Consider the following 144,179-nt stretch of genomic DNA (forward strand, 5'->3'; position numbering starts at 1 on the left):
CATCTGTACACAAGTTAGTGACTGTTTGGAGCCCATTTCTGTGATGCCAAAGTGTGGCCTGATGTGACTTCCACTCTTCCAGACCCTTCTCTGTGGCATGAAAGTCTGTCGGGAAATACAGAGCACAAAGCCAAGGAGCTTTGTCACTGCAGTTTTCGAGGGTGCTGCCAATTGTCTGGCTGAGGGTGTCTGAACCAGCAGGCCAGAAGACAGGCATCCACCTGCATGCCACTCCACATGATTCAGCCTTTACTAGCCTTCCATGCCTTTGGCCTTGATTTCTCCCTTCTCCTGTCATCCTGTCAATGATAGTTTGTACTTTATTTCTCCTACGAAAATAATTAAGAGCAAAACAACATAAACAGGAATATAAACCTCTTCACTAACAATATAATAGATATTAAAATACTGAAGAGGAAATTTTCTTAGACACAACGTGTGGGAATGAAGTGTTAGATTCCATCTTCTGGTGATCCTTAGCTCCTGCCATTCTACACCGTCTAGAGGTGGAGCAGCAGGTGACAAGTGCAAGGTTCTTTCTAACTTAGCATTCTCTACTAAAGCTATGCAGATTGTTTTAGTAAAATCTTCGCTTCTGTTTTCAGCACCCTCCAGACATTTCAGTGTCAGACGGTGGTGTACAAGGATGAGTAACAACCACAATGATAGTAACTGATGATGTTGATGGTCATGACTGAGGTGCCTTGGCAATGAGGATGACAAAGAGGAAAAGGAGGATGGTGATTATGATGGCAGTTTCGGGTGCTAAGATATCCCAACCTTCTCATTAGACTAAATTTCCATCACTATGGGATGACTTTTCTGATACAAGTAAAATTACACATGGGAGACAAAACTTGATTCATAGAGCAGGTGTAAACCAAGATTAATTGTTCCTATAGTGAGGACCAGTCTCCAGAGTGACTAGATCCCAAGAGGTATTCTGTGTGTACACAGGTAAACAGGACCCTGAACTTCCTGATCTGGGTGGCTCATTTTTATTGACTGTGCTGGCCCCATGTGTACATTTTTGACTATGCTTAAGTCGCTGCTTCTTGTATTCCTGATTGTTAAAACCAAAGGCACTCCCTAACATTTCTGGGAGATTGTTCCAGTAAACCTCAGCAAAGGTATTTAAGTATACAGGTAAAACATTTGCATGAGAAAAATTTTTCCTCTGTGAGCTCTTGTTTATAATATAAGCTATTTATAATCTTTGGTTTACCTTCGTCTCCAAATGCTATGTTCTCTTTGGCAGCAAAACCCAGTAACTCTGATGCCTTGAAAAGAATAGAGTTAATAGCTATAGTAACATATGTTTCATGTTGGCCCGGTATATATTAGACTGGGGGAGTTAAAAAATTAAATCCCTGCTACCTGGGCTTCTCCTATATTATAGCACTCCTATTAGAGTCTCGGGCAGTAAATGACACTTATTCTTCCCTGCCTTGTAAGACACTCTACGCTATAACAAGGTTTATTATAAGTAGATTTTTCTGCCTTTCTCATCATTTTACAGGTAGAGGTTGGCTCAAAAGAGAATATGTAAGATGTTCTTTTTTATTTTATGGGGAAAAGGGTAAAACAAAATGTCATAACAAAATAAAAGGAAAATAGCAATAGTTAATATGTTCCATATTGTTATCTTTTAAAGCAGTTATTCAGAGTATGAATATTAAAATTTCTCCAATTGATATTAGCACAAACCTTCCTTTTTTTTCATCTTTTTTGACACAGGATCTCACCTTGCAGTTCAGGTTGTAACCCAGGCTGGTCTCAAACCTGCATCAATCCTCCTGCCTCAGTCTCCTGTATCCTGGAATTACAGGCATGCACCTCCACACCCGGCTCACCCCTTCCTTTTTAATGAGCTAATAGATAATAGTATAATTGCCTTGCATTTTTCCCTTTTCCATCCTTGATCTGTTATTTTTATTTAAAAACTAATTTATTCTTTTCTAATAGGTTAAAATATTTTTCAATTCATCATACTTCTGATTCTAATTATCATAAAATAAAATAATTTAACATAAAAAGTTTACAGTATAATATACATTTTATACAGTATAATATACATTTTATTCAGATCACATCTGAAGGACTTGAAAAGCTCTTCTGTTCTAAAAACAAAAAAGTACCAGATCAGCTATTGTTACTACAGGAATCATATGAGACGATTTTTCAAATCCTGTGCAAAACAGTTGTGAACTGTTTCTGTAAAAATACATAAATATTTATACACATGTGAAAAGAAGCTTCAAACTGTCTTTAGAAAAATACATAAATATTTATACACATGTATATATATATATATATATATATCATACACAAAAAACCTAGGAGTTTATTCATAACCAGTGTTATACTCCCACTAGCAGAAAATACTTGTTTTCTTGTTTTGTTTTATAGAATCATTTGTACATTTTATAGAATCATTTGAAATCATTTGCAATCCTAATAACTAAAATGCACTGTGCCTTTAATTTGAAAACTGCATCTTATATTTGCAATAAGATTCCATGTCTATATCTGATATTTAATAAATAAACTTTAATACACTAAAACAAAGCAATACATGAAGACAGGCCAAAACAAAATAACACTGATTAGCAGAGACACCAACAATTAGTAGTTCTTAGGTCAGTCACTTAGTATCTGGTAATGAGGTTTCCTGATATAATTTAGGATATAGTTATATCAGATATTTTAGGATACAATTATATCAGAAAGTAAAGTAGTGAGAACTAAGTTATTTGGCAAAGATATATATCCCATAGATAAGGATGTATACATAGTATCTAGCAATGACGATCTGTACATACTAGAGACATGTATATAATTTATTTCATAATTGACATATAATAGAACAATATTTGATATTATGATCTTAAAATAATAATAATTAGCTATAGAATACATACTGTGGGCCACACTATAGTACCTGAACTGAACAATAGATCAATTAAATCATAACATTTGTGGGTACACCCAGATACCAATACCAACCTTTCTAAATGTTCCAGGTCTTTATACTACACAGACAATAATAAGAACCTTTGCTTTAGGGCCACATTCAGGGAAAAATTGAGAAATGCCACACTTCATGGTAACTCACATTGTAATAGGATCAAGTATTTGAAATAAGATTGTAAAATATACATTATCCCATGTTACTTATGGAATCATCTTGGAAATGATATTCCTAGTTTGTTTATCTCTGATATTAAAAAATAGACTTGTCATTCAACAATACAATAAAACTACTATGCAATCTTGATGCTGCATCAATGTAAGATAAATATTCATATGTTCATGTCTTGAATTTAAGAATTGCATAGATGACAGTGAAATTCCATCTCTGAGGCAAAGTTCATCTCCAACAACAAATTATGAAATACACTATGAGCAATAGGCAGATACTCTCAAACTTCAGCATGGAGCAGTATCACTGGAGGAACTGCTGAACCACAGACTGCTCAGCACCACCTCAGAATTCTTCTGAGATGAGGCCTGAGATTTTACATGAATAATAAGGTGCAAAAGGTTCAGCGCAACACACTGAGAACCAAGGCTCTGAGATACTTGAGAAACGAGAAAGGAATAAGAGATCCAGTTTCTCATTTTCAAGAACAGAACACTTATGGACCAGTCCTCCACTCGGTGAAAAGAAGGGGCTGGGGGAGGACATAAGCCATGACTAGGATGGCTCAGCAGCCCCAAACATGGAAAAACAACTGCCCGAACAGCTCAAGGGCGCCATCTCACAGGCGTCTTTTCTCTCATGCCCACAGGACGCCCATCCAGACACAATGGCTGCAGAAAATCACTCTACAGTGATAGAGTTCATTCTTGGAGGATTAACTAACAGGCCAGAGTTCCAGATGCCCCTCTTCCTCCTCTTCCTGGGGATCTACATGGTCACCATGGTGGGGAACCTGGGCATGATCACCTTGATATGTCTCAACAAGCAGCTTCACACGCCCATGTATTATTTCCTCAGCAACCTGTCACTTGTGGACTTCTGTTACTCTTCTGTCACCACCCCTAAAATGCTGGTCAACTTTGTGTCTCAGAAGAATGCCATCTCATATGTGGGGTGTATGTGTCAGCTCTACTTCTTCCTTGTTTTTGTCATTGCCGAGTGTTACATGCTCACAGTGATGGCCTATGACAGATATGTGGCCATTTGCCACCCTTTGCTTTACAATATCATCATGTCTCATGCTCTCTGCTCCTTTCTGGTGGCCCTCGTCTTCACTATGGGATTCATTGGCTCCACAATAGAGACTGGCCTCATGTTGAAATTGAGCTATTGTGAGAGTCTCATCAGCCACTACTTCTGCGACATCCTTCCTCTTATGAAACTCTCCTGTTTCAGCACCTATGATGTGGAGATGACAGTCTTCTTCTTAGCTGGATTCAACATCATACTCACCAGCTTAATGGTTCTTGTTTCCTATGCCTTCATCCTGTCCAGCATCCTCCGCATCAGCTCTACAGAGGGCAGGTCCAAAGCCTTCAGCACCTGCAGCTCCCATCTTGCAGCTGTGGGACTGTTCTATGGATCCACTGCATTCATGTACTTAAAACCCTCCACCGCCAGTTCCCTGGCCCAGGAGAATGTGGCTTCTGTGTTCTACACCACAGTGATCCCCATGCTCAACCCCTTGATCTACAGCCTGAGGAACAAGGAAGTAAAGACGGCCCTGCAGAGAACACTAAGAAGAAAACTCTATTGATGCAAACGTTATTGTCCCTTCTTAGTGTAAAAATATTGTAAATAGTAGAGCGATCCTTTCTATAAGCTGACCCAGCCATGGACTGGAAACAGTCACTTCTTGGCATGTTAGGTACATGTCTTTGTCTTCTTTCATTTTCCTTACCTCTCTTCCTTCATTCATTTAAAATTAGCTAATTTCATTTTTCCTTTATCTGGTTCCTGCACTGAGTCTTGTGGTAAGCATTTACCTCCTTCAATCTAAATTAACATAAATTAAATTTTACCATTGTTTTGAGAGTTATTCTTCGTGCTATTACCTTCTTACCTTGAGTATTATTATATTCAACTGTTATATTTTACACATACAGGCAAATAAAGGTTAACTGAAAAATCACCAAGAAAATCTATTCAGCCTTTCCTACTCAGATTCCTTCTCTTTCAATCCTATTATTCCTGCCCAAGTATTTCTATCTGATCCCTTTTTGTGATTTTCTTAGTAAGAACAATAATGGTAACAGCAGTTAACTTGCTTCTGATCCTTTTTTGAACAATTGTTATGGCTTATGTCTGGATGTCCCCCCACCCCCGGCCAAAGCCTCATGCAGTCATTGGTGGGGCTTTTCCGAGGTGGCTGGATCTAGAGTGTGCAAAGCTGGAATTAAGGATATGGTGCTGAAATTGATTTGTGGTGTGATGCTAGGATTATAGGTGCCCGCCCTGCGGGTGAGCTCTGCCCACCCTAAGGATAGGTAGACTGGACAGAAGGAAGTCTACTGTTGTCACTTGCTGCTCATCACTTTCTTCCTCAGTACTTCACTGCTGCGCTCCTTCCTGCCTTCTGATCACCATGAACTGTTTCTCCTCTGTGATGCCCCTGTGCCAGGCCACCCTACTGTGGAGCCAGCCAACTGCTAACTGAAACCTCTACCAGCTGTGAACTACAATAAACCTTTCCTGCTTTAACTTTGAGCATCCAATTTTTCTTCTCAGCAATGAGAAAAGTAAGACAACAGTGAAACTCTTCTCAGTACTTTCTGCTTTGTATCGATTAGACCTATGGTATTAGTACCACGGAGGAATGGAAAATGGTACAGAAACCTGCTTATGGTCACCTGGTGGCAAATAAACAACTCAGGGCCAACCACAGACTCTGTCATTCCTCAGTCCACACTCAGGGCTCTCACATCTTGTTCCTTCATTGCAGGCTGAGAGTCTATTAGAGATGCCCTGGTTTTGCTGCTCCAATTCCCAGTGCCTCCTGATAAGAATTTTTCCAATCTCCTCCTGTTTTGTCATCTACCCAAACTCCTTTTCGTTATGTGCACAGCCTCAAGATGACTATGGCAAGTTTACATTAGGGCAGCTCCCTGGTCCCGATTTTCTGGCTCTATATCAGTGTCAGCAATGATGGCCTCTCATTCTAGGAAATCACCTCTGTCCCAGGGAAATTAGGATGATTGATCACCCTAGATTGTGTGTTACTGCAAAATATCTCATCCTGCCTAAATAACTGATCAATTTTACTTGGTGAGTGCTTTTACTATGTGATAAAACTTCTTCTTCCACTTGTTTTTTCTTTGTCTGCTTGTTTATTTGAATTTTTAGTATAGGAGATTGAACTTAGGCCTTTCACACTGAGCTACATCACCAGCCGTTCTTTTTTAATTTTTTAGACTTTCTTTAGTACATGTTTGAAGTTTATAATGATTTCATTCATGTAGGGTATTGGTAAATGTATGTAATTCATTTTAATTCTTTTTTCCCCTTTCCTCAACCACCTTTATTTTTCAGGCATCAGACTGATTTATAAGATCTTAAAGTTAATCATCATATATATAGACTGAAAAACAAATTATTGGGCCAAAAACATACAAAATATGTAAGTTAGTTGTACCAAGTCAAGGAACACTTAAATATATTGTCCACATTGAATTACAATACCTTTTTTCCCTCTCCTTAGTGGATACAGAGAGAGAGAACTTTTCACTTTCATTTAATACCGTTCCAGAGGGGCTGGGGATTTAAGCTCCGCACATAAGCACCTGCCTTGCAAGCGCGCAGTTGAGAGTTCGATCCCTGATACAAAAAAACAAAATAAAATAAAGCAAAACAGAACAAAATAAAACCAATAAACAAAACAATGAAAGTGATACAGAACTTCAAAACAATAGATCAACAATGGCTACCATCATGTGTCTATTATCTTCAAATTAGCTTCCCATACTGGACATAATAGAATCTAACAAAACAGAATCAAACCAAACCAAACAAAATAATGAAAATGGTGCAGGACTTCAAAATAATGTAGTAGAAAATTACCAATGGCTATCAATTTCCCTTTTTAGACATTTGCTCCCATTTTACCTTCATAACATCTATTGTACATTCTGATCCCACTAACTCCTTCAGTTTTTTTCTCTCTATAATTTTAAGGGGAATAAAATAGAGCAATAAAATGACTTGAAACAGTGATAAGACAGTAGGAAATCCACAACAGTTCTACACTGCTCATTGTTGTCCACCACGTGGTTGCTCAGCATTAGGTTTGCAAAATCAATCAAAAAGTACAGTACCTCCAAATCAGCTGGTTGCTCATGGGGGGGGGTCCCCTCACCCCAGCCCACACACCAGCCAGCTCACAGAGGGGGCCTTTGCTTCCTTCATTGCTCATCCCAATCTGCACCCCAAACGATTCACAGGTGGGAGCTTTGCTTCTATCTTGATTTTCCCCAATCCATGCTCCAAATGCTCATAAGTCAGGGCTTTGCTTCTATTTTGGCTGTCTCCCACAAGTAAAGATTTCTAAAATAGATACTGATGATCTTCTGAATTTCCACAGGATCTCTGGTGATACATCCTTTCCTCACTGCATGAATTTGAGTCTTTTCTTTCCTTTTTTGATTCAGTTGTCTAACGGTTTCTCAGTTTTATTTTTTCTTTTATAGAAACAACTTCAATTCATTAATTCCTTGTATTATTTTTAGTCTCAATTCCATTAATTTCCACTCTGATCTTTGTAATTTCCTCCCTGCTATGGGCTTTGGGCTTGACTTGGTATTCATTTTCTAGAAGCCTGAGGTGCAGTGTTCAGTTACTTATTTGTGCTCATTCTGTTTTCTAGCTGTGAGAATTCACTGCTATAAATTTCTTTCTTAGGACTGGTTTCATTGCATCCCACAGATTCTGGTGTGTTTTAGCCACATATTCCTTTAATTGTACATATTGTTTAACTTCTATAGTTTCATCTGTGACTCATTCGTGGTTCAAGAGAGTGTTATTTAATTTCTTTGTGTTTATGAAGTTTTGTGGTTTATTTTATCATTAATTTCCAATTTTGTTGCTTTACAGCCACATAACATACATGGAATAATTTCATTTACTTAACCATGTTCTTTGGGTAGTATATAGTCTATTTTGGAAAGCATTCCATGTGCCGCTGAGAAGAATATGTATTCTGATACTGCAGGGAACACTGTAAACATCTACTAAGACCATTTGTTCAAGGTTTGGTTCAGTTCCGATAGTTCTTTACTGAATTTTTATGTGATTGATTTATCTCTTTGTAACAATGGGGTATTAAGGTTCTCCATTACAATTCAGTTACTGCTTATTTGATTTTTCACATCTATAAACATTTGTCTTATTTAGTAGGATGCTCCCATATTTCTTGCATGTATAATTATGATATCTCCTTCATTTGAAGTTTTCCTCTAAAAAGTATAAACTGGCCTTTTTATCTCTTTTGATCATTCTTGATTGATGTTCACACTATCTGCAAACAGAATAGCTACCCCTGCTTTTTTCTTGATTCTTGTGGCATGGAGAATTGTTTTCCATTCTTTGACTTTTAATCTATGAATGTCTTTTTGGGTTAAATGTGTTTCTATTTATTTATTTAAGACACAAAAGACACAGAAAAGAAAAACAAACAGCAAAAGAGACAAACAACAAACACAAAACAATTTAACAGTAGAAGTTTACAAAACAAGATGATAGGCTTTTAACAATGCTTGTAATATTACATATCGTTACCTTCAGCAGGGTTGCTCAGATTACCAGATACAGATAGGTAAAATTGATCTAATCATATGAATATTAACTGTTCTTTCCCAAGAACTAATACAATTAGTAGTATAGCTGTTTTTGCTACCTTATATATATATATATATATATATATATATATATATATATATTCCTTTTCTCTTCCTTCTTTCCTACTTTCCCTTGTTCCAATTACATTTCCTCTTTGAACAGTTTCTTACCCTTGCACAGTATTTATTTTAGGTTTTGGCACATATATAATGTTTCAATTTTTTACAGTAGGGAGACAATACAGTATTTACACATGTGAGTTTGATTTATTTCACTAATGGGTATGGTCTCAAGTCATATCCAACTACCTATAAAAACTTGGATGGAAGCTTTCTTTACAGGTGAATCTTTTTTATCCATTCCTCAACTGATGGGCATTCAGGTTGTTTCCAAGATTTGCCTATTACACATTATGCTGCTAGAAACATGGGTGCACATATATCAGTGTGGAATAATGTTTTCAGTTCTTCTGAGAAAATGCCCAGAAGTGAGATAGCTGGGTCAAATGGAATCTCTAATCCTAGCTTTTTGGGGAATCTCCACACAGATTTCCACAGTGGTTGCACTCTAGTTGCAGCCTACACTGTGGTTGAAGCCTACATTCCCACCAGCAATGCAGATTTCCTTTTTCCCCACACCTCTTCCAGCATTTGTTATTGGTTAATTTCTTGATCTTGGCTATTCTGTTTGGAATGAGATGGAATCTTATAGTTTTAATTTGCATTTCCAAAATGACCATTAATGTTGAACATTTTTTCATACATTTATTTTCCATTTGTATTTCTTCATCTGAGAAATGTATATTCATCTTGGATGCCCATTTTTGGATTGGAGGATTGCCTTTAAATTTGGGAAGCCTGATCTTTTTTAATTCTTTACATTTCTACATAGAAGTCCTTTGTCTGAGGGGCAGTTGGCCAAAATATTTTCCAAATTCCTGAGTTTTCTTTTCACTCTGTTGGAAATTTCTTTAGATATGCAGTTGGAGATTTCTTTAGACATTCTTTAGATATGTCTTTTAATAAGACAAGATCCCAGTTGTTGATTTTGGGAAGTATTTCCCGTGCAGTTTGATTTTTGTTCATGAACTCTCTGCCTACACCTATGTCATCAAGATTTTCACCTACTTTGTTCTCTAGATTTCCTGTTTCTGCTTAATATATAAATCCTTAATCCATTTTCACTTTGGTTTAGTGCATGGTGATAGGCATGGGTCTAGTTTAAGTTTTAGGCATATGCAGAGCCAGTTTTTCTATCAGCACTTGTTAATGAGACTACCTTTCTTCCAGTGAACATATTTGGCCCCTTTGTCAAAGATAAGATAGCTGAGTGTGTTTGTAGTTGTGGCTGCATCCTCCAATCTACTCCATTGATCCTCTGGCCTGTTTTTATTCCAGTACTGTACTGATTTCATCACAGAAGCTTTGTAGTATAATTTCAAGTCAAGGATTATGTTGCCTCCTGCCTTAGTTTTGTTGCCCACAATTGCTTTTGCTATTGTGTAGGGAGCGGCTCAGAATGGCTGCTGCTGCCCTGCCCCTCCCACCTGAGGGCATTTTGTGTGCCAGTCTACATTTCCCATGATCCTCCCCTTGCCTACAATGCGCATGATGTAAGCAACTTTCCGCTTCAGCCTACATTTCCCATGATCCTCATGTCTGCCTTCATTACCCATAATCCTCTCCTGCTTACGTCATATATCCTGATGTGAGGATGACCCATCAGATAACACTCCATGCCCTCTTCCTGCCCCAATGGCCTGCCTCCACCCTATATAAGTTGTAGCCATTTTAAGAATAAATGAGACTCGATTGGAATCTCATCCTGTCTCCATCTCTCTTCTCTTGCCCAGCCCTCCATCTCCGTCCCCTCTCCAGGCGAGGCCCACGGACCGATCCGCAGGACGGATCACTATTCTACATATCTTCTGGTCCTATATGAATTTTAGGAATGATTTCTCTAATTCTGTGACATATGCAAATGGTATTTTGATTGCAATTGCATTAAACTGTACATCAATTTTGGAAAAATGATCATTTTCACAATGTTTTCTCTTCCTATCCATGAAAATGGATATGTCTTTCCATTTTCTGAAATCCTCTTCAATTTCCTTTTTCAGACTAATGTAATTTTCACTGTACAGATCTTTTACTTCCTTGTTAGATTGATTCCTAAGTATTTTATTTTTTTTTTTGGATGCTATAGTATTTATTTACTCTTCTTTTTCTAAATGTTTAGGGTGCAGCATTAAGTTTAAACAATGGTCATTCCATTTTCCTAAGGAGGGTATGGTTTCCCTAATTTCTGTCAGTTGTTGTCTGTGTACAGGAATGCTATTGATTTTTGAATGATTTGTATCCAGCTACATTACTAAATTTGGTTATTATATCTAGAAGTCTTTCAAAGGAGCTTTGTGAGTCTTCTGTAGAGTATCATATTATCTGCAAATAATGATAACTTAACTTTTTCCTTTACTATTTTTATTTCTTTTATTTCTCTCTCTTGTATAATTGCTCTGGCTAGTGTTTCCAGAACTATATTGAATAGGAGTGGTGATAATGGTCATCCTTGCCTTGTTCCTGATTTTGGTTAAAAGTTTTCAGCTTTCTTCCATTTAGTAAGATGTTGGCTGTTGGTTTATCATATATGGCTTTTCTCAGATTGAAGTAGAGACCATCTATTTTGATTTCCTGTAGGTTTTTATCATGAACGAGTGTTGGATTTTGTCAAAAGATTTTTCTCCATCTATTGAGTGATTATGTGATTTTTGTCTTTGGCTCTATTGATATGGTGTATTATGTTTATTGATTTGTGTATGTTGAACCACCCCTGCATTCCTGGGATGAATTCCACTTGGTCATGGTGTACAATCTTCTTGATGATTTGATGCATTCCATTTGCCAGTATTTTATTGAGGATTTTTGCATCTATGTTCATTAGGGAGATTGGCTTGTAATTTTTTTTTTTTTTTTGGTGGGATCTTTCTCTGGTTTTGGTAGTAGGGTAATACTCTGAGAAATGAATTAGGGAGACTATCTTATCTCTCAGTTTCATTGAAGACTTTGAGTAGTATCAGCAGTAAGTCTTCCCTAAATTTCTTGTAGAACTCAGCAGTGCATCCCTCAGGAACTGGGCTTTTCTTTGTTGCTTAAGTTTTTAACTACATTTTAAATTTCATTAACTGAAATTGGGTTATTTGGCAGTTTTACATCTTAATTCATATGTTTCTAGGTATTTGTCCATTTCTTCTGTGTTATCGAACCTATGAGAGTAAAGGTTTTCAAAGTAGATATTGATGATCTTCTGTATTTCCACAGCATATGTAGTAATTTCACCCTTTCCATTTCTTGTTGCATGGATTTGAGTTTTTTCCTTCCTCTTTTTGATAAGGTTGGCTAGGGGTTTATCAATTTTATTTATGCTTTCAAAGAACCAACTCTTCAATTCATTAATTCTTTGCATCGTTTTCTTAGTTTCAATTGCATTAATTTATGTTCTGCTTTTATAATTTCCTACCTTCTTTTGGTTTTGGGCTTTATTTACTCTTCTTTTTCTAGATGTTTAGGGTGCAGCATTAAGCTTTAAACAATGGTCATTCCATTTTCCTAAGGAGGTAATTTACCACTATAAATTTTCCTCTGAGGACTGCTTTCATTGTGTCCCACAGATTCCAGTAAATTGTATTTGCATTTTTGTGTGATTGTATATATTTTTTAATTTCTTCTGTGACCCAGTGATGTTTAGGAGAGTATTATTTAATTTTCATGTGTTTATGGGGTTCTTGTGGGCTTTTTTTCATTAATTTCCAATTTTATTGTGATACAATCAGATAATATGCGTGAGATTATTTCATTTTCTTTGCATGTACTTAAGTATGCTCTGTGGCTTAGTATATGATCTATTTTAAAGAATGACCCATTTGCAGCTAAGAAGAATGTGTATTCTGATATTGTTAGGTAGAACAAAAGGTAGACAACTACTAGGTCCATTTGTTCACAAGTCTGTTTCAGTTCTGTTATTTCTTTGCTGATTTTTTGTTTGGTTTATCTGTCTTTTTGTGGTGATGGGGTGTTAAGGTCCCCCATTATAACTATACTATTGCTTATTTGATTTTTCATGTCTATTAAGATTTGTCTTACATAATTGGGTGATTCCCATATTTTGTGCATATATATTTATAATCTCTTCCTCGTCAAGTTTTCACCTAACAAGTATTTAGTGTCCTTCTTTATCTCTTTTGATCATTCTTGGTTTGAAATCCACATTGTCTGCAAACCGAATAGTTACCCATGCTTTTTTCTGAGTTCCTGTTGCATGAAGTATTGTTTTGCATCCTTTGACTTTTAGTCTATGAGTTTCCTTCTGAGTTAAATGTGTTTCTTGTACACAGCATGTTTTTGGATTTATTTCTCAATCCACTCTGCCAATATATTTCTTTTTATGAGTGAATTGCAATCATTTACATTGATGGATACAACTCATATGTATTGGCTTATCCATGTCATATTATCTTTCTGTTATTGGTTTTCTGCTTTTTCTGTTCAATTGTTTGCCCTGCTTAGTGGTTCCCTTCTGCTGTCATTCCTCTAAGTTATCTTTGTCTCTTTCTAGAGTATCTTTCAGTACTCTTTGTAGTGTTGGTTTGGTGGTCATTAATTTCTTTAGTTGTTCTTTGCATGGAAATAACTTATTTCTCCATCAATTTTCAAAGCTAGTTTTTCAGAGTACATCAGTATGGGTTGAAAGTTGTTTTCTTTCAGGGCCTGAAATACTTTACTCCAAGCTCTTCTTGACTTGAAGGTTTGTGTTGAGAAGTCTTCCCTGATTCTGATATTCTTTCCATTGTAAGTGATCTGTTTCTTTTCTCTGACAGCTTTTAGTATTCTGTTCTTGTGCTGAATGTCTGATATCCTAATTATTGTATATTTGGGTGAGGATTTATTTTGGTTATGGTTAATTGGGGTTCTATATGCCTCACTTATAAGTATATCAGATTCTTTTCCTACGTTTGGAAATTTTGCTGCTATTATTTCTATAAATAATCTTCATATGTCATTTGTGTTGAGCCCTGCTTTTTTATTGACACCTATCAATCTTATATTATTTCTCTTTGCATCATCTAGCAGCTGTTGAATTGTTTTTCCTGAATCATTATTTTTAAGAGAGCTTTTGTTTCATAATCATAAGCTTGCATCCTGTCTTCAATGTCTGATAGTCTATCTTCAGCTTCATTCAAGCACTTTTTCCAGCTTTCAAAGGAATTTTTAATTTCCTGAACATCCCTTTGAATGTTTCATGTATTCTAATTCTGTCTTATATTGTTCATCCAATGTTTTCATCATTTTCTTATGTTACTCTATTTTTATCTAGTTCTTCTTTAGATATACCCAACATTTTTTTCATAATGTTTGTCATTTCTTTCTTTACCTGAGAGATTATTTCTGATGTGATTTCCCCTATAGCTCCATGGAGTTGTTTTACTTCCATTGCTACCATTTCAGAAAGTTCAGTTGTGTGATGTCCACTGTCTTCCATTTCAATGTCTCTGGGGTTTGTTCTCAGTGGGCTGGAGGACTGAGATTGCATCTTGCACTTTTGTTGTGTCATTTTCCTCTGGGACCCATATGGCTGGCCAGGCCCCTCCTGATGAGGGGCCAGGCCCCTCCTATTAGTATGCTGCACTGGCAGAGCTTCAATTCTCCAATATTTCCATGGCTAGCCAAAGCACACCCCAGAGCTATGGTGCCAGAGCCACGTGCTCTGTGACCTATGAGGCTGGCCATCCTGGATTTGCAATGGAATGCTGGGCTGGGCAAAGCAGAGTTTGGATCCTCTGTGCAGCTAGCAAAGACACATACCTGGAGAGTGGTACCAGGCCTTTTCACCTGGCTGGGTGGAGTGCAGAACCTCCAGGACACAGGCAGCTAGTCTGGGCATGCCCCCGGAGTGTGGTGCTGCTGGGGCCTTGCATCTGGCTGAGAGTTCAGAGCTTCTGAACCATGGGGCTAGCCTGAGCACATTTTGTGGCATGTTGGGCCAAGGTCTTGCTCCTTGCTGGATGGAGTTCTAAATCTGGGACACACCTCTGCACTATAACACTGGGGCCTTGTGCTCTGATGGGTATAGCTCACATTCTCCAGGACCCACTGGCTGCTCCCTCATGGGTGGCTCTGGGGTTCTGGGCTGGGCTAGGCTCAGTATCTTTGTGTCCTATGAGGCTGGCCATGCTTTCCCCTGCTGGATTGCACTGGGATGCTGGACTGGGCAGAGAAGAGCTCAGATCCTCAGTGTAGCTAGCAAGGATGCACCCCCAGAGTGTGGCACAAAGAGCCTTACACCTGGTTGGGTGGAGTTCAGAACCTCCAGGACCCAGGCAGCTAGTCTGGATGTGCACACAGAATGCTAAATGTGTTTCTTGAGTGCAACATTTTGTTGGATCTTGTTTTGTGATCCATTTTGCCCACCTGTTTCTTTTGATTGACTGGTCATCCATTTACATTGATGGTTATAACAACTATGTAGTGGCTTGTTTTTCACATTTTCCTATTATTGGATCTCTGTCTTTCTCTGTTTGTTTGCCTTGCCTACTAGTGTCTCTCTTTTGGTGTTTATGTGTTTGCTGTCTTCATTACCTCTTTCTAATATATCCTTCAGAGAATTCTGTAGAGCTGGTTTGGTGGTCATAAATTTCTTCAGCTGTGCTTTTTCATGGAAGTGTATTTCCCCATTTATTTTGAAAGATAGTTTAGTAGGGTACAACTGTTTGGGTTGAAGATTGTTTTCTTTTAGGACTTGAAGTACCTCACACCAGTCTCTTCTTGACTTGAGGGTTTGTGTGAAGTCTGCTTTAATCCTAATGGGTTTTCCTTCATAGGTGATATGTTTTCTTTCTTTAGCCACTTTTAATATTCAGTTATTGTGCTGAATTTCTGGAATCTTGATTATTATGTGCCCTAGTATAGATTTATTTGGGTCAGGGCTATTTTGATTTCTATCTGCTTCATTTATTTGCATATCAAATTCTTTATCCATGTTTGGGAAGTTTTTGTCACTGTTTTTCTGAAAAGTTTTCTGTTTCTTTTGCAGTGTCTCCACTTTCTCACTGACTCTGCTTTATCTCATAGCTTTTGGATTGATTTTTCATTGTTTCTTGATATTTTTAAGATATCTTTCTTTTCACTAGCCACGATCCGATCTTCTATACATCCGATAGTCTAACATCACCTTCATTCAATCTGTTGCATATAATTTCATTGGGGTTTTTAATCTCCTTGACTCGTGTTTGGATCTGTTTCTTGGGTTCCATTTCTTTCCTATATTGGGAATTTGTGGTTCCCATTGTTTCCTATATTGGGAATTTGTGGGTTCCCTAAGCTCCTCTTGTTTTTAAAATTTGTGTCTGCTTTAATCTCATTTGTTTCGATTGTCGGGTTTTTGTTTGTTTGTTTGCACCTTAGAGATTACATTTTCTTTAACCTCTTCCATTTTTTTTTCACTTCTATTGCTACCATTTCAGAAATTCTCAGTGGTTAGCTTCTGATTTCCACTATCTTATTATGCTATAGATTTATCTTGGGTGGGCTGGGAATCTGGAGTTGCACTTTGCTTCTGTGTCTTATTATTCTCTGTTTTCTATTTTTTGTGTTATTTTGTTTTCAGTGTTGATGCATATAGATTTTTTAATGGTAGATCACTTTACCACTTGTATTGAGGTTTCCCTAGAAAATGGCTGTTCTACAGGGATATATTCTGGGACATAGGTGGTTCTTGGTCTTTGTGTCTATCTGAAGAGTTGAGTATGAGAAGTTGTTACCTATTTTGGCTTAGCACCCAGTCCTTTGGTACTGGATCATGGCGATTGTAATGCTCTTATACAATCACAGAGCTATCATATAGGACAGAAAAACTGATTATAGCAGGTATGGTATCCTGGCTACAGTAATATAGTTAACAATAACAGTCTCTAGCACAACCTAGATACTGAAAAACTGTGGTAACTATCAGTCTGATACTTTTAACCATAGCAGCAAATTCTGCAGTTGTCTAACACAATACAGAATATACCAGGAACCTGCATGCAATGATTTTTTCCTTTAGTGGAGTGATTTTACCCTGTTGCAAGGGTAGGGGCTTAAGAGGGATAGGAGGCAAGATAGAGAGATAAGAATGAGGTCCAATACAATCGGAGAAAGACTGGATGGCATAGGATGATCACCAAGCTTTGGGAAACCGGAAGACAGAGGAGTGAAAGAATGAAAGAGGACACTGTGGAGTATTGAAGTGTACCAGACAGAGAAAAGACAATGTTTATTCACAGGAAAGTATCATAAAATCAAGCACGACAGTTGGCAAAAGACAGAAGACGAGATGAAAACAAAAAGGAAAGTAATAAATCTAAGTCATTAAAGAAAAAGATAAAAAGGGAAAGAAAAAAGACTAAAAACAGAAAACAAAATTAACCCTAAAAAATAAAACAAGACAAAATTAATCTAAATTTTAATAATCCTCAGGCCACGGATATAGCTCAGAAGCACAGTAACTGCCTGCCAAGTGCAAGGTGGTGAGTTTGATTTCCAGTACCAAAAAAAAAAAAAACCTTGACCCAACAGAAAAATAAAATAAAAAGCAGTCAAACAAACATAGAAAAATAAATGAAGTAAAATTCCTCTAGTGTTTACAGTTCAGTGGTAGGTCCAAAACTGATCCAGAAATGTGTTATGTACTCCAGCCAATTTTGCTGCAGGATTTGTGCTATGTATAGGTCTGATCTTAACCTCTGTATGTGAGCTGGGGTTCTAATATATTAAGAAAAAAAGGAAAGAATGGAAGCTTCATCTGCCACATTCTATTTTACCTGTTTGTGTGCCAAAGCACAATGCTGATTCATCTGACTTACCAAATGTTAGTGTGTGTGTGTATCCACACTTGGATTTGGGGGTCAGGCGCCTGCCTGGGACAGTCCCATTGTGTGTGTGCACCCCACTGCCTCTGCGACCATGGATACCTCGCTAGGTTTCTGGAAGTCCCTTCCCCAGCCACATGTGTCCTACCACCACTGCGACCATGAGTGAACTGCTGGGTTGCCAGGGATCCACATGCGTTCATTTTCCTTTTTAAATTAGGTTGAATTTCCTTTTTAAATTTTTAAATTGAAGGGAGAATGATATTTTGGAAGCAAACAAAGCAAAGCTAGAATACCAGGGTCCTATGCCTTGTATTTTTAATTTCTTTAGAAATTTTCATATCATTTACTAAAAAGGCTACACCAATCTATGTTCCTACCAGTGATGTGAAGGGGTTCACTTTTCTTAATGCCTTCACTAACACATATCTTTTGCCTTTTTGATAAAAACATTCTAACAGACATGAAGTGATATCCCACTGTGGCTTTGATTTACATTTCCCTAATGTTAATAATATCAAGCACCTCTAAAGATGTCTGTTAAACATTTTTAGAAATGTCTAGCAAGGTTCTGTGCTCCTTTAAAAATAAAATGTACATTTACTTTTTTGTTATTGAGTAATAGAATTCCTTTTTAGAATATGAGTCTCTTTACAGATATATGGATTGCAAGTATTTTGTTTCAACCTGAAGATTTCCATTACATTTGTTGATGTTCTCTACAAAAATGATGAAAACTAATAAGCAATGTCAGTAACATTTTGGGGTACAAAATCAGCAGACAAAAACCAGTGATGTTTTTGCTCATTATCATTGAACTATTTGAAAAGAATTAAAGAAACATTCCTAGTATCACAAAGATTCAATGCTAAAGAATAAATTTATTGAAAGAGATTAAAGACATATAGAAAACTATAAAATCCTAGTAGAATAGTTTAAAGAACATAGAGATAAGTGGGAAAATGTCATGTTAGTGTACTTAATTAATATTGTTAATATTTTCCTATTAAAACAGTGATATACAGATTCAATGCAACTTCATAGACATTTTTAATATAAATTGAAAAATATATTCAAATTCATGGTAAATGATCCCAAGTAGTCAAAGTAAAACCTGAGCAAAAAGAACAAAAATAGATATACCCCATAACCTGATCTCAAAATGTATTATAACACTACAGTAATCAAAATAGTATGATATTGGCACAAAACAGACATATTGACCAACAAAATAAAATAAAATAGTCACAAAATAAAGCAAAATATAACCAATCATCTGATTTTAGACTAGCATCCCTGGGACACAGTAGAGAAAATACACTCTCTTCAACAAATGGTATTGCAGAAACTGGATATGCAAAAGACTAAAATTGGATCTTTATTTTATATCATTCACAAATTATTGTCTTAGTTACTTTCGCTCATTGTTGAGTCACAATATCTGACACCCAAATTAAAAAAGTAAAAGGCTTATTTAGCTCACAGTTTTGCTAGCTCAGAGGCAAAGTGGCTTGGCAAACGGGCATCACAGAGGAAAAACAGTTCATGATGAGCAGAAGACAGCAAAAGCAAACAAAGGAGGGAGAAGACAAGCCTTTTTCTGTCTCCTACATTGTATCCTGGGTACCAAGTTTAGGGAAATGCCAAACCAATAAAAGGACTAAGTTAGTAATCACCCACCCTTAATCCTACCACTTTTTATCCTAACAGAAACCAACCACACACTCTATTTTCAGTCACCTCTGAAAAGACCCATCTATGATTGCATGAGGCTTTCGGGGGGACATCTAGACATAAACCATAACAAAAATCCACTTAAAATTAGATAAAGACCTAAATTTAAGAACTGAAATGGCAGAATGCCTAGAAAAAAACATTAGGGGAAGAATTCTTGACATTAGTATTGTCCTGGCTTTGATTTTGGGAGGAACCTCTGGCACCACAACTCAGGCAACTAAATAAAAAATAAACAAGTGAGACTATACTAAATTTATTTATTATTCCTTATCTCCTGCTTCCTTTGGCTTTCATTTGCCCTTCTTTGTAGTTCTTAACTGGAAAATTAGATAATTGCTTTCAATCTTTCCTCTTTCCTCATATATTCATTCAGTGATATAAAATTCTCTCTAAAGTTTTTCTGCCCCATATACACTTTTTTCAAGTTGTTTCACTTTTTATCAGTTCAAAATATTTTTAAATATTCAATAGCTCCTTTGAGATTTTTTTCTTTGACCCATGTAGTATTTACTAAAAGTGTGTTGTTTAATCTTAAAGCGTACCTGTATTTCCAGCTATCTTTGTCATTAATTCTTATTCAAATTAATTGTGACCTGATAACAGATGCTGTATGACTTTTTTTTTAATTTTTAACGTGTATTTTATGGCCCAGAAAGTGGACATTCTTGATTTTTGTTTCCTTTCATTTTTTCTGCTCTCTAATTTTACATATTTCTCTAAGCAGTTATTTTAAACTACTTAACATGTTCTATACTTTTTTAAATGTGTCTTTTTGTGTTTGCTAGCATTAAATTTTAATTTTTTCAATTAGCTTATTACTCATGTTTGACATAGGATCTTGCTTATGTTGCCCAGTTGGTCTCAAACTCCTTTGCTCAAATAACGCTCAGCCTCAACCTCTCCTAATGTCTGGGCCTCTGAGCATGTGTCACTTAGCCTCATACTACCTATGATTCTCTTACTGCATATACTTTTAATACAAAAAACAATGTTACATTTTACATCTCATTATGATTCTTACTACTTTTCTAAACTATATTGCTTATGGCTAATCCTAATTGCTGTAAAGTCTCCATAATAATTATCTGCTTACTCTCCCAACAGGGGACACTATTTTGCTTCTGTTTTTCTCATCATCAAGAGTGATGATACAGTGAATGTTTTTGTAATGTCCTCTCTTGGATCTGGTAGAGAATATCTTATGTACATGCCCAAGATCAGAAATGCTGGTTCCTGTGGACATAGACTTATTTTTCCAAAGCATGTCTTACAGCCATCCAGAATAATTACAGTGCATGAGGGTTGCTAAATCCCAATCTCCTCACTAACACATATCATCACTACCCAGCTTTTAGTTTGTGCCAGTATCTTAGACATAAGATGCTATGTTGCTGTTTTAATTAGCACTGTTATGTATAGTACTTGGTTTGAAAGCCTCTTCATGGGCTTGGCAGTATTTCAGATTTCCTCTTCCCTGAACTGGAATATTCCATACCGTGTGCATTTTTCCCCTATGGATATTGAGATCTTTCCTTATAATTTTCTGGATGTTATTGTACAAGATAGATATAAAAATCTTTGCCATTATGTTTTATTTCTTCTCCTATTACATTATGTTTCTGTTAAATCTATCATTGGTATTAGAATAAAACATAATTTTTATATAACCAAAATTCATAGACTTTTGATTTATGATTTCCCACTTTAAGATAAACAAATATTTTTTCACTTTCATTAGAAGGAATCTACATGGAAAACACAGAAGAAATGGACAGATGCCTACATACATATGAATTGCCAAAGTTGAATCAAGAAGATAATAAATTCTGAAAAACCCAGTATCAGTCAATGAAATTGAAACCAATAAAAAGCTTTCCAAAAAAGCAAAGCCTGGGTCCTAATGGATTCTCAGCTGAATTCTACAAGAAATTTAGAGAAGATTTAAAATGAAGACTTCTCAAGTTCTTTATTGAAATTGAAATTGAAAGGGAAGCAATACTCTCTAACTTATTCATAGAGGCAAGTATTACCCTGATACCCAAACCACAGAAACACTCAACCTATAGAGAACAGGAAGCCAATCTCCTTAATGAACACAGATGCACAAATCCTCAATAAAATACTAGCAAACAAAATTCAGTAAATCATCAAGAATATAATACTCCATGAACAAGTGAGATTCATCCCATGAAAGCAGAGAAGATTCAACATATACAATTTGATAAATGAATTTATCAGCACCATATCAACAGAGTCAAAGAAAAACTCACATGATCATGTCAGTGCAGAAAAAGCTTTTGACAAAGTCCAAAACTCATTCATGACAAAAGCTCTGCAAAAAATCGCAATAGATGGTCTTTACTGCAATCTCATGAAAGCCATCTATGACACACCAACAGCCAACAAGATGCTAAATGGACAAAATGTGAAAGTTTTCACTTTAAAATCAGGAAAAAAACAAGGATGTCCACTATCATCACTTCTTTACAATATAGTTCTGAAAACACTAGTCACAGCAATTAGACAAGGAGAGAAACAAAAGAAAAAAGGATAGGAGAGAAAGAAGATAAATTATCATTATTCATAGGTGACATACTCCATATAGAAGTCACCAAAAACTCCACCAAAAGACTTTTGGATTTAATAACTAAATTTAATAGCATACCTGGATACAAAGCCAACACTCAAAAATCAACAGCATTTCTGTACATAAACAAATTCACCAGAAGACAAATTAGGAGGGTTGGGGATTTAGCTCAGCGGCATAAGTGCCTGCCTTGCAAGTGTGTGGTCGTGAGTTCGATCCCCAGTACCGATTAAAAAAAAAAAAAAAAAGACAAATTAGGGAAAGCACATCATTCGCAATACCATCCAAAGATATGAAATACTTAGGAATTTATCTACCAAAGTAAGTAAGTAAGATAGATAGATAGATAGATAGATAGATAGATAGATAGAGATAATTACTTTACTCTGAAAAAGATCAAAGAGGATATCAGAAAATGGAAAGGTGTCCCTTGCTAATGAATATGCAAAACCTACAATGTGAAAATGAACATATTGCCAAAATTGTTATATAGATATAATGCAATCTTGATCAAAATACCATTAAAATACCTTACACAACTAGGGAAAACATAGCTAAAATTCATTTGGAAACAGAAGACAGCTAGAATAGCAAAGGCAAATCTAGAAAACAAAGGCAAGGCAAGAGGTATCAAAATCTCTGACTTGAAATTTTACAACAAAGCTACTGTGATAAAAATCAGCATGTGACTAGCAAAAAAACTGACCTTAGGACTAGAAGAAAACAGAAGATGCAGAAACAACTCCAAACACATTTATCCATCTTATCTTTGACAAAGGGACCAAACATTTTCACTGGAAGAAAGATAGATCTTTAATAAATGGTGCTGAAAAAACTGGCCCTCTACATGCAAAAGACTAAAACTAGACCTATGTCTATCCCCATGCACTAAACTAAAATTAAAATGAACCAAAGATCTCAAAATTAAAACAGAAACACTGAATCTATTGGAAGAGAACATAAGGAATAATCTTGATGGCAAAAATGGAGGCAGAGAGTTCACCAACAAAATCTAGTCTACATGGGAGGTACCACAAAGAGTCAACAACTGGGACCTCATCTTATTAAAAAGCTTTTTCACAGCAAAAAACTCATCAACAGAGTGAAAAGACAACCCATAGAATGGGAAAAATTGTTAGCCAACTGTCTCTTAAAGACTTATATAGAGAACATACAGAGAATTGAAAAAAATCAGAACCTCATATTCATATTCAAAGACTCAATCCAAAAATAGGCATCTGCAATAAACATAGTTCTCAGATGGAGGAATAAAAACAAGTAAATCTATGAAAATACTCGACTTCACTGATCATTCAAGAGATGCAAATTAAACCAACACTGAGATTCCATCTCACCTCAGAAAAAAAAGCCTATCATCAAGAAATCAACCAATAACAAATTCTGGTGAGGCTGTGGGGGGAAAGGAAGCCTTCTTCCACTGCACTGTTCAGTACAGGCAGGTGCAACCACTGAGGAAATCAATGCGGAAACTTCTCAAAAATCTAGAACTATAGGTCCCACTTGACCCAGTTATTCCCCTTCTTTATATCTTCCCAGATAAAAACATCAGATCACAATGATATATGTGCACCAACATTTACAGCAGTAAAATTTATAATAACTGAATCCTGGAAACAAACCAAATGTATATCAACTAAGGAGTAAATAAAGAAGATGTGTTATTTTTATATAATGGAGTACTACTCAGCCATAAAGAAGTATAAATTGGAGAAATTTTTTATTCTGCAGAGAACAAAGCCAATCAAAAAACATCAGTATAAGTGACACAGGTCTTAGAAACAATCATAAATCAACAGTGGTTACCATAATGCCTCCTGGTGTCTTCAAAATAGCTGCAGATGCCTTCAGACATAGTAAAAATCAAACAGAACAGAAAATAATAGAATCAATAAAAACAAAACAATTAATGCAATACAAAATAAGATAACAGTAACTCCAAAGTAGCTACCATAATAGATCTTTGAAATAGCTGCTCATACCATCAGATACAATAAAATCAAACAAAACAAAATAGAACAAAACATAATCCAACAAAGCAATGAAAATGATACAGAACCCTGAAACAAGACAACATGGAATCAACCACAGCCAGCAGCCTCAGAAGGAGATCCCCATAGTGCCACACTGAGTATTGCCATCCTCTGTCACCATCAAGTCACCAAAGAGGTCTAGTCATCTGAATAGATGATCAGGTTAGACCTGCAAAGTCAGTGAAACACTGAACACTACAAGCATTAAATTGTATTCTATCTCAATATCCATCACTGCAGCCTGTGTTTCTCCATATCAGCCAGTGACTTACAATGGAGAGGGGAACTCCTCCATGTACCAGAAGAGGCTGGCATCCAGCTCTCCTCCCAGTGGTCTGCACATGGCATCAGTTCACAGGGAGGGCTTGCTTCTTGGTGACTTCTTGTTCTCTTCCCCTACAGTCCACAATGGCACTGACTCACAGGAAATGGTTAAGACTTTTATAAGTAAATGGAGGCAACTTGAGACCACACCCATACATGAAATAAATCAGGCTCACATGTGTAAGCATCTTATTTTCCCCCAGGGGTGAGAAACTGGAAGAATATATGAGGTCTAAAATGTATAACAGATACTGTGAAATGGCAAATTGTTCAAAAGGGAAGATTAACTATGATGGGCCAAAGGGTAAAGAGCAGCAGGGAAAAGGGAACAAATGTAAGTCAATTAGACTATTAGTGTCTCTTAGTTCATTAAGATGGAAGGTTTGTGCTACTATCTATTAAATAAATTTTTATGTCCATATCTTATAATCTTAGCAACTACTTTAAAGATAACAATATGTAATGTATGAACTATTGTTATTATCCTATTATTTTCTTATGGAATTTTGTTTAACCTCTTTTCCATAAAATAAAAAAGAAGATAAAAATTCTAAATAATCTGATATCAGCCAATGAAACTGAAAATGCAATTTAAAAATTTACTAATAAAGTAAACCCCAGGCCCTGACAGATTGACTTTTGGATTCTACAAGAAATTTAGAGGCAAGTTAATGCCACTAATTCTGAAAGTCCTTAAGAAAATTGAAAGGGGAGCAATATATCCAAAATCATTCCTGGAAGCAAGTATTACCCTGATTCCAAAATGAGAGAAAATCCAACCAAAAAAAGAAAATTACAGGCTTGTCTCCCTAATGAATATAGACCCAAAATCCTCAATTACATACTAGCAAACAGAATGCAGTAAATCATCCACCATGACCAAGTGGAATTCACCTTGAGAATGTAGGGACGGTTCAACCTACAAAAATCAATACATGTAATACACCATTTTAACAGAGCCAAAGACAAATTTTACATGATCATCTCAATAAATGCAGAAAAAAACATTTCACAAATTCCCATTCCCGATCATGAAAAATAAAAACCTACAGAAAAATGGAAAGATGGTCTTTCCCTCGACCTGAAAACAAAATTTAAAAAGAGTCAAAATTAATTAATTAATAATCCTAACAACAAACATCATAATCAGAAGTCCAACACAAGGACAGAATTTTAAAAGCTGTTAGAGAAAACCAACATCCGTTATAGAGGTAAACCCTTAGAATTATATTAGACTTCTCAACCACAAGCCTTAAAGGCCAGGAGAACTTAAGTGTTTCAGTCCCTAAAAGAAAACAATTTTTAGCTCAGACTAATATATCCTGAAAAACTGTCTTTCAAAACCAATGAAGAAATAAGGACTTTCTATTACAAAGAGCACCTTAAAAATTCATGACAGTCAAATCAGCAATCCAAAACATTCTCGAAGATACACAGATAAAGAAGTCAAAAATGCCAAAGATTCTAACAGAGTGAACACATGAAGCAAGGTAAGCAGTTAATGAAAAAGGAAAAATAAAGGAAGCAGCAACAGAAAAATAATACAGTGACAGGAATAAGTCAATATCTTTCAATAATGACTCAATATAAATAATCTCAACTCTCCAATCAAAAGACACTGGTTAGCAGATTGGATCTAAAAGCAAATCCCAAGGTATACCACATATCCCAATGGTATACCACATAATCCAAAAAGTAATCCATTAAACTAAAAATCAAAGGATAGAAAACAATGTTTCACACAATAGGAATCCAAAAGGAATTCTATTCTCTTTTTAGACAAAGTGAACTTCACTCCAAAACAATCAGAAGAGGCAAAAATAAGTCACTATATTTTAAATAAAGGACAATTAAACAGGAAAGGTAATAAGTGTACATTCATATGCACCAGATACTGACACAATTTCATAAAACAAATACTACTACACATAAAAGATCAGATACACTTCAACACAACCATCATAGATACCGCATTATCACAAGCAGATCAATTAGACAAAAAAAATCAACAAAGAGATATTAAAGTAGAAACACATCCTAGAATAAATAGATATCCAGGGGCGAGGGATTTAGCTCAGTGGTGTAAGCTCTGGGAAGCACGAGGTTGCGCGTTAGATCCCCGATACAAAAAAAAAAAAAAAAAAAGATATCCACACACACAAAGCGTTCCACCCAAAAACAGAATATATATTCTTCTCAGCAACCCACAGAATAGTCTTCAAAATAAATCATCTACTAAGCTTAATGGTATGGTTAAACAAGTATGAAAGAATCAAGATTATCCCAGTCGTGGTGCTATGAATAGACTTCTAAAAAGTACAAATGGCCAATAAGTACGTGAAAAAATATTGAACATCTCTGTCCTTTAAAGAAATGCAAGTAACCCTGAGATTCCATCTTACTACATGAAGAATGGTTGTCATCAAGAATCAGGGGCTGAGTCGGGCGTGGTGGCTCCTGCCTGTAATCCCAGCACTAAGGAGGCTGAGGCAGGAGGATCATTGCAAGTTCGAGACCAGCCTACGCTACAAAGTGAGCTCAAGGCCAGTCTGAACTGCATAGTGAGATCCTATCTCAAAAAGACAAAAAAAAATAATCAGGGGCTGAGGATTTAGTTCAGTAGTATAAGAGCCTGCCTGGCAAGTGCAAGGTGGTAAGTTCGATCCCTGGTACCAAAAAAAAAGAAAGAAATCAAATAATATCAAATTACTGCCAAGGTTCAAGGAAAGAGGAACTCTCCTAAGTTGTTGGTAGGAATATGAACAAGTACAATCACTGTGAAAATCAATGTGGAGAGCCCTCAAAAAATTTTAAACTAGAAATTTCATTTTATCCAACTAGTCCCCTACTTAGTATCTTCTCAAAAGAGTTAAAGGCATCATATTACAGTTATATATGCATGCCCATGGTTATTGCAGCACAACACATAATAGGTAAATTTTCAAGTAGTCTATATGTCCATCAACAGATGAAGAAATGAAGAATATGTGGTATTTTTACAAATGGAATACTAGTCAGCCACAAAGAAGTATAGGTTTGAATTATTTGCAGATAACCTGATGTGCCTACAAACTCTAATAGTAAGTGAAATAATTCAGACACCCAAGCTTAAACACCACATGGTTTCTCTAGTATGAGAAACCCAAAGTACATAAAATTAAAGAATTACATAAGAGATAGATAAGTAGGAATGCGGACATATCTTTAGCAAAAGAAAATGGGATCTAGAGATGAAGTTTAGAGAAAGGAAGTGTAAATTTTAAAATGTGTTGTGTATCTGTACCAATGCTCTACAATTAATGCAGTCTTTTGCACAGCAAACCTGTAATAGCAAAAATTTAAAAACCAAAAGGAAAAGTAGACATTTTCACTAGACAGATCTACTAAAAAGTTAAAGCAATAATAACCTTATAAAAGAGAAACAGACTCAAATATCAGAAGTCCTAATCAGACAAAAACAAAATAAAAATAACATATACTGGCAAGAAAAAAATAAGTTTATTCACAGATTTCAAGAATCAACCAAAAACCTCCCGGAATAATAAGCTATTACACAAGGTTACAGAATGCAAAATTAGTAAGTTTTTTAAAATTAATCACTTTCCTGTACACCAGCAAGGAACAAGCACAATTTGAAATTAAATGTAGAATTCCATTTATATTAGTATCCTTCAAATATGATACACTTTGGTTTAAGTCCAGTAAGTTGTGTTAGAACTACCAGAAGAGTAAATACCTCCTTTAAAAGGAGTCTCTTCACAAACAGAACTAAAGGAAGACATATTTGTGTGTGTAAATGGGAAGATTCAATATTTCAAGTGTCAGTTCTTCCCCACTAGATTTATAGATTCTATACAATCCCAATAAAAATCCCAGAAAGCTAGTTTGTGTATATTGTTAAACTGGTTTAGGGTTTATATTGAAAAGATCTACAGTGACTAACACAATATTGAAAGAGAAGGACAAATTTGAAATACTGGCATTGCCCATTTTCAAAGTCACAGTAAGACACCAAGACAAAGTGGTATTGGCCAAAGAATAGGCAAATAGATCAAAAAACCAAAATAAAGTCCAAAAAGAGATTCACATAAATACAGTCAAGTCATCTTTGGCAAAGAAGCATGGTCAATACAATGCAGCAGTGAGAATCCTTTCAGAAAATAATGCTGTGGCAACTGGACATCCAAACAGAGAACAAATGAACCTAGACACAGACTTCACACCCTTCCCAAAAATAACTCAAAACGGATCATGGACCTAAATCTAAAATGTAAAACTATAAAAGTCCTAGAAGATAACATAGAAGAATTGACGCGAGGTTTGAGATGAGTTAAGGTTTGGTGATAATGTCTTATACAGAGCATCAAACGATGATCCATGAAAGAACTCCTATGCTGGATGGTATTCAAGTTACATTTTTCTGCTCTAAAAAGACACTATCAAGACAATTTAAGAAGTCAGTTAGGGCAAGGAATCTAGCTTAGCGGCATAAGTGCCTGCCTGGCAAATGCAAGATCATGAGTTTAGTCCCCGATACTGGGAAAAAAAAGTTAAAGATTATGAAAAAATATGTGTAAAAAATACATCTGATGAAAGATTATTATCCAAAATATATAAAGAATTCTTTGAAAAAATAACAAATAACACAACCCAATGAAATGGATATACAGTATATTCAGACAATGAAATATTATTCAGAGCTAATAAGAATAGAGCTATCAAATTATGAAAATACATGAAGGAAACTTGAATGCATATCACTAAGTGAAAGAAGCCAATCTGAAAAGACTACATACTAATGAGGACATTGTATGATGATAATGGTGGATCAATGTGGTCTCACTGATTGGTCATAGCAAATGTGCCACTCCGGTAGAAATGCTGAAACTGAAAGTTATTCATGAGGAGAGTAAGGAGTATTAGGAATCCCTTTTCCTGGTCTCTCCCAATTTTTCTATGAGCCTGAACATGTTAAAACTACAAAGTTTATTTTTTGAAAGAAGTAAGAAAAATTAAACTTTTTCCCAGGCCTTTTCAGTTACATACCCGGAACTTAAACTATCTGTCCATATCTCCTGCAAACAACTCCTCCCCACCCCAGCCATCTCTTTAAACTCAGGATGAACAACCACAATGTAGCACAGGTCTGAAACATGGAGCTGGAGAAGAGCCTAATGAGCAGTGCAAGTCTGGAGGCATCCCCAGCAGCACAAAGAAAGCACAGGCTCAAGCCAGCATGTCCACTTGGATCCATTCACCCTGAAATAAGGGACACCTTTAGAGAAAAGCTGAGGACATGGGAACCTCAGCAAAACTAAAAAAGTACTATTAAAAAAGAAGGTGACGTTTGTCTATATGTCTGCAACACCCACAACAGCTGCTCCTGTCCTGCAGACAGATCTTGCAGTGAAATAAGATATAGTTATCTCTTCCACCGATTACCCGAAGTACAAGAAGGTGTAGTTGATCTTTGGCTTCCCAGTATCAGATCCAGCTTCTCTGTCAGGAGAATCTGTCCTCGATTGAGTCTTAGTTGAAACTTTTCCACTTTGTGGCTACTTAGACCACACAAATGGTAGGTAGCTAATAAGACCAGAGGAAAACCTGAATTTACACTGTTGAAGATTCAAAGCTGCAGATGATTAGATGCTCCAACTCAAGACTATACTTCTGAGTAAGAAGGGCAAAGAACCACTGCACAAAAAGTCAGAAATGACAACCTCTAGCAACAAGACATGTTTTATATATGGTAGGAGCTATCAGGTAGGGGCTACTGGCAAAGTCCAGTGGCCAGTATGTCTTAACCTGATATATTCCTCACGTGGAACCTTGTGATTCTAGCCATCTGGCTTCCCTTTTATCCTTATTATCTTCTGAATATGATTTCCTATCCTTCTCTGCAATTCTGTGAATCATTATCTATCTTTCCAACAAACTCCTTTCCTGCTGAAGATTGCCAGAGTCAGATTCTATGTTTTGCAACTAAGAACCGTCGCTGGGTAACACTAGCCAGATGGAGAGCTGAGGGAAGTGAGAGGGAGTGGGCAGGACGGTGTTCTAGGCTGTGCCCAGCTCTTACACCACCGTGACTGGTCATAAACCTCCTCCACCATCCTCTTGGCAAAGCAAAAGCAGCCCTTTCTTCATGATTCAACACGTTACTTGTTTCCTGTTTCTTTATACTTGTTTTTCTCTTCCACTCACTTTTTGTTTTTGCATGAAGAGCAAAAAAATGTCCAAACAGAACACATTCCAAGCGTTACTACTCTCCTAAAAAATAACACGCAGAAAAAGAGTGGAAAAGTCTGTAGTCCATTTGTCTTACAAGAGCTATACTTTAAAAGATTAAAAAATTAAACCAATTATTAATTCTCTGAGGTCAACAAAGCAACTACAAATACGTTTGTTCGCAACATAAAGATGTAGACATAGCTAGAGACAGAGATAGGAGAGAGATTATATATATCATATAATATATGATATATATTATGTCCTACTGACAAGAAAATAACTCAGACAAGTACATTTCCCAAATTACTTCCCAAATCTAACATAGCGAAAAGCATCATAATTATTTAATGTTTAATATACAGTATTGTTAGCATTTCTATTTTGAACAATCACTATTACAGTAGAGGTCAGTCTTTGACACCCACATATACAAGCGGAGACACACACACATCCCTTGATTTCATATACAGTAGGTCCCCAACCTAGAAACATTTGCATTTCAAACCTTCACAGGTGTACTGTACAAAACTCATTGTTGCCTTGCAAACAAATGTGACTTATAAACACTTCTTCCTAAATGGAACTCAATCGTAAGTCAAGGACTCACAGTATTATCAATACAAGTAGTTTGTTGGGTATTTTGCATGATTTATTTTATAATTTTATGCTTTTCAATGATTATGGTTTATGATATATGGTATATATTTATTTTTGTGATAGATAAGGTGCCATACTTTTACTTATGTTATTACTTAATTTTACTCAGAATCATGTCTTATTTTTTAACAACATCACTATAAAAATTCCTGATCATGGTTTAAGATATATTTAAGAACTCATTACAGATGGTCCCCAACTTACTATGGTTCAACTTACACATTCTGATTCTATAGCGGTGTGAAAGAGCTACACATTCAGCAGGAATTGTACTTGGAGTTTCGATGTGTTTCTAGATTAGCCATATGCAGTAGGATACTCTCCCATGATGCTGTGTAGTGCTAGAGAGACAGCTCCCAGGCGGCCACATGGTCATAACCAGCACTCTCTCATTTTGCCGCGCATTTTTTGGATATCTTATTTTATGTTTTTGCATCCTATCATACATAAAACATCCCCATCTGTGTCTCCAGCTTCTTGTAAGAAGAAGAGCAAATGCTTCTGAAATGAAATTCAAGATAATTTGCAAAGGCTGGGTATGGTGGCACACATCTGTCATCCCACACTCTGGGAGGCAGGGTTAGGAGGATCACAAGTTCAAGCCCAATCTGGGCAATATAGTAACTAAGATCCTATCTCAACATTGAAAAAAATAAAATGAGTTATTGATTTATCTAGTGTGAAGGCTCTGGGTTCAATCCCTCATGTCACAAAAAAAGAAAAAATACGATTACTCAACTTCAAAGCAAAAAGCTTTCAACATGTGAGTTAAGACTTCCATAACTGATGATTTTAACCATCTCAAAGTATATGAAATGAATGTAGAAAAATCATCTGCATCAGTTAAATTCATTGTCATCATGAATAAAAGAGTAGGGGTGCTAGATGGTCAGGAAAATTACTTCTGCATGGATGGAAGATCCATATAGGAGCACACACTTCTTAGTCTACTAATGATCCTGGTGAGGCAAGAAATCCCTTTGATACACCAAACAGCTGTGCCAGTGACCCTACATATACACAAATGTTTGTATCAGGTGCAGGCGCTTTAAAGACACCACACGGTGAAGGTCAGTGATAAGGAGGCAAATGCCAAACCACAGGAGTTTTCAGGGAAGAGCTGCAGAAGGGTAATTGTGCATAGGAAGTGCTTGCCAAAACAAACATTTAACGCCCACAAAACAAAGCTATGCTGGAACTGAGTGCTAAAACACACATAGATTTACTAGTAATCCAAAATAACCATGGGATTCACAATATTCAACAAACTGTTTTCAAATGGAAATGCTACAAAACTAGAATTAAAGCCTTTCCTAATACAACATTTAGGGAACCATAGAGCATTTGAGAACACGAGCCAGGATATGCTTGCCCATTTATTGTCACTGTAACAAGAAGGCCTGGATGATACCAGCACTGTTTGAAGAGAGGTTCTGAACTATTTTGTTGCAAGAGAATATTGTAAGCAAAATTCCATCCCATTCCAGAAGCTCCTGATCAGACAAAGCTGTGAAGTATCCACACATATCCATAATGTGCATCCTGATGTATTTACTATTGAATTGTCACTTTCACTCAATGGGTCAAGGTGCAATTGGTACATTCTAAGTATTATACTAAATGTTTGCAATGGGCTTTCAAAGCATCTGAATTTGGCCACGAGCTCCAAAACTCATGGAAAGACATTAATGTTCTTAAATGCTGCCCAGATTAGCTTTCGGAGAATGTGTAAGGAGCTAGGCTAAGCTATGATGTTCAGCAAGGTAGGTGTATTTAATCCACCTAATCAGATGGTACCTTCAAGATACAATGAATTATCAGGAAATAACCCCATTGTAAATTGGGGAGGATATGCACCACCAATCCTAAAGTAGATGACGAGCAGAGAGTGGGCTAGGACTTTCCATATAAAGAAAATAGCAGGGGCTGGGGATTTAGCTCAGTGGCATAAGCACATGCCTTGTAAGCAGGCAGTCATAAGTTCAATCCCCGGTACCGATAAAAAGGAAAAAGACCAAAAAAAAAAAAAAAAAAAAGAAAGAAAGAAAAGAAAATAGCATGATTTTTTGTGGAGGCATAGAAAATTCATGTATATTTAGGGAAAGGTAGGTGATATTCTGGATAAATCACAGCATATGTGGAAGAGTGAAATCGGAGAGCTTTGAAAAAGAGTGGTATGGTTGTTAATTTTGTGTGTCAGTTCTGCTGTATCATGTTAGCACAGCACTCTTTGTCAACTGTCTTTACCTGGCAATTAAGCACAAAGGACTATGTCTGAATGTGAAATCAACGTGGGGTGACTTATGATGACAAGTTTTACACATCAGCTTAGCCATGCCAAGGGATTCAGCCTTCACTACTGTGAAGGTTTGGTGCAGCTATGATTCACATTTGCGATCAGTTGGCTTTAAGTAGGTACACTCTATGTCATGTACGAGACCTCAGCCAATCGTCTGAAGGTGCAGGAGCCAAACACTTCCCTAAGAAGAAATTCTGCCTTGTAACCTAACATCGGCTTTTTCTTGAGTTCCCTCCCAGCCAACTGTACTGCATGATGAATTTCAGACTGAAAACTCATATCTGAATTTCAAGGGCATTCACCATTCTACAAATTTCAAACTTCCCACCCCTTACAACTGCATGAGCCAATTCATTAGAACAAATGAATCCACTGAAATAGATGATCAGAGAGAGGGCGGGAGAGAGAGAGGAGACAGTGATAGTTTTATAGAAAGCTCTGTCTAATACTGACACAGTGGCTAGGGGTGGTTTGCGAGTCGCTGAGCACAGTTTATATCAGCTCACTGTCTCAGAGGATTGCATTCAGGGTGGGTTGACTCTGTGGCTTTTCTGCCCATGGTGAGATGGTACATCACAGTGGGAAGGTGTGGGAGAGGAAGCCAGTTCTCACTTCATAGCTAGGCATGAAGGAGGGAAAAAGGAAAGTCAGGGTCACACGTCTCCCAATGACCTAAACCTCCCATGAGATCTCATTTCCTAGGGTTTCACCAATTCCCAACAGTGCCAAGCTGAGGCCCTCTGCATGGGCCTTTGGAAGGGGAAGTCAAGACTCAAACCATAGTTTCATGACAATTGATCACCCTCCTCTCCACACTCTTGAGTAGGAAATTTTGAAGACAAAGGGGCCAGGAAGGAGATAAATAGCCTAAATATTGATGAGGTTGATAGGACAGATTAATACCACAGCCGCAACAGGATGCTAATTTCCTCTCTGCTTCCACAAATTAGTGTTACAAACCTCAGCACAAGTAGAGGAGAGCAGCAGCTCCTCCCTACAAAAGGGGCACTCAGAACAACCAGAGAGAGAACAGGGCTATCCAAGGAAGGACATGCTCGAGGCCTTGCCACAGCCCCACTTATTGCTGTAGCTTGGATCTTAATGCCCGCAAAGGCTCATGAGCTTGGGCTTTGTCTGCAGGACGATGTTAGGAAGCGGGAGAGAATTGTAAGTAAGGAGACCCACCAGAGGAACTCTTCAGGTCACTGAGAACATGCCCCAAGGGGAGTGTGGGATCTCAGCCCCTTCCCTGCTTTCTCTTTAGGCTTCCTATTTTTTGTTTTTTCCTCTCTATTGTTATTTCCCTCTAAATTAAAATTTTGTTTAACTATATCTTGATGCTTGCTAGAATTTACTCTTTAAAATAAGTAGGCACAATAAATAAATTTACATACACATCTGTATATTAAATAAACCGTATCTTCCCATAAAAAAGAAATAGAACATAGTGTTTAAAAATCAACTGAGCGGCCGGGGATTTAGCTCAGTTGCTTAAGCGCCTGCCTGGTAAGCGTGAGGTCATGTGTTTGATCCCCGGTACCAAAAAAAAAAAAAAAAAAAAAATCAACTGAGCAAAAAGCATCATGACCTTCTGAATCACTCCTTCTGCTAGTGCCACCTGGTGGCATCATGCCTGAAATTCAAAGCCAGAATCACACATGCTTTAGAGCTCCATCCTGTCCAACAAAGACCTGACAGCAAGTTCTAAAATGCATACAAAAACCCAGATTCTCAGACATAGGTACATCTGCAGGAGGGCTTCTGTGGCACTGGATATGAAAAAAAGATACTCACAGTCTGATATAATTTATTTAAAATGAGTATCAGCCCTTGACTGTACACAGGAAGACAAGGCATAAGAATAAAACACATTTTTAAAAATTTACAATAAAAAGAAAGAGATAAGAAGAGACTTGGGAGGATTTTTTAGGATAACAAAGCCATTATTACTATCTGTACACTGAGGAAGGAATTTGTATGAAAAGGAGACTAAAGGTATAAAATGGAAAATGGTTATTTGAGGGAATGGGAGATGGTGGGACCAAGAGACATAAAAAAGCAGTGAAAAAATCTAATCCTCATTCATTGTTTTTAAATATTTGATGAAATAGAAATATGCCTAAGGAAAATGTGAAGAGAGCCCTAGTGCAAAAATATTAGTTGCACTCATTAAAACCATTAAAATCTAAGCCAGAATAGATGTCCACTATCATTTTCTATTACTGTTACTATTGTAAAGAAGGGAAAAGAAAATGCAAAAGAAGAACAATTACAGGCAGACAATCAGAAAGCAAGAAGGAAAGGTAGGTAGGTAGACATACAGACAGAGAGATAGATGCTTTAAAGGAATAAATGAAAAAGTACTAAAAATAATACAAGCTGACTAACATGGATAGGTCACATCACATCACTTCATGATGGAAAACTTAAATTCCTGGCAAAAATCTGAAGTGTATAGGACTATAAGTATAAACAGGCCTAAAGCACACAAATGCAGTTTTAACAAGTGAAAAGTTATACCATGCGCTCGCATTTTATGACTCAACAGTAGGATATATTGATTCTCAGTGTAATATGATCTCAACAGATTCAGCATTAGAAAGGTTTTTTTTTTCCTTTCTGGAGACAGACAATCTGATTTTGAAGTATACAGGAAGGAATAAGCAAGCAAGCAAAACATAAGAAATCTTGGTGAGAAAAGGTCAACCTAGTATGTAGAAGCCAATTCTAACAGATGCAAAATCGTTATAAAGCTCCTACAATTAAACATGACTTTAGCGTCAGAATAGAACATAGATCACTGGAACAGAAATAAAACGCAGATACAATTCAAGAACAAAAGTAAATTTAATATTTGAAGAAGGTAGAATCTGAAGTCAATATGGAAAAGGAAGAATTGTCATTTTTTAATGGAAGTGGTACAACTAAACAGACTTATGGAGAGTAACATTTAGGTCCAGTCTCATGCTTTAATCAGTATAAGTCTCAAATGCTTCCAACATAAACTTCGAAATTATGTGTATTCTGGAAACAAAAATAAAACAAAGGTGGCTATTTACAACTAGAAAGCAGGGAATACTTGGCAGAATGTTATTTAACACCCAGAGATTATAAATAAAATATTAACAACTGTGACTGCATTTTAAAAAGCAATTTTACGCGAAAAAACCCATAAAGAAAGTCAAAACATAATTTAAAAATGGAGAAAATCTAACGGAATTTATATCAGATGAAATGTGAACATCTTTAATATAAAGAGCTTGTAAAATTTGACAATAAAGACCTATATTTAAAAAATAGAAATATTAGTGACATACTATCATATAAAAGATGCCCATCTTTTTAAAGAGAATAAAAAACAATAAAAATGATACAAAATTTCAAAACAAGATAATAAGAAATTAACAATGGCTATTATATTGCATATTGTTATCTTCAAAATAGTTGCTCAGCTTATCAAATACAAGCACGTAAAATTGATTAAACAATATAAATAATAACTGTTCCTTTCAATGAAATAATAGAATTAGTAGTACAATTACCTTAGTTATCTTGTGTATTTTTATATTTAATATATATTTATTTTTATTTAATATACATTGCATATATTTTTCCCTTTCTTCTTTTCTCCTTTCCCTCATCCCAGTTCTTTCCTTTTGAGCAGTTTCTTTCCCTTTCACAATATCTATTTTACGTTTTGGAGCTTATTTTACCTTTTGGATCTTAATTATTGTTTCAGTTTCTTAAACTAGAGACAATATGAAGTGTACACATGCAAGTCTGATTTATTTCACTTATGAATATGGTCTCTAGTTGCATCCATTTACCTACGAAAGCCTCAAATATATCTGTCCTTATAGCTGAGTACTCGGGTGCATAAAAATACCACCTTTTTTATCCATTCCTTGATTGATGGGCATTTGTGTTGTTTCCAAGACCTAGCTATTACAAATTGTGCTGCTATAAACATGGGTGCCCATGTATTTCCAATTCTTCTGGAAAAATAGCCAGAAGGGGAATAGCTGTGCCAAATGGAACTTCTAATCCTAGTTTTTTGAGGATTCTCCACACTGATTGCCACAGAGATGCACCAGTCTACACCTCCACCAACAGTGGAGAAGGGCTCCTTTTTCCCCACAGCCCTGCCAGCTTCTGTTATTGGATAATTTTTTTAATGCCATTCTTTTTGGTGTGAGATGGAATCTCAGTGTGACTTTAATTTGTATTTCTCAAATGACCAATGATTTCGAACATTTTTTTCATATATTTGTCTGCCATTTGTATTTCTTCATCTGAGAAATGTGTATGAAGATACCCACTGTTACAATACACAAAATGCACATTAAATGTACAAAAATATTTTTCTCAAGAAAAGGAAGGGTTGAGATTTTCTCTCCCAGCCATGATGGAATAACAGGGTTTGGATTTGCCCTCTGCTTTAAGCCACTAGAAAACCAGACCAAATATATGGAAAAACTGTTGTCAGACTTAATCAAAAAGTGGCAGAAAACCAGTTTCAAGGGGAGAAAAAGAAAAGCAAATAGGACTTGCTGCTTTGAGACCATTTCAGAAAGGGCTGCAGGGATCAGGAAGCAAAAAATTGGCCTGACAGGAAAAGTCAGACCCTGAAGATCAAGAAGCCAAAGAAGCGAGAATCCATGGGTCAGAAAATTAGAGAAGCAGTAACCAGGCAAAGAATTCCACAAATCAAGCAGTGGCCTACTTAAGGCTGAATAAATATGTATAATTATTACACATCAATTTTTGAAATTATACACAGCAAAAAGATTAAATTGTTTTAAGAGACAATTTCTCACTATGCAACTATTTAATAATTTGGCGTATTAAAAATAAAGATTTCATTGCTACTTTAAAAGTATAAAAACAAAAACTAAATTTTGTTGACAAAATCAATTACCAAAAAGCAAGAAGCCGAACAATTCCTAGACCTCACACAGCCTGGAAATTGGAGTCCCTAAGAGCCACAGCAAGGCTGGTCCAGTAAACAACTGAGGCACACATCAAGAAAACCAGAGTGATCACACCCTTGTGCTGGGACTGCACCTGTCCACCTTAGTCACTTTCTGATCACTGACACCCACAGCTTAAAGAAAGGGATGTTTATTTCACAGTCCACTAATATTTTCTTCTATTGTAGCTGTGAAGCTCAATGTGTCTGCACGTAGAATAAACACAAACAAAATCACATATAGACACATCATAATCCAATTTCTGAATGCCAGAGACAAAAAAAATTTTAAAGCAAGGAGACAATATTACATAAAGAGGAACACAAATAAGAATTACAGATTTCATCAGAAATGATCCTAGCCAAAGAGCATAGAAAGACATTTTTCAAATGCAGACAAGGGAAAGTCATTGCAAACTCCATGTTCAATGGAAATATTTTTCAAAACTGACACTGGTACTGTTCATCTGTTGGTTGGTTAGTTTTGGTTTTGGTTTGGGGGGTTTGTTTATTTGTTTGTTTGTTTGTTTGTTTGTTTCAGATAGGATATCACTCTCAAGGCTGACCTTGAACTCACTCTGTAAGTCCATGCTGGCCTCAAACTTGCAGTGATCTTCCTGCCTCAACCTCCCAAGTTCTGGAATTATAGGCATGTGCTACCACTTTTGGCCTTGAAGTAGATTTCTTTATACAAGTCAAAACTTGAACTTCATCCAAGTCAAAACTGTTGTCAGCTAGCTAAATTACAAGAAATATTACAGAAAGCCAGGTATGGTGGTGCACTCCTGTATCCCAGCACTTGGGAGGCTGAGGCAGGCAGATTGTTGCAACTGGGCTACAAAGAGAGCCCAAGGCCTACTACCTGAACTGCATGGTGAGACCCTAACTCAAAAAGACCAAAAAAAAAAAAAAAAAAAAAAAAATATATATATATATATATATATAACAGAAAGTTCTCTGGGCAGAAGGAAAAAGATACCAGATGGGAACTTAAAGAGCTCTTGAAATTGTAGTAACCTTGGAGATATGATAGAGATAGATATAAACTTGGAGAACACTTGAAATTGCAAGCATGTGGATAAATGTAAAAAATTTTTTCTCCATTTTTTAATATCCTCAAAAATAAAACAAGCAAAGATGCCAGTCAGGTTGTGCCTCATCGTCAAGGTGATGTGTGTGTAAAGACTGAAGAAGATGCCCAGGGCTGTATACTACCTTGCGGATACAGCATGGAACTTTCCTCCCGAGCCGTGCATCTACTGGAGCCAGGGTTAATAAAGCAGGATACGCACTTGAGCTCACACTCCTTCTCATTCACTTTTGTGTGGGGAATTTATATTATGTGTTACATTTATGTTAAAATAATACATCTGAATGAGGGCCAAGTTTATTAGCCACAGGAATTAATTGGTACTGGGGGAAATTCGAACCTTGGATAACACATGTGTTTTTGGTCAGAGCAAAGGGCTGGAAGAATGGAGTAGTAATGGAATCATCCCAAAAGCCAAAGCCTATTCTTTCCGCCTAGGTTTATTTCTGCTTATGAGGATGCATTCACACTTAATAGTGATTACAGCTCATCTTCGAATAAGACTTGGCCATGGCATCGCCTCATTTATAGTTTTGTTAATTAGAATGTTGCCACATCCTCCAGACTCATTAATTTAACTGTAATCTCTGTCCTCCATCCACTGCACAAAAATTACAAGTGGAAAAAAGCAATTCATTATGACAAACTTCAAATAAACTCCATGGGGCAAATTTCAAACAAGCCCCCTTGAGACTCACAAGCAAACAAGACCTTAGAGATTCATTAAAAGCTGACTTTTCTCACAAAACCTTGGAGGATTCTGTCTGGATGATGCAACCCCAAAGAAACTCCAAGTTGACATCACTATAGACACTGCTGGCATGGAGGCTTCATCTGAAAACTATTAGAGCACCCTGTGTCATTTTTCAAGTCTTTTAGTTTTGTTCTTACTGGTCTAAAATTCTCATAACAAAAAATTCACCTTTTTCAGCATTTTTAGACTTATGTACTTGCACAGCTTTAGCTCACGCGCAGTGCTGTGCAATCGTTGATACTATTTATTTCCAGAACATTCCACCACCCCTGAAGAAACTACACCTATTGTCACTTTACACCCCTTTCACCAACAGCCTTTGGCAACAACTAAACATCTTCTGGTCTTTTCTGCATGTACCTCTTGTAGCTGCTTCACCTGCATAGATTTACGCTTTGCACAGCCTCTGTGCAATCTCTCACACAGCACAATGTTCTCAGGCTTTACCCAGGTGGCGACGCGGTCAGCACCTCACTCCTCTTCACAGCTGAATACTGCATTGTCATGTCCCACATTTTATACATGCCTCAGTTGGTGGCCATTCGCACTGTTTCCACTTCAGGGATATTATAAACAATGCTGCCTGAAAGCTAGGCCAGCCGAAAGAGACAGCACAGGGTCTTTTCAGATGTCTGCTGAGGAATGTCCAGCCTTGGGCATTTGTTGTCACTCGGTTTTCCAGGAGTCCAGGGGAACTTTCCAATGTCCCTGTTTCCCAAAGCACCTCCTTCTCTAGGCTTTCCTTCCAGGCTCTTTGATTACCCTATTGTTTGCCTCAGTTATCTCTTGCTTCAGGCTGAAACTATTACAGTTACCTTTAATGTACCTTGAACAAGCCCCACCTCCCTACTATCCCACACCACACAAAGCCACTCCAGCCCTGCCAGTTCCCAGCCAGCCCTGTCAGTTTCTTTCAGAGAGCCACCGGTGGCTGAAACAAGCAAGTTTCATTTTCTTCAGCATCTGTAGACTGACAACTAGATACATTACATATGCTCCCATAGCACACAGACAGAAGAATAATAATTAGCTTCTAAAAAGGAGAACTGTCATTTGCAACAATATCAAGACAAACCTGGAGAATATCACCTTAAATGCAATAAACCAGATGCAGAAAGAAAAACATGCATATGACCTCTCATATGTGGATTCTTCAGGGGGCAAGTCTAATATACCCAGAACAGTGGGGACCAGGGGCAGAGAGTACAAAGGTGCAACCACATAAGGTGAATAAATCTATAGCACTAATGTATAACACAAGGACTATAGTTAACAATAGCATATCATACACTGGATATTTTACCGAAGAGATTTTAATGTTCCTACCAGAAAAACAACCTGTAAAATGATGAATTTTTAATTGCTTATTGTAGTAACCATTTCACTATGAGCCGGTATATTAAAAATGATGTTGTTTCCAGACCTGGTGGCACACAATCATAACCCCAGCACTCTGGAGGCTCAGGCAGGAAGCACTGTGAGTTCGAGGCCTGCCTGGGCCACAGAGTCTGTTCAAGACCAGCCTGAACTACATAGCATGACCTTGTCTGGGAAAAACTATGCTGTTAGTGGGTATGAGGTTACAACCGGTTAGGAATAACAACTTCTAATCTTCTCTTGCACAACACAATAGCTATGGCTGACAACAATAAATTAAATGCTTTTCACTAATTAAGATTTCAAATGTTCCCAACACCAAAAAAATACAATCATTACACATCGTATTCATGTATTAAGATGCTGTACCACCGTACCTCATAAATATGTATAAGTGCCATGTGTCAATTAAACATATTTTTTTAAAGAAATTTTTGACGGAAGTGAGTACACGAAGGAACAGAAGTGATGCGCTGGTGGCGGTCAAGCAGATGAGGGAGACGCAAACTGTCACCCTGAGTGGGAAGACAACCACGTTAACCTTAAATTCCACTACCAAGAAACTTTGATTTTGCAGACTCGGGTGTGTTATTCTCCCTCCACGCCGCGTACATATGCCAGGAATGTGGGCTGCTGTCTTCAAGGCTGCCGCCAGCGAGCTCGAGGAGAGGCGCCCAGAATAGGTTAAGCAGCCGCAGAGCTCGCACCGAGACACGGCTTGTTTGCCTTAACTGTGTGCTCCCCTAGTTGTGCTAAGGTTTTGCTTAGTCTCCAAAGTTCTAAGAAAGTTGATTCTGAAAGCTTTTGCCAGTTTATCTGTTGCTTATGTGGGTGGGAAGACTTTATTTTTTTGTTACATGTATATATATAAAACAAATATAGAAATATAGAATATACACATGTATTTTTATTAGTAGTACATGTTTTCCATACATATGATCACATTAATCATGGGGAGTTTGTACGTGTACATCACATATGTACAAGTATTCTTACTTCTCCATTCCTCACTCCTCTCTTCAACACTTCTCTCCCAAAACAAAATTTCATTTCTAATTTTTTCCTCCCATTCTGTTTTTTAATCCCTTTTCATTCCTTCCCTTCCCTCTACTCCCTCCTTTGTTCACATTCTCATTTGAACAAGTTCTTTCTAAGTTCCAATATCTAGCCTCCATTTTGTTCCTTATTTACCCTTGGGTTTCTCACACAAGAGAAAAAAGGAGACATTTAAACTTGTGTGCCTCATTTATTTCAAGACCGTATAATTATGGTCTCGGGATGCATCCATTTACCTAAAGATGTCTCAAGTTTATCCTTCTTTATGACAGAGTAGTACTCCATTGTTTATAAATACAACATTTTCTTTATTCCTCATACCACAGTGTTGTATGCCCACGCATGTTTAGAGCAGCACAATTCCTAACAGCTAAATCTTGGAAACAGCCCATATGCCCACCAATAGATGAACGGCTGGAGGATTTGTGGAGTTCCTTATTCTGCCATTTTTGCTGACTTTGCTCCAGAAACACCTCCCTCCTCCCTTTGCTTTCCCCTGTGTCCTAGAAGAACAGCAGGTCGCACAATCCCCATAACTATTCAGACAGTAGACCACGGAATCTGATTGATCTGAGGATGAATCCTGTCTCTCCTCTTCCCTAGGTGAACGGTAGCGGTAAATATGCTGAACTGTTCCCTGAACTTCAAAACTCTTGTCTTCATGTGAGGATAATAATACTGAAAGAGTTGCAGTTATGAATAAACAGTGCCATTTCTGGCACCATAATTTAAGACAGACAGCAGTGTGGATCTCCCTGTTTTTACTATTTCAACCTAAATCTTAGAGCCTCTTTCCTCTACCTGAGAAGGAAGAGTTTGGGCAGGTATTATCAATGGATATGTATGAGAGGAAAGGCGAAATCAAATGAAACCATGTATTTGAAAATATAACACCAAAAAGAACTATAAGCAGTGTATATACATGATCTGAATTAGGGGGTAAAGGTCATGTGAATCCACAGGAAAATGTGGATGATCAGACATTAGGTAGCTAAGAAGGACAGTCCCTGGAGAGAGGAGGTACAGCTCCTTAGACGTCTCACTTTTTTTCATCTATATTTTATCATTTTTACCCACACACATATTTCTTTTGTAATTTTTAAGTGTTTATAATAACACAACAATATCTTATTACTGTGTTTTATTTTAGGTCGCAGGGTATCACTATGTTTAACTTGTCAAGTAACCGCCAATTTTTCTAGTCACTAGACCATTTTATGTTCCCACCAGCAATGCATGAGAGTTCCATCCTTACACACTCTGGGCAGGAATGTAAATGTATTTTTTTAGAGTATAAGGGCTCCAGTTCTCCACGTCCTCACCAACATACGATATTGTCCATCTTTTCTATTATGGCCCTCCTACAGGATATGAAGTTGTGACTCATTTTGGGTTTAATATGTAATTTTATGACATGTAATGAATACTGAGCAGCTTTTCATATACTTATTTGCAATTTACATATATTCCCTGGAGAAATATCTAAAATTTATCTATTTTTAGCTCTGTTGTTTATGCTTTTGGTGTCAAATTTAAGAACCTACTGCCAAATCCAAGGTCAAGAAAATTTATTCCAACATTTTCTTCTAAGAATTTTAGAGTTTTAAAAGCTGTTGCTCTAAAAGACCAAACATTAACCTGCCTTTTCATCTCAAATGTCTCAAGATTTGTCCACAATCCTCCTGGGCTTCAACATATAATTACCATAAACTGCAAGCCTTTCTGCCTTGACCAAGATTGACTCTAAAAGTGGAAAACCAATAAACAGAGCTTAGAGAGTCAAAGCTTAACAATATAAAAATAGTGAAGCAACGAGAGCACTTGAGATATTTCAGGAGGGAAGTATGACATGGAAAGAGGAAGTTAGAGACAGACAGATTGCTTGTGACCGTAACACACACACAAGTGGACCCCTAGCACTGCACAATAAGACGAAATGACACACAGAGGAGGGATCCTGATCCCCAATAGTTTTGGTTCCGCTACTTTTAATTCTGACCTAGCCTGACTCTTCTTGAGCTTTTTTGAGCACACGAGTAATAATAGATCTCATCCTCCCCCCACCCCCACCAAGTTTCTTTGTCTTATGAGGACAACTTACATTCTGAGTGTAATTTGCCCAATATTTTTTAAGCTACAAAACCCTTGTCTGATATAATCTGAATCTTCCTCAGCACAACTCTGGGCCCTCTCTTGAGTCACAGATGCTGGCTTCTCAGCAATCCTGGGGGTTCGAGCCCAACCACCAACTTGTCGAATCCAGTTTCTTATGCAACGATAACCTAGTTATTAACACAGTTATAAAAAGTGCTATATCCTACTTTTCACATTTTCTTCCACTTTCTACACCTACACCCCCACTTTTAGATAATTTTATACATATATAACTGGAATAACATGTTTTTGTGAGTTTGTACAATCCTTTGCTCTTTACTCCTTTCCCTTTCTTGGTGGCATCATGTCCATATCATATAGATGGTACCTGGGGCAGAGATTCTTCATGGTCTCCTAACTTTCACATCTCTCTGCACCAAAATTATGTTAGCTGACCACCGTCAATATGGATATACACGATCTGTCTAGTTACAGATTGCACTTCTGTGTGTGTGTGTATGTGGGAATAGGTGTGCATGCTGAGAATCAAATCCAACTCAAATCCAACTCAGGGCCTTATGCATGCTAGGTATGCACTCTTCCCTATTGAGCTATACTTATAGGCCTACACTCTTAATGTATCTTTAAAAACAACCCCATCACGTTCTCACTTCATCTGCTTGTTCTGATTGCTAATTAACCTCCCTGAAGTTGTAGGATGCCGGCTGTGTTAGGTCACAGAGCTTCATGTACAGGGGAAACCAAGGAAGACTTCTATACACTTAAAGATAACTCACATATCTATGGCAACTGAGCATTTGAAAAAATATGTGCAGGCACATTATCCTATTTATGCTTACAACGTACCTTAGGAATAATTTTTATTCTTCATTTGATACATAAAGACATGACTTGTCACTCAATTAGTATAATAATTATAACAACAATATACTGTACTTTCTATTTCTGGGATAATGTTCACCTTACATTATCACATTGTGGGGAGTATTGTAGGATTACCTGTATGAGAAAGTATTAGATTACAAAAGCAAAGTATATGCACCAAACCAAGAAATAAAACATTTAAAAGGTGAACATATGGCAGGCAGTAAAAACTCCAGGTACCGCCTTTTCTAACCATACAAACCTCTGAAATAATCCCTGGCTAGCTCGGTTCCTGGCAAATACTAGCAGTACTGAGATGTATAAAACTTGGGGAATAGTCCGTGGAGTGATGCCTATACTTGGCCTTATCGCAGGCTTCCAATCTGTAGTAGAATAGTGGCAGAAAATGACAGGGGTAGTGTTCATTCCAGCCGGAATTCTAGCTCCTCCTCTTTGCAGCATCTATCAAGTCCCATGGGGGAAACCTGGTCTTAATCACTCTTTCACTTTTAACCACCAGCTCCACAGCCCCACATATGCTGTATCAGAAATTCATTATGTGAGGATCTCTGCAGCTGCTGTGTTATTACCCCTGAAATGCTGATGAAGTTTGGTGTTGTGGCTTGGATTAAAAAGTCCCCAAAAGTTCATGGGGGTGCTATATGCATCCGTGGATTCATTCACTGATAAATATAGGAACGAAAGGTTCTTTCAGGGTGTGGGGCCCGGCAGGAGCTGGGTCACCGAGGGGGAAACCTGGAAGCGTGTGTTTTTGTCCCTAATTTCTCCCTTCTCTCCCTGCTTCCTGGATGCCATGATAATTCTGTCCTCGGACCCGCTGACTATGGACTGAACGTTCTAAAAAGCATGAACCAAAATAACCTCTTCTCTTTAAGTTGTGGGTGTTGGATAATTTTTTCCAGTGACAAGAAAGTGACTAGAACATTTGTGTTGAAGAAGAACATAACATTTTGTTGAGGATATTTGTCACAATTCTACTTCTTCCTTATATTTGTCCCAGTCAGGTGTTGCAGGATGAGCAATAATTGCTGTCATCACATTTCCTCAAGTCAGTTTCTTACCAATAGGTGTCATGTTTACAATGAGGTTAATCAACTCAATAGTAAACACCAAATCTTAGGTTAAAGCTATTCCGTCCTGGGTCATCCTGCAGCCATTACTTCTCTTGAGCAGTAGAATACGATATTGCTTTGACCATTTTTTTTCTTTTCGCAGTGATTGGGATAGAACCCAGGGCCTCACACATACTAGGCAAGTGCCCATCCCTGACCTACATCTCTAGCCATTTATTTTTGAGGCAAAAATCTCTAAGTTTCCCAAATTGGTCTTGAACTTGAAATCCTTGTGTCTCAGTTTTCCAAGTACCTAGGATTACAAATCCGTGCCACCATGGCTCACAAAGATGTTCTTCTTGGCTTAATCCCATTTTGCAGTCACTAGACTTGCTTCATCTCCCTTTTTCCATCTAGTATCCTCCCCAACAACTTCACAAAGGACAGCCCCAAAGACGTCAGCAGCAACTGTGGGATTTTTCTATGCATCTGATGCATTCATGTCTCTGCCCTGTTCTCTCTGAACTGCCCACCAGAAAGTCAGAGCCATATAGTGAGAGCACTCAGTCAGCCACAACTGAAGAGCCATGAGGCAGAAAGACCTTCCGTCATACGAAGATCTTCTGCCAAGAGCCATGCAAGGCAGACATGAGGGATGTGAATTTTCCAGCCCCAGTCAGGCCCTCAGATGAACAGCCAGTCTCTTGGACGTGACCTAGTGAGCAGCATGGAGCCAGTACAAACCAGCTAAGTGCCCACCGAACTCCTGACCTATAGAAACTGGGAAGTAATAAATGTTCACTGTCTAAAGCCGTTAAGTTTTAAAGCAGTTTGTTACACAGAAATAGTTGAAGCCCATACACTCAAATGTATTAGCAATAGAAATACAAATTAAAATAACAAAACACTGGTAGCCCTATAAGATCTAGATATTCTAATCAGTGGGATACAAAGCCCCACTGAATTCTCTTGTGAGACCATGAGGAAAATGGATGATGCTTGTGGCACACGCAGTAGAAGCAAAATGAGTATTCATCAATAGAAAAGTGAGCAGGTAAACCAAAATCTGTTGTAGCAGTAGGAGCTGTGGACATCACAATGAAACCAGAAGGGCAAAATAAATCTTTAACAGTTACAGTTATTCCTTTGGAGACAAGCCATACTTCCAGACTTTATCCAGCTGAGGGCGTAATGGCCGCACTCTTCTCTCCTCAGCCCAGGTGAATGGTTGTAAGGAAGGGAGGGAGGAGAAGGTGGCCAGGAAGAGAAAGGGGAACTGGGGCTGTCTATCATCTTACCATACTCCTTTGCCCCTCTGTTTCTTATTAAAAAAAAAAAAAAAAAAAAAGCCTTTGCACACCTAGATAGCATAAGATGGCAGTTTCTGTCAATATGAGCTCATCTCCTCGAGCTAGGTTTAAGTAAAGCCTTTCCTTTGCACCAAACATAATCTCCCATGGTCAGTCTGGGAGTAATGAGCAAATGGGCCTGAGCAACACGGATTGACTTTAGAGGGACAAGGCTAAGAGATTTTTTAAGTATGAAAAGGGATGAGATATAAAATAGAACATCACTTAGGTATGTTAAAATCATAATGGAGGCTTCTGAGTAAAGTGTAATACACTGTCACAGACGAATGCTCCCATGGCAACAAACAGAAAAGGCTATATTAATTATAAACACTGTCCTCTGACTATCAGAAAGCTACTGAACAAATAAGGATATGATAAAATGAAGTCTGGGGAAAAAAGAATCATTATGATAAAAGGTAACAATCTCCAGTTGTTGCCCTAGAAAACTCTTCTGCTCTGGGCACCAACTTGCCATTGGCCTTGATCCAAGCAGCCAGCTTCCACTGGGGGAAACTGAGCTCACGAAGTTTCCCATGGCTGATACCTGGGTGGAGTGACAGCTGGGAACTCAAGGCACTTCAGACATACAGCTATTTTGTTTTGTTCTGAAGTTAAGTGGACTGAGAACTAGCACAAATCTTCTAACACACAAAGTGAAATTTCCTCTACCCTGTGGTGCTTAGGGACTAAAGACATTCCAGAAGTAGGACCCAGTATTAACCTCACAGAGCCTGCCTCCCCTTCAAAACATCTGCCATATTTTGAAGCTACCTGCAGTAAGACACTAAATAATTAAACAAACATCCTCTGAGGAGAAAAACAGAACCTCTCACAGTCTTTCACAGGTTACAAAACAGAGACCTAATGGGCTTTTAACCAAAACCTGGAAAGATCAGACTTCAGAATGAGAAAAGCTAAATGTAGACCAAATCTTAATAAAACTCCAAGATAACCCTCACCAGGCTTAACTCTGACTGGACATTACAATGCAACCAATGCCTCATCCTAAAGGTCTAGAAACAGAAACAAGAACCACTTTTGTTAAAAGATAGCTTTACTTACAGCATCTGGTTCTCATGGGGTTTTTATACACTATTCAACATATAGTGAAAAATCACTAAAAATGCAAAGTGAAAGGGTTTATGACAGTTTTTAGTACTAGAACAAAAATTTAGAATAATCGACTCATAAAAAGGGGGGGGGGGCAGCTGGGGGTTTACCTCAGCAGCATAAGCGCCTGCCTTGAAAGCAGGCAGTCATGAGTTCGATCCCTGGTACCAATAAAAAGGAAAAAGACCAAAAAAAGCTTCATATTGGAGGTCTCAATTCATGCTCGGTTGGCGACATTGCTTTCGACCTGGGGTGAGGCAGAGCATCAAGGGACAAACTTGTGACAGAGAAAAACTTATCTCATTGAACCTGAAAGCAAAAATGGGGTAGAGATATGGATTCAATTCCCATTATCCCTTTCAAAGGAATACCTCCAGTCACCCAAGATCTCCTATACGGCCCCATCTTCCCCCTCCCCCATGGTACTCACTGGGGATTGGTCCCAGGGAATCCCTAGCTATATCACTAGCCCTTTATAATTCTCATTTTGAGATAAGGGCTGTCTTGGTTACTTTTTACTAGTCTGACGCCCAAAGTTAGGGAAGGAAAGGTTTATTTCTTACAGTTCTCGGAGGTTTCAGTCCATACTCAGCTGGCTCCGAGCGGCAGGGTGTTATGGCTGGGCTGTTGTTCATGGCCGGCTGCAAAACAGTAAGACAAGAACTAGCAACAGGGAGAGAGAGAGACGCCATCTTGCTGCCAATACACTTTATGCTGGCTCCACCCGTAGGCGGGTTGTAGCACTCACACCACCAATCCAAGCGCTAGACAACGAACCAATCACAAACGTTAGATTTGGTCAAGTCCATAATTCATGAAGCTTGGGGGCCATTGACATGTATCATGACAAGGTCTCACTACAATACCAACAACAGGCTTAAATCTGCTGTCCTCCTGCTTCAACCTCCAGATAGCTAGGATTACGGCTAGGCCCCTTCTCTTAAAGTTTCTCTTAATAGCTGGAGGCCAGGGACCAAGACTTTTAACACAGTGGGCTTTGGGAGATAGGCCAGATATGAATTATAGCAATGAGCAACAATGAAGGCAAAAAGCAGACAGCAAAAATGATGCATAAATTTCTCCGATTATGGAGTTAGTGATAGGAATTTTAAAAGAACTTTGAGTAATGTTATTAAGAAAGTAAAAGATGTGTGAATTAGATCAAAGCATGAAGATTTTCACCAACAAGACCAGCATGTCCAAAAAAGTATTGAATGTAATTTTCTGGAATGATGACAATGTTCTAACCTTTAAGGTGTATGAATTACATGGGTATATGTATTTGTCAGACTCCATGTGTACACATAAAACTTTGTGCAGTTGACTTTATGTGAATTTTACCTTGTAGAGAAAAAAAATTCAATACATCTTGAAATACAGTATAATTAATGATGTACATTCTAAACTTCTTAGGGAAAAGAATATTAGTGTCTGTGATTTACTTTGAAATGCACTTTTTAAAAAGATTGGTGGGTGGAGGAAGGGATAGATAGATTCATCAATTAAAAAGCAAGTTCTGTAAAATGCTAATGACGGAATTAAAGACCATAGGTATTCTCTGTAGGTAAAATTCAACTGTGCCATATATTTTAGATTACATAATAAAATATTACTATATAAAGATATTATGAGTAACATGTTAATAAATTTGACATTTGGATTTAATAATGGAGAATGTCCTCAAATAATTCATGCAATATAGCAAATTAAAATAGTACATTACATTACTTGACATTCCTTCAAAATTATTATACAACCTAATTTACCTCCTTTGGATGCAGGTTAAACTTACTGACTGTCTTCTAGTGAATTATAAAAATCAGAAATAGCAGTTCCAACTTCAAAGCTTAGATCATAAAAGGCACTGTGGTTTCCCTTAGATCATTTGTTCTGGGAAAACCACATGTCGCGTTGTCCTGTAAGAGACTAATTAGAGAAGAAGGTGGTCAACCCCAAGCACTCAGTTAGAAATGAGGCTCCCGGGGCTGGGGATTTAGCTCAGCGGCATAAGCACCTGCCTTGCAAGCAGGCAGTCGTGAGTTCAATCCCCGGTACCGATAAAAATGAAAAAGACAAAAAAAAAAAAAAAGCAATTAAGATTTAGGGGCTGGGGATTTAGCTCAGCGGCATAAGCACCTGCCTTGCAAGCAGGCAGTCGTGAGTTCGATCCCTGGTACCGATAAGAAAAAAAAAAAAAAAAAAAGAAATGAGGCTCCCAGCCAATATCCACCAAGTGAGTCTGCAGGTAGATACCATAGTCCATCCATACTTGTGGATGTCTGCAGCCTTAATGGGCCCTGAGCCAGAGCAACTCAGCTAAATTGTTCCTAAATTTCCAAACTATAGACTCTCTGGAATGAGTACTGGTTTTGCTATTGTGTTAAGCCCTAACTTTCTATACAATTTTTTATGTAATCGATTTTGAACACATATAACAGAAAGAATAAATCTCAAAAATATTTTAACAGAGCTGGGAATTTAGCTCAGCAGTTCAAGCGCTTGCTTGGTAAGTGTGAGGTCATGAGTTCAATCCCTGGTACCAAAGGAAAAAAAAATTTTTTTTAACAGAGAATCCAGATACCAAAAGTACATATAATTCCATGTGTATAAAGTACAAAAATCAGGCAGCAAAATTAATCATCCTCATAAATAGAGTAAAAGAAGCCACAAAAGACTATATATAGATGATTCCACTTATACAATGTATTAAAAATGCAAAACTAATTTATGCTATTTAAAGTTAGGATAATGATCACCTTTTGGGAAGTAAAAATTATTAGAAAGAAGCACAGAGGTGGTTTCTGGGCTCTGCTTCCTGATGAGGTAAAAAATCTATAGACCTGTATACATATGTGCATTTTAATGTGTATTAGGTTCCAAAAATACATAAATATTTTTGAGAAGCAAAAGAATATATATGCATTCAAGCCCAAAATAAGCATTTGGGGGAAACACACATAATTAAAAGATAGCAAAATGAGAGTGTGGAGAGGGAAATGGAAAACAGAAATAAATAATCTGTTCTGATGTTCCCATGCCTGGGTTAGTCCAGATAGTACACACGAGGCAGATGTGAGTCAGAGGTGTCTTGTCTTGTAGAATGAGAAGCAGATCCAGGCCAAGTGTGTGGGCCCATTTAAAAAAATTCCAACACAGAGACCCACATACCATGTCTCTAAATATGAAATGTTATAAACCCAGCTAATGGACAGTTTAAAAAAATATGTTCTATCTGCCTATACGCACACGCACACACACACATACATACACCATAATGATCAGGAATGCTACATTCAAATTTAGACTCTTTCTATTTTACCACGTCCTCAGTCCAACAGCCTTTTCTTCTAAACCCAGCTAAGTTGTAATCAGCAAACACAATCTCACAATTTCACAAGTGGACACCCCAGGACTTCTAAATTCCATCCAAACCCCCACATCCAAGCACCCTAAAGCCTGAATGTGCACCCAGTACCACAATCTTGAGAATGCACTTGAGGAAAAAGGCCACACAGGTCCCAGAAGCAGCAAGCTGAAACCATTAGGGCAGGAATTCCACAGTCTACTGTGCTACAAGAGTGAACTCGTGCTGCATAGGACCTGTGTAGGTATAAAACAGGCAACTCCTTAGACCAATGGACTCTTTGACTTAGGGGAAGGATACAGCCAAAAAGAACTAGCATGTAGGCCTGTCAAGGGCATCTAAAAACAAATGTGAAGACACCAGTGACAAGAATACCCTATTCTCTCATCCAACACCCCAATTTGAAGAGCAGATATTTGCATCACACTTTCCATCACTGTGACAAAACACCAGATGTGATCAACTTAATGAGAGAAAATACTTATTTTGGCCCGTGGTTTCACTGCCTGATCACTTGGCCCTATTGCTTCGGGCCTGTGGCAGCACAGTTCATCATGGTGCCAACACAACGGCAGAAGAAGCTGCCCATTCATGGCCATCAGGACACCAAAGAGAAAGACAATGGAGCATGAAGCAGGAAGGTCACAACTTTGAGCCCGGCTTAGGCAACTCAGCAAGGCCCTGACTAAAAATAAAAAAGGGCTTGGGTTGCAGATTAGAGCAAAAGTCCTGGGTTCAAAACGCAGTGCTCCCAAGTGAACTAACTTCCTTCCACTAGATTCTGCCATCTCCCAATTGCACCCTAGATGGGGGACCAAGCCTGCCACATAGGGCCTTTTAGGGGACACTTATCTAAACGACAGCACTTGCTCTGCTCACTTTCCAGCTCACAGAGCACTTTCACATACAGCACTCTTGATCCCCACAATCCTTAGCATCCTAACATACCACCGCTCGAGAGATGAGAAAAATGAGACAAAGCAACTCTACTGAAATCATACAATTACAGAGTGAGCACAGCCCCCAGATTTCTAGGGAACCGATGGGGCTAAAAAAGAAAATGGAAATTATAAATATGCTGAAATGTTTGAGAAGAAAACCAGGATCAGGACAGAAAATTTAACATCAAGTACAGAACAGTTTCTGGGAAAGAGACTGAACAAAAACTCCTCTGTAGAGTAAGCAACCTGGGCTGAGTCCGTTCCCACCCCAAACCACAAAATGAAGGGCTTCAACACATTTAAGCAATCCCCACCCAAATTCCACATCAATTACATGGGGAGCCTGACCCCACAGCCCTCCTCCTCTGCACCACCCTGCTGAAAATACTTTATTAATGAGAGGGCAGCATAAAGCCATGGATTTCATCGATCCAAAGCGAGCAGCCTGGCACCAGCCACACATGAAGCCCGACCCTCCTCAGCCAGGACCCACTAATTACCGGGGTGCCTGGCTCAGGTTCCCGGCAGGTATTTAGAGACCCACTGCCTACCCCTAGCACAGATGTCCGTGAGGCTGTGGCTACAGCACCGTCTGCCTGAAGCGCTCGTCTCACCCTACCATCCCAGGACACCTCTTGCCACCTCTGTGGCCCGAAGTTCGGCAGCATCATGTCGCTGGCACACACCGCTGCAGAGTACATGCTCTCTGATGCCCTGCTGCCCGACCGCAGAGGCTCCCACCTCAAAGGTCTGCGCCTGGAGCTGCCCCTGGACAGGATGGTCAAGTTCGTCGCTGTAGGCTTTCCCTTGTTGCTGATGTCCCTGGCGTTCGCCCAGGAGTTCTCCTCCGGTAAGTTGCTTTTAAGACCTCACTTTATTGCACTGCTTACACGAACTCAGAAGTGAGACAGTTCCCATATAGCAAGGTTTCACAATACTGGGCCAGATCAAGGAGCAGCCCATGGTAGGAGTCTAGGCATCAGCAAAGCAGAGATGCCCAGATGGTTTTAAATTACCTCCAAAATCGTGCAATAAAAATAAAGAGCTGCAAAGGCAGTTTCATGTATTTTGTGTCATTTCAATAATGAGTCTTTCACTCTGGTTTTCCTATAGGTTTTCCTAAGGTGAGGCCCTAGCATCTTTTCTGGGCCTGAGATATCCTTGTCTTAGCCACATTGTTAATAAGTCTCTTGTTTTCTCTGAGCCTTCTTTCCACCTCCACCTCCAAGGCTGCTAATTTGAGAACATATGTGAAGTACCTAACACTGCGTTATTCATGAAAGCTGGATAAATCTACTGCTTTCTCTCCACAAACTCCTGCCGCACACATTAACATACACAAATACACAGTGTCAGGTGCTGGATAACTTAGCAAATCCACTACCTCTATTAAAGAGAATATGAACTTCCTAAGAAATGGGACCTCTGGTTTGCTTTTTTCCCCCCTTAGTTTCTGTTTTTTCACTAGTAATGTTCATAATACATCATGATTACACTCCTTGTGGTATGAGAAGGTAATCTGCCTCTCTCACCTGCTCCCTCCATCTTTTGGTCTTCTTCCTTGTTAGCACGGTGCATTTCCCAGTGAGATATGCCAGCTTGCTGCTGCCTCTACATTCATCCGCAAGAGACAGAAAGGTATTGGTTCCCCACTGTGCCTCTTTTCGGAGAATGATGGAAAAACAAAAATGTCAGAGACCTTCCTCCAATCCTGCTTTCCTTCAGCACCACTCACATGCCGGTTTGCATGAGTTGGGCTCCGAAGTCCAGGCAATTACTTCTGTACATTTTAGAATCCACAAGATACCAGTTGTTCAGCAAGGAGACATCACCATCAAGCCACAAGCCCTGTGGTGCCAAACAGCAGGAGTGTAGGGGCCACCACTGGCTGCCTGCCTGGGGCCGCCCTGAGAAACAAGCACTGCCATACCTAACATGCTGTCAGAGCACTGGAAGGCAAGGGGCAAATGGCAGTGCTGGCTCTAGTCATTCCCTGTCTTCCTGTGACAGAGCAGTGCCAAACCCAGAAAACTGGGTTTGGAAAGAAGGCATGGGAAGATGCCGTCTTATGTGCTTACCAGACACAAAAGTTGACCAACAACTGTGGAGGTAGCCCCTTACAAACTCTTAGATGATGACCCCACTCCACCTCAGGGCCATCTCAAAGCTCTAACCCTGTTCCAGGGTCTCCAATGAGCTGCTTCGCTCCCAGTAACTTCAGCGTGCAGCAGGCTGCTTACGTGGACAGTTCCTGTTGGGACTCACTGGTTCACCATGAACAGGACGAGGCCGGCAAGTACAAGACAAAATCCCTCTGGCCCCACAAGGTAAAGCAGACCCAACTCTCCGTCAGGCCAGCTGAGCGGAAGGGCTCAGCCTGGACTCACACTGCTCTTTCCCTACCCTTGCTCCGCTTACTTGCATGTTTCAAACATTCTTCAAATGCGCACTGACCCTTGGCTGACTGTTTCTATCTCATCAGAAGCTCTGTGCCTGTGGGAGAAGCTTGACAACAGACAGCCTTAGTTAAAGGTGGCTTCTTTGATCTACTTCATTAGGAAAAAACCTCGAAGAGACAAACAGTAATACAATAGTCTTTTCTCTGGGGTGGTCAGTTTTGTCTAAGAGCAAACCACTCAGTCCTTCATCTGTGGGGCAGGCCAGGGTGCAGCTGGTATTAAGCCTGGCTGCCCCGCTCTGGGAACTTGGCCACAGGGTGTGCCAGTGTTCACCCAGCTGCTCATCACGGTTCCTCTGCCCTCAGAGGACTCAGATGCAGAGTTTAATCTGCTTTTGTCTCCGCAGAGCAAACCTCAAGCCTCTGGATAGGGGAAGGAAGGAGTGGTTGCCAGAGTATATCACCTTACAGAAAACAGCTGCCAAGCTGTTCTTCACACAGACTTTTCAACTTCCCTATTTTCAGCTCTAACTACCCTTTCATTTGGTAAGGTTTTCACCCAAACTAGAGGCTTTCTGGCCCTGAGTCCCAAATAGCTTGCTTGCCCCTGTCCCAGCTCCCCATCTGGTCTGTGCAGTGATGTCCTCTATCACACAGCTCCTTTCCAGCTTTACCGTTTTGTTGCTCTCGTTACCTCCCCTGATTTCACTGTCTTTGGAAGAGTACGTCTTTTTATCCTCGACTGTCATCTTGGTGGGGGTCATGAGGGAATAGGGATAGAATTATTTTCAGTTCAGTGTTAGTGAGAAGTCACTCACAGTGTTTTCTGGGTACAAATCACTTACTAGGCCTCAAAATGTTACAGTTCTAGGATTCCAATAAAACCAGGGAGTTAATGGAGAAAGCCCAGGAAGTCTCCGTCACTGGCAGTTCAAGCAAGCCCTGGATAGACAAAAATTCAAGATATTAACAAGCGGATTGACATGTTAGTAGAGTCAAAATACCTGATCATCAAAACCTCTAAGCAGCTTTCTAAACCCAAACTCTACTTCAAACCTAAAAAAACCCTCTGTAGGATGGAAGGCTGATTTTTCAAGGAGTGCCATTTCTTGAATAGAAGTGAAAAGGTTCTATTTTCTCTTGAAGCACTTTGTTTAGGAAAAGCACACACACACACACACACACACACACACACACACACACACATATCAGGAGGTAGATGTGCACACAGGAAGAAAACTCAGGGTACTGCACCTGCCAGCCAAAGGGAAGGGTCTAGAAGATCTGTCTCTCACAACCCTTAGAAGAACCAACACTTAACTGTAGGATGATATATTCCACGTGCCTGTGTGTCTCTGTGTGTCTGTGTGTTTCAAGACAACAGTTATACTGGATTAGGAGCCCACTCCATTCTTAATATTACATCGTTTCAAAGTAACTAATTATATCTACAAATCATTTCCAAATATGGTTTCATTCTGAGATACTAAGGATTAAAGCACCCACATATTTGGAATAGGATAGAAACTACAAACACAATTCAAGTCATCTCAATTCCTTATCTAGAGATGCTAACAACATAGCTGAAGAGACAAGGTTTATGCACTCCTAACTAAAAGTCAATTTATGTATCTATATACATGAGGGAACTTTCTAAGAATTTCAAAATAGGGTCATTGTTCAACATCAGCAAGAATCCAAGGATGAATGGGGCGGGGGGAGACAGTGTACATCTGAGAAGCCAAGGAAAGCTAAACGGAAAAAATGGGATTTCTCTGTCCTCTGGTATGCATGGCCACTGTTGGCCAGGACCTCAGGCTGGCTACCCAGCCTGACACACAGGCATGGGAGATCTCTCAACTGCTGTGTCTCTTCCCCACTCTCCTACATCCCACTGTCTGTCTCTCTGTCTCTCTCTCTCTCATCTTTGCCCTTTCTCCTCTCTTTGGTTCTCTATTCAGCCCATAGATCAAAAAAGACTATATAGATCACAGATCTGTGAAGGAAAAAAGACCTACAATTCCTTCTCTACCAGGTCTTATCATACTCTTCCCCATCAAGAGAGTCTGGGCCCATTCCGAATGCCATCTTTCCCCCTGAGGCAGGAACAGGGGAGAAGTGAGCCCCTCACTCAGTGCTGTCCCTCAAGGCTCAGCACCCCAGACTCCCTCCTCAGCCAGCTCTCACCCTGCAGGCGCTACCCTACTCCCTAATGGGCCTGGCTGTTGCCATGTACCTGCCAGTGCTGCTGTGGCAGTGTGCGGCCGTGCCGGCCCTCAGCTCGGACCTGCTGTTCATCATCAGCGAGCTGGACAAATCCTACAATCGCTCCATCCGCCTGGTGCAGCACATGCTGAAGATCCGGCAGAAGAGCTCCGACCCCCATGTCTTCTGGGATGAGCTGGACAAGTGAGCTGCTTCTCCACCTTTTCTAAGGCGTTTGTTTGAGCATTGAGATGGTGTCCATGCAGAGCAATCTTTAGATCATCCTTGCTCATCCTAAAGTGTTTGCATGTAACGTCGTGAATTTTCTGTAGTTCCTCTAAAAGGGAAAGGGCTCTACCTGTAGTTTACATATAATCACACTGAGCCACAAAAGGATTTATCTCTCTAAAGTACCACCTGTGTACCCTATTCTCCTGCTCAGAAGCCTTGAGCACCCCCCACCCCAGGCCTATCAAAAACATATGAATTCTCCCAAATTTTTGCCCAAGGCCTCAACATAGTCACCAACTACATTTTTCAAACTATTTTTTGTATTTGTTTTTGTTTTTGCATCTTGAAAGAGGGTCTGCACTTTGTAGTGCAGGCTGGCCTTAAACTATGTAACTCAGGCTGATCTCAAACACATGGCAATCCTCCTGCCTCAGCCTTACGAGTGCTGGGATCACAGGCATGCACGACCTCTCTCCCTAGTTCCTTCAAAATTCTAACTATAGGTTGAGTGTCCCTAACTGAATCACCCAAAATCCAAAATTTTTTTGCATCCTTGGTGAATTCTATGTAAATATGCCAAAATCCAAAACAAAAAACAAAACTTCAAAATCTGAAACACTTCTGGCCCAAAGCATTTGGGAAAGGGAATATTCAACGTACACCAGGTGACAGAAAGCTGCTATTCCACCGCCTCCTCTTTCCCTGAAATCATTTATCTTTCTAGTCATTCATTCATTTGACACCTGGATGCTTCAGATACATTAGTGTATGTGTCTGGAGACAGGTTGGAGCAACAAAGCTGTAGCCACACACAGGATGCTAACATTGTCTAAAGGTAACACAGACAAGACTCCTTCAGCTTAGACCCTCAGTCTGCCTTGTTGGCCTAAGTATTCTGTGACCATTCACAACTCACTGATCATCTCCGAGTTTATCAGACTGCACTCATTACGAGGAGAGTCAAGGTATCCTTGCACAGCTGTTTCGGAGGGAAAATCACGTGAAGCGATGGCAGATTTCCATATGCACCAAGAACACCCTGTTGAATATTCATATGTTACTTTCCCACATGACACACAGGGTGACATCCTAAACTGCTCTTCCTAACTGTGCCTCCTTTCTCCCCCTGCCCAGGGCCCGGAAAGAACGATACTTTGAATTTCCCTTGCTAGAGCGGTACCTGGCATGTAAGCAGCGCTCACATTCACTAGTGGCCGCCTACCTCCTAAAGAACTCCCTCCTGCTCCTCTTCACGGCGGCCATTTACCTGTACCTTGGTCATTTCCACCTGAGTATCTTCTTTCAAGAAGAATTCAGCTGTTCCATCAAGACAGGGATGCTGCATGATGCGACCCACGTCCCCGACCTGATCACATGCAGGCTGACCTCCTTGTCTGTTTTCCAGATTATCAGCCTCTCTAGTGCAGCAATATATACCCTCTTGGTTCCAGTGATAATATACAACCTCACACGACTATGTCGGTGGGACAAACGACTCCTATCCATCTATGAGATGCTCCCAGCTTTTGATCTCCTCAGCAGAAAAATGCTCGGATGCCCCATCAATGACCTCAACGTGATCCTTCTTTTCCTCCGAGCCAACATCTCTGAGCTCATCTCTTTTAGCTGGCTGAGTGTCTTGTGTGTGCTGAAGGACACAACCACGGAGAAGCATAACATTGACACAGTGGTTGACTTCATGACTTTACTGGCTGGCTTAGAACCCTCAAAACCTAAACATCTCACCAAACGGGTATGTGATGAACACCCATAGTTAAGCAAAAACTATGGAGTAAGAAAATTTTGTGTAAAGTCGCTCACCATCTTCACAAGCCACGCATAGTAATACACAAAGAATACCCACCTCAGAATTGCTAAACTTGGATTTAGATGAGTTATATATCCCATATTTGTAAGAAGCTATAACTAAGATATGGAAATAAATATGAAACCTGCAACACAAGTCAAAGAACTAAACTATTAGGTCTCGAACATTCTATGAGGATAGTAAAAATAAACAGAAGTAAAACCTAGAAATTCTGTAAGAGAGTTCTAAAGGCTATTTATGGAGGTAGGTTCTCACTATATTCAACCCATGGCCCTTCTAGGGTGTATACTTGGCTTACCTCAAAGAGCAAGTGAGCAACATGGTAAGAATTAACAGATGTCAAAACCCTGGGAACTCTTTGATGTGGACTGAAATCCTAAGAATTTGTCCAATTTTACTTTGTGGAAGTCATCAGTCTTGCCATGCTCTGGGTTATCTGCCAAATGAACCAGGAGATACTGATGGCATCTACTTGTAATCTGCTCTTGGGGTTTAAAAACAGAGGCAAGTGACCTGCATTGTTATCGGTGAAGCCTTGAGATATCCAGGTATACTTCTCATCATCGAAACCTAAGATTCACTTCACTGAAAGTTGGGATTATGGGCCATGGGCTCCTTCATAACTTTTAATGAGCCCAAGAATGTTTGAATACCTCAGGGAATGCTAAACCTTTATTCATAGCTAATCACTGAGTAGCAATCACTTAGAACTAAAACAGAAAGTAATACACAAAAAAAGTACTCCGTAAGTGCCAGTGAGCCCCATCCTTCAGCCTTCAGTCTCTCCCCTCACTTAAAACCTCATTCTTTTGTGTGTGTGTGTGTGTGTGTGTGTGTGTGTGTATCTTTTTGAGACAGCGTCTCACTATGCAGTTCAGGCTGGCCTTGAGCTCACATTGTAGCCCAGGCTGGTCTCGAACTCGCAAGGATCCTCCTGCCTCAGCCTCCCGAGTGCTGGGTTACAGGGCATGAGCCCACCATGCCCAGCTATCACCTCTTCTTGCAGCTAACTCCCAACCCTGTGCCTGGAGCACTGATGTGATTCCAAAAGACCACAGTCAGCCCACAACACCATGCTGCTTTACATGTAATATTTCTCTTTAAAACTGCCAGAATTATGCAATTCTAGGGAGTATCCTTTGCATAGGCCATTTAAATCCCTCTAGATATAAATTAGTTGAAAAGCCATGTTGTTTCTGTCAAATTCAGATATTTGCCTAAAACAAGCAATAAGCTGATATGTCTATGTTCATTAATTACTTCTATTGTCAATAAGAGTCCAAGTCATCATCTGGGACACAAACCCTTTCATGACCCATGCCCTGCTCAAAACTTGTCTCACCTCTTGCTTCCCTCCACGCACAGCTTTCACTTTCATTGCCTTGCAGTTCTCATGCCTAGGCTGTCTCCTCTACCCAGAATGCTCTCCTCTGGCTCAATCACTACTTCTTCTGGCAAGCATATTGAGGTCTATTTCCTTCATTTCCTCCCTCCCCCCCTAACTGGGTTCTCCCATAGCAAGTAAAACCTACCTCTGAAATAAACATACACTGTATTAATATTTCCAGTTTACTTGTCTGTTGTTCCCTCTTGAATGGTTTCCTAAAGATTGTGCGACCATAAGCACCAAGTGAATATTCTTCTATACAAATTAGCAAAAGAATGAATCAGTCAGTAGCATCACAGTCTTTGGAGCACTAGTCCCAGCCTCCTAACAGTCCGACATGGAAAATGCTTCATACACAAACACTCACAGCAACTGATCAAAATTCAAGCAACATGGTAATAATTATGCAAACTAGAAAAGTTATAACCAGAATATTAACCAGCCATTTTAATTATGCTTACAAGGTCTTAACACTTTAAAATGATAATGACAAATGAAAATGGAAAACAAACCAGCAACGTATTCAGTAGTTTGGCCTGCATAAAAGTGCATAAAAATATAAACACCCACTAACATATTAACAATGGTTTGTGCCAAGTTTTAGGGGGCTCACTTGGGGGTGGGGGTTGTTCTGGGTTTGGGGAAGTTTTGTTTTGTTCTGCTGGGAATAAAAATTTTTATTGAAATGTGACTTGACTTCCATAATTTCTATCTCTCCTTCTTTATTTATCAGTGCTGGGTATCAAACCCAGGGAAAGTGCTCTACTACTGAGCTGCAGTGCCAGCCCTGAGAAAAAATTTTTTTAAATCTGCTTTCTATATTTTCTAAATTTCTAAAAGTTGCAAGAAAAGTTTTATAATTGTAAAAAAAAAAAAAGTCCAATGAAGTCCTTGGTTGTGAAGTTAGAATTATAAAAACACAGGTTTAGGTACAGAAATACACTTGGTTAGACTGCTCGTCAGGTCTTCCACCGTCCCTACTGGCTTCTAACCGGTCAAAGAGCCAAGGCCTCTTTTCCTATTCACCACGGTCGACCCAGTTCCGAGGACGATCACCACATAACAAATATCTGCGCAAGCAGCACAAAGGACAGAAGCAGAGTCCCCGCACTTGGGTTCGAGCGTTTCCTACAATCCGAGGTCGATGTTGAAATGCAGGGCCCCGTAAGAGCGCGAACAAGAGCTAGTGTTGGTCAGGTTTTATTTACTGCGGTCTTGGGGCAACGATCATCCTCCACGAAGTGCACAGACGTGCGGGACTCTCATCCCGCCGCCACTCTCCGGTCTCCGCGCCCCCACGGTTTCTTCCCCCGGATCCACGGCGCAGCAACCTGCAGGCTTTCCAAGCCCGGAAGTTGCCCGCGGTCTGTGTCCTTACGTAACTTCCGGTGAGATTCACTTCCGGGACAGACACGGAAGTGCTGGGGAGCGCCGGTAGCCCATTCGGTTGCGGGGATTCTGCTCTTACCGTCCGCCTCGGGGGCTTCCTGGAGAGCTAGCTTCTTAGGGCCAGGTTCTGCCAATCCATAGAAAACAGAACCGCTGCTTCCACCCCCCTCGGCTTCAGAGCCAATGCGGGCAGCGTCCAGGAGCCCCCGCCTTGGGGCCGGACTATGAGCCAGCTGGGCAGCGCCGCCTCCTCGCCGCGAGCCCCGCTACAGTCCAGCAAGGCCAGGATGAAAAAGCTTCCGAAGAAGAGCCAAAACGAGAAGTACCGGCTTAAGTACCTGCGGCTGCGCAAAGCAGCAAAGGCCACGGTGTTTGTGAGTTTGCTGGTCGCTCAGCCAGTCTCCGCCGCGAGACTGCTTTCTAACAAAGTCTTTCCCTAAATTGTCACCCGCCCCGGAGGGACAGTATAAATCCAGTGTTAGCTTTTCGATGTACTTTACTACTTGTTAGCCCTGGGTCCTTGGACGAGTTAATTTACCTAATTTTGTTTCCTCGTCTGTAAATGGAGCTAGCAACTATCTTGCAGACGACTAAATGATAAAAATAAAGACCTCGTTACTTAGATCTGTCAGTACGTTTGGGTCATTATCGTTATTGAGAATTCTCAGAAATGCATTGGTTTTCGAGATAACCTGAGACTAAGGCACCGTTTTAAAAAATAGCAGGTGTGTGATTTGTTTTAGGGCGCTCTGTCCTGACGTCAACTTAGATACTCAGGTTCCAGTTTATTACGTATTTCCAGCACACATTTTATTTTCCAAGTTTTCCACGCCCCCTTAACTACTTGCCCTAAACAACGTTCCTGCAACCTTTCTGTAATTTCTTCTTGATAAGACCGTTGAATCTTCCAAGTGTTTGTTTTGTTTAGTTTCGACCTCACTGGGAATCAAACACAGAACCTCGAGCATGCTAGGGAGGACATTAACTACTGAACTACACTCCCAGCCCCTTCCTTTCTTTTACTGGAGGGGCCTCGTATTTATCAAATGAACAAACTCTCTTGCCAACCATAACTTTGGGTCACAGTGTTCTGGGTTGCTCAAACATGTCTCGCTGCTTAGAAATACAGACGGATTCCCGTGGTGTCCTTTTAAATCTGAATCTAGTTTTCCTTTTCTTCCTACGCATGTTTGAAGTTTATGGAAGGTTTTGGAAATTAGAATACTCATTCCAAAAGCATTTATTCACCACGCGGTGTGTGCACTGGAGGAAAACAAGTGGAACTAAGAGGGCTTGACCTTTGACTGTTCCCTTTCTTTTACCGGCTACATGTCAAAGGTACCTAAAGCTTGGAGGCTGTATTTAAATAACAATGGTGTTGATTCCTTCAAGTATGTGAAGAAAAGGGATGTTGTTTTGAACATCCGGGTTCCATCTGTTTGACTTCCATTCGCTTTAAGCATCCAAAACAGAGCATTTCCTTCAGAACTGGCACTTAGGAATAGTTCAGGGGGAAAAAAAATACTGGAACGTTTACAAATAAGCTTACAAGCTTAAGAATTTTACACATTAGATTTTATTTTGTTCCATCTAGGTTTTCTCCCTAAAATACTATTATATGAGTTGCTTTGGGTTAGCTTTTTTGTTTCTCAAAACTCAAGGCACTTACACTTGAACAACCCTCATAGTTAGACACTAGTATGAATTTAGGTAGTGTGTTTTTTTCTCTATCAAAGGCCACCCTAATCAGGGTACCTGTATTCATCCAGGACAGGCCTATCTTACTAGAATGTTCTGGCATAAGCCATGATAGTGCCCTCTTCACTAACAGGTGTCACAGATTAGATCATAAAGTACAGTTAACTTGCCTGTAATAGAATGATTGCCTTTCGTGTAGATCTATTTATGGTTTGTCTGCAAGGTAGCATAGCCCTTCTTCTTCTCCAGTGACATAGACTTTCTTGGTTTCAAATATGGGTCCTCCCAATTCAGTACCTTGATCTTCTATTCATTTTGTGTGATTGTGTTGCAAATTGTTCTTAAAGGAAAATGCTGCTATTTGTGATGAAATTGCTCGTCTTGAGGAAAAATTCCTTAAAGCAAAAGAAGAAAGAAGGTGAGCTGGCTTCATTTTGGGTTCAAGTAAAATGAAACTCACAACCTTTGGGATAAATTCACATGTATCCAATTCATGTTGGACCAGGATGATGAGACAGCTGCGCTTCTCATCTGTCTGACAAAGCCTTCTTATGACATCTAATAAATAATCTTACTAAAAGGCCAAGGATAAAAGAAATACTCATGTTGTGAGTATTTAGTCTGCACTACTCAATGCAAAGCACAGTGGGATCATAAACATCTAATTCATAATATATGCCTCTCAGTGCCTAACACCTCATGACCTAGAGGACCCTTCTAGATTCAAGAGAGGCTTCTTGAACTTCAGTATTGATTAACTTCTTCATTTTCCCAAGATTCAACAGGAGCTCTTATTCTTATGAGTACGATAATCTTTGGCTTTTCTCAGTACTTGAGAATACTGAATTGCAACAGAACAGAATTTCATACTCGTGCTGCCTTTCCTTCCTGAACCCAGGTACTTGCTAAAGAAGCTCCTCCAACTTCAGGCTCTAACTGAAGGGGACGTGCAGGCTGCAGCTCCTTCCCACAGCTCCACTTTGCCCCTGACTTATGGTGTGGCCAGCTCTGTGGGAACTGTACAGGGAGCCGGGCCCATGTCTGGGCCCAGCACTGGGGCTGAGGAGCCATTTGGGAAGAAATCCAAAAAGGAGAAAAAGGAAAAAGGCAAAGAGAACAACAAACTGGAAGGTACTTTGGGGAGACAGTATATCAGTGTCCCAGTGACTCAACTACAATGACTGAGATGTAATACTGTTAGCCACTTGTGGCCTCATGCACATTTCCATCTCATAATCCTCAGGCTGATGTCTTATGAGAGTCCCTTTGGGTGGACAGAGTTTAGTCAGATCTGGTTAACTGCAAAGAGAGCAGGCTGAGGCTTCCTCTCTCCCTCTTCCGCCAGTATGTCTGGGTGGTAGTCACATCAGTGTTTTCTAGAGGCAGGGAAATGGGCTAGGTGACCTCTTGAGCACACTACTAGCTTGGGAAGTTGATCATACAAGTACAGAGGATTTAAAAATGTCAGATTTTTAGCTCCCACTGCTAACACTGGAATTAGTTACTGCCTGTAGGCAGGTTACAGAGATATTCAGGGCTTCTGGGAGAAGCCCATATGCCTTTTAAGTGAATACAGATGGTCCCCAACTTACAATGGTTCCACTTAATGATTTTTTATCTTCACAATAGGGTGAAGGTGATAGGCATTCACCAGAAACTATTTTAGAGTGTTGATCTTTTCCTGGAATATTGATCTGCAGAGTGATACTTTGTCACACTGCTAGAGTGAGCCAAGTTCCCACTCAGCCACAGGACCACAAAGGGAAACACTGTTGCCAGCTATGATGTTTGGTACATTGTTGCATTTTCAGTGTATAGGATTTTCAGCTAGGATGGGTTTATCAATCCCTAGCAACCCTGTAAATTGAAGACCATCTGTGTATGAAACCATGATTGGCTTACTGCACTTAGCATTCACATGTAAATCTTTCCCTTCCCCTCAGCATTGAGAGGGGGCTAAAGTGGGTGACCCCAGATTTGCGTTTCAGTTCTGAAGAAAACATCCAAGAAAAAGAAACTGGAGGGAGGTGCTCGCAAGCTGGTCCAGCCCATTGCCCTGGATCCCTCTGGACGGCCTGTGTTTCCCATCGGACTAGGGGGTCTAACAGTGTATAGCCTGGGGGAGGTGAGTGAGACCAGCGACTGCAGAGAGGAGAGGCAGAGAAGCATGGTAATGGGGTTGAGCCTTCCCTCCCTGTTCCTACTAGCAACAGCCCCTGCCGATCCATGCCAAGCCCAGAAAGAGTCCAGTCCCCACGAAGCCAGGTCAGTTTTGTCTGCTGCATAGCAGACACTTCTTGGTGCTTTCACTCTTTGCAGCCCCACAGTGGTTCTAAAGGCTACCACAGTAAACTGGGCTTGTAAAGCCTTCAGTCCCTCAGTCTCAGGCTGGGGATCTTTTCTTATAGATCATCACCGACCGACCTGGCTTCCATGATGAGCATGCCATCTACCCTGTGGGCTACAGCAGTACTCGAGTGTATGCCAGCATGAAGTACCCAGACCAGATGTGTCTGTACAACTGCCGGATCAAGGATGGAGGTGTGCAGCCTCAGGTACCCACTGGAACATAACTCCTTTTTTTTTTTTTTTTTTTTTTTGAGAACTTTATCTGTTCTAGCCACCAGTCACTTACTATGTGTCACCTGTTCTGATGCACTGGTAGTTACCATTTGGGAATCCCGGATGCAGAAAAGGCAGCTAGCCCAAGTAACACCTTCCTTCCCCTGAGATCCAAATCCACATTTGTCTAATTCTCAGAACTGTGCTGCTTCTCCTGTCCACATTCTGTCTGCCTGAGGCTAGATTAAGTACAGGCTCAGGGAAGATTAGTTTGATGCACCGCCACTTCAGGTTGGACCAGAGCAGAGGTAGGAGAGAGACTACATACTCAGAAGAGGCTGTGCATACGCTTAAGGACCTGGGAGTCCCAAATCCTTTCTTCATCTTTCTCAGTGTAAAACACTACACATTTCATTTCCCACCGACCTCTTGATCCTTAGGAAAAATTAGAAATTTTCTGTGTTCCTGACTTCACTAATGAAGTTACAGATTAGGTGGGAATCGGTAAATGCCCAGTAAGGAACCATTGTACAGAGAACACTGAGCCTGCCTGGCACACCTGGGCGGCACTGCCCTCCCATGTCAGTGACAGCACTTTAGGCAGAGCTGAGCACCCGTGACTGGGGCTGGCAGCAGTTCTCTTGGGAGAGCACTCAGACAGAAAGGCTATTGGTAAGCGTCTTTGTCACATTCATGACCAATCCGTAAATGCAGTGCAAATCTAATTAAAATCCCAATTGAATTTTAATGAAAATGGATAAGCCGATTCTTAATTTCCTCTGAAAGACAAAATCGTAAAACATTTTTGAAAAAGAATCTGTAAGGTTTTCAGGTTTTATGTTTAGATAATTAACCTAACTAAACAATATTTGTAGGTATTTTCTGAACTAGGCATTTAGCTTTAATTTTTTCCTAACATCAGCTGACTTTAATATATAAATTAAACATGTAATGTTTGGATCTGTCCTCAGATGATTCTATTTCATTGATTTGTCTGAGTGTCAATGTGAATCACTTTTTTATAAAATGTTTTAACGCTATAAATATTAAAAGAAAATGTAGAACTTTTTAAAATCTTAAGGTAAGATGAAAAGGTTTGCTTTAGCAATACATGAAACTCTGAACCCATAAAGGAAAATGACAGATTTGACTACTAAAAATTTAAACACTTCTGAATGACAACATTACAATCAGAGGTAACACCCAATAGGAAGAAAATATATGGCAAGGAATTAATATTCAGATAAGTGTGCCTAGAGAGTAAGATAAAACAAAAATTAGACCTTAATTTTTCCCATAGGCAAGTATCAGCTTGATGATATCTTGAGCAAGGTATAGGAAAACAAGTACATGTTAGCATGAACATTGCTTGAGCAATTTGGTAATTTCAACAATTTTAAGAAATATATCCTTTGACCCAGAATGCTGTACTTCAAGGTAATTTTGTATTTCTTAAGAGAAACGTGCAAATGGGAACAAAAATCCCATTAGACATGGAGGGTGCTCCCATTTATTTTCATAGTAGGATTTGTATCTGAACTTGATGATACAGGTAAATGGATAAGAAAGGGTATGGAACAGAACAGTTACCCTAAAGGTGTAAAACAGAAATAGAGGCCTTTCTCTGTTTACTTGTTTGGATTTGACAAGGAATTGTGCCCAGATTCTAGTGTATATAGCAGCTTCAGGATCATCTTAGAGTGAAGAAACGTTTTAGGAGTTATGTGACTCTGCTTCTTCCTCCTGGCAAACGGATCTCATTGTTCTTTTGTGCTTAGTTTGAAATTGTCCCTGAAGACGACCCCCAGAATGCTATCGTCAGCTCTTCTGCAGACGGCTGTCATGAAGAACTGCTCAGGATCATCAGTGCCAGTGTGTAAGTGACCAGCAGCTTACAGCAGGCTGAAAGATTGACGTGGGCCTTTCCGCTCATTGTTAGTGAGTAGAGATCCTTGGCTACAGAGACCCATCCTGAATCTTTTAGACACCTTAGCAGCTAGAGTCTCCAGAGTGTCTAAGTCAAGAAAGCTTAGCCTGTGTATTCAGACCTCCATTCCACTCTTAAACTCATCTTCATCTCCCTCTAAGCTCTCAGCTCATACGCTCCCTCGCCTCCCTAGGGGGAAACTGATGCCTGACCTGCTTCCATCAGGAGCTGACTTTTTTGGGTTTTCTCATCCAACCATCCTCAACCTGATACAGAGTTGTCCAGGAGCTCAAAAGTGTGTCAAGTAAGTACAGTCAAACCCATTCCATTGAAAGAGGTCCAGTGATCAGCCAACCAGAGTCCTAAACTGACAGTCACTGCTTTCATTCATACATTTATTGAACAGCTATTTTGAAGGCATGTTGGTTTCTCAACAAATATATCTTAATATAACTCTAGATGGATGAGCAGGAGCCAGGACCCCACTGTGCTGCAGTTAGTATAGGTTGGGTACCCTTTACCAAAATGCCTGGGACCCGAAGTATTTCAGGTTTTGAATATTTGTGTAAATGAGGTATCTTGGGGAGGAGACCCAAGTATAAACACACCTTTATTATACACATAACTTGAAGGTAATTTTACACAGTACTGCAGTGCACCTGCATTGGGACTGTGACCTGTCTTATGAAGTATGTCATTTTCCACTTGTGGCTTTAGGTGAAAATAGTCAGATTTTGGAGCATTTTGAATTTTGGATTTTCGGAGTATGGATGCTTCACTTGTATTATCTTGTTTGTGTGCTGTAACAGCAAAAGAGTTGACAGATCAGCAGGATAATGTGTCATGGAAAAGGCATGCCTATTTTCTTTTTTTTTTTTTTTTTTCCTTAACTAATATGTTTTCTAGATGTATATGGAAGACGACTAAGAAAAACCTGATCCCTTTGGAGGTAGGGATGCTTTATTACAGGCTAGCAGACAACCTCCAGAATGTTTTCTTTTGATCTTGCAGTTACCATTGGGTGAAATTTGATGTTTGCAACCCTGAAGAGGAGCAGCTATCTCAGGGGCAACCAGAGAATGATGCAGCTGTCAGCTTTGCAGCTTTTCAGAGACCGACCTTCGATGAAGAGCAGCATGATCCCATCCTACCAGGTATCTTTTAACTTTACCCCACTGCTTTGAAAATACTGTGCCTCCTTCACACATTGCTGGGTACTCCAAATAGCTGGGCAGTAAGTGGCGGAAACCTTCCCTGATCCAGAAAAAAGCTCAGCACTGGAGGGAGGGGTGCATGGATTCTGTCAGGAACAGCGTTTCAAGGGAAGCTCAAAGTCTCAGGGCGTGGCATTGACACAGGCTGCTTTCCACAGCTGGGTAGAGCAATCCGGAGCCAGCACTGGAGGCCTGTGAGGTGAAGTGTGCTCTGGGACCACAGGCAAATACTTCATCTATTTCAGTTTTCTTCATTGCAAAGGTGAATGTCCTAATTTACCAACCAAGGGCAACACTGGGCTGACAGATGCAAGGTTGTTAAAGAATTACAGGGTCCCATGTGTGTATCTTGACAAAACACTGCTGAGGTTCATGGGCAGCACTGGAACTTAAGGAATTGTTTTCTCCAGGATCCTTGGACCTCCCTGAGCTGCAGCCTGCAGCCTTTGTGGCTTCTTACGAGCCTGAGTTCCTTACCCAGGAACCCTTGGTAGAGACACATCTACAGCACCTCGAGTCTCCACCACACTGTAGCCCAGTCCAGTCTTCAGACTAAGCAGGAGGAGGGCTCAGCCTCTGCGTCTTCATCATGTGGAATGTTTTTAACTTGGAATATACGGAAGAAGGCAGCAGTTTGGACAGAAAGAAGATAATATATTTCATCACAGAGGTTCCCGTAGCGACAGCATACCCTGAGAAAAACTTCACTTGCTTTATTTTTAGTAATAAATTTATCTTGACAGTTCTGCTTATTTTTATCTTCTCGTAATCAGGATATATTGTTTGCTTCACTCTGCCTAAGTACAAGAGCTGCTGTATGAGTCTTTTCGGACTGCTATAAGAAAAGACCGTAGATTGATTGTCTTACAAACAACAGACTGATTTCTTTTTGGATATGGGGATACACACCCATTATCCCAGCTGCCTAGCAGGCTGAGGCAGGAAAATACAAATTCAAGGCAACCTAGACAACTTAGTGAGCATAATACTAGTGCAGCTTAGCATGCACAATCCCCTGGGTCTGATTCGCATTACTTAAATAAAAAATAAATCTTTCTCACAGTTATAGAAGCTGGCACGTCTAATGGAAGTGCCAGCAGAGTCAGTATCTGGGGAGGCCCATTTCCTTGGTTTATACATAGTTGTCTTGCTATAACCTCACAGGGTAGAAGCAGCAAAATAGCTCTCTGGAGTCCCTTCTATCAGGGCACTCATGCCATCAGAGCTTGTATGGTTACTCACCTCCCTCAGACCCTAGCTCCTAATGCCATGGTTGGAGCTTACTATTTAACACAAACTTTTGAGGCCATGGCAGCTGCTAATTTTTAAGGGAGACAGATTCTAACAACCGTCCACTTTTTATTCTGATCCTAGTCCAAAGAATATCAACCTAGCCCTGGCAACCTAGATTCCTGTTTTGTTTTTATCTCAGCGTCATCACAAAAGGAAAAAAAAAATCCTTTGCTTATACCCAAGCTGGAAAGTCCAGTGAAAGGTATACTGTGAATCTTGTTTTAGATTTTGCACCTCCTTGAAGGGGATCAGATGTCCTTAGCTCTTTTTTGGAGAATGTGCTTTTAGCTCAGTGTGTTGAAATCACATATTAATATAAGCTCAAATACAACATAACTGGGGATTAGTTCCAATCTTCCACAACAGACTTACCCGTCACTTCATTTTAGCTATATAACAACTCCACATCCTACACAATTAAATCCATGGACCTGCCAACAGCATTAGAGTGGAGTGATCCTACTTCAGCCAATCCCTACACCACAATCCACATTACCTTGTGAGATGCCTTGGTTTCTATCGGCCAGGTGCCCAGGGCTGCCTGCAGGGTGGGCAAGGGTTGGACCAAAGGACCAGAGTAGAATAAGGAAGGAATGGGTAAGAATGAACTGTTCAGCCAGGTGTGGTGCACACACCTGTAATCCAAGCACTTGGAAGGCTGAGGCAAGAGGACTCGTGAGCTCCAGGCCAGCCTGGGCTACAAAGTGAGGTCAAGGCCTGCCTGAACAGCACAGTGAAATCTTGTCTCAAAAAGACAAAAAAAAAAAATCAATGAACTGCCCTGTTTTATAATTCATGACTGCCAACTGCAAACACCACAGATGGAATTAGCCTTTCACAGCAGGGGGGCGGCCAGAAGATGCAGTGTTTACAAGCCACAGATCTCAGCCTATTGGTTCCTATGCTTAGAGAGTCAACACCTACATCTCTGAAATACAACAATTACAATGTACTGGAATACATCACATGGAGAAAAATTGAAACTTTGTTTTCACTTTTGTGTGTGTGTGTGTGTGTGTGTCTGTGTGAAATAATACCAAATGTTACTATGGATCATGAATTCTTAAAAACTTGAAAAACACTGTCCAATTCTTAGAATCTTCTCATGAATCAAATTATGAAAGATGTGCTAAAAGTAGCAAGATGGAGAAATAATAGAAATGTAAATTCTTTTACTACTTTGTTAGAATTAAACTGGAGAGGTCAACATTTTAAATACAGGTTGATGGATCAGGGATTTAGCTCAGTGGCATAAGCATAAGTTCAATCCCCGGTACCAAACTAAATAAATATATGTTGATTTTTAACCTGTTAGTCCATGTTAATGACCCTAAGAAATAACTGAGTAAGTGAAATATGTTGTGTGTAAAACTCATCTTAATATTAGTTTAAATTTGGTTAAAAAAAAAACCAGTATGTCCATTAATAGTAAATTAGCTGAATACAAAATGGGGCTTCCACAAACTGAAACACTCTATAAATCTATTTACATAAGAAAATTATTTTGAGCCAGGCATGGTGGTGCACAGCTGTAATCCCAGCATTTGGGAGTCTGAGGTAAAAGGGATTGCTGTGAGTTTGAGGCTAGACTGGGCTACACAGCAAAACCCTGTCTCAAAAAAAAAAGAGGATTATTTTGGTAGAATGTCAACAAACAGATTACAAAATAATGTACTATCTAGTATATACTACTGTATAACCCAAATCAAGTGAGTGTTGACCAGAATAGTTTCTCTGATGATTTAGACTTTTCATTAGAGTCCATTTTCTATGGTGTCATTTTTAAGCAGCAGAAATTCATTTCCATTTGGGGAAATATACTGAATTTCCACTGTATTTTAAATCAGTCACTGAAAATAAATTCACACATAACTTGATGTGTGTAGATAAATATATCTATTACCTAAACTAAATGTATTACACTGTGTACTAGTTTACTGGCTGGTTGTCTTTGTTACTTTGTTTGATGCTGGAATAAAATACTCAACACCTATTTTAAAGGAGGAAAGGTTTATTTGGCTTACAGTTTGAGAGGTTTCAGCCCATAATCAGCTGGCTCCAGCACAGGGCAACATCGCAGAGGGGAAGCAGCTCATAGCATGGCAGGCAGGAACCCTTCCAGGCCACACCCCGGTGAGACACCCAGATCAGGCTTCACCTCCCAATATCACATTTAGCTCTAAACTCATTAGTAGAGTAATCTGATGAATATCACACCCGCATATCTGGTCACCCCTCCCCCAAAAGCCCCACCTGTGAATGCCTAAGCCTTTGGGGGAGCATCTAGAAATAAGTGATACAGGAACTTGGGCTTGGCTACTTGTAGCTGCCTCCAAATTAGAACAGCCCCTGGGTGTATGTGTAGAAGGGCTGGGAGAGGGGTGGACAGGTACTTACTTTTGCTCAGGAAACTGCACTAGGTTCACGATTCCCGTGAGGCCAGATTCATAAAGAGGTAGAAGTGTACTCATTCGGGTTAACTGTACACTAGACAGTTCCTGAAGGAGCCAAAGTTCCTGGCAGGGCACAAAGTTTGTTTCCTGATTTTTTTACTAAATAAAAACAAAGCTATTCTGCTGTTTGGCACTGCACCAGAACCCCTGAGAGTGATGCTTATTGCTAGCTCTCATTCTTCACATTCAAGGGATAAAAGCCACGAATGGGGAGCATCCTCATTCCCCGTGCTCCCTCCATACACTGTAAAGCCCTGACAGAGCTTTGATGACATAAATATGTAAACATCATAAATCATAATGCTTTTATTTCCAGCTTCTAATACTGTTTTCAAGGGTCATCAGCTGTTTTTAGGCAACTACTAAGCTGCATTATGATTCTTAATTAGTAAAGACAAAAGCTCCTTCCACATTTGTCTCATCTGCACTACTTTATAAGCTTATTGTGCTGCTTTACTTTCAGCCTTTTTTCTTCAATGTGGATTATCTTTGTCTTTGGCTGTAAAGAGCCTGAAACTTAATAACACTAATGACAGTTTTCCTTAGCTACTTCTGTCATATTTTCTTAAACCTGTGAGCCATCGCCACGCCCATCCCTCAATGCTGCCACCCCCACCCCGCCCTTCCTCTTCATTCCGTAAGGCAGACCCCCGGCCCCTCCCAATATGCCCGCATGAGCCTGGTTGGTTTGTTTTAAACAGTCATTATTTAGACTGAAGGAATATAATTGTTTGGGACTTAATACAAATAGGTCTTTCTTCAATTAGCTGAAAGGCACATGTAATAAAATTTCATGAAAGATTTCAGATTTTCAGATTTCCACATGAAGAAAAACCTTTGGAAACTTGTTCCAGAGAGTCAATAATCACTTGTGAAAAAACTTGCAAAGGACACAGGAAACACTAGTCAGTTTCTCTGGTCTTTAAAACCTCTTCTGACTGAGATTCCACAGTTCCAGAGGAAAAGCAGCACAAGTGTTAGACATCTCATTCCCATTATATGAGGGCAGTGTATGATGTTGGGTCCAGTTTGCTTAGAGCTCAGAATTAGCCCAGTTTCGTGGCTTACACTAATGAGGGGACAAAGGCAGGTATTTCAAATCGTCTCCCAGCCCCACCTTATCTCAGCATACACAGCCGCGTGCTGGCTGGGAGCTGTGCGGCGAGGCTTTCTATAAATTTCCCTTAAAAGCAATAGCTGTCATCATTTTAAACTCCTCAGGGGCAAAATGTGCCTCCCGTGGACCCAGATCTGACCACACAGCAGCTTTAATGTCTGGAAGCCTGGTCCGTAATGAAAGCAAGAAAGGGAGGAGCTGGCAGGGCACTGCTGGGGTGGTAGAGGGGACACTGCTTGTATTCACAAGGCCATGGGGTCCAGGCGTAGCGAACAGCAGCCACAGTGCCACGACAAGAGCGGATACTCAAGGTCAGGGTCTGGGAGGTGAAAGTGTTCATTGGAGCTGGAAGCCACTTGCATTGGCGGTCACTGCAACATGAGATCTAATAAGAGAGTCAGAATACAAGCGGTCAAGTCAGGGTATTCCAAGAAACCGAGAACTGCACTGTCAGACAGACTAGAAAGGAGGAAAGGACCCACTCCTGGCCAAAGACCCATCTCCTACAGTATCTAGAATAAGTTGGGTCTGATTGCGAAGGGCACAAATCGGTAACACATATTCATGTGGGCTGGATAGGTCATGCTCACAATGCACAAGGCTCTGGCTTCACACTCCAACACCAAAATAAATGTTCATGTGATTCAATGAGTTACATTAATAAACAAAACATTAACTCAGGGAGACAAAGCAGCACAGTCATATATAAAGCACTAGGGAGGCTCCCCTGGACAGGCTTCAGTGGTCCTTCCACCAGAGGGCAAAGCAGGCAGGAACGGAAGTGAGCCCAGCCACCGGCTGCTGCCACTGCTCCCTGGTGCTCCCAAAAGAGCTGTGGATACCACACCTCACGAGTCAGAAGGCAGTTCAGAAAAGGGGACACAGATTTCCAGGACCAAAGGTTACACTCTCTCCTGAACCCAGCTGACTCGCACTAGGTAACAGGCAAACTGCCAGCAACTGAAGGGACTCAGAATGCACAGCCTTATGGGAATCTCAATTCACCTAAAAACGAGTCTGGGAAGAAGTAGGACAAGCACTGACCAGGCATTGGAGGCTGGTAGACACTCTATACTCAGGACCCCAAAGCAGCAGCCAACCCTAGATAAACTCCTAGCTGAAGTTTGTGTTAATATTCTCTCATCTCTCATGCTGTTTTTCCCATACCTCCTCCCAGCCTAATGGTCTTAAGAATCCCAAATCATTCATTTAAACCTTCCATCCAGGAATACCTCCACCACCCACCTCAACGCTATGGAAGATCTCTAAATAATGATCCCTTCTAGGTATTAGAAGGAAGCAGGTGCATTATATTAACTGATACTAAGTTATAAAGCACCAAGCTTAAGCTTTTCAAAGGAGACACTAAATTCCAAAAGTCTCAGAATTTAGGACAGTGTAACAAGAAAAAAAAAAATGTCACCCACGGATGAGGGGAAATTCTGGAGGAATGCTCTTTCCATAGGTAACTTATAAAGAAGGCTGCAGGCCCTTCCCTCAGTAAAGATGGTTACTCTGGGAGGGACACTACAACAGGAGTATCATTTCTTAGAGGCTTATTTTCCTTCCCTTATCTATCCTGCCTATCAAAACTGCCTCTAAGCTAATACATTAACAGCTGTTTCCTTATCCCTCTAAGATAATTCAACTCCACCCCCAGCCAACTACATCTGCCTCATGAGCATCACAGTATGAGGCATCATCACAGTGTAATGAGAAATAACAACATCCCAGCAGAAGGACACCTTGACTCTTAGCACAGGTGGGACGTCCTCCACTTCCTGCTGTGCTCACCTCAAATATCTGCAGATCCTGCCTCAGCACCTGGATGCTCTGGTGATACGTAAGGTTGAGCAGCCCGTCTGTGGACAGAAGTTCTATCTTCTCAGGCAGTGGTCCTTGAAAGGTCAAGTTTTTCTCACCGTAAGCCACTGCCCGGGCCCCCAGGTGCAGCCGATAAGCCACAGTCTGTTTGTCCCTGGGATGGATGCTACAGGATGAAGAACAAGTAGAGAATCAGTTTGAGCTTAACAATAAGCATATTTTTTAAAAAGATTACACAAAGCACCCTTTAAGAGTGTAAGAGGAAAGGTGCTTGAATTCCCTGCTCACTCACTGAAGTCGCCTCAAGAGAAATGGTGCATGGTAAACACAGGTGGACCTCTGGACCTTTATGAGTTTGGAAACACTGATGTAATCAATGGCTTTGAAGGAAGGAATAAACAAAGAGAGGTCGAGAGCAAAGCCTCTGGAGCTAACTCAGGACAGGTGATATATTCAGACCACTAAAAGCCGTGTTTCATCTAAATTAGTCCCCTCCAGCTTTCATTTGTTCATTAAATAAACATCAATCGAGTTCCTACCACAGGCCAGACTTTGTGTTGGGGGCTCCATTTCATAGCTGAAATCCCCCTGTACCCTGCAGCTAGTGTCCAGTATCCACTGGAGCTGGTCCCAGAGATTCCTCTCTCCTCTGGGCCATGCTAGAACTCCACGACCTGCCGTCACTGAAGCTGACCACGGCTCTGTACCAGGTTCTGCTGATGCAGTACGGACTCAAATTGCTTCCACATGGAAGCACTTGCTTGCCAATATGAAACTAAAAGGTGACAGTGGAAGAACAGATCAACTTGGAGTCTCCATTGCTTTGCTTTGTGCATGACTTCAGCCAGTTTCTGTTGACTTTCTTTGGTCAGAGTGTGAGAATGAAATAAAGTTTCTTGCACCAAAGCACCGCAGCGTTGAGAGGTGGTGGTTGTTGTTTCTGTTGTTACTGTAGCATCCCAGCACAGATGACTGGTACATAGTGCACCTAAGCTCTAAAAAGTCCTCGCTCCCTGGAATCCACCCCCGCATCAGTGAACATCAGAGTAGAGGACTATCGGCAAATACCACACCCTGGTCAGGCAAAGCCCATACCTGCCAAAAGGCGAGGTCCTGTCACACAGATCCAGAGCCACGGCCATGAAAGTGTTGGGCATCCTTCGGTTGGGGACAAAGCCCAAATCTGCCGTTTGATGCCAGCGGATCTGAGGAACTCCAACAGGTGGGTCATCCGCCGTAGACAAATACGAAGATAACTAGAAAGTACAGATATCATTACTTTTCTTGCTTCAGAGTCCTGTACTAGATTCTGCTTCTCCTTCACTCATTCTAAAAGTGTTCAGTAGCTTCTGTCATAGCATTGTCTATCCAGAAACAGATGCAACCATTCCCTCGTATCTCAGGGGCCTTTCTGCAAAGCACCTTGTCACACTTCTCATCAAGAGTCTGACACATTTCTCCCCTCACTGAATCTGGGCCAGCCCTGTGTTTTGTTCTCACCAACAGAATGCAGAAGTACTGGCACACAGCTCCTGAGTCTGCCTCTAAGACGCCTGGGGTTCATTCTCTTGAGACCCTGTGCTGGCCACAGAGGGACAGCTCATCTGATATACTGAAGAGAGAGGGTGACCTTTGAAACTGAAAGATCATAAAAAGGAGGCTCCAGCACTCTAGCAGTTCAGCAGACAGGGCCGATCGTGTGAATTCTACGTGAGTCAGCCCCGCAGATATCAGGTAAGGCAAAGGAGTCATCCCAGCCGAGCCGCCTGCCCAGCCCATGGGGTGAGGTGAATAAGATGGGTGACATTTTAAGCTCTTAGATTTTTTTTTTTAAAGTTAGGGGTAGCTTGTTACAAAGTAATAGGTAACTGATATGTCTGTATTCACACAGGGCTGGGCGATCCAAGGAAAGAGAAAAAAACGCCCTTGTGTACCAAAGAACCTATTTCTTTGCTCCTTCCTCTACACCTTGTCATGTGCACTTACCTCTCCTTCCTCTAGAAAAACGTCTGTACTCCCTCGCCCTTGATTCTGAGCTCGGCCAAGCAGTAGCTTCCACCAGCAGATGCCTCAGAAGGTACAATGTGTCAGTTCCTAGCCTAGGCTTCAAGAGATTTGCCTGCCTCCACTGGCTTTTTTTTTTTTTTTTTGTACAGGGAAGAATTCACACTTTGCACTTGCCAGGCAGTGCTGTGTTTCTGAGCTGCAGCCCTGCCCTCCCCTGCTCCTGATCTCTCATCACCAGGAGAGGCACATGGCTGGCCGGCCTATTGCTCTCTGGAGAAAGGAGAGAGCTGTGGAACACAGCTGTCCCTGTAAACGCTGCAGCCACCCCCAACTAAAGCAGAGGCCCCCGGTGAGGCCCAGGAGCTGAAAGAGCCCAAAGAGCTCAAGCAAGGTCAACCAACACCAGCTCCCCAGATATGTGAGCTATAATAATAAAGATTATACTAAGCCATGGAGTTTGGAGATGATTTGTACAAAGCAATAGCTAGCTGGTACAAGTACTTTACAGGTTTTCTAAAGGATACAGACTTGAACAGAAAAAACAAAAAATGTAAGAAATGTTAATACACAGGGCCAGGGATTTAGCTTAGTAGCATAAGCACCTGCCCTGCAAGCACACAGTTGTAAGTTTGAGCCCAAGTACCAAAAAATTTTTAAAGTTAAAAAAAAAGTTAATGCACAATGGTATAATATAGTATAAGTTAAATGCTAAAATAGTGGCTGAGCAATTCAAGTATATACCTTGAACAGACAAAAATTGTAACTATAGGAAAATAGGGCCTCAGAATCTGTTTGAAAAATATTTTAGATGGGCAAAGAAAATATGAGAAGCCACTACAACTAGCCCTGCTCAGACTTTACGATTTAGAACCTAGTAAGGGGCAGAGGAAGGAAGAAGGCAGGGCCGAGCTGGATGAGGGTATTCATGACAGACAGGGCCGCAAAGACAGCTCGGCCAAGGTGTGGCCGGAAGTGCTGCTTCATCCTGCAGCAGTAGGTGGTGACGCCTGCTCAACATGGGGAATGTACTAAAATGTTCCCTCTTGAAAAGGATTAATCTTAGGTTGAATTTCAGATTAGTCGCTGAAATCACTGATATGATAAAGGACTGTTTTACAAAAGTGATGCGGTGAGTATATGAGAGAGACAGATTAATCAAGAAGCTCCTACATTTGCTCTACTTTAGATGCTGCAGTCCCCAAAGATCCATGTACTAAGGATTCGGTCGCAGCCTGTGATGCTGCGGGGAAGGCTGGACCCTCAGGAAATGGGGCCTGGCAGAAAGAAGCTGAGTCACTGGATTTACTGAAGTAGCTAACAGTACCTCAGCCCCTGCCTGTCTCCCTCGTTGCTTCCCATCCGCCACGAACAGGCCTCCTGCCTCACACACTCCCGCCATGACGTACTATGGCAACAGGACCAAGCAACATGGGGACCAAAACCTTAAGATCAAATAAAACTTTTCTCCTTATAAGTTTATCTCAGGTATTTGTTACAGCAATGGAAAATGAACTAACACTCTTTCAAATCAAAAAATATATCTAACTTAGAGGAAATGTTCATTCAGAAATAGGACAAACAGAACTGGGTGACCATCTGGATATGGCGGAATAAAAGAAAGGCTTGAATCTACTGCTTAGAATCTATAACATCTGAATTAGCTGCTTGGCATACAGGGAATCTTACCAAGGAGAATAATGGGAACTAATATTGTTCCAGAAAGAGCTCCTGGAGAATTAAAGCTCGTGTAGTATCATGGAGCCCTCAGGAAATGTTTACTGAGCACCTACGCAGCGTCAGGCACTAATATTGGCAGTAAGCAAAACACAAGAATTCCTTCCCATCCCTATATTCCAGTAAGGAAAGATCACCAACAAACAATTCTACATCAGTAAGAAAGTGGTAAGTATATTGAAATAAAAGTTCAAAGAAGAGTGAGAGGCAAGTTTGGATAAAGATAAGGACAGGGTGACAGAGGAGTCATCATGATGTCTGAGTATGCCAGGCGGAATTCTAATGTGAGCCACGATGACCCCATCTCCTGACACAATACCCTGTGCTGTATGGTGAATGTCTGTAACTTTCTTCTAACCAACAGACTGGCAAAGATAATCGAATTTTACTCCCATGCTTCGTTCCGTTGTATAGCAAACGTGAAGAGATTTTTCACATGTAAGTAAGGGAATCAGGTGACTTTGAGATCACCCATACAGAAGAGCCTGACCTAGTCAGGGAAACCCTTCAAAAGAGTCAAACTCTGCTGCTGGCCTTCAAGAAAGTGACAATGAGGTCCACAGCTTTGAGGAAACGAGTTCTGTGACAACCACATGAATTTGGCAGGGAACGCCAAGCCTTGGATAAGACCTTGTGTCTGACCATTTCCTGAAGCCCTGAGCAGAGGGCCCAGTTGTGCTATGCATGACCAAGCCCCTCACCTATAGAAACCGTGGGATAATAAATGTGTTTTGTATTGTTTTAAGCTGCTACAGTAAACTGGTGGTCACATGTGTCACATAATGGAAAATTAACACAGTGGAGGATAAACTTCCCGGTCAAAAGGAAGGGAAAAGGCAGCCAGGAGCAGCAGTATGTCCGGTGGAGCTGTGCAGTACACAGAATCACGCGGTGAAGCACAGGGTGATGTGAGCAGAGCGTGCACAGCCTGGCCTTGTTGGCCTCAGTCTCACAGGGCCACTGGAGCCTTCTGATATTACACACAAGGTGGGGAGCAGCCTCGCAGCACCCACACTGTCTTATGACTCCGCTTCCCATCACAGGAGCTGCACAGCAGACCGTTCCACCCAGGCTTGTTACTCACACGCCCAGGAAATGCCTGACATTGTGTATGTGGCCAGATGACACTCTGAACAGAGGATGTTATTTGCTTCCTGAGCAGCTGCAGAAAGACTAGAAAACCAACAGGAAAAAATAAAAAGCTTCAATAGTAGCAAGGAGGAGCCCTGGCGATGACATGGAACTAAGTGAACACCTTGATTCTCTTGCTAAAATTCTATGCAAATCAGTTTAACATAGCAAATGATAAACCAAGCACAGGGATGCATGGCTAGACTCCAAGACTCAGGAGGCTGAAGCAGGAGGATGAGGGCAAGCTAAAGACCAGCTGGGGCTACAGAGTGAGTTCAAGGCCCTTGTGGACTTTGCAAGACCCTGTCTCAAAAAAAATTTTTTTTAACGTGAAATTATAAAAAATACTAAAGCTTCACAAAAGAACCTCATGAAAACTAAAAAACAGGAATAAAGATTTGAGTCGCCCTGTTTCCACACAACACCCAAAGACTGACAGTGGAATGACATTAACCAGCCAATGCCATCACGAGCTTCACAGTGAGAGTCACAGGAACCCCGGTGCGTACCAGCCTGGAGTCAGCAGCAAGACGGCACCCCTTAAGATAAAGACCTTTTCTCCAAATGGCAGTTTGTGTGGGGAGAGTGCTTCCAGTTTGCCCACTCTGTTCCACAGAATGCACTACCACCCACTAGCCACAAGGGGGCACCCACACACCCCACCACAAAGGAAATTGGTGTATTCTAAACCCAAGTTATGGCAGGGCACTGTTCAGTCCGCAGGGATTAGCAGAATACGATGGCTCACGAAGGCATATAACCAGCCAAATAATATAAAACTGGCCACAGTCAGAAAATTTTACAAGTAACATGCAATCTGCAGCCATTCGCCCAAACTTCTTTAAAAAACCACACTCCCAGGGACTCCAGTCTCCAGCTGCCTGTTCTTTCTCGCTCCCTTGTTTCTGATCCACTCTACCAATAACTCTTGGCTGCATGTCTGGCCTCACTCTACAGAGCTCAGGTCCTATATTTTTAAGTACTGCAAACAACATTTCTACAAAGCCAATTCATCCTTCCTAATAGACCACACGTCCCTCTAAGACATTCTGATTTCTCTCAAGAAGAATAAACACTAACATTATCTAGCATGTGCCAATCTTCATATGGATTGAGTTGTTTAACACTTAAAATAACAAAAATTTTTGCCATCTTGTTCAAAATCACATAGCTCAAGTTAAAGCTCAGAGCTCAAAGGACTTCTGCTAAGCATAAGAGAAAGGACCAGCCTGTATCTCTAGCACCCCACAGTTCACAGCATATCTGTATGCAGGGCACACTCTTGGGTAGCATTAGCTAAAGTCATATTTAAATCACTATTCACCAACAGAAGAAAAACATATAATGATATGGAACTGGTGGCAGAATCTACTTTGAAAACAATGAGCAAAATAATCTTATTTCGAAGTCAAAACAAATATTAGAAAAGATAATATAAAAGTATCTTAAATGGTAAGAAACTCTTAAAAATGTCTACTCAAGACAAGGGGTAGATATATGGTGAGACAGAACAGGGTGGAGATGGGGGGACGTGGGGGAGAAAGCACCTCTGGGATTCATGGAAGCCGATGTTGGAGCTCTGTGTACCCCACTCAGACAGGACAGCCTGCGCAACTGCTGCACTGTGGCTGGGACTTGATTTTCATAACATCGTATCTGTTTAATTTCCTGTGCTCCATAAAAGCCAGAAGTACCACCCAAAGAGTTTAGGTCTTAAATAGTCACATGGACTGGTGAGGCAAGACAGTTATGAACTTGGCCAAGTATGTTTATTCCATTTATACACAGCTGCAAGCAGAATCTTTCTCACTAGTTACCTCCAAGTGAAAGTGAATTTTCTCTTGAGACACCTGTCATTTCGTGTGATAAGCCTTTCCTTAATGAGCGCCAACCAAGAGTTAGAAATATAAATGTGAGCTAGGAAAATATAGGCATGTGCTCAACTTTCGTGCCAGTAAAAAAGGATTACAATGTGCTAAAATATATATATTTTGGGGGGCAGTGGGATCTAACCCACGCTTTGAATAGTCAGAAGTTTCCTACCTAATATCCAGGCTGAGACCTAACGGACAGGAGACACTGTGCCAGGCAGGGGCAAATACAATGCCTGACCTTGAAAGCAGGGGACCTGCAGGGGCAGAAGGCAGCAATCAGGGAGACGTGTGGGGTGCATGTTTTCACAGACAGCTGCTGAAAGTATAACTTTGCACAAACTCATAAATTTCTGCATTGAAATAAGAACACTGAATAAAGTCTTCAAAGATAGATCTTTTAACCTGCAATTTCATTTCTAGACATTTATCTTACGGAAGGATTTAGGCCACAAAGAATTCACTACAAGTAAAATAAACGTGTCAGCACTTATAAAATCAAATACCCTGAGTACTCATCTATACAAACTCTTATTAAATATTTCACAATACAACCATATTTCAGAATACTTTACAATGACTACAAGTTATGCTAAAGATTAGTATTTATCAACATGAAAAAATAATCACAGTATAACATTAAGAGCAAAAGATATGGTACAGTATTATGGTGTGGGTTCTATTATAAATACAGATGAGCAGAAAGGTCCACTTATTCTTAGATTGTAGAATCCACGATGGTTTTAGCTTTCTTTCTTATTTTTGCTTACCTTTTTAATAGTTCCCTCAGTCAACTTGGAGTGCTTTTTTTATAAAAATAAATGTTAATTTCTTATCAATTTTTTTAAAAGAAGATTCGTCTCACTGGGAAACTCACATGGATTAAATCTTACATTCAGTTCTAGACAAGCACCCTGGCAGGGCAGAAACAAGAGTACGAATTCCAGGAAAAATAAACAGTAGCTCTCGCACCAGTGCCCAGAAACCTCCCTCCTTTCGACACGTACCTGGACGAATCCAAATGGAAAGACTCGCTCTGTCTGCCCCTGGGAACCGCTGTGGAAGGTCTGGCGCCAGTCCTCAATGAGTGCAGGGAAGGTGCAGTTGTACAGGTCCTTGTTATAGTTAACATTGGACTCCCCTTAAACAGTCAAGACGGTGAGATAAGCTTGGAGGTGACTTCGAAAACAGCATGCATCGCCCCCAGCTCCCTCTGTCCATGCCCTTAAGGGTGGTCTTCCTGCCTTTGCTTAGGACTGGCCTGGGATGTGACCTGGCCAATGAGCCACCCACCCGTATGACAGAAACAGAACCCCAAAAAAGGTCTCAGCTTTGGGCTTAGCTCTCTCTTGATACACCTGAGCCCCGAGACTATTCTGGTGACAAATGAGTGTGAAGCAACTTGCTAAAGGAAGAGAGACCACCTGAGGACCACGGAGCAAATGGATTAGAGGGAGAAGCCACCCTATGTCCTCCAACCAACAATCTGACAGGTCAGAGACACGGAAGAGTTCCTCGCTGAAATTAGCTGAAGCAGCCCAAATAGAAGAACTACACCATAAGCCAATAATGCTAAAATTATATAGTTATCATTGTTTTAAAGCACTCATTTGGGGGCTGGCTTGTTATGCAGCAGAAGCTAACTGATAACAGTGGAGAGAGAGCAAAGTGAACACTCACCCTGGTACCATAACACCCCTTTCAAAGTCATATTCTGTAGTGGATGGATCATAGCGTTCCAGAGAATAGAGTTCTGGCTGGGACCACTCACAGAATCCGATAGAAGAGACCTGCAATCAGACAGACACAGAGTGTCAATGGAAAGAAAGCTAGTGAGTGATCACATCATGAGTCCTACACCGGGCATCTATCTGCTTTCACTGGACAGACTTCTGATGAAAGTAACACAGAAGTAAACGGATCTGCCCCATTTCAATGTGATTAGTCTCTGAATTTCACCTCCAGGTTCTTCCTGAGATAACTGTGACCCTGAGCCTTCTGTGAGTTCAAAATGGGAGGACTGATTTATTGTGAGTTTTTCACACGGGCAATAAATTTATGTTACTATTCAAGAGATGGACTCTTAGATTGACTTAAAAGTTTTTCTTTTCTTTCTTTTTTTTTGTACTGGGGACTAAACTCAGGCCTTCACACTGAGCTACAGTCTCAGTTCTCTTTTTATTTTTTATTTTGAGACTGGATCTTGCTAAGTTGCCCAGGCTGGGCTCAAATCTGCAGTCCTCCTGCTTCAGCCTCCAAGAGTACTGACATTACAGACCTGTGCCACAATTCCCAGCTACCTCTTTGCTTTTATAAAGAATGCCATGATTACAGCTAATCACTGCATACATCCTTAGTTATTTCCTTAAGATAAATTCCAGGAAATAAAATTGCTGAGTTAAAAACTACATTTTTTTAAAAGCTTTGGACATGATCCCACATTTCTCTATGGAAATGGATATTTGAATTTATCTTCAGCAGCTGGGCATGAGAACACCCACTGCTCCTTGTCCTTGGTCTCTCCCTATCCGCAACTGCATAGGTCTGGGACACCTGGCTGTAGACCACCCACCACCCCCGTACACTAGGTCTGACGCTCCCCCCTGCCCTACAAGAGCCTGCCTCTCCTGTCCCTTGTCACAGTTCACAGGCCGTTACCCAAACTGTCCCAACTATACCACAACAGAGTCCATCCTCCTCCCAGGGTGACTGTGACAATGTCCAGGGCAGCAGGGCATATTCTGCTCATCTCTATGTTGGTGTTAGTGTCAGGGAAAAAAAACTTTCATGGTAGTATTAGGGACTTCTACTAACTACAGGGGTACCTGGGTTCACGAATACTTTTGTTTGTGAACAGTTTGGCTTTCAGACAGAAGCAGCTGGCAAAATTTTGCTTTTGTTTGCAAACTGCATTGGATGACAAACGTGACCTATGAGCCATCATTCCTGCACAAAAACGAACATGGCCATCTTTTCCAGAACTGTGGAATTAAGTTCATGAACCGAGGTACCATGATGGCCCTTTCTTCCTCTACACACCTTCCTGATCCAACTTTTCCTAGGTAGGCTTGGGCTTTCATAAGCAATTTATTCATATATTCTTGAGGACATGTTTATATATTTATTCTTCTTGAGAGACTATTTATCCTTTGGGAAAGAGAACAGAGTGGTTAGGAGCAAGAACACCAGCCTTGCCCCTTCCTAGCCCTGTCTCTGAGCAACTCACTAAAGCTCTGGGAAACAAGTGTCTTTATCCCTGGAATAGTATCTTCACTTCAAGAAGTTGCTGCGAGTACTAAAAAGCTAATACATATGAAGGATTTAGAATAGCGTCTGGAATACAGAACACTTTCAGTAAGCATTTGTGATTGCGTTTTATAAGGGAGAGGATCGTAATTCCTTCTCGACTATTCTCAGATGATTGCAACGGTGGTAACAATGAAAAGAACATCTTACCCAGGCATGAGTAAATCCTATAAATTCAATATATGCTTGGACACTGGACCTATACTTAACTCCCCAGAGGAGACCAGGGTGACCCTGTCTTACATCATCCCTGCTGGGCTTTCACCCATACTGCAGATGGCTCTCTTACCCTTTTGTAGGGACTCCACAGGCTTTCAGGGACCTTTCCGATGACCAGGCTTCAATGGGTGTCCCACCCCAGCAGGAGGAGATCAGCCCAATGGGATACTGTAGAGTGTCATAGAGGTAGCGCCCGAAGAGCCAGCACACTGCTGACATGTACGTAAAGTCGCCATTGCCTAAGTTTTCTGTGCAGAGAAACAGTTAAAGGGAAAGAGTCAGGAGCAAAGCAGATGGATATGAACTGAAGCTACTAGGTCGGTCTACGTGAAGCGGTTGGGTAGGGGCCACCCCTTCTAAACCTTTCTGGATCTTCAAAAGTGGGCTATGATGAGAGGCAGTGAGAAAGTAACACCAACCCCAAGCATCGCTTCAAGCCTTCACGAAGGAGAATCTTCTTCAAAGGAGAAAGCTATAACCTCAGCAGTAGTTTCCTTTTATCCATCTCCAGCTTTGTCAGTTGCTCAAAATGTGTATTCTCTTCATGAAGAAATAAGGCTCCCATCCCGGCACAGAGGAAATAATAACTCATGGCTCTCAATGTGAGAGCACATAATTACTTACATAACCCAGAGCCAAACGTCCCTAGCCTGGCAAGCAGGCTCCCTGTACGTTCCTCACAATCTAGGAACACTAATGCATCTTTCCCCGTAATAACTGGCACAAGCCGCCATGTCCCTGCACTGCCCTCCTCGCCGGCTTTCCTCTTACCAGCCATTCATTCCCACTTAGCTCTACTAACAGAAAAAGCAAGCGGACAGGAGGTAGGGAAGAAGTGCACTTTTTTCTGGGTTTTTTTTAGACCTTACATTATAATTATCATAATGAGGACATAGACATCTAAGTTATAAGAAGTCTGGCAAAAAGAGAGAACAGAAACCAAAACAAATTATTAAATTTTCAGCAGTCTCCTTTGTCGATATTGCCCAGTAATCAACATGTGTCAAAGCGAGCAATTTCCATGTTAAAGGAAAGCTGAAGAAGAGAGGAACATGCATACCCATAGCGCTGGCAGAGTCCATTCACCTCAATACTTTTTAAAGACCTATTTATTATACATACGTCACTGGTTTGGTACTGCAAAAGACTCAAACTCAGTGCTGTATAACTCTAGCACTCTAAGAGTTGATAGGGCAGGCCACTCGCAGACTGGGGACAGAGAATGGCCGCACCAGCAAACAAGGCCAGTCGAAACCGTCACCATGTGTGGGCCACCGCCAGACTGGGAATGGCCAGACCACAGCCCCTTCCAGGGTACGGGCTGGCAAACCAGAAATACCACTCCCCCCTCACACACACATACACCATAAACAACCAGCTTATCCAGAGAAACACAGCTGTGATGATAGCTATGATGGTGAAATGCAATTGGATGCCTGTAGTGCTTTGTGTTTCACTAACATTGCAGGTCTAGGGCCAGTGGTCTGATCATGGGTTCACAGGATATCAGTACGCAGTGTGACATCTAGGGGGCGATCTCCTTCTGAGGGTTGCAGCCATTGTTGATTCTGTATGGTCTTTTTCTGAGGTCCTATGTCATTTCCATTGTTTTGTTGGGTTGGGTTTCCATTGTTTTGGTGGGTTGGGTTTTATTCTCTTTTGTTTTGTTTGACTATGTTAAATCAGATGGCAGAAACAGCTATTTCAAGGATAGCAAGATACATTATGGTAGCCATTTTGGATTTACCACTATCTTGTTTTGAAATTCTTTATTGCACTCATTATTTTGTTTTTATTTTTTCTATTCTATTGTGTTCTGCTTGATTTTGACTATGTCTGAAGTTATCTGCAGCTATTTTGAAGACATCAAAAGGTATTATGGTAACTGCTGTTGATTTCATAATGTTCTGAAGTCGTGTATCTCTTATACCAGTTTGTTTTGATTGGTTTTATTGGTTTATCCTTTTTAAAATAAACTTTAAAAAAAGAGTCAATAGGAAAAAAGTGTAAATTCCAATCAATTTCAATAAATTAAACTGCAGTTAGAACCTACTATGTGCCAGAACTACTGGATGACAGGGATACAACAATGAAAGGTACAAAAACCTGAGCCTGACTCCATAGGCCATGCGGTTTATGGGATAAATATTTTTCTATAAAGTGCACAGCAAGATGGGCTTCAGGTGCGCAGGCTGAGACACTGCGCAACTGCAACCGAGCCTCCAGGGCAGTGAACAACAGCCCTTCAAGTCTGCAGTAAAAAATGGTGCCCAATAAAACTACAAAACTGCAAAAAACGGGAAAGAAACAAAATGAGGAAAGTAAAAAAGTGGAGGAAGCAGAGCCTGAAGAATCTGTAGTAGAAGTACCGGAGTGACGTGTGGAATCTTTCCTGCAGTGAAGGGATTAACAGATGCTGACAGCACACGGGAACCCGAAGGAAACTGAGACTGTCCAGAGTTAATGGAAGCATTTCTTAATTCTCCAAAAGCTGGTAAAGAAAAAAACAATACAAAAAGAAAATCTGTGTCTGACAGTGAATCTGATGATAGCAAATCAAAGAAAAAAGAGCTGCTGCTGACAAACCCAGAGGCTTTGCTGGAGATCTTGACCCTGAACAAATAACTGGTGCCACAGACAGCGGCGGGGAACTGAGGTTCCTCACGAAACGGGAAGATTCAGGTGTGGCTGACTGGGTGCGGGCAAGAGGCAAACAGGAAATGTCCTCGAACTGCAATCGCTTTTTATGAAGAGCGACAACAGTGGCATTCTTGTCCAGAAGAGGAAGCTCAATAATTTACATCATTTATATATATATAAAACATGGATAATATGTGTCTTGGTTTTGATTTGTTAGTGTGAAAAAAAAACAGTATTGTAGTGAAAAATCAAGTTTAATATGTTGGTTTTAAAAGTAGTATTTGGGAGAGTTATTGGGTTTGCATCTATAGCACTGGGTTCTTTGAACAAATAAAAGCTTTTGTAGTTAAAAATAAATAAATAGATAAAATGCATGGCAAAATATGGTAAGTGCCTCAAGAGATACAAAAGTATGAAGTTTTAGCACCGCAGGAAACAGCCAGTGAGAAGCAGATCATAAATACTGACACCACTTCACGTGTTTCCACAGTCCTCTGGGCAGGGCTATGTTGCCACACCTCACTACAGTAACCTGTGTAGCCTTTTCCTTACCACGACACCATTAGCTACCTAAAGGCAGGGAATTCATCATCCTCCTGTCTGCATTCCCAATGTCCAGGACATAACAGAATCAATGAATAGGTGTTGCATATCACATAGGAAATACTCTGAAAGTAGTTGGCTGGAGCAGAGACTAGAAAAAAGATAAATGGAAGACTGGAGAGAAGGCTGGAGCCACATTTTGTGTAAAAAAAAAAAAAAAACGGAAACCAACTTTAAAATGATTGAATGAGAATGTGTAGTAGGCAAAAGATCAGACTACACACACATACACACACACACACACACACACACACACACACACACACACACAGAGACGTGCACACCCTGACCCCTGGGAGCTGTGAAGACACGACTGCCAATGACTGAAGGATGCTCTATATAGCACTAGGATCAGGAGCGTGAGACAGGGAGAGTGGTTTGGCTCATCAGGGTGAGTGTAACCCAATCACACGTCCTTATAGACGCAGGAAGTCTGGAACAGCTCATGCTGAACACCTCTATTGTCACTGAAAATGAAGGAAGAGTCATTTCTTCATCACAGGGGGAAGGATTCCTTGGTGGAGGCTTGGGAAGCAATACATGGAATAGTGACCATCAGGAATGCACGAAGAGTAAGTAGGAAATGAATAAAAAGATAGTTCAGCAACAGAAGTTGACAGTAAGAACCAAATCCAGGCTTAGAGAGCCCGCTTAGGGCACCAGGGTATTACCTGAGACATAACGCAGGTTGAGGCACTCACGTACCTTTGGTGGGCTTCGACCACTGCAAGTCAACTGCATTGAGATCCTGCAGTTCCTCCTCTGCCTCAGTGAGAGAGACAGAGAGAAGGCGGACAGACTGGTAGGCAGCAGTGTCGGACAGCTCCCTTACAGCATTAAATATCTAGAAGAGAATTTGAAATGTCATTTCATCTAGTGGGCGGTGAACTGGCCTGTCAGGCTTCTAGCCCAGTGAGCTCCTTCTAAGCCTTCAACAGACCAAGAGCAAATGAACAACAACCAAAACCTGTAAGGGCCTGGACTGAATCATATAATTCACTTTGGTACCAGGAATTGAACTCAGCACCTTGCACTTGCCAGGCAGGCGCTGTCCCACTGAGCTGTATCCTCAACCAACATAATTTACTTTGACCACGACATAGCATTTTCCCAAAGAGGCACAAATATAATGAAACCTGTGACTTTAGGCAGATGGAAGATGTGCAGTGGTTTAAGGTGAAGAATGCTATCACTCAGACCACTGAACTATCTTGAAAAAAAATACAAAAAAGAGACAGATGTTGGAAATTTATGTCAATTAGCTTCTTTAAAAAAAATAGTGCTTAGAAATGAACCAATATGGAGTTATAGAGTCCATGCAGAAATAGATTTATGTGATCCACAACACATAAGAGAAATTATTCAAACGAAACACCCCCGAAAAGCGAGAGTTGAAATAAACACACTGGAGTGACTGTCACAATGCTTATACTCTCCTCTGGGACCTGGGAAGTCCCCCCCCCTCAAAAGACATAGAAGGCATGAAAGGTAGGGTTCAGGGTAATAGTTCAGAACTTTCCCAAAGAATTAAACAAAGAGGATCTGTCCAAACATCATCAGTTGCCGAGACGGCAGGAGTGGGTTAGGACTTTTCCGGACAAGAAAGTAGGCACTCTCTTGAGTGGTCTATTCATTAGTCCAATTAAGCCTCATTCTTCTAGGAGTTTAGACACAAGTGCCATCTCCTTTAATCTTGATCTCTTAGTTATATTTTTGTGTTCAAAAGACTAGACCAGCGATATCTTGGTTTTGTGCAAGTGTGTGTGGGGGGGGGGGTATATTTCCTCTTGAGTCCTCTCTATTCCCCTGAGCTACTCCAGCTTCTCCCCAAACAAAGGGCAAAGGGAAGCATCAGGAAGCCCAGTTACCATCCGCCTCAGGGAATAGGTACTCCAGCTGAGTCTGGGCCACCACTGCAAGAGGCACAGGAGGCTGGGACACTTTCCATTGGCTGCCATCCACCAAGTGTGCAGCTGGCTCGCTTTCCCTCCCACCCACCACAGAGAACACAGCTGGCCTTCCAGCCCACAGCAGAGGCGAGAGATGGAGCATCCAGTGTGCCCCCACAGAGCATTTTATTGAAATATGCTGCAACTGAATAGCCTTCCGCTGTGGTCAATGAGATGGGGCAGATGCAAATGGCATGGCTCTTTGGGTCACAATGGGAGCCACAGTCTGAATGCCTGCCTCCTGCGTAGCAGCAGCTCAGGGCCATGAAGGTTACTGGTCCTCCAGCTTTCGGAACAGAGATGACACGTGGTATCAGGAAAACTCCACAGGAAATTCAGGCCTTTCCCTTTAGGGTCCAGCCTGGCAAGTTTATTGTAAAATAAACACTGAAGAATAAGAACAGGCTAATGCACTCACAGTATATTCTGGCAGGGAAATTATTTTTCAGCAGCAAGTACCTGTAAAAAAGTTGCCTCCCTTGAAATTCAGTTCTGCACTAAGCACGAAGGATCCTGTGTCGCTCCCATGGAAACAGTGGATGGAACTGCTTTCGTTCCCACCCACACAAGCTTCCGCACTGCCTGGGAACTCAAGCGCCTCCTGGCAATGTGATGCCAGCTTGGGGAGGCAGCTGGGGAGAACATGCCACTTGTCTTTTAAACTGGTTGCTAACTCTGCAGAGTACTGCCAGGGCAATAGAGTCAGGGTGTTTGGTATTCTCCTGTACTGTTACCAACACAGGGAACGGGGTCCAAAAAACACTGCCTGGAAAACTTCCATTTTCAAATTCACATTTGTGAATTATTTCAAGCCAGAATTTGAAAGTCAGAGAAATTGTTAACAAAAATGGGGGTGGGGAAAGTTCCTGCTGTACCTGATGACAATTACTTGTCAGACTGGTAACCCTTCCCAAGAGCTCTAGGCCTTTTTCGTGGAGGCATTTCCTAGGGGATTTTGGCTGCAAATTTAGGAATAAAGAGATTTCAGGAAGATTTTCATTTAAATGACACTTGGTTTCCCTGCTGATGAAAGGGGAAGCCTTACTCCATCTGCTGAGATCAGATTTCATCTCATCAAACACCTCAGTGTAATTATTTTTCTACCAAGTATTTAAATGAGGATGTAAATGAATACCAAGGTATTTGAAGTCATTAACACTGCTGAGGCTGCGGGAGTGCACCGCTGCCTCCCCAGGGACCAGACCACTCTCCATCAAAGCAGCTGCTCGCCGGTGTTCATTTTGTAACCTTTATACAACATTCTTGAATTAATGAAGACACATCAAGAATCTATTTCCTCAGAGAATATTGGTATGGGGCCTGCAAGGCGGACATGTAAATGTTTACGTGAATGCATGTGTGCACTCATGCACAAATGTGGTAAAGACACAGAGAAACTTAAGTACTGACTTAAAGAATTTTGAGAGACTGAAAGTTATTCTATCTTGTACTATAGAATACCCACAGTCTTAAGGCTGAGGTAACAGCTATAAATAAGCTAGCCAGCATAACTCCTAAGACTCTTTATTGGGATGTGGTAACAGCCCTTCTCTCTGGATTTTAATTTTTCGGCTTGGCAAGTAAGAATGTAGGGGGTGCCAAAATATTGAAAAATGGGTTTCCTGTCTGACATTGGCCATCTTTTTCTAAACTTACCTAGAAATAGCCAAGTCTTTAGACCTATCCTGACTTGGGAGGCAACAGATGAACATTTAGATTTTTCTCCATTTATAAACATCTCACTCGGCATTATAAATAACACTCAATGTTAAAATTCCACTTTACCCTAACAACAAGATGGGCATACAATCTGCCATTTCCTTCTTTGAATGTGAAGAGTGGTAGGTTATAGTGAGAATCTTACCTCCTCAGAAAAGCTACAGGGAGGGAGGAAGAAAAAGGAAAGATCCTTGGGGGGAAGGGGGTGGGGACCAGGGCTCACACGCGTGAGTGTGTATGGGGAGCCTGCAAAGGGAAAGCAGCAGCAGAAATCAGAGCGGGTGTCATAAAGTACATCCTTCTGATCAAAAAATAAGGCTCCACAGACTGCTAAGACACCAAAAAGCACGGCTGTTGGTACTATTAGCACCTAAAATGCTATCTTGCATGCTAAGTGCATGGTTTGAAACACAAAATTAAAAATTAACACTTAAGATGTTTCAGATGGAATCTGTTTCTCTGTTCCCTTATATTTCAGAGCTCACAGCCCCAGCTCAACACAGAAGATGCCTAGGAGTAAATTCCAGACAGAAAGAATGTGTTTACTCTTAACAATCACGATCTCATTTAGCTTGACAGAAAATGGGATGGGATCCCTTGGCATAGACTGCTATTGAGAAAATGACTCTATAGATACAAACAGATCTGGTCCATGCTTTTCTATGCAAACATGGAAGTGTAATTAAAGCAGTAAGCAAAGTACTGTTTCCTTAAATGAGTCAACGATTCCACTTCTACACAAAACCATCTTTTCCATCAAGAGATAAAATTTTAATTTTGCATCCACTTAGGCTAAGAGTCCAATCAAAGTCCAGTTTAATAAGCATTTTAATTTAAAAGCTTCCATATGTGTAATAAAGGCAGAAAGAGTAAATAAAATATTGGTTAGGAATATACAAACACAAGAATTTAGAGTCTGAATTAGAAAATTAACTATGAAAGCACATATGTCCAGAGTGAGATTTTTTACTAGCATTATTTGGTATTAACTTTAAAAAATAAGAAACTGGGCCAGGGGTTTAGCTCAGCAGTGCAAGTGCTTGCTTGGCAAGCACAAGGTCTGAGTTCCTCCTGCTACCAAAAAAAAAAAAAAAAAACAGAGAGACAGAGAGAAGGAACTATAGGGGGGGAAAAACTATACAAGTAAAACAAGAAATTCTAAATTATGTGAAAGTACTTCATTGTATAAATTTTTTAAAAAAGAACTGAAGTGAATCATGAATCTGGATGTAGAAATTCTTAAGACTTCAAATCCAAATGTTTCTTATAGATGAAGAAAGGCAAGAAAATAAATCTCAACTACAAAATAAATTCAGTTTTGAAAAAAATAAAAAAACAGGGAAAACAGTAATCCATCCAAGCTATTAACCTATTAAAGATATAAATCCAAGTATACAAACACATGTGTATCAATCAGTAACTGTCAATTTAATCACTAATCTCTTAAGATCATTAAATCAAATTAATTAAAATGTGAAAGCAACTGGAACAGATCTTGGCACATGATAAGTACTTAATAAACAGCCTTTCTTCTCCTCCTTATTCCCAACTCATCCTTTGTTTCTTCATTATTATCAGTATAATTTATTATTGCTTAGACTCTGCAAATTACCTGTAAAACAGTCATCTGCATGTTACTTTGCCCACTGCAAAGCCAGACATCTCCAAATAATACATCATGCACTTGCACGGTAAAGTTCCTGGACCACAAACTCTGTTGTGCCATCACTTCATAGGGTCCGCCGGGCTTCATAGGATCCAGTACCACCATCCAGGTGTTGGTGTGTGCTGAAATAACAAGGGGCCTCCAAGGAATTAATCAATCACTTAAAATGAAATGAAGGCCAAATCATACCCATTTGTGGCTATTCCCAGCCTCTGTGAGGAGCTGAACCATATTCGCAGCTAAAGATTGGCCAAATTTCAGACAAGAGGACGAAACTGACAAGAGCAACAGCATTTTTATCCTTAATCTGTCCCAATCTTTATTTTTAACTGAACCATTTATAGGAAAAATAAGTTACTCAGTTATAATCCTAAATAAGGACAGACAAAAATATGCACGGATTAAAATTCAAGGGAGTTTAGTAAAAAACAGAAAATAGAACTTGTTATACTATCTGTCAATATTAACATAATCCAATTTTTCCAATTTACACAGCACCCCAAGCTAATCCGTAATTATCCAATCAAATGTGACACAGGTTAGAGAAAACTGTTCATAACCTTAAACTTTCCCCTAGGAGGCTGGATCACCTTCATCACCAACTCCCAAATCTCCCCATATTGCTAACAAGGATCAGTATATTTACTCCAGCAGCTCTGGGTTCTACTACTAAGCAAACATGCACAGAGAAACTGACACATCAAAAAGCGAGGGAAGCACAGAATCAATCTATGAAAAATGTATTTTTATTTTCCCAATTAACTTCAGAGTTATTTATAATACTTAAGGTTTGGGGGCTCAATTAGGGAAATGAGAAGCTATTCAAGACCCCCTTTCAGAAACTCATAGCTTATTCTTTTGGAAGCATCCCTGCCATCTTTCTATGACTGCTGCCAAGACTGTAGTCAGAGATTTTAAAGAAAATACCGTCAGCTCAGCAAAAGTACACCTAAGAGAGCTAAGCAACATGCATAAAATTAAAGAAATGAGAGTGGGAAAATAGAAAAAACAGAGGAGTTGATATTTTAAAATATCTTTCAAAGACTATGAACTGATTTATAGCTTGTGCCTACCAAATCAACAAACTCAAAGGGAAATAATGGTAACCACTGGAAACACAGCATTCTGAAGTTATTAACCCAACTTGTGAGAAATAATAAGTATAAAAACACCACCCAAGACTCTACTAGGAGCTAGATACTGTGTCAAGTTCTAAATAGGCAAAAACTAAAAAAGAAGCATGCGGTATCTACACTGATTTTAGAACACTGGTAAGAGCTTAAACCAAAAGGAATTGCTTAGAGTTTGGAGGAAAGGTCCAAAATCCCCAAGGCATCAGTGAAAGGGTCCTCCCACAGCATAATCAATTGAGCTTGCTACTGCCATCTCTAAGAGGTCCAATAAGCCAGAGTCAAAAGTTGACCATTGGTTTTCTATCACCAATAGCCAGACATCCACATATTAACTATATAATTCACCTAAACCAGGAAAATCACTGTTTTGGAAACAGTGGGCAGCTAGTACAGACTGTATCGCACAGGTGTGACATGCTCCATCTGGCTCACGCTTCTGAGCAGGCAGACGCTCCAATCTGTGCTAATACAGTCTTGCCAAGGTCTCTCCAGGCTTCCTGCACTGACACATCCTGCTTCAGCTCTGTCCTGAGGCTAATACTGCTGAGCATTCATAGTGCTGAGGTCAGACCCCTGAAGACTTTCACAGCACTGTTTCTTAGGCTTCTCCTGCTAATGCAGTGTATTCCTAGCTACTGCTGTTAATCAGGCATTTACCCTCAGACTCAATCAAGCTGCACGGCCACTGAAGAAAACTACCCTCACCAGAACTTCCAGAAAGATTTGCTGCCCAGTAATAAAAACACAGGAAATCTGGGGTAAAACAAATCCACACCACCCTACTACAACTAGAGAATGAGGTGGTACCAGGAGGGCCTAAAGCCTGAAAGTCAGTAGGAATCAAGACTTGAGTCTTCTTCCCAAGAATTTTCCCCTAGAGAAATCTGTTTTCAACTTCCTCAAAGCCCTTGGTGAACCTCCTTCTGTGCTGGTTAATCCTTGAGTTCTTCTGATAGCTAGCTCTTTACCTCTCCCATTTGATGACAGAAAAAGAAGCCCTGACACAAGGATGACTGTGTGAAGTTAACTTCTTATTGAAGCAGGGAAATCGGTACTCTACAGAAAGGCATTTGTGCCTGAGTAAATACTGTACATGAGGGAGAGCAGCACTTATAAAAATGATCCTCAGACCAAAGGCACGAAATGACAATATGAAGACAAAAGCCACTGTGGTGCATTAATGGTCAACGTGCACCACCCAGCTGACCTGAAGCAGCAAGGTGCTGGGTGTGGAAGGCCCACCAATGGATCGTGGCCAACGGTATAAAAACAGAACTGAAGGGGAAGACAGCGTGCTCTTGATTCTCCTGGAGAAGCTTGTCATGCTGCTTTTCCCAACACGAACTTGGCTGTTCTGACTGTTGGAATAGCACAGGTCCTGGCTACTGCTGGGAATACTATGGTTCTCTTTGGGGAGCTCTGATCCTTGCCTTGAGCATTGCTTCCTGGCTCCACTGCAGATCCTCTGCCTACTGGCACAGATCCTTCACCCCACTGGCACAGACTTTCTAGCTTCCACCACTGACCTTTGGGCCTTCCCGGTGCAGATCCTTGATACAGACTTGCATGAGACATTGCAGTGGGCTCATGTCCTCCAGCTGGACTTGTGGAGGACACCGACACAGGCTTTAGGTCTTCAGTTGGACTCATACAAGACATTGCCATGGGATCCAGGCCCTCAGCTGGATTCTTTGTGTCTCTAGTGTGTGGACAGATGTCCCGTACTCTTTTGCATTTGACTCTTTGGGTGAACATTATTAAATAATCCTATAAATAATGTGTCCTATATTAAATCTTTTCCCATATAAGCCCTGACTACAACCCCATGTTCCATAAGAAGAAATGATTTGTCCTTGGCTTGTCAATTCAGGACTGGCTTGTCGAAGGGGAGCTTGCCACAGGCAGTGAATTCCAATTAATAGCTTTAAGAAACTATGTTGATCACCTCTGTTGAGTCCAAATAATAAACTTGAGCCACTAACCACAAAAGGGTTCACCATCATCCAACTGGCTTTCTGCTGATCCTGAGAAGCTTTCTGAGCAACACTGCACTTGCACCTTCTTCTGGACCCTAATCACTCGCTACCTTGTAATCTTTTACCAATTCAGGCCCAGGCTTCTGTAAATTCTCATTTTCACTGAATTCAGATCTCTATTCTCTGGCACTCTTTTGTCTGCCATCTAGAAAGATTAATTTCCTGCCTTCATTACAGAGTGACTTAAGAGTGCTTACTGTGTGCCAGGCACTCCATCAAGTGAATAACAGAAAATAAGCCCCAACCCTGGTTACACTGATGAAAAAGCCATGCAAATTGACTAGGGCTTTATGTTTTCATGCACAGCAGTGTATCTGACGGCCTATTTCTGATTATTGTTCTTCGCATTCCAGCCAAGGATATAAGCGAAAAAAAAAAGTTGTATCTCCATTTTCTCTCCATCTCCCCCAACTGATTCCAACCTCAAAAACAGAAAATCAAAAGGAATAAATGAAAGTAATCTTGTCTCCAGACACGATTAGTCATAACCTGCTTTTTTCTTCATGCTATTCACATCAGATGTTAATTATTTTTGCAGGTTAATGTGCCAAAATCTCAGATGCCAACAAAAGAAAAATTATCCATGACCTTTCCCTTCCCAAGAGGAAAAACACACAGCTGAAGCAGGCAGCCATACTCACTGCCCTGCACAGAACACCGGCTCTTCACCAACTACAGAGTGGTTCTGTGGGTTTTAGAAATGGCCAGAAGATGAAGGCCTTACTGCTGCATCTACTGATTCTAAAGTTCAAAACTACCTGTTATGGTTTATACCTAATGTCCTCGCAGAGCTTTTGGGCGATGACTGGGTCCTGGGGACATGATCCTCATCAGCAGATTAGTCCACAGACAAGCTCACGGTTCAGTGCAATGTTGGGAGGTGAAGCCCAAGGGGAGGAGATGAGCATGGCCTGGAAGAGTGTGACTCTCTCCCTCTCCCTGGCTTTCTCCTTCCCCCGTGCTGTCCTACGAATGTGCTTCTCCTCCACCAGGCCTCTCTTGTCATCCTACCCTGCCTTGGAGTCTGTCAACTATGGACTGAAACCTCTACGAACAGTAACCCCAAATAAACCTTCCCTCCTTTAATTTGTGGGTGGTGGGTATTGTGTTCCAGCAATATGTGAAGTAGCTAAGACACTCCCACTACCAAATGTGAATGAACAGAAAATAAAACTAAAATACTTTTCTGTCAAGTTACTTACACTGCTGTATGCTGTGGCAGACACACCCTAGGTAATGTGCAAAGTCACTGCCTTGTGTTATTCCCTCCTTCAAGGGTAAACAGATTGTGATTGGCTTCCACTCAACAGAAAAAAAAAAAAAAAAAAAAAAAAACGGCAAAGGGGAAGAGGAGATGTCACTCTGATGACTACATTATGTTCCATGGAAAAGGTGAAAAGATTTTTGCAGACGGGATCAAAGACCTTCATCTGTTTACTTTCAGCAAATAAAAAGGTAGGTTAGTTTATCAGGGCTGACCAAATAAGGGAAGGATTTTGGCAGAAGGTCTAGAAGTTAGAGACATCAAGTACCAAAGATGCCACGGTGAAGTGCACCCCTCAAGGGAGTGAATTCTGCAAGCAACCTAAGGGAGCCTGGATGCAGGTGTGAGCACCCTCCTCACAGCTCCAGCTGAGAACATGACCTGACCAGTACTTGGCTTCAGCCTGGTGAGGCCTGAGCTGAAAACCCAGCTATACCATGGCCAAATTTCAGACTGACAGAAACTGCGAGATAATAAACATACGTACGTTGTTATAAGTGTCTAAGTTTGCAGTAACCTGTTATGTAGGATAAAGCACCAATAGCCACGCTTCCACTGCCACCAGAGGGAGGCAGGAGGGTTTTAGGCCTACATTTTTTCTAAGTTAGAAAAATGAATCTATTCACTCAGTAAGACACAGGCAGATACACTCTCATTCTGTCACCTACATCTTCACCCTGTTCTCCCTGGTTTTCCTTCACTTGACGATATGGTTTGAATGTACCCAGTACGCCATCCATGTTTGCAACTGTCTTTCAGGTTCTAACCTTCCCAATGCCTAAGTGTTCGTTTGCTGAACAAAAGCTTTTACATTGGTAAATCTTTGCTCTCATTTTCTATGTCATAGGTAATAAATTAAACATCACCACAGGTAAAAAGGGAAATTGAGGTCATCTGGCTAAAAATCCCAAAGTCTTCTTTGTAATCTAAAACAGAAACCAACCATCCAATAATATCCCCTGTAGTGTCCCTTTTGAGAGACATTTTCTTGTCTGCTTTAATGCAGTTTCTTACATGCCTACTTTCTATATTCCAAGTAACTCTTTCTCCATTTTGCTTCACAGATAGGAGAGAACGAAAGTCTTACTGGAGGAGATTTGCTGACCTCTACAAACTAAAAAACCTTTGTTCTGTAGTAAGTAAATGTGGCAAGTCAGATAAATAGATCTACCAACACCATCACCCTCTTTTCCTGGGAAATTATCAATGGTCTACGAATAAGTTCATTCCCTTACGTTTTGCTGGTTTGAACTCCAAGTGCCTTGTCACTTTTTGGTGGAGCAAATAAAGCATTACGTGAGCCTAAAGCACTAAATAGAAAGAAGAACATGAAACAATGAGCTTGTGCAGAGTGAGCACCATTTGTATCTGCCTCTGTCTTTTCCTAAAGTTTTTTCCTTAGTGTTTTATACACGTAAACACTTGATGGATGTTTATAAAATTAAACTGAAGATAAATAAGCAGGCTCACATTCACCATAAAGGAAGTTCATCTCTTAATGATTACCTGTCATTCTTTCTCATCACAACCTACTATCCTGTTTTGTCCCAGCCCACCTTGCAAGTACTGGTCCTGAAACACGTGGACTACTAAAAGTAACGCAGGAGAGCAAATTAAAACCTGAAATGCTACATAATATCTGTGCTTTCTGTATTTCTGTCTCTCTCAGTACAACACTACATAGTCTTTGCCTCCTGAATATTTGCTGGTAACTTATTAGCACATCATGAAGCCCCATTCTTATTTTTGAACTACAGCAGTTCTCTGAATATCTAAACCAACACCATTTATTCAGAGGGCCACTACTGGCACACAGTTCTGCTCATTACTAAGAGGAACACAGCAGAAAGCATGGCTAGTCCAAGAGGTCTTCATTTTCAGTCATCCTGCATGTCACCAGTAGCATTTACACCAACAGACATCTATGTCTTAACTACAGTTTCCACTTAGTTTCAAACAACAATATTTTTACCTTAAAAAGTCTTATAAAGAGCTAGAACTGCTTACCTTGCAACTGTGTCTCGTGCATGGTATTTAAAATGCTTGCTGAATGGAAGCTGCTGAATTATAAAGACACATCACTAGGATCTGGGTGGCTCTGGATAATCAGTATCATAGACTGACAAAACTAAGAAAGAAATTCTTCCAGTAAAATTTCCACCAGCTTTCCTGTCTATATTTACAAATTTTCTCCTCAAGCCACCAACTCTGTAGTTAACTCCACCACTCCCAGAGTAATCTCCCTGCCTGAGTCACTCTCTGCACATCTCATTGCTTTAGAGCAAACCCTAAGATCAGCTCTAAGCACACCTTCCTGAATCAAGGGCTTCCTGCTTTGCCTCCTACACACACTGTCTTATACATCCTTATTCCTTTGGACAGAGGCACCTTTGTTAGATCTCCCTGCTCGAGGAAGCTGCTAATTCTTGCCTTCTTGAACATTCATCGTCACAGTCACCCTCTTGAGTTAAGCTCTCATCATGGATGGCCTGGATTCATAACAGTCTGCTAACAGGTCCCACCTCCTCTACCTCATTGATCTCTAACCCATCTTCCACAGTGCTGCCAATGTGAACTTTTAAAATAACAATCTGAAGCTTAGGATCTGGGCACTCCGGGAGGATGAGGCAGGAGGACTGCAAGTTTGAGTGCAGTCTGGGCAATTTAGCAACTTAGGGAGACACTGTATCAAAAAATAAAAAGGCCCTGAGAAGCAGCTCAGGGCAAATGCCCTAGATTCAACCCATGATAACACAACAAAATAAAATAACACTCTAATCTTGTTATTTACAGCACTGAGGATTAAACCCAGGGCCTGAGCTATATCTCCAGCCCTTTTTTATTTTTTGAGATGGGGTCTTATTAAGTTGATAAATTGTCCAATCTAGGCTCTGACTTTTGATCCTTCTGCCTCGGCCTCCCTGACTGCTGGCATTACAGGCACGCACCAGCACACCCAATGTGTCCTTACTTATTGTGGCATTTATCACACTTCACCACACCGCTTATCATTTTTGTGTCTTTCCCCCTAACCTACAAGCTTCATAAAAGGAGGGGCCATATCTGTTTTGCTTTTTACTACATCAATAGTACATAGCAAAGTATCTAGCAGGTGCAGCTACTCAATAAATATTTAAGTGACTGGCTAAATAACAGCACTAATGACTGCTAAAACTTATTCAGTACTCACTGGTGCTAGGCACCGTTCTAATGTGCTAAATTATTTAACCCTCATAATAATCCCGTACCAACTATCTCCGCATGTATAATAACATTTCCAAGGTTATGCAGTCATAAAATGAGTGAGGAGCTGACTTCAGACAGTGAATTCTAGAGCAAAGGTTCTTAGCTACACCTCCTTGCTACCTCACTTTTATGTATGATTCAGCTCAAACGTCACTTTCTGCAGGGACCTTCCCATTCCACCCAGACCAAGTTAGCTGTTTCTCTTCTGCATTCCATGATATTCCAAATTCACCTTCATCATAGCCCTGACCACACACTACAGGACTTGGTATCTATTCATATCGTCCCGTGAGCTTCTTGAACACAGGGACTTTGAGCCTTATTTTTCTTCATATCTTTGGCATCTACTGCACAGCAAATACTGAAATAATTTTCACAGATGGATAGGTGAGTGGATGGACAGACAATTGGAGGGATGGATAGACGACAGGTGGCCTGAGCTGGAACACAAGCACTCATTTTCAGTCAATCCAGTAGGTGGCAGAAGAAGACAATAGCTGAACGGAGACTGGACTGCCTTACCTTTTACACTGGTCACTTTCTTCATGATGGCTTGCTGACCTTGGCACAAGGTCACCGTCACTGTGGCTCCAGGTATACCGAAGCCCCAGATCACTGCTCCCGCAGGTTCCTTCTGCAGCACCATGTAATTATCAATGTATGAAGCAAAGCGAAAACCAATACCTAAAAAAAATTAACAAACATTTAGGGAAGCAGTTTAAAAGGGGTCTGTTACCAACTCAACTGGTGGGACAGCAAGGAACATATACAATCTTTACACAAAAGAATTCTGAGTATAACCAGTCCTTTTAACCTCAAGCTAGATCTTATTTCTTCTAATCAGACAAGCGACACAATAAGAACATATTCCAACAATATGCCTCATGGACAAGATGATCACTAAGGAAAATTCCAGCAGCCAAGGACAACCACTGTACCACTCACTACACCCCGCCCCCTCTACAGAGCTGCTCATCTCTTGTTCTCAAACTTGGCTCCAGCACTTGACTTTCTCCCCCCAGAATCACTAAAATGCACCTTGCATGCACTCCACAGATGGTGTTTATGTGAAAAATAAACCACTTCCCTCCCAGATTTTCCATTACCACGCCCACTCCTAGTAGCTGGAAATAAAGAGCTATGCCTCTCCCCAACAAAGCTACTCTAATATTTTCCCCCTCTTATCTCCTCCCTTCCATCCTGTTAATGCTAATTTCCTCTAAATAATTTCCCTTATTTTGGTTTTTTGATGACCCAATGTACCGCATTTATCAATATCCTTGACAAGAGTATGTCCTTCACAGGTAAATTCAGATGAATCCAGACACAAGAATAAGGCCAATAAAAGACTGGTCGAAAGTCTTTTAAATAAAGATCTTTTATCACAATTATATCTGTTTCATAAGCTAAATTATACAAAAATAAAAAAGGAAGCACACTTAAAACTGTGCGGTTTTTAATGTTTTTTGAAACCACATTCTATTCTAGAGAATCACTAACAAGACTGAGTAAGAACTCATTTTAACGAGATCATTCCTATTTTTAACTTCTAGCCTATACTGAAATATTTTTTAATAACAAGCATCAATTGAAGTCATGTCAGTGAGCTTCTTATCAACGCTTAACAAGAAAAATAATAAAACTTATGTCCAGGTTTGTATGAATAAAACAGACCTCCAAAAAATCCCTAAAAGAAAAAAATTCACAAAAGTATGCTTTTTCTTTTTCTTTTTTTTTTTTTAAGGGTTTTAAGCTAACGTGATCGGCAGGAAAGAGAATTAGAATTAACAAGGCTGACATTTTCCTCCCTAGAAGCTCCAAATGAGGCCAGGCCCCTGAGACTATATTTAACAGGGAAGTAGAGCTAATGGGGTCTCTTCCACAAGCTTGGTGGTATATTTAGACTGTTCTCTGAATAACAGCCCAGACCCTAAAACTGTTCAGCTCCCTCTCTCCCATGAGTTCCATCATGAAACCTATATGATAACTGAAGATCATCATCCAGAAGGCCCACAGGGCTGGAAATACACAACTACCATGAGCAAAATACTCTAGGAAGAGATCACAACAGTCAGAATTGCATAAGCAGGTTGGCAACCTGCTGGGGGAAGAGGCACATGTGTGGGAGGGCCCTTTCTTGGGTAGGTGCTTCATAAGGAACAAAATAGGGCATAAAGAAGAGCTCCTCAGAGAGAGGATGAAAGTACAGGGATGGGGAGAAAAAACTGCCTGCTAGTTGCTTATTTGTGCAGAGCGGCCCGCAGGCTGGGGAAATACTGTTTCCCGCCAGTCTGTGCTCACCAACACCCACTTACTGAGCAGAGGGGCTGCCTTTATGATGGCCTGAAGAATTTTAGAGATGGAAAGGATCTTTATAATCATGATGTGATCACATCAATTACATCAAGAAGTATGATCATATTATTGATCAACACACTAAGACCCAAGCTTGCCTATTCATTAATTTCAGCAAATATTTATTGATATGTAGTACGTGCTAAGTACTATTTTAAGCACTGGAGAAATAACAAGTGACAGAAGAAAAAACAAAAACAGTAATAAAAGATAAAAAATTTTGCCAGCAGGGCATTTACATTCTTCTAGAGATCTTTATTGTGGTAGGAACCCTGGAGACACTAGACTTTGGCCTCAAATCACAAGCTTATTTCTGGCAGGGCTAACACCAGTCACGTGATTCTAAAGTTATTCTAACTTCCACTTAGATAATGATGACAAGTCAAGGAAAAATCATATTCCTTGTCTTTAGAAAAGCTCAAATTTCCACCTGATAGACAATGGAACTTCACCCAGGAATTGAGCAATGGAAAAACAAGATGAGAGAGCAAGATGTTTGGTCAAACACAAGATACAATTAATTAATTGTGAACTTTTTTTTTAAGTTCTTCAACTTTTCCCTTCTTTGGGGTTGGAACAGAAATACAAGAGTGAGTGCTGTAGGTGAAAGATTACAAGTGGACCGACAAAACTGGGAAAGTGATTACCTGGATTGGGACAGGGGCCTGGCAGACTCCACTGAATAGTCCACTGCTGTCTCAACAAAACTGTCATAGTTCTCAAACTGGGTGTGAGCTCAAGGGTCACTGCCCTCATTGTTACATGTAGTTTTCTACACCTCAAATATTACATGATAAACAGGGGCAAAGGGGGACCGGTGGTTTAAAGAAAAGATGCCAGGGTAGTCAACCAAGTTAAGGAGGAAGAGAAATTTAGAGCAAGGAAGAATGAATGAAAAATACAGTCAGAATTAATGAAAGTGATTGAAATGACCCGAAGGAGCAGACAAAATGTTGATATTAAAGTTAATACCTGTTAACAGAAAAATCTAATAAAACTGTGACGCTATTCTTAATTCTCTCTTCACCTCGTGTAATAGACGCCAAAGGTCGATGAGTAGGAACGAGGGGAAGTGCTGAAGACACATACATTTATGGACTGCTGTTTGTCTGAATCGGGTATTTTGCAGGTGCCTAAGTAGAATAGCAGTCGTGCCATTCTCCCTCCTTCACTTCTGTTTCTTAACAGGGATCTTTGGATTCCACCCTTCAAGAGGTTTGAAGGAAAGTGTGGGGGGACAAACACTCTACTCTGCATTAGCAGACAGACTGATTCTTCTGGCCTCTCCTCTCTCACCGTGTCCAGCTCAGGGTATTCAGGTGACAGCCTCTGACCTGCACAATAACCAGTGTGCGTCAGCCTCCTCCGCCCGCAATGCCACGCATTATTACTCCACCATCAGTATCTCCAGACGGCACCAGAAATCAAAGCTGAGCCTTAAATTATTCTGAGCTAGTGAGGGGGCTGTGTTTCTTAGCCCTAATAACCACTTAAAACTAGTAAAATGTAATTCCCGCGAGGAACCTAGCCTGATGCCAACCCTCCCCGAGGGCACCACTGAGGGGGCAGCTGCTTGAAATGTTTTGGATGACTCAGTCACCTGTTTTCAAATATTATCTAACTAGCTTCGCCCCCTTCCCTCCGAGCTCCCCCGAGGCCCTCGGTCTGCACCTCCCCTCTCGGATCAGCGGAACTCCCCGCTACCCCTTAGGCGGCGTGTCAAGGGTGGGAGCAGGAGGAGAAAGCTGAGGCGCGGGCTGCGGCCCTGCAGACGCGCGCGCACCAGGCCTGGTCAGAGAAAGTCCCTCCCCGACCTTGAAAGGGGAAGCCAGTGGGGCCCCGAAGAGGATGCGGGACTTCGGAGCCGGCACTGGCTGAGCGGCCGGGGCACGGTAGGGCCGATCTGCCTCACCTGCACTTCCATCCGCCCACAGGATTACAGACAGCATCAGCCCAAGCACAGCCCCAGGGGCCGCCATACTTGCGCCCTGCAGGATCCGCAGCGTGGGGCTTTCGACCTGTGCCTGAAGGGGTGGGGCTTGCAGTGTTTGGGGCGGGGTCTCTATGTATGGGGCGGGGCCTGGGACATCGACCCCGCCCTCTTCCGTACTCAGTCTGCGAAACCAACTGCCGCTACAGAGCGAGGTGCCTTTCTCTCTTGTCGGCCGCCGTAGTTTTTAACAAAAAAAAAAAAAACGGTTACCCAGCAACAAGAAAAAAAACAATTCTAACCCACGGCACCAGCTGGGAGAGAAAGAAGAGGTAAGAGGTAGATTCACACACCTGGAACCCCTGGAGCGGATTGAGAGCTAAAGGCAGTCCTTTCGTAGGCATTCTGAAATCTTTAACTCGTCTTCCCCTCCCTCCATCCGCCCTCACTCCTAGGCTGTTTAGGGCCTGGCCAGTTTGTTTCGCACCCCTTAAAATGACTCAGTGCCTAAAAACAAAGGGGGAGAGGGAAAAGGGGAGACTGGGCCGCTTTAAACACTGGACGCCGTCCAGGATGCCGGCCATCGCGTCGCCTGGGTGGGGCATCGACACACACTTCATAGAAACCCAACAGGTTTCTCAGAATTCTTTCCATAGTCAGTAGCCCAAATTACTGCTTGACATTCACCCTTAATCTAGCCTTTGTAGCCCAAGACCAAAGAAGAAGACCTGGCTGGTCAAGACCATATCAGAAAACAGAAGAATTCCACAAGTTTGGAGGCTGGGATTCAAAATCCTGACCTCCTTCCCCTCCTCAACCCCATTCCAAAGTACAGAGGTGCTTCAAGACACACAGGTCATGCTCCAGAAGTAGCAGCTGAGAAAAAAAAAATCTTGAAACTTAACAAGTTAAAAGAATTTCTAGAACCAGGACTAGTATCTACTTTTAAATTTCCTATTTCAAACCTTAAACAGGGTCTTTTGAGCAGTTGATAATTTAACAGTCTGTTAGCTTTTTAACAGTCATTCACACTAGATACTTATAGGAGAGCAACAACTGCCCTCAGCTCTCCAGGACCAGAAGATAGAAAAAAATTCTAAGTGTCATAAGGAACACTATGTTTTTAGAAAATTATTTAGCCAGTGGAATGGGTCTATATTTGTGATAGTCTGATTCACAATGAAGAATTCAAAATGTTTTGCAACAAACAGATGGACTCAGGTTCTGTTGGGGGGGAAAAAAAGAATTTAAGTCCAGGGAATTTGGGCCTCAGGAATAATTGGTTGTCATAATTGTGATTATATCATTAAAATTAGATATACTTAGTACTCTTTAATGATTCTGTAGGTATCATAGGGAGTTCTTCCCAAGAAGATGGCAAATCCATTCTCCAACACTTACCTCCGAATTCCACAAGGATTTGGGAACCTTCTTGAAGGGCTCACACGTGAGATCCTGAGGGAGCAACCGGAAAATATACCAGCTTTTGCAGCAGCGTATTTTAAGGACCTTCTTGAGAAAAGAGAGAGTAAGATTTTTTTAAAAATAAGAGACTTAAGTGGTTATAGCAAAACTTAAGACATGTCCTTTCTACAAAAGCCCTTTAGGAAGCAAAGTGTCTTCAAATAACAGTTCTTGCTATTTAAAACAACATGCGTCTCTTCGACAGCTTCTCTTAAATGAATTTTGCATTGTTCAATATTACTGGTTTATTCTCCTGACCACTTTCATTTTATTTCTTAAAATGAAAACTGAACTAAAAGAATCAGACAGTATACCCTCTTCTTTTTAGCAGATTGTTCCTATGCATCCCCAATAGTTGACTGTCTATTCTTTCTGAGAAGATAATTTGCCATTTTCTTGAAATTTCAAATCTTCTCATTTGAAAGTATTATAAGTGTTATAAAAATAATTCAACACTCAGATTAAATAAATTGGTATTCACTTGGGTATATGAAACTGTTCTTCAATAAAGGCACAGAGACAAACTGTTTTGAAAAGCGAACTGCCGGCTTAGGAAGGTAATTTATATTCTTTATCCTCTCAAAGTCCCCCCTACACAGAGACTAAAATCCTTGCTAACAGTGATTCTTTGGTTGAGAGCCAAAGCAAAGCACCTTCCATTACTAAATTCTGCAGATCCAAGGTCTTGAAAGTTTATGACTATCAATACTGACCCAGTGATCCAAATGGGAATTATTGGTTTCTAAAAACCTATTCTTGACTAGAAACCCATTGTTGTATGAGCAGTTGTTACTTCTTTTGATTGATATTCCAACAGAGTGGTAAAGGCAACTAGAAATAGCTGCAGGCAAAAAGACATTCAATTATAAACTGTTTCACAGAGGGAGGAAACCTAACCCAAAGCCAGAATTAAAACAATACCCATAAACCCTGTCCAGCTCCACCTCTTTGTCCTGCAGACTGCAAAATCTCTGCCAGTTTCCTATCACTGGTCTTTTTCAAATCCATTTAGGTTGGATATTTGTTGTACAATATGAAACTTTAAATTCCACTAAAATCATGTGATGAACAGTTCTTAAAAGGAAAAGGTTATTAAGATAAATCTCATAGAAAAAAAAGGTGAGTTGTCATCACACTAATTTTGTTATTATATCATTAATTTTACAAATCCATGCAGGAAAAAGTCTTTAGTCATTTGCTTAATTTTAGAACTCAGAAATATCCCATTACAGAAATATTTGAGTCATTCTTACCAGTAATAAAAGCAATAGATGATTAAGTTTAATAGCCTCAGAATGCTAGCTCTCTAACTAATAAACAATGGGTAAAACCATTTGAAAAAATTTTAAGCACTACACCCACTTCCATGCATATCAACCAAAGATGAATTAGCCAACAATCAGAATTCAGTCTTTCAAAAAAGGCAAAAAAAAAAAAAAATCATTATGGATTTCAAAGCCATTCTCTATGGTGCAAGAATTCCCTTGCTATCATTCTTCATAGGTGGTGACTACTACTATTTTTTATCTTTTGTGATAGGAAACAGTATCTAGTATCTAACATTATGATACAAATGATAATCAAATCACTAAAGGAAAGTAGACTTCTTAAATTATATGGAGATAAAGATGGCAAAAGATAAAATTGGATCGATATCTCATATACTAGGATAAATTCCAAATTGATCAAAGATGTAAATATTTTTTAAAAGAAACCAAACAACTACTAGAAGAAAACATGGATGAATTTCTCTATAACATAAGACACGAAAAATTTGCTAGCTAGATTGCTTGAATTACTTCAAAACTCCAGCTGCAATTAGGGAAGAGATTGATAGAATTGACAACATAAAAGTAAACTTTTACATGACAAAAAGCACCATAAGGAAAATTAAAATGACAGATGACAAGCTGAGAAAAAATATTTGCAGTTTCTACCTCTGTGGGTTAATAAACCTAATAGACTGCCTGGAGAAACAGTGGGTCACATATACTTATAGTAACCCTATAGAAAAATGGATAAGAGATATGAACAAATATCATTCAAACAAAAATAAATACAAAGTGGCCCTTAATATATGAAAATCTACTCAAAGTGAGGCATAATAGAAGTCAAATCAAAGCTCCACCCAGCAGCCAACAACCACCCACCACCATACTGACAAAAAGCCAAGTTTGTCACTATACTCACTATAGTGGGGGAAAAGAAGTCTACATGTACACTGCAAGTGGAGATGAAAATGGTACAAGAAGACTCAACAGTATCCACCCAAATTACACGTGTATTTAACCCCTGACACAGAAGTTCATCCTCCACACTTCCATTACATCATTATTTGTGGAAACAACCCAGATAACTATAAGGGGGGGGGGGTTTATTGTTGAAGTGCTGAGGATTGAACCCAGAACCCCGTGGGTGCTGGGAAACTGCTTTAATGCTGAGCTACATTCCCATAATAGGGAACTGACTTAATAAACTAAGACTATACACATTGAAATAATATACAGCTGTATAAATGAATGAGGGTCTCTATATAATGCTAGGGAATGATCTTCAAGAATCAATGAAAAAAAAGGAAAAGTTTAGTATACTATTTATTTGACAAAAGTTGATATGAATGCATATCTTTAAGAATCTTTGTAAAAATCATTTTTCTTTAGAGAAAAGGAAACAGGGTAGAGGAAACAGGATAGAATATATCTTGAACTTGGATTCATTAATGTTTGGCATAGTTATAAAATTAAATTTAAAAATTATTAGGCAAGTCATAAAATTTAAAAGCAAATTGAGACACATGAACTAATACTGAGTAACATGGAAACACAAAAGGAATTATTTTAAGTGACTTTAGAACAGTAACCTGGCCATGCATCCACGATGAATATATTCTAGAAGCAAAGGGAGCTTTTAAACACCTTAACTTGTTTTCAGTAATATTATGGTTGATGCAGTGGTACAATGGTTCATGAATACTTTGATTTGGAAACAGTTTAGTCCACAAACAAAATCATTTGGCAGAATTTTGTTTTTGCTTGCAAACTGTGCACCAGGTGGCACACATGACCACACCGTCTTGCCCACACAAACACAAACGTGGCCATGTTTTCCAAAATCATACAACAAATTACAAACTGAGGTTCTATAGTGGAGTGGTATATCTTGGACCTGGAGCATCCCACAGAGGCCAGGTGTTAGAGGCTTAGTCCCCAGCTTGTGACGCTACTGGAAGGCGACAGAGCCTTTAGGAGAGAGAGTTAGTGGGAGATTTGGGGTCCCTAGAGATGCACCCTTGAAAGGGCCTGCAGGACACAGGTCTCTTCCTCTCTCTCTTTTGCATTCAGCCATGATCAATAAGCCTCCCCATATACTCTTCTGCCACAATATATTATGTAGCCACAGGTCCAAACAACAAGAGGCAGTTGACTGTGGCTGAAACCTCCAAAATTATGAGTCAAAATAATCCTTTGGTCCTTTTTAAATTGATTTACCTCATGTACTTTTTACAGTAATACAGAACTGATGAACCCAGTTATCCTAGGAGTTATTCTTTTATATTATAGAATAAACTGAATAACTGTGCTAGTGTTATCAAGAATAAGGTTTCTGGTGCAGGAAAAGTATTGTACAATTATCAAAATAAGAGAGGTTTTAAAATTCCATAATCCTAAATTTGAATGTAAAAAAGCATCCATATGACCGCAGAATGTTTTCTCTCAAAAACTCAAAAAAGTAGTTTCTAGTTCCATACATTAAAAAGACCTCAAAACAGTGATCAACCCCTATACCAGTGGACCCCTCAACACTAGATTGTCATGTCTGAATACTGTTTCCCAAGAACTAGGCCTTCTTGTAATATTAGCTAATGCCAAGATATATACATGATCATACAGTGAGGCTGACTATTTTGTTATACCAAAAAATAAGATCCTCAAAGATCACTAGGATTATTTGCTAAGGACTTAGGAGAATCTGAGCTCCTGAGCAAGCTGCCACTGGCCAAAATTTCGCACAGAGCATCAATAAGAATAATAAATACAAAGCACAAAGTCTTGAGTTCAACCCCCAGAACCAAAAAAGAATAATAATAAATACAGTGCATTGGATTTTATCCAGTTTGTTAAATATTCATAAATTCAGAATGCTACAAACAAAATTCACCACTCATTGATCACCTTGAGAGGATTCTAGGGAAACAACTAATTGTTCTAAAAATTGATAAATAAAAAGAAAAAAATAAAACTTTAACCTTTGTTTGGTGTAAGAATGCAAGAATGGCATTTCAAGGTAAATACATAATTGATGAGGCTATTTTCTTTATTCATTATTCATTATTCTTTATTCATTCATTTTTTTCATTATTTCCTCCAGAAATAAACAAATAATGATTAAGTTAGAATATTAGCATTATGAAGCCAACCCCTACACAAATTATCATACAATTATAAGAAAAAATGAAATAATTAATCTCCTGAAAGGATAACACAGCACTACCAAATACTCTTCCCTACCCCCCACCAAAAAAATACCAAAACTGAATCGTGTCAAACCTGTAGGTCTAACTATCAAGCTATAGGAAATTCAAGGGCAAAGGATCATTTTAAAAGCCATCATGGAAACAGAAATATGTAAACTGTGGAAAATTCCAAAGGAAAAATGACCCAGCTTTATCAACAAATATGTTGCAAGAAAAAATGAGGGGAGGATGAGGGCTTTCCATTAAAAGCAATTTAAAACATATAACAGCTAAAGACTGTTCCCATTTTGGGTAGGTCTAATTTGAATTAAATTATAAATAAGTAAAATTATGTGTGTTACACAATGGGGAAATTGGACAGTTGGTGATATTAGAGAATTAGTATATTTAGGTATGATAATGATGTTGTGGTTATATTTTAAAAGAGTGTATTTTAGAAATGCTGAAATAAATATTTGTGGAAATAGTAATAGATGCTTGAAAATAACCAGAAGGAAAAATAGAAAATAACCAGAAGAAAGGAGGGTAGATAAAATAAAATAAATCATGAGTTGCCAATTGTTGAATCTCCATAGTGTAAATATAGGGGTTTGATACTCTCTACTATCTAAGGTAGGAATTTTCCATAATGAAAAGTTCCAGAAAATAGTTAGGGAAAAAGCACTTGTTTGTATACACTTGAATCTACTGGTACAAACTCTTGTGTCTTTACTTAGGTTGTTCAGTTGTTCTCTTTCCTGTTTTGTTATAAATTCAGTTGTTCTCTTTCCTGTTTTGTTATAAATTCTATGAGGAAATCATGTGTAGTTTTGTAAGTACAAGGATCACTAATGTCTGTTTGCCATTGTATATTAATGATCACTGGTTATTGTCTGCAGTACTTAGCTATGTACAGTAACATTAAGATTTTTTTTGACTATCATTATGCTTAGGGTTTCTCATATAAGAGAAACGACGTGATATTTAAGCATGCGTGTCTGAATCATTTCATGTAATGTTAATGATCTCAAGGTGCATCCATTTTCCTACAGAAACTCAAGTTTGTCCTTCTTTAAAGCAGAGTAGTGCTCCGTTGTATATAAATGCCGCATTTTGTTTACTCATTCTTCTGTTGATGGACATATGATCCTGTTGTTACCTGTCAATAAAGTACCTGTTATATGAAACAAGAAACTCACTTTGTGTTACTGCTTTAGCTTTATTTTTAAAATGAGTTCCAAATAAGTCTGAAATTATTATATTTTTATTATTTAGAAACCAACTTTGATCCAGCAGAATGGGGGGCTAAGATAGACGACCGCTACTATAACAATCATGCATTCAAGGTATAGTCCTGGGAAGTTATTGAATTTGGCTATTTTTCCTAACTATGACATGTTAATTACTGTAATTTCCCACAAATTGTGAGAACTGTATAAAGTATTGCAAATAACTTGTTAAAACTTTCTAATTATGCTTTTCTGGTGACAAATTCATTTCTAATGTATCTTAATCAAGTGTAGATACTTAGTTTAAGTTTAAAGATGATCAATAAGAATGTGCTTGAAAGTTATAAAATCACTTACTGCTCCATGTCTTATTTTTCAGGTACTTAGCAAGAACAGATACTCAACAAATACCTTATTGAATGAATCAGTGCTTGATACTTTATTTTAAAATCACCATTAGTGCCCAGGCCTGGTCACACTTGCCCATAAGCCCAGCACTTTGGGGAGACTGAGCTAGGAGGATCCTAAATTCCAGCCCCGCCTGGGCAATTTGGTGACTTAGGGAGACCCTGTCTCAAAGAAAAATAAAAAGGGTTAGGGATGTAGTTCAGGGTGAAGGCACTGAGTTCAATGCCCAGTACCAAAAAAATAAACGAGCACTATTAGCCTAATTATTATCACTGACGTGTTACAAAAGGGAAACTAGAATTAGCAAATGGTAAAAGTTTGTAGATATAATAAAATTTGAGGACACTAGCTGTGCATAGTGACTTGTATCTATAATTCCAGCTACTCAGGGGGCTGAAGCAGGAGGATCACTTAAAACCAGGGGGTCAGGAATAGCCTGTACCACATCACTGAGACCCTGTCTCAAACATAGTACGATAATAAGAAAATGATAATAATACTGAGAACACTGTTCTATATAACCAAGTTAATACCTTCAGCCAATGGGACACTAGCTTTTAATTAGTTAGAATAAAAAGGAATTAATGGTGTTCAGATTTTGATGTTCTCCAACAGATCTGGGGAGCATCTTAGAGAAGTAGTGTTTAATTATTCCCTGAGTTCAGAAGTGAAGTTCCATCTGTCTGTACCCCCTTATTTGGGTGTGTCCTATCTATTTGTATTTTACTAGATTTTCAGTGCTCATGTTTTATTAATATTCATGTTTTATTGAAATCAAAAGATTAATGTTGAAAAACATTATATCTTTGATTTTTTGGTTTTTTGTTTGTTTGGAGTTTTGAGGGGAAGGGTTGGTTCCAGGAATCAAACTCAGGGCCTCACACGTGCCAGGCAGGCACTGTGCCACTGAGCTGTATCCCCAGCCTATCCTTGGGTTGAACAGAAATTTCAGGTGTTTTTCTCTCATTTTGAATTCTAAAGCCTTTAGATGATTCGCTTGCACGTCCTTAAATTCCTGTTTTATGGGTTAGAGAATTTCTTCCCATAGGTGGTGAGTTAGCAGTGCCTCTATTTTGGAGGACTTTATTAGCTATATCAGAACTGGCAGAGCTTGTTTCTCTTTTTATATATAAATCATTTCCACAGCAAAACTTACTTCAGTTTTTAATCTGTAAACTTCATTAAAAAGTCAACTTAACTTCACACTATGGAACATGATGCTATTTATTACTATTTTGGAAATTACTGGTACCTCTTTTTTATACTTCAGAATTCATTACCACATCTTATCAACTTTTAGTAGGAGACAATTGTCTGTTTTTAAAAGAAATAAAATATGCATTCCAAAAGCAGAAAAACAACATTTTGGCAAGTCCTACATCTTTGGTATTTGTTAATACCCTTAGTACCCTTAGTATTTTCTCATTTCTTCCAACATATTTTTCTTGTTAAAAGATAAAGACATTTAATTCTCCCTAGTTCTTAATAACTTAATTGTTCATTACTCTTGAGCGGTTTGATCTTAGCCTTTGCTATCTTTAAAACACTGCCTTTTAGGGCTGGGGTTTAGTTCAGTGGCATGCGCACCTGCCTTGCAAGCATAAGATCATGAGTTCAATCCCCAGTACCTAAAAAAGTAAAAAATAAAACACTGCCTTTTGACCCTCTGCCCTCCCACGAGGGCCAACAAATATCTGAGAAACATGAACCTGAGCAAAAAAAGCACCAGGCATCTCTGAACGTAATACTTTATATATATTATTGCATTTCTACAAAGTGATATTACTATTTAAACTGCATTTCAAATATGAATCAGTCTACTCTTTATATTGTTAAAATTATAATTTTGCTTTCTAGGTTAACATCAATAATAAACTAACAGGTAGATCATTTTCAACCATGCCACTTACAGCCAGAAACTCATTCTTTCCATTAAAAAACATCTTAGGATTAGGGATATAATTCCACTGTACAGTGCATGCCTAGTGAGCACAATCCTTATCACCAGAAAAAAAAGTAAAATGCAAAAAACATAAATAAGTAAACTCTTATTTCTGAAGATTGTCAATGGATAGAAAATCTCCGGATGGCAAAAGCAGACAGAACTTACAGTCCTGGTCTTGAGCTTTCACATTCATCTTCTACTTCAGGAATTTTTTCATTAGTTGTTACCTACCACCACCACAATGGCAAAGATTCAAAGGTAATAAAAGGAAAACCAAAGAGAATTTGGTAGAGCCAAGTGAAATGTCTTTACACAGTGTAGCTCACTCACCTTCCATCCACAGCCCTTTGCAAATAACGCTTCTCCCTGGGTGAGTCCTCCCTCGAGTCCTCCCCAACTGTATTCAGTAGTGTGTGAAAGCCAGCATTGAGGTGATCGTGCATGCTACCCAACTCCGTATTCAGTGATGTAATTTTAATGGCATGAAAAAGCTTGTTGAAAATATTAAGACTGTGACAAATCAGCCTTGTCTTTGTTTGATTTGCTGGTGAGCCCAAGATTAAAACACTTACTAGCAAACTACTGCCTACATTCTTCATAGTCCAGACTTGGGAGGACCAGGCCAAGGAAGAAAGAACTCACACTCTACAATGCCAGAAGCCAAACTTCTGAGTCCTTTTCATGTCCTGATGTCCCAGTTTCTTCCCCAGTGATGGACTCCTAAAATGCACATGCTCCTCAAGGAATAACTTGCTTCCCACCCAGATTTTTCCTATAGTTATTCCAGAATTATATCAACACTAACATTGGCATTGGATACAATGATATGAAAGAAGACAAAAAACATGTCATTTGCTTACATCTTTCTTAGACACCCTTATAAAGATTTTCATGAGTTTGGGTTGGGATTTCATTGATTTCCAACTTGAGGACAACTGCTTGTCAATTGAAGGCATGATCTGGAGAATTTTATACCATCCTGTTTGCATTTAAAATAAAAGCTAAGTTTGTGGCCACATATTAAGACTGTCATCACTATAGGGATGTGATGGGGGAAGGCTGAACAATCCAAAAGTTCATCATTAGGAGATTTGAGTGCATAGATCAAAGTACATCAGTACAGTGGAATACAAGTTGTCATAAAAAGAGAATGGGCAGAGTTATATAACAGGTAATAACATAGAAAAAGAAAACCAAGATATTGTTATACTGGAAAAGAGAGCGGCGCAACACTGATCTCATCTTTGAAATATTCATATTTGTATAAGTATAAATTTTGGATGATATATATACATATACATGTGTTTGTATGCCTGTGTGTGTGTGAATATGTTCATTCAATCTATGATGATTTCCTCTTCAAGATTTGGAAAGATAGAGAAAACTTTTCACTGCAAGTGACAGATCTTTTTCAGAGTTGTGTAACATTTTTATAGTTAAGATATATTAAGAGCTATATATCTGTTCAGTTATACGTTTAGGATCCATGCATTTTGCTATATGTAAATTATACCTATCTCTTAGGAGAGGAAAAAAGAATAAGCTGTATGCCAAAGTTCAGTCAACCATGTTAAACCTGACATTACTGAAGTAAATGGATTTCTCTTTGGCATTCCACTATGAAATGTTTCATATTTGCTAATCATTTAGAAATTAAAACATTAGCATTTTAATCCTTTGTATGTCATCATGATTATTTCAAAATGGCTCATTTACTAATCTTAACATTTTGCCATGCTTCAAGGAATCTTACGTGTCCCCTTGCCCCCGAAAAATGTTATTGCTCAGGAAATTTTAAAATAAGAACTATTTTGGATCGATCCTCCAAAAAGGAAATCAGCAGTGATATATATCTTATTGCAGAGATATATTAAAGACTGTCACACAAAGTGCCTGCTATTTTGGCATTTGCCATTTGGTATGTGTACAACGTGACAATATATAAAATTCTGCAGGAAGCAACAGATCCCTAAATTGATTAAATGTATGCATATATTTTAATGGCATCAAAAATACAGGTTGTTTAAAACGTCTTTTACTTTTTTTCCTTTCAATGAAGGAGTCTGCGGGGGAAAATAAAGAGGAAGCTGCTGCTGTCAAAATCCAAGCAGCCTTCCGGGGACACCTGGCCAGAGAAGAGGTAAAGAAAATGAAATCAGAAAAACTTGAAAATACCAAAGAAGCAAATAAGTGAGGACACTGGTTTTGCCCCCAGGAAACATGAAAAACAATCTAAATCATCAAACTTGTTGTAACTGTCATTTTTTCCTTAGTTAGGGAGATTTGATGTTGTGAAATAATATTTGTTGCTGTTGTGAAAATCTGTTGAGCATTTGTTTAATAAACATGCCACTGAAACATGTTACTTAAAACATCTCTCTGAATGATGAGGATTGTTTCGACTTGTTCCAGGCCTATGAATATACCTCTGGTATGGCCATCATACTGAAGGTTTTATGGTCTGACCATTATTTAATGAATAGATCCTATCACTTTCCCAAAAAATGGTTCTTTAGCTCCTGTTTCACTCTAGAGATAAAGAATTTCAAAGATAGCCTATATAATTTGGATGTGTGTGTTGGGTGTTGGCAGTTAAATCCCGCTTCTTCACCACATTAGGCAAATACCCTACCACTAATGCATCTTCCGAGCCCCTAATTTTTTAATACATTAAATTACTAGAAAGATAAAGTAGGCCTGGGGATTTACTTCAGAACCACAAGTGCCTGCTTGGCAAGTGCTAGGTCGTGAGTTCAATCCCCAGTACAAAGAAAGAAAGGAAAGGAAAGAGTAAGTAAAAAGTCTGCCCTCTTTAAGTTTTACACTTGTGTTTTCATGCATGTATTTAATCATTTATTGAAAATGTATTGAGTGGTATTCATGTGCTGGGATTTAGTAGTGAATATTTGTACTTTCACTGCTACAGTTCTTACAGTTCTTACTGTCTTACTCTCCAAAACTACACAGAACAAGAGTTAATAACATCATATTAGAAAATAACAAAAGTTCACGACAATCTGATTTCTTGCTCAGCAAACAGCTCCTGTTATGGCTTATGTCAGGATGTCCCCCCAGAACCCCATGTGCTTGCTCATAGATGGAGCTTTTATGAGGTAGCTAGTCATGGGTGTGTAAGAGTGGATTATGGATTTGATAATTGGATTGGCCCCCAAATTGGTCTAGCATGCTTCTGGGTATAAATAATGGGAAAGCCCATCCTGTGTGTGGGTAGCACCAACCACTGGGCTTGTAGCATGAATAAAACAAAAGGGGAAAGGAAAGCTCACTGATTTCTGCCTCTTGCCATCCTGCCATGGACTGTTTCTCTGCTGCCTTGCTGCCTTGGCTTGGAGCCAGCCAATGATGGACTGAAAGCTCTATAAACTATGAGCTAAAATAAACCTTTCCTCATCTAACTTAAGGGTGTCAAGCATTTTGTCCAGCAACAAGAGAATAACTAGGAAGGTTCCCAAGTCTTTTTAATGTATAAATGGTAATATACAAACTCAGAGGCCTTTTATTACTGCTCATTTTTCAATGAACCATTCAAGCCCCAAGGATCTTATATTTAGAAAATTAAGTCACTCCTTTTTTTAGGCCTTACCGTTCTTGATTGTCCCAGAAACTGGAGATTAGACCCAAGAGAACAAGTTCCTTCCCAATGCAAAGGAGAGAAATTGGAGTTCTACCATTTAATTGATGCTCTTGTCTACTGCTATAATGACATAATCCAGAAGTCTGAGGTAATAACGTGGCTGGTTCTTTTCCCTGCCTGTAGCATGTAGGTGTCCCCTACTTTGGTTCAAGAATTAAATCTCTCTCAGTGAACAGTAAACTAGCCACTGTTCCCCAAAGTTTAGTAACAAGCCTGAGTGGCTCAGTCCTGGGGAACTTCTCAAATCAGCCAAGTATTATACCATAACAAAGGCCATCCTGCAAACCCTTAAATCCTAGCCTGAGGCTCAGCCTCAATGTAATTTTGTGTCATTGTCCTTCCCTGTCACTGAGCCTTTGTCAGGCTCTACAATGGAGATCGCCCAAGTCATGCTCTCAAACACAAATTTCTTACAGAATGCTGTCAAGCTTGTGGCAGTCACTCTTTAATCTCTGTACACCTCCAGGCAACCTTTCTGCTTCCAAGGTCTTGCTGCCACCAGAGAGCTGCAAGCTAACTAAACTCCAGTCTCTAATATTTACTGTTTAAAACATCCAATGTTTAACCCATTTCCAGAGTTAGAGAAGGAAAAAAATCAGTTTTTTCCCAGGATTCCAGCTGCTTACTTCCCTATTCCATTCAAAGCATAAACCTCCAACCCTTCCCACCCTTGGACGGAGCCATCTATGTCAGAGGATTCTAAAAGTTGCCCAGAATTAACACAGATACTTAGCTTCCCTGTTCTAGAGAGGAGACTAGAAGAGGAAAATTTTCCTAAGTGAGTGTATTACAAAAAAAATAGGTATGTACTTGTGCCAGCTCCCCATGATGCATATAATCATCATGTATTTCAAACATGTACAGTGGTAGCTCAGCCCATAAACTCAATTCTTTCCATGATTCTAGTCACAAACCAAACTAGATGAGAACTAAATCAAATTTCCAACAGGGTCAACATTAAACCTAACTATAAACAAATAAAAAATTTTTTAAAAGATACCAATTAGTATTTCCATAATTCTGTTATATACATAAAGTAATTAACACTGTGCTTTCCTTGTAGTTCACTCACACACACACGCACACACGCACGCACACACACACACTCCTAGTGGTGGTGCTGTCAGATTACGGAAAAGAAAAACAAGTAGGACACAGTGGATATAGTATTAGAACAGCACATATGAATAACACATTATTTATATGCTTAGTTGGTTTTCTTCTCATCCCTTCTTGGCCCTTTCTTAATCTCATTTACCTGTTGTCTTCAACTCCCCAGTCACTAGACAATAAAGGGCCCCTAGACTCTGTCCTTGAGCTCCTTTACTATACTCTCCTGTTGATTTCATCTAGTCTGATGATTTTGTAAGCTATTTCCATACTGATAACTCCCAGATCTTTCTGCCTTTCACCTCCAGCCTTAGATAGCCAAATGTTTACTGTCTTAACTTTTCTCGTGACTGACACAAAATAATCTGACACTCAAAGTAAAGGGGGAAAGGTTTAATTAGCTCACAATTTGTGGAGGCTTCAGTCCATGATTAACTGGCTCCAAGGGAAGGTGGTACGTGGCAGAGGGGCAACAAAAGATAGATTCAGCTACCTCCAAAAAAGCCCAGTCTAAAAGTGCATGAGGCATTGGGGGGCTATCTAAACAGAAACCATAACATTCCTCCCCTGATCTTCCAAAAACTCAGGTACATTCATTTACACAAAAATGCATTTAACCCATCTCTAAGAGTAGCTAAAACCCTAGCAATTTCAGCATTACAGAAAATTGAAGTTCCAAGTCTCCTTTGAAATTTGTGGCCAACTCTTAGCTGTGAGCTGCTTTACAAAAGAAAAGAAAGTTAAACATTTCCAACATTCAATGGCACAAGATAGACATTTTCATTTCAAAAGTTACAACAGAGAGATACAAAGGAATGAAACCAAAGCAAGTCCAAAATCCAGCAGGGAAAACAGTAAGGCCTGTCCCTTCATGTGCATGATCCAAAGCAATCTGTGGAAAGATATGAACTCCAAAGGGTTTGGGTGGCTCCAACCCTAGGGCACTTCTTGTGGTTGTAGCTTACACAGGTTTTCTTTTGGGTCCACTCTGCTACCTCCTCGCAATTTTCCTCAGATGATCCATATTCCTGGCTTCTCCAAATTTCTGGAGTCTCCACTGCACTTTTGGCTTCACACAACTTCACACACTGCCCTCTTAGGGGCACACTGCCTGGCCTCCCAGGCCTTCTAAAATATGAGTGGAAGCCTTTCTGACACCACAACTCTTCCATTCTGCACGCACTTAAAACCAGTACCATGTGGATGGTGCCAAGGTCTGCTGCCAGCTAGAGCAGTAGCTAGGCTTCCCTCTCTTGGAGGTATGGTTTGAGTGTTTGGATTTCTGAGAACTCTGAATCCAATTCTGAAGAACAAGTTCTCTCTGAGCTATCACCATTCTGAAGCATGGTGCTATGCAGCTTTCTTCTCAAAGCAAACTCTTTCACTTTTGCAATTTTGAGGCTGCAGAAGGTGGAGTCCTGCTGTTCTTGTGATGCCCTCAGATTTTGTTCCTACTCAGCAATCAAGACCTCCTCTACTCAATCTTTACAATCCACAGTTTGACTGGAGCTTCCTTTCTGGCCAAACTCAAAATATCTTAAATCATTCTGATGCACTTTTTGCTCTTGATTTTCAACATAAATCTGGCTAAAGTCCCCCAATGGTAGCCATGCCACCACCTCAACATTAGGATGCCTTGAAATCTCCTCTGCCAAATTAATCAGCCCTTAATCTCAAATTCAGGCAAAGTCTCTGAACATGAGCATAATGAAGACAAACTTTTTGCCAAGGCATAACACTCATCATCTGGAGTGCAACAACCAATATCCTTCTTTCAAGCAAAAACCTTCTGAACCTGGTCTTTACTGGCAGAATTTCTATCAGCCTTCTGGGCTTCTAACCTCTGACCAGAATCTCCCGTAAAGTGCAGCCTAATGCGTTTCAGCTGTACTTTTTTAGCCAGCATTGCCAAAACTTTCCAAGCTTCCACAATCCATTCCCAAAGGTTCCTGAACCACAGGGTCAGGTATAGTCACAGTAACAACCCCACTTCTTTGGTACCAAATTCTGTCTTAGTTACTTTTCTCATTGTTGAGGCAAAATACAGGACATACAAAGTTGAACAGGGAAAACTTTATTTAGCTTAGTTTGTAGAGGTTTCAGTCCATATCCAGATGGCTTCAAGGAAGGGAGGCATATGGCAAAGGGGCAACAGTTCATGGTATCAGAAGACAGCAAAGCACCAAAAGTAGAGGAGACAAGCCCCTTTCTGTTCCTTATATAGTATGCAGGCCATCCAATCTAAGGCATGTGTAGCACTCACACCCTTAATCCCAGCATTGCACCACAAAACAATCACCCTAGATTCAACTGCCTCCAAAAAAAAAAAAAAACCATCTCAAGGTGCATGAGGCATTGAGGAGACATCCAAACACAAACCCTGACACTTAAATAACATCCTTATTTGGATATCTGTAAGTTATTCATAACCCAAACAGCTCTTGACATTGACCCTCAAATCTGCAATCCCCTCATTTTCTTATCTCAGAAAATGACTGCTTCATTCTTCCACTTTCCAGGGCAACAATCAACCCCTCACTTTCTCTCTACTGTATACAATATATTAGTTATGGGTTGTGCAGAGAACAATTAGAATCAGGACATGGAGTTCATAATATTATTTTTATAATGGTCACCAGGAGTTAACACAAGAAAATGCAGGAAATCTATCTACAACACCAAAGACATAGAATATTTAGTCAAGGGCCTAAATCCCACAGCAATGTCCCACATGAGTCCAGATAAAACCTCAGAGCTCATGACAATGCCTCCCATGAGTCCAACTGGAGGTCCAGAGCCCACAAAAAGGACTCACGCCAGTCTCTTTTATGGATCCATGCTGGGAAGGCCCAAGAGTCAGCGATGGAAGCCAGAAAGTCTATGCCAGTGGGGTGAAGGAGCTGTGCTGGTAGGATGAGAGTTCTACGCTGGAGCCGAGAAGACACACTCACAACAAAGACCAGGGCTGTCCTGAAAGGCACCACAGCCATCCTCAGCAACACGGAGGCCCCAAACTCCTCCAACAACAAGCACAGTGGAGTATCTGCCAGGATGCCAGCGTGACAGTCTCATCCTGGAAACCAAGCAGCACACGTCTTCCCCTCTGGAGCCAGGAAGCAATGCTCAATTGAGGACCAAACTTTCTTCAGGAGAACAACAGCTCAAACAGCAACTCATAGGAGAACCCACAATGCCTCAACACAATGCAGTAACATATCAACCGCATTAACAACCTCCTCCTCCTCCTCCTCCTCCTCCACCTATTTATGCTGGCAACTATCCTCAGGTGGAGGAACTTCACTCAGTGCTGATGTAATCCAGCTGGCATTAAGTTGACCACCAGTTCTTAATCCATAACAATAATCTATCACCAAAACCTGTGGGCTCAAGTTATAAAAAAAATACACCCAGAAGATGAAAGCTTCTTACCACTTCCATTTTAGGCCTACTTCACGTCATCACTCTCATGAACTATTACAAGAACTATTGTTCACCATTCTTCTACAACTCACACCAAAGTCAGTGGCCTAAAACAATTGTTATGTCCCATGATCCTTTATGCTGATAGCAACTGAACTGATTAGACTAGACTCCAATGTCATAGTTAGGTTCATTTCCACTCTAAACTGAGGGTTTATAGATTGACTATGAGAAGAAGGTCTGCTTCACACTCTAGACCCAAGGATCAATTGTAGTACCTCTTCTCCACTTCTCTCATTTGAATTATATACTGAAAAACGTGACTCAAGGAAAGCTCTTATGGTGATTACAGAAGAAAAATCAGGAAAATCCAACATGCAAAAATACTTCAAGTTTTACTCTTACTTACACCGACATTCCATTGATTAAAAAAAAAGTCATCTGTATAACCCAAAAGTCAAGAATACAGAGAAATCTACTATTCATCAAGCAACCATAGCAAAGACCTCATGCATTAATAATACCATGTCAGGGTGATGAAAAATAGTAACCAATCCACCATAGTCTGTTCTTTTGGTTATAATTATTCAAATTCTTCCTACAAGCAAAATCCTCCTAAAATACACCATCCTTAATTATTTGCAGAGGATATTAAAGATTATAAATGTTTTTGGTGGATAAGTAGATTTCTCAACCTGCTTCCTGTCTGTAGAAAACAGAACCCAAGTGCCTGTTTACTTCACAGCTTCAGTCACTCTTAGTTTGTGGTATACATTTAATGACAAAATTCTCTTTAAAATATTGTGGATTTCCCATGTATTTGACAGCTTTCAATTCCATTTCCAAAAGCAGGTGAACCCACAATTTATTTCACCTCTCTCTCTGTGTGTGTGTGTCTCTCTGTCTCTGTCTCTGTCTCTCTCTGTCTCTCTCTCTCTTGCTCTCTCTCTCTCGTTAAAAACAATGAGAAACTTAAGCCAATGTTTCAATACACTACAGCCTCCTAATTGCCAAAATTATCCCCCCTGCTCCCACTCTTCCCTAGAGTACTTCAAGGAATAGAGCCAATAGGATATATACAGAGATATTGAGAGGAGTTTTATTACAGGAATTAGCTTAAGTAATTAAGGAGGTTGAAAAATTCTACAATATGTCATCAGCAAGCAGGAGAACCAGAAAATCTAATAGTATAATTCAATCTGAAAGTAAAAGCTTGAGAATCAAGAAAGCCCAAGATGGATCTCTCAGTCCAAATCCAAAAACTGAAAGCCTTTAGGTAAGTCTTAGAGTCCTAGAGGTCTGAGAACAGGAAATATAATATTGGAGGTCACAAAAAGTTGCATTGTTCACCTCCTAAAGAGAATTCACTCTTCTGCTTTTTATCCTTTTGAGGCTCTCAGTGTCAGCCCATCTACATTAGTGAGGTCTGATTTTCTTTACTCTTATTTAAACTCTGATCTCTTGCAGGAACACTTAGAAATGCCCTAGAAAAAATTTTAGCAACTATCTGGCCATTTCTAAACCCAGTCAAGTTGACACATAATCACCACACACCATTTCCTCCTCTTAACACAGCAGCCTGAAGATTCTTTCTAGTTAAGTTGTATCATGTCACTTTTTTACTTGAAACCCCTAATGGCTTTTCCTTTTATATGGCTTTTTCCTTTAATGGCTTTTCATGTCCCATGAGGCTAGAGATTTGGTATTTTGTTCAATGTGGTGCTGCTTTTATCAGCGCACCAAGAAAAAAGTAAATCATCAGAACTTTCTTATACAGAAGTGGAACTATCCCTAGTAAATACCTCCTTTCACCTAATTTCCTTTTATTGGAATATAGATAGATAATAACTATAGATATAGACATAAATATCTGAATCAGCCATCAAGGCTAAGAGAAGAAGCTTATGCTTATCACCAGCAGGACATGCTCCTGAAGAAGGAGGTAAATTTTGCCAAAAAATAAATTAATGATGATGATCATGATGACCATGATGATACAGCCTGGTTGAAAGTGTAGTAAGTTTTAAATCTCCTATTTAAAAAATAGCTCAGCTATAAAGAAGGATAAACTTGAAGCTTTTGTAGATAAATGGATACAACTTGAGACCATACTCATAGGAGAAATAAATCAGACGTGCATGTGTAAATATATTGTCTCCTTAGTGTAAAAAACTGAAAGAGTAAATAAAATCTAAGAAGTACAATAGATATTGTGAAAGTGATAGGGGGGAAACCTGCTCAGAAGGAAAGAACATCTAGGATGGGGGAAAGGAGAAAAGAATGAAGGGAAAAGACTAGATAGATAGATAGATAGACAGATAATAGATAAGTATCCTACTATTCTCTATTAGTTCATCAAAAAGTGGTTTAGCTTTCATTGTTTTAACGTTTTTTCATGCCTATTACATCTTGTAATCTGGGCAACTACTTTGAAGACAGAAATACACAATATATTGACCATTGGTAATCTCTGATTATTTTGTTTTTAAATTCTTTTTTTCTTTCTTGTACCAGGGATCAAACTCATGACCTAGAGCTTGCCAGGCAGGCTTTCATGCCACTGAGCTAAATGCCCAGCCCCTGTTTTGAAATTCTATATCATCATTTTTATTCTTTTTTCATTTTAAAATAAAAGTTAAAATTAAAACATAAGGTAGCATTTTAAAGAAGAAAGAATACTAAATACAGGGCAGGTAATCAACAAATATATACTACAATGGCTTGTGTTATACCACTGTGTAAACCATTGCCCTGAAATGTCTCATTAAATTGCCAAAGACCAAAGGTTAGAGAGGGAATCAAAACTAAAGCCAAAAGTTAAAACAGCATTTGTGGGCTAACAAGGTACGGGAACATGGAAATAGTATCCATAAACTGTACTGCTAATGGTAGCTCAAAGAGTTGTGCCATGAAAACTAGAGAATCTCTTAGTTTTGGAACTAAGAGAAAATGAAAAATTATGTATAGGGTGAGGTTTAAACCTTTTAGAAATACAGTATGTCTTAGTCACTTTCCTTGTATCTGACACACAATACTCAACATTAGCAATATAAAGGAGAGCTATATTTTGGTTCACTGTTACAGTCCATGATGGGCCAGCTCCAGGGCAGAAATGGCATGTCAGAGTGGTACAGTGGAAGAAAGATGCTTATGTCATGGCAAACGGGAAGCATAAAGAGAAGCCAGGAGCCATCAAACAACATACACCTTTCTAGATCATGACCTCCTCATGTAATCACGTTCCAGAAGCCTGCCTATGAGTGTAGACTGCCTTGAGAGACAGTCTTGATCTAAAATACAATATTCCACCTTGACCACCAAAAGACTCATACAAATCCCTTGAAGCAAAATGCATTTGGTCTGTCTCTGTAAGCTGACAAAATATTAACAGTTTCAGTTGAAAAGTCCAAGACCAAATTCTCCTCAGAGAGGAGAAACTGAATAATGAGTCCTTGGTCCTTTCAAAAAGGACTCAAAAAAATGAGTCTTTTCAAAAAGAAAGTTCCATTGCCAGCATGCAATGGAACAAGAGAAATGTTGCCATTCCTCCAGGTAGGAATGGGCAAGAAAACCAATGGGACAAAAACAAGACTGAAACTCAGCATGCAAATAATTAATTCCTTAGCTCCACATCCAGCAGCCAGGGCAAAGATATGAATGCCAAAGGGCTTGGTCTGCCTCTATCTACAGCACTGCAGGCTGTAACTCTCAAGAGATTCTCTTTTGAGGCAGTTTTGCACACTGCCTATGGTCTCCCTCAGCACATGTTCCACATTCCTGGATTCTCCAAATTCCTGGAGTCTCTACTGCATTTTCAGCTTCACTCTCACAGCTTAATGCACTGCACTTTCAGGGTCACACTGCCTCATCTCCCAGACTTACTTCTGAAACCTGGGGGGAAGCCTCTCTGACCCCATAACTCTTACATTCTGCATGGCTTTAAAACCAGTAACACATGACTGACACCAGTAACTGCCACCCCCACTACCAGTAATCCCTTAGATCATGGCTGCAGAGGCCTCCAGAGCACTGTGAAGTAGATTCCAGGGAATTGTGTCCAACCCATGTCCTTGGGCGTTCTTCTCAAAGCAAAGTTTTTTACTTTTGGATCCTTGAGCCTATGGAGAGTGAGGTCTTACTGATGTCCTCAAGACATCTATCATATTGTACTGATGCAAAATACTTTGCTCCTTTCTAATATTAATCTTTTTGGCAACTAATCTCTCTGCAGCCAAAATTTTACAGGCCCTGAATTTACAAGTACTTCCTTTCTGGTCACCACTAAAAATTTTCAAATTTTTCAACTCTGCTTTTTGGTTCTGCTGTTTGGTCTTGGTACATATGTCTAAAAGCCACCAGCAGTATTTATTCCATGGCACTGGGCTGCCTTCAATTTCTTCCACCAAATTAATTACAGCCTCATGTTAAGTCTCAAGACATGAGCAAAATATAGACAAATTTTCTGGAAGAGAATAACACATGTCGTGTTGAGTCTAACTACCAATGGAATCCTTGTTCCCAACAGAAATATCCTAAAGTTTGCATTTTATTAGCATTCTAGTCTCCCAAGCCCTGGCCAGAATACCACATCAAGATCAGCTTATGGCATTCTAGAACTTCACCAACCAGCATCTTCAGATTTTTCTAAATTCCTCCTGAAAACTAATTCCAAAAGCATCTTAATCACATGGTCAGTTATATTCACAGCAGTGTCCCCATTTCTCTGGAACCAAAATCTGACATGGTCACTTTCCTCATGGCTGAAACCTAATATCAAATACCCCCAGTTTAAAGGAGGAGAGGTTGCCGGGTGTGGTGGCTCACGCCTGTAATCCCAGCACTCGAGAGGCCGAGGCAGGAGGATCATTGCGAGTTTGAGACCAGCCTGGGCTACAAAGTGAGCTCAAGGCCAGCCTGAACTGCATAGTGAGACCCTATCTCAAAAAAGACAATAAATAAATAAATAAATAAATAAATAAATAAATAAATAAAGGAGGAGAGGTTATGCTCCTTGGTCTGCCTGCTCCAGTGCAGAAACTGCAGAAGAGCATAGCAAAGGAAAGCTGCTTATGTCATGGTGGCCAGAAGGCAGAGAAAAGCATGGAGCCAGGTCATTTACCCATGATTCAATTACTTCTGAAAGCCCACCTAGGAGCACATAAGGTTCATTGGAGGGACATTCTTGATGTAAACCATAAAACGACACACACAAAATTTTGCCCTATGGAAACTAAATATAAACATCTGCCAACATTAATTTTTTTACAAAACAGTGGGAACACTATATCTTTAGAAATAGAGCCTTCTGTCATGGTCATCAATTAATCCTGTTTTTCATTTTAACATAATGCAGACATTAATAAAGAAAATATTAAAAGCAATCTTCTTCTATGAAAAAGTAAAGCAAAATTTTGTGACAAAATATTTAGAGTATACCAACAGTTAACACACCATGTACCATAATCTTACAAGAATGGAAAAACATTACAGGTCATAGACAAAAAATTATCTTACAAAGAAGAAACAAAAGGACCAAATTTTATCCTCAATGAACACAGATAAACTACTAGTATAAATGAAACCAACTGACATATATCAAAATATTTTTGAAACAATGGAATAGATAATCTGAGGAATTATTTGAATTTCTACCTGCTTCCCATTTATCTACCTTCTATTTAGATAGATGACAGATAGATATCATCTTTATATGTCTCACATAAGAGAAACCACGTGGTATTTAAGCATGTGTGTCTGATTTAATTCACTTAACACGTTCTCAAGTAGCATCCAATTGCCTACAAATGCCTAAAGTTTATCTTTATAGCAAAGTGGTGCTCCATTTTGTGTAAATAATAAGTTTTCCTTATTCATTCATTGGTTGATGGACATATACACTGTTTCCAACATTTAGCTATCATAAATTGTGCTGCTATAAGCATGATTATGTATGGATCCCTGTAATATGATAGAATTAACTCTTTTAAGATGATAACTATAAGGAGGACAGCGGGGTCAAATGGAATTTCTATTTTGAGGAATCTCCACACTGATTTGCATAGTAGTTGTACTTCTCTACACTGCCACCAACAGTGTAGAAGTGTTTTTTTCCCACATCCTTGCCTGCATTGGTCCTTATTTGATTTTTTGGTGATAGTTGTTTTTCCTGGAGTAAGATGGCATCTAGTGAGCTTCAGTTTGCATTTCTCGCTAGCGGCCAGTAATGCTGAACATTTTTTCATATATTTAATGGACATTTGTACTTCTGAGAAGTATTTATTCATTTTGGTTGCCCATTTTTTGGTTGGGTCTTTTATTTGGGAAGTCTTTGTTGAGTTCTTCACATATCCCAGATGTTAACCCTCTGTCCAAGAAATAATTGGCAGAATTAAACTTTCCATTCTGTACATTGTCTCTTCACTCAGCTGTTTCCTTTGTTGTGCAGAAGTTCTCTAACTAGATACAATCCAGTGTGTGGATTCTTGATGTTATTTCTTGTACAGTTGGGGCTAAGTTCAGAAATACATATGCCTATGTCTATGTCTTCATGAGTTTTACCTGTATTGTCTTCAAAAAGATTAAATGTTTCTGCTTTAACATTTAGACCCATTTTGAGTTTAGTACATGTGGGAGAGATACGGGTCTAGATGCAGTATTCTGTACTATGTGTAGCCTGGTTTCCAGCACCATTTATTAAAGAGACTATCTGTCCTCCAGTATATGTTTTTGGTCCCTTTGTCAAAGATCAAATAGCTGAACGTGCCTTGGGTTGTTTTGGTATTCTCTGTTCTGCTCCACTGACCCACATGTCTGTTTTTTTGTCAGTTCTGTGTTGTTTTGCATTATAGCTTTGTATTATAGTTTGAAATCCAGGTTTGTGAGGCCTTCTGCTTTTGTTGCTCAAGATTACTTTTGCTATTCTGAATCATTTCTGGTTGTATATGAATCTTAGACTTATTTTCTAGTTCCATGAGGAATGTTATTGGGATTCTGTTTGGGATTCTGTTTAAAATGTGTATCAGCTTTGAAAATGGCTATTTTTCCAATATTGGTTTGGCCTACCCAGAAAAAGGGGATACCTTTCCATTTTTTGATGGCCTCTTCAATCTCCTTTTTCAGAGTACTTTAGTTCTCACTGGAGAGGTCTTTTATTTCCTTGGTGTTATGGCTTGCATCTAGATGAACCCCCAAAGCCTCATGCAGATAACTGAATCTAGGACTTGTGCTGCTGAGATCAAGGACATGATGCTGGGATTGATTCATGGTGTGATGCCAGGAGTAAGGGTGTGAGTGCTTCCCACTCTAACAGCAGGGACCCTGGGTTCAGTGTAAGAGACAGAAAGAGGCTTGATGCTAGATACTAGTATCTGAGGCTTGTTGTTTTTTCCTTCTGTCTACCAATAACTATTTGTCTTCTGCCATGCCTCCTTGCCTTGCAGCCCCAACCTATGGACTGAAATCCAAATAAACCTGTCCTCCCTTATCCCATGGGTGTTGGGTATTTTGTCTCAGCAATTAGAAAAGTAACTAAGTCATTTGGTTCGATTTATTCCTGAGCATTTAACTTCTCTCCATGCTATCTTGAATGATACTTTTTCCCAATTTCTTTGTTAGTCAATTCAACATTTGTGTACAGAAATACTACTGATTTTTTGTGTTGATTTTGTATCATGCTATACTACAGAATTTTGTTATTAAAGATTCTAGCTGGGTATGATGGCACATGCCTATAATCCCAGCACTCAAGAGGCTGAGGCAGGAAGGATCACTGTAATTTCGAGGTCCACCTGAGCTATATATTAGTTCAAGACCAGCTTGACCCTATCTCAGAAAAATAATTTAGGGGTCTTTTGGTGGATATGTAGAGGATAATGTTCTTTGAAAATAACAATAATTTTAATCCCAGCAATCGGGAGGCTGAAGTGGAAGGATTGTTAGGAGTTTGAAACCAGCCTGGGCTACAAAGTGAGCTCAAGGCCAGCAGAACTGCATAGCGAGACCCTGTCTCAAAAAAAAAAAAAAAAGAAAAAGAAAATAATAATAATTTGACTTCTTCCTTTACATATTCCTTTTATTTATTTCTATTTTTTGAGAAATAAATAAAAAGGATTCTTTGGCTAATGTTTTGAGTATAGTGTTGAATAGAAGCAGTGATAGTACATCTTTGTGTTGTTCCTGATTTTAGAGGGAAAGCTTTCAGGTTTCCCCTTTCACAGGATGTTGGCAGTAGGCTGGTCAAAAATGTTCTTTATTAGATTGAGATGAGGTCTTTCTATACCTATTATCTGTCTTCAGGGTTTTTATTATGAATGAATAATAGACTTTGTCAAATGCTCTTTTTTGTATCTGTTGAAATAATTGTATGATTTTTATTCTTACTTCAATTATTGATCTGTATACGGTGAAACATCTTTGCATCCCTGGAAGCCCACTTGATATTGGTGCATGACCTTTGTGATTATTTGTTGTATTCTGTTTGCCAGTATCTTGTTGAGGATTTTTGCATCTATATTCATTAAAGATACTGGCTGTAATTGTCTTCTTTTTGTGTTTTTTCTTTGTTTTTGTTTGTTGTTTACTTGTTTGTTTTTGCGACAGGGTTTCACTAGGCAGTTCAGGCTTGCCTCAAACTCTGATTGATCCTCCTGCCTCACCCTCCTGAGTACAGGGATTACAAGTGAGCACCACCATGCCCGGCTATAATTCTTTTGGTTGCATCTTTATCCAAATTGGGGATGGGGGTAATGCTAACGTCCAAGAATAATTTTGGGAATACTCCTTTCTCCTCAATTTCTTTTAGAGTTTGAGGAGTATTTGGTGTTAGATCTTCTCTGAAGTTCTCATAAAAGTCTTCAGTGAATCTTAGACTTGTGAAGCTTATCAGGTTCTGGGATTTTCTCAGTAAAGTTCTTATTAATGCTTCAATCTCCTTACAATGTTTTTTTTAATTGCAATGATATTGTATTACTTAAAGTTTTAAAGTCTTCTTGATTGAGTTTTGGTAATTCATATATATTTACGAGTCCATTTCTTCTGTTTGCTAATTTTTTGAGATAATGAGATTTTTTTGAGAGATAGTTGCCAATAATTTCCTGAATTTCAGCAGCTGAAATTCATTATGATTTCACCTCTTCCATTTACAGCTGCATCGATTTGAGTCATATTTTTTCTTTTTGATAAGACTGGCTAAGTGTCTATTGTTTATTGTTTTAAAGAACTAACTTTCAATCCATTGATACTTTGTTGTTAATTTGGGGTTTGTTGTTGTTGTCTTTGCTGTTTTTTTTTAAATCTCCATTTCTTTGATTTCGGCTCTAATCTTTATAGTTACCTTCCTTGTACAACTTCAGGCTTTAGATTGCTTAGATTTTCTAGGACCCTGAGATGTATCATTAGGTTACTTTTTGGTCTCATTTCGTTTTTCTGATATGATTATCCACAGCTATAGACTTCTTTAGTGTGATTGCTTTCGTTGTGTCACATAGACTCTTGTATGCTGTACTGGCACATTTAGTTCTAAGAACTGTCTTATTTCTTAATTTCCTCTGTTAACTACTGATTATTCAAGAGTGCATTGTTTGATTTGCATAGTTTCATAGTTTCTGTGGGTTTTTTTTTTCTTTTTTGGTTTTGTTTTTTGCTATTGATTTCTAGTTTTGTTGCACTGTGATCTGATAATATACATGATAAAATTTTTATTCTTTTGCAAAATTAACCATGCTTTATTAGCTAGTATGTGGTATCTTTCGGAGAAAGTACCATATGCTGCAGGAAACAATGTGTTCTTTGTTTTGTGGAACATTCTGTAGATATTTATGAAGTCCATTTGCTTGAAGGTTTGGTTCAACTCTGATATTTCTTTGTTTTTTGTTTAGTTGGTCTATTTGTGATAATAAAGTGTTGAAATTCCACATTGTCTTAGGTACTTTCATGTCACTGAGACAAGTATCCCAAACCCCCAAGATAAAAGGAAAAAGGTTGATTTCAGTTCACAGTTGTAGAGGTTTCAGTCCATCATCTGCTGGCTCTAAGGCAAGCAGCATGGAAGACAGAAAAGAGCAAGCAGCAGCAGTGAAGCAGGCTGTCCTTTGGGTTTCATCCAGTCCAGCTTACAAGTCTTTTAGGGGGTGCTGCCCATGCCCAGGGTGACCCTTTCCATTATCCACACCCGGAAGTATGCTAAACCAATCAGTGGACTAGTTTAGTACCACACACGCTGAATCCAGGATCACACATCCTAAGCCCAGTCACCCCTGAAGAGTCCCACCTATCAGTGCGTGAGACTTTGTGGAGACATCTAGATACACACATGCGACAACACCCCCTGAAAGGGTATCAGTGTTTGTCTGATCTCCTATGTCTACTAGCATTTGTTTTATGAAGTTGGGCGCATCATGGTTTTGTGATTAGTTCCATTAACCAATATATAAGGGCTTTCTTTGTCTCTTTTGATCATCATTAACTTGAAGTCCATTTTGCCCGAAAATAGGATAGCTACTCCTGTTGCATGGAATGTTGTTTTCCACCCTCTTATTTTAGCCTAAGAACTTCATTTCCTGTTAGATGTGCTTCTCTTATACAGCATACTGTTGAATTCTGTTTCTTGATCCATTCTGCTAATCCATTCTTATGACTGGAGAATTAAGTCTACTCACATTGATAGTTATAACTGATAGACACTGATTTATTCCTGTCGTTGTGTTACTTACTTATTGTTGTTTTGATCTCTTTCCCTTCTACTTCATTGCTAGCCCTACCTGATGCATTCATTCTATTGGACCTTTGGCATTGTTAGTTCACTGTCTCTTTCTAGGATGTCCTAGAGAATCGGTGGGGGGGGGGGGTTAAGGGTTGTGAATTTATTTAAGTGTTCTTTATCATGAAAAATTTTAATTTCTCCATCAATTTTCAAAGATAATTTTCCAGGATACATCAATCCTGATTGGAAGTTTTTTCTTCTGGTGCTTGAAACTTCATTCCAAGCTCTCCTTGCCTTTAAGGTTTGTTGTGTGCAAGTCTGTTATAATTCTGATGGGTTTCTCTTTATAAGTGATTTGTTGCTTTTCTCTAACCTCTTAAGTTCTTTTCTTATGTTGGATTTCTGGTATTTCAGTTATTAGATGGCATGCAATGATTCTTTTTCTGATCACGGTTATTTAGGGTTCTCTGTGCCTCACTTATCTCTCCTGTCCCACAGAGTGCCACCGTGCAATTAGACTTTTCTGGGAATGACCAAGTGACCCAACATCACTCCCACCTCTGATCTTTCCACTGGATATGACTCTTCTTTTTGGTACCTCCTCTTTATCAATGTAGAACAAGTTGGGGCAACTCTGGTGATAAATCCAGATTGGTCTAAGCCCTTACAAGAAATTAAACCAATATGGTCACTCAGTTTTGGACTTCCGCCTCCAGAACCATGGGCTAAATAAACCTTTTCTCTATGCACTATATTGTTCTATGACAGCAACAAAAAATGACTACAATTTTTCCTAATGAAGGGAGACACCACACCTTGAGAGACTTTTGGCAATGTCTGGAGACAGTTTTGGCAATCTCAGCACAGGGCAGGAGCAAAGCACTGCAGCGATTCATAGGCAGACCAAGCATGCTCTTTAATGTCCTGCAATCTTCAGGCTGGGAGAATTATCTATCAGATGCCACTAGTATGCAGATTGAGCAATCTGACTTAGGAACAAACATGTCATGTAGTCCAAGGAATAGAAACTTACAGATAAAGCTGACCTAGAAAAAACAGAGCAAAAAGATAGAAAGATACTACATCTGTTTAAGATTGTATCAATGACCTGCTGATTCAAAGCTGAAATCCACAGACTTTCACTTGTACAAACCTATTAATTCCTTTTATTTTTAATAGTTTTAAGTACCCAGTAACAAAAAGTTTAAACTCATCTTCTGCTAAGTCTGTAGGTCCTGCGCAAAGACTGGAAGGGAGGAATGTTGGCATGAAGGAAAAGAAAAGAAAGAAAGAAAAGGACGTGAGATACCGGGTACACTAGCAGCAGCTGGAACTGGATAGAAAGCTACTGCCCACCAAGCAGGTCTCCTGGATCCAGCAGTTGGGAGTAACCAGAGCACTTTGTGTGTGCAAGTCTGTTGTAATTCCGATAGGTTTTTCTTTATAAGTGATTTGTTGCTTTTCTCTAACCTCGTTTAACATTCTGTTCTTATTAACATTACAGAAAATAAAGGATATATAGGTCATGTTTTTTTCTTCAAAAAACATACACATTCTCTAAGAAATAAGGTACATTCATAAAAGGTATACAGAAAGGACAGAAAAAAGATTTACAAAAAGCACCGTAAGAAAAACATCTGAGAAATATGACCACACTGCCAGCTATGGTAGCACAGCCCTGTAGCCCCAGCCCTCAGAAGGCTGAGGCAGGAGGCAAGTTCAAGGCCCCCTGAGTTATATAGCAATATCCTGTGTTAGGAAAAAAGACAAAAACAAAACAAATATAACCATGTTAAAATTTAAATTTTCTGTACTCATATATCAAAATCACTATAAGTAAAATGAAAAACAGCATACTATGCGGGGGGATATTTGCAATTGAAAATGCATAAAAATAGCAATGGGTTGGTATTCAGAATACAAACTGCTACACAGTGTAAAAACTTTGTGTGGGAATGTTAAACCCAGATTCATGGTGATGATTACTACAGGGAAAAATAGAGGAGAATAAAGTGAAAGGAGGCTAAAGGCTCATTCAGAGATTGCTCTAAATCACTAAGTTTCCCAGTCTGGGTTTGAACTTGCGATCCTACTGTCTCAGCCTTCCCAGGCTCTAGGATTGCAGGAATGCAATCTTTATATAGTTTTTATATACTTTATGTAGTTTCTATGTTGTCAATCATTATCTACAGGCTTCATATATATATATATATATATATATATATATTAGCACAAAAAAAAACACAAGAATTCTTGCAAATTAGTGAGAAAAAAATTAAAAATCAGACACAAAAATGAGCAGACGAGAAAACCCAAGTCCAATAAATGTATGGGGGAAAGAGGTCGATCTTCCTTGATAAAGGAAATACAAATTCCATGATAGTGAAATATAACTTCTCATTCATGGATATAACTTCTTCATTCATGGGTGGTGTGGAACAAGTATAATTCACTTTTACTGCTTGTAAGAATATAGATTGGCACAGTAGCTAGTAAACTGGTAAATAACCATATCTTTGGGGGTTTAAGAGGACCAATCTATGGCCCTGTTTTCCCAACTCAAATTCTGACTGAGCTGAAGGCAACTAAGGGAAGAAAAGAGTGATCAAAAATACAATGTTTAAAACCAGAATACTGAGATGCAACTATGACCAAATTTGACTGGTAATTAATATGGCCCAGAAATATACAGTGACACTATCTCACCTACAAGGATACAGCTGAACTACCACTCAGACTTTGTGTCTCCTCATTTTAGGGAGAAAATAAAAAGTGACTTTGTTTGTAAGAAGGTAGAAACAGAGCCAAGCACAGTGGTGCATACCTGTGATCCCAGCTCCCGTGAGGCTGAGGCAGGAGGATTGCCATGAGTTCAAGGTCAGCCTAGGCTGTATAGTAAGTTCAAGGTCAGCCTGAACCACATAGTGAGACCTTGTCTCAAAAAAAGGAGGAGAAAGAGGAGGAAGCAGAGGAAATAGAAACAGAACTAATTTTGTATTTCTCTGTGTGGCAGTTTAAATATATTTAGTAGAGCATATATAAATCTTGAGTAGTCAGAAGCATGTACTATGCCAATTAGTTAGCTATTGTGTCTCAGCTTCAAGGCCACCATCTAGTGGGCTTTGTGGTCTTAGACTGAGCTCTACAAACTACACTTCTTCCATGCCAGCCAAATCCCTTTGAGGCTCTGACAATAGGGATCATTAAAAGAGAAACCAAGGCCAGAGGAGAGGAGGGTACAAGCTCGGTTCTTCAGCCTTCCTGTGAGCTGCCTGTGTATCTCAGTGTCACAGAATGTTGTATTTTCCTCAGCCCAGGGCAACAAGGCAGTGAAGTGGCAGCTAAAGCCAGTGAAACACCCTCAGTCAGCCCTGTGCGGCATTACCCAGCACCCCAGCCTGCACCAGATCCTGTAGCAGCTCCCCCCTTTTTCTGCACCAGTGTTAGCAATCCCACATCTTCACTTGGTCCTTTAGACCTAAGAGTGGAAGCTGCTTCCTGCCAGTTCCGTCTCCAGAGTAGCTAAGGTTTCTTTTACATTTTCAGTCACCGGGGTTTTTTTGTTTTTGTTTTTGTTTTGTTTTGTTTTTCTTTTTTGAAACAGGGTCTCGCTATGCAGTTCAGGCTGGCCTTGAGCTCACTTTGTAGCCTAGGCTGGTCTCGAACTCACAACGATCCTCCTGCCTCAGCCTCCCGAGTGCTGAGATTACAGGCATGAGCCACCACACCCGGCTTCCAGTCACTGTTTTAACAATCCTTTATACTCAGTGAACAATTCTTTACATTAAATTCCATGAAAATGAGCATGATAGGGTCTGAGTCCCAATTAGACTGATGGAGTCAAATGTGAATCAGAATATACGATGTTTTCCTTTGAAATTTCTAGATTAACAAGGAAACCTGAACAATGCATTGAATTCTGTGTCCTCCAGAAACAGCATTTAACAGTACCCAATGGCTTAAAAAAAAATACTACACATGGTTAGATCAACAGGAAGTGATAGAATACCAACACATTTTAGAAGCTGCAAAACAGATTTATCTGTTTTATTTAGCAGAACAGAAAGAGCCAAATCCCAAATCAACATTGAACAAGACTGAGAATCTGCACAATTTACACCACAAAACTCAGGAAAAGTATAGGATTAGCAAGACCAGTTACCACCACAGCTAGAGATAAAAGAGGAGAGCGTTTAAAGCAAACAAGCAAACAAAAAAACAGAGTAAACGCTGTTTGTGAGCCAGCAGGTGCCCAGGTTCTTTGTCTTGTCCCGCCACATTCACCATGCATTCCCTCACCTTATCAGAAGTCTGTAGGAGCCCTGTGGTGGTGTGTCTGATCCCAGTACCCAGAAGGCTAAGGCAGAAGTTTCATAAGACCTTGTTTCCAAATAAGAGAAGACAGTGCTGGGGATGTAACTGTGTGCTCACCTGGTGAAGTCTTCAGCACTGCAGAGGAGGAGGAGGAAGAAGACAAAGAAAAGGAGAAGAAAGAGAAGAAGAAATCCACAGAGTTAAGGTCAGGAAAGAAGTAGAATACAGTAGTCCCTACTAGATGATACCAGGCCCCTGTGAGGACGGAAATGCTATGCCAAGAGAAGAGGACGACCCAAGCTCCAAATGCATCATGAGTAGAGAGACTTCCAATCCTTTTGCCCATTCATCCCCAGAGCACTGAGAGAACCTCGCCTTCCAGATGAGAGATCCGAAGTCCTTCTCTGAAAGTCAGATAACTAACAAATAACCCATCAAGTCACCTGGAACTCAGAGTCAAGCTTCTACTCAGAAGATCAACACCATGATACAGTCAGGTTTCTGGCTTCCCTCCCCTGAATAAAAGCACTCCTGATCACCCAAGGGTTATAAGATATCTGTATCCTATACAGAAAAGAGGTGTTTAGAGATTTGGTTTTGTTTTGTGTTTGTCATTGCTATTGACAGTCCAGAGAGTTTTGAAAACAAAACCAAACAAAACACCTATTTTGCCATGGACGCCTAGGGAATAGGTCCAGCAGCTCGTATCTCAGCATGTTGGTGAGCAGGCTGGTGGCAGGACAGGCTGGCTGGTGCTGCAGTTGCATGCTGGTTCCTTTCTTTTAGGCTTCCTTATTTTCCTGATCATTTTCCTCCAGGAAGAGGAAAGCTTCCTTCAGGAAGCTATCTTAGCGCCTGGAGTACTCGATATGCTAACACACATCAGTTCTGTTGATAAGAATCTTGTTCTTAATTTGCTTATTGACCACAACAAAAGCATGCTGGGTAAATGTTTTTGAATTTCTTAAAATTTTATTTTAAAGAGAATAAAACGAAATGAAACGAAACAGAGTAAAGTCAATCAAAACAAAACAATGAGAGCAATACAAGACTTCAAAACAAGATAATTGGAAATCAACAATGGTTACCGTAATGCCTCATGTTATCTTCAAAATAGCTGCCCATGCTGTAAGACATAATAAAATCAATGAAATAGAAAAGAACAAAATGAATCAAAACATAACAATAAATGTGATACAGAACTTCAAAACAAGATAATAGGAAATCAATAATGCCTACCATAATATATTTTGTTACCTTCAAAATAGCTGCCCATACCATCATACATAATATAATCTAACAAAACAAAACAGAATGAAAAGCAAAACAAAATAATAAAAACAATACAGGACTTAAAAACAAAGTAACTGGAAATAACAATGGTTACCACCTTCCCTTTTTAAACATTTCCTCCCCTTTCACCTTCATAATATCCATTGTACGTTTTGGATCCCACTAACTCGTTCAGCTCTTTATATGAGGGAGACAGCAGTGTTCACCCCTGTGAGTCCAAACCATTTCACTCATGAGCACAATCTCAAGTTGTATCCAATTATCTCTAAGAGCCTCAAGGTTCTCCTTCTTTATAGCTGAGTAACTTTCCATTGAATAAAAATACCATATCTTTCCTATCCATTCCACATTGACGGGCAAGTTACCCTTGCTTTTTTCTGGGTTCTTGTAACATAAAGCATTGTCTTGTCGTATAATGGATCCTGTCTCCTGATCCACTCTACCTGTATTTTTACTGGTGAGTTGAGGCTATCTACATTAATAATTATGATCCGTATGCTATCCTCCTGCCATTGGTCTCCTCTGTTCAACTGCCTGCCCTGCTCAAGGACACCCCTTCTGCTTTGTTCCTGAAACCATGGTCATGTTTATCTCTCTCTAGAACATCCTTCAGCACTCTTTGTAGAGTTGGTTTGGTGATCATGAATTCCTTCAATTGTTCTTTATCATGAAAGTATCTTATTTCTCATTAAATTTGAGAGATAGCTTGGCAGGGTACATCAATCTGGAACTTGTTTTCTTTCAAGATTTGTAACACTTCACGCTCTCTTTGACTTGATGGCTTGTGTTGAAAAGTCTGCCATGATTCTGATGGGGTTTCTTTTGTAGGTGATCTACTTTTTTTCTGTAACAGACTTTAACAGTCTGGTTCTTGTGCTCACCTTCTGGGATCTTGATTATTATACGTCTGGGTGTAGATTTATTTTGGTTATGGCTAGTTGGAGTTCTACACACCTCACTTATCTTTATGTCATGTAGTTTTCTCATGCTTGGAAAGTTTTCTGTTATTATTTTTGTAAATACTCTTTTTATGTTGTGTTGACCTCTGCTTTTTTGCTGATACCTTAAATTATTTTTCTTTGCATGGTCTTGTAGCCTTTGAGTTGTTACTTCCTGATTCCTTCTTGTTTTTAAGAGATCTTTCCTTTTGCAATTGCTAGCTGCTGTTCAGTTTCTTCTTGTGGTGTTTACAGTTCTGTGATGATGTCTGTGTAGCATCCCAGAGATGTGCTGGGCATGGACCGAATCTTGGCCTCTGGATGAGGAGGCTGACTGGTTTTCTGTTAATGGAGTTCTCCAGAGTCCATCTGTTGTCTCCTCACTGCTGCTTCAGACACTTCCACATTACTGGCTTCGCTAATTACTTGGCTCCATGTGTGTGCATCTGTGCATCGGGCTGTTGTCCTGGGTCTTGGGATTCCTATCAATCTTATACTCTTCCAGCTGGCCCACCCTCTGAGATGCAATGGATGAGACCTGGACCACAAACTTCTTCTGCTAGTTCTCAAAGTAAAATCTGTCCATTCAGTCCTTGAATGGTTTTGTTTATATTCTAGTATAACAAGTAGTAGAGAAAAAATCACTCAGGATATTGTGGATTATAGAAAGCTACTGACATTTTTATATTAAGCTTGTATTTAGTCACCCTGTAACCTAGCAGCTTCCTAGATAGGATGACTGTAGTCCTCTTCCTAATCAACCCATTTTCTTAATGTTTTAACAGTTTGCTTCTTTCACATGGTACTCTACATACTGAATAGAGGACTCTGTGATTTCTCCTCCTTGTCTTATCTCCTTAGAACTCACTGCCAAAAAATTAATGAAAAGAAAGTGTAGATGCTGACCCTGAGAGGTCGAGGTCCCTGCAGTGAGGAAAAAGAGACAGAAACAGCTTGCTCTGAAGAGGAAGCTCCCTTCTCAGTGTGGGGATTTTCTGCCCATGGTCTCATTGGATATCTTTTTTTGTCCTACAAAAGCCCTTCATGCTTCTGAGTGACCTATGACAGAGAGCTGAAGCAACAAAAAACTGGCCCTTGTCTCTTCAGGGCCAGTTTTCAATAAATTTGTTTCCTTCTAATTTCTGTCTCTTTATCACCTTTTTCAGTTGAGGCAAGAACATAGAGATTTTAAAGACTGGCAAGTTAATGAATTCTCTTTGTGAAAGGTTCTTGCCCTAAAATAAATTACTG

The 144,179-nt window shown here is 39.8% G+C and overlaps 5 protein-coding genes, 1 long non-coding RNA gene and 1 pseudogene across 12 annotated transcripts; 5 read left to right on the forward strand and 2 right to left on the reverse strand.

Annotated features, from left to right (window-relative positions):
* The first annotated feature begins 3,809 nt into the window (after positions 1 to 3,809).
* Positions 3,810 to 4,739, forward strand: LOC100724113 (olfactory receptor 8A1-like). The gene has a single exon (XM_003472719.1). It carries the CDS (start codon positions 3,810 to 3,812, stop codon positions 4,737 to 4,739), a length of 930 nt encoding a protein of 309 aa, XP_003472767.1.
* A 13,836-nt stretch (positions 4,740 to 18,575) lies between these two features.
* Positions 18,576 to 59,898, reverse strand: LOC106028260 (uncharacterized). 2 transcript variants are annotated; one of them, XR_010049707.1, is made up of 6 exons: positions 59,416 to 59,898; positions 58,300 to 58,605; positions 56,909 to 57,005; positions 55,198 to 55,325; positions 49,924 to 50,001; positions 18,576 to 49,669 (listed from the first exon to the last, which is right to left on the reverse strand). It is a non-coding gene; the product is annotated as an uncharacterized LOC106028260 (long non-coding RNA). The 2 variants fall into 2 exon arrangements; XR_010049706.1 differs by having other exon boundaries at positions 58,300 to 59,898.
* Panx3 (pannexin 3) lies at positions 54,335 to 60,273 on the forward strand. The gene is made up of 4 exons (XM_003472717.4): positions 54,335 to 54,515; positions 55,850 to 55,992; positions 58,258 to 58,472; positions 59,634 to 60,273. The coding sequence occupies exons 1-4, from the start codon at positions 54,335 to 54,337 to the stop codon at positions 60,271 to 60,273; spliced, it is 1,179 nt and encodes a 392-aa protein (XP_003472765.1).
* Positions 60,274 to 63,127: 2,854 nt separating this feature from the next.
* Positions 63,128 to 80,672, forward strand: Tbrg1 (transforming growth factor beta regulator 1). 4 transcript variants are annotated; one of them, XR_010049704.1, is made up of 10 exons: positions 63,128 to 63,477; positions 65,149 to 65,219; positions 65,700 to 65,932; positions 66,790 to 66,926; positions 67,210 to 67,356; positions 69,142 to 69,239; positions 69,484 to 69,594; positions 70,302 to 70,444; positions 78,698 to 78,925; positions 79,193 to 80,672. XR_010049704.1 is itself a non-coding variant. In XM_063255986.1 (9 exons), the coding sequence occupies exons 1-9, from the start codon at positions 63,328 to 63,330 to the stop codon at positions 78,805 to 78,807; spliced, it is 1,200 nt and encodes a 399-aa protein (XP_063112056.1). In that variant the 5' UTR covers positions 63,128 to 63,327; the 3' UTR covers positions 78,808 to 80,672. The 4 variants fall into 4 exon arrangements, 2 of the variants coding, with proteins under 2 accessions (XP_063112056.1, XP_003472764.1); XR_010049705.1 differs by lacking the exons at positions 78,698 to 78,925; positions 79,193 to 80,672 and adding exons at positions 70,663 to 70,766; positions 70,915 to 71,246; XM_063255986.1 differs by having other exon boundaries at positions 78,698 to 80,672.
* On the reverse strand, positions 73,791 to 108,139 carry Siae (sialic acid acetylesterase). 2 transcript variants are annotated; one of them, XM_003472571.5, is made up of 10 exons: positions 107,983 to 108,139; positions 104,238 to 104,399; positions 95,983 to 96,158; positions 91,408 to 91,546; positions 87,530 to 87,707; positions 85,615 to 85,724; positions 84,942 to 85,075; positions 78,287 to 78,447; positions 77,162 to 77,357; positions 73,791 to 75,752 (listed from the first exon to the last, which is right to left on the reverse strand). In XM_003472571.5, the coding sequence occupies exons 1-10, from the start codon at positions 108,047 to 108,049 to the stop codon at positions 75,519 to 75,521; spliced, it is 1,557 nt and encodes a 518-aa protein (XP_003472619.1). In that variant the 5' UTR covers positions 108,050 to 108,139; the 3' UTR covers positions 73,791 to 75,518. The 2 variants fall into 2 exon arrangements, with proteins under 2 accessions (XP_003472619.1, XP_063112055.1); XM_063255985.1 differs by lacking the exons at positions 104,238 to 104,399; positions 107,983 to 108,139 and adding an exon at positions 102,477 to 102,690.
* On the forward strand, positions 89,164 to 90,699 carry LOC101787335 (chromobox protein homolog 3-like; annotated as a pseudogene).
* On the forward strand, positions 107,806 to 119,871 carry Spa17 (sperm autoantigenic protein 17). 2 transcript variants are annotated; one of them, XM_063255987.1, is made up of 4 exons: positions 107,806 to 107,962; positions 109,348 to 109,528; positions 115,193 to 115,263; positions 119,559 to 119,871. In XM_063255987.1, the coding sequence occupies exons 2-4, from the start codon at positions 109,375 to 109,377 to the stop codon at positions 119,691 to 119,693; spliced, it is 360 nt and encodes a 119-aa protein (XP_063112057.1). In that variant the 5' UTR covers positions 107,806 to 107,962; positions 109,348 to 109,374; the 3' UTR covers positions 119,694 to 119,871. The 2 variants fall into 2 exon arrangements, with proteins under 2 accessions (XP_063112057.1, XP_013010904.1); XM_013155450.2 differs by lacking the exon at positions 107,806 to 107,962 and adding an exon at positions 108,163 to 108,332.
* Positions 119,872 to 144,179: the final 24,308 nt, after the last annotated feature.

The sequence above is a fragment of the Cavia porcellus genome, unplaced genomic scaffold (genome assembly GCF_034190915.1).
Source record: "Cavia porcellus strain 051 isolate PalLab524CR breed Dunkin Hartley unplaced genomic scaffold, mCavPor4.1 scaffold_9, whole genome shotgun sequence".
Classification (NCBI taxonomy): Eukaryota; Metazoa; Chordata; class Mammalia; order Rodentia; family Caviidae; genus Cavia; species Cavia porcellus.

What these genes read in the sequence shown, in the direction of transcription:
- LOC100724113 (XM_003472719.1), top strand. Translation starts at nt 3,810, where the DNA reads ATGGCTGCAGAAAATCACTCTACAGTGATAGAGTTCATTCTTGGAGGA.
- Panx3 (XM_003472717.4), top strand. Translation starts at nt 54,335, where the DNA reads ATGTCGCTGGCACACACCGCTGCAGAGTACATGCTCTCTGATGCCCTG. An exon ending in AATCCCTCTGGCCCCACAAG is followed by an intron (nt 55,993 to 58,257) that starts GTAAAGCAGACC and finishes CTCACCCTGCAG; the next exon opens with GCGCTACCCTACTCCCTAAT. An exon ending in TTCTGGGATGAGCTGGACAA is followed by an intron (nt 58,473 to 59,633) that starts GTGAGCTGCTTC and finishes CCCCCTGCCCAG; the next exon opens with GGCCCGGAAAGAACGATACT.
- Tbrg1 (XM_003472716.5), top strand. Translation starts at nt 63,328, where the DNA reads ATGAGCCAGCTGGGCAGCGCCGCCTCCTCGCCGCGAGCCCCGCTACAG. An exon ending in AAAGCAAAAGAAGAAAGAAG is followed by an intron (nt 65,220 to 65,699) that starts GTGAGCTGGCTT and finishes TCCTGAACCCAG; the next exon opens with GTACTTGCTAAAGAAGCTCC. An exon ending in AGGATCATCAGTGCCAGTGT is followed by an intron (nt 69,240 to 69,483) that starts GTAAGTGACCAG and finishes TCGCCTCCCTAG; the next exon opens with GGGGAAACTGATGCCTGACC.
- Siae (XM_003472571.5), bottom strand. Translation starts at nt 108,049, where the DNA reads ATGGCGGCCCCTGGGGCTGTGCTTGGGCTGATGCTGTCTGTAATCCTG. An exon ending in AGGGGTGTTATGGTACCAGG is followed by an intron (nt 85,076 to 85,614) that starts GTGAGTGTTCAC and finishes TGACTGTTTAAG; the next exon opens with GGGAGTCCAATGTTAACTAT. An exon ending in AGGACCTCGCCTTTTGGCAG is followed by an intron (nt 77,358 to 78,286) that starts GTATGGGCTTTG and finishes TTCATCCTGTAG; the next exon opens with CATCCATCCCAGGGACAAAC.
- Spa17 (XM_063255987.1), top strand. Translation starts at nt 109,375, where the DNA reads ATGGCAAATCCATTCTCCAACACTTACCTCCGAATTCCACAAGGATTT. An exon ending in CCTTCTTGAGAAAAGAGAGA is followed by an intron (nt 109,529 to 115,192) that starts GTAAGATTTTTT and finishes TTTATTATTTAG; the next exon opens with AAACCAACTTTGATCCAGCA. An exon ending in ATAACAATCATGCATTCAAG is followed by an intron (nt 115,264 to 119,558) that starts GTATAGTCCTGG and finishes CTTTCAATGAAG; the next exon opens with GAGTCTGCGGGGGAAAATAA.